Source organism: Lacerta agilis, chromosome 8 (assembly GCF_009819535.1).
Source record: "Lacerta agilis isolate rLacAgi1 chromosome 8, rLacAgi1.pri, whole genome shotgun sequence".
Classification (NCBI taxonomy): domain Eukaryota; kingdom Metazoa; phylum Chordata; class Lepidosauria; order Squamata; family Lacertidae; genus Lacerta; species Lacerta agilis.
Window position 1 is genome coordinate 80,473,465 of NC_046319.1, and position 124,623 is coordinate 80,598,087.

Genomic DNA, 124,623 nt, shown 5'->3' on the forward strand with positions numbered 1-124,623 from the left:
CATCCTTTTAAGCGCAAAGCAGCCAATTCCACCTGCTTCAGGTGTTTCCAGAAATGAGCTATAATTCTCTCCAGTAGCAGGAAGAAGATGCAAAATCAACCCTTTAAGCTCTCCATTGAACAGATTTTAAAGGGCAGGTTGGGGAGATAGGAGATGTGGGGTGCTCAGCCTCTCCTGGTCTAAATTCCACCACTGATTGAGTTTTCTCAGACTTGTTCAGCCACTACAAGTTCTTTGGACTGTGCCTCCCATCAGACCCAGAATCATAGGTAAAGGGATCTTCCTTCTATCTCTCCTGGGATCCCATTGTGAGATTGTTGTGGGTAAGAGGAGAGCATATATTGATTAATATTATCCTTCCTAACTCGCGTTAGCAAGTTCCTTCATAAAGCAGAGCGCATTCCCCTATTATACAGCAGGAAGCTGGTTGCAGACTCGTGTGAGTCTCTTAAGACAATAAGCAATTCAATTCGGCTTGCCCAGATTGGGATATGTTCCTGGTAAGACCCCCTTGAATCCCTCCTAAAAGAATAAAGGCACAACAGTCTTGTTCATAAGTAACAAAAAGAAGTTTACTCACAGTTCAAATCCCCGCGACAGGGTGAGCTCCCGTTGCTCGGTCCCTGCTCCTGCCCACCTAGCAGTTCAAAAGCACGTCAAAGTGCAAGTAGATAAATAGGTACCACTCTGGCGGGAAGGTAAACAGCATTTCTGTGCGCTGCTCTGTTTTGCCAGAAGTGGCTTTCTCATGCTGGCCACATGACCCGGAAGCTGTACGCCGGCAAACTTGGCCAGTAAAGTGAGATGAGCGCCGCAACCCCAGAGTCATCCGTGACTGGACCTAACGGTCAGGGGTCCCTTCACCTTTATCTATGTATTTGTAACTTTAAGCCTAAAACCTGCCTTCAGGAACCACACTGTGCTCTGTCTGATCGTGAGTAAACTTCTTTTTGTTACTTATGAACAAGACTGTTGTGCCTTTATTCTTTTAGGAGGGATTCAAGGGGGTCTTACCAGGAACATATCCCAATCTGGGCAAGCCGGATTGAATTGCTTATTGTCTTAAGAGACTCACACGAGTCTGCAACCAGCTTCCTGCTGTGTACGGGGGGAATGCGCTCTGCTGTATGAAGAAACTTGCTAGCGCGAGTTAGGAAGGATAATATCAATATATCCTCTCCTCTTACCCACAACATTCCCACAATGGGATTTCAGGACAGATAGAAGGAAGTCCTCCTTCAAGCAGCTCACTGTGGAACCCCCTCCCACAGGAGGTGGCTACCAATTTGGTTGGCTTTCAAGGAGGATTGGACAAAGTCATGGAGTAGGAGGAGGCTACTAGCCAGGGTGGGTTGCTCTGATTTCACAGCCAGAGGCCGCAATTCTTCTGGACAGCAGCAGATGCTGGAAACCACAGGCAGGGAGAGGATCTTTGTGTTCAAAACCTTCTTACAGGTTTCCCACAGGCTTCTGGTTGCCCGCCGTGAGAAGAGGATGCTGGACCAGGTCAGGGGGACATGAGATGAACGCGCCTTTGCAATAAACACCCCTTAAGTACCAATTTATTCTGAAACAAGCAGTTTATTTTAAACTCCTTTCGAAATAGGCAGCATCATAAAAACTACAGATATCAGTTGCTATCGTTAGCCTTGGTTTAAATACTGGGGAAGGTGTGTGCGCAGGCAGGGGCCAGGAACATCTTGCAAGAAAAAGGAGTGGTCACACCACCAGGCAGACCAGGGGTTAGGAGGAGATAGATCTGGACCACCTGGAAGATCTTTGGGTGATTTGCAGCAGATCAAAAAAGGGGGAGGAATGTTCTGACTCTCAGCTGTTCATGACCAGGGACTGGATTCGGCTGTCTTCTGACAGATGTACGGAAACCTTCTGTCACAGAATTCTTGTTTCAGGCCTTCTTGGCTCACTTGCACACAGTCCTTTTTATGTACATGTTTCAGAGGTCTGAAAGGAAATTAATCAACATAGCAAAAAGGTAACAGCTTGCCTTGCCGTTTGTAATGCTCACATTCTGAAGTATCTGTAGTGACTTTGGAAGCCAGATTTGACCATCGCCAAACAGCTCAAATGTGACCCAGGTCAGCTGCCCTGGGCTCATCCCCACTCCCTCTCGCCCCATATCTATAAGGCCTGGGTCTGAGCAGTTTCCCACTTGCCCTACGCTTTCTAGGCATGGGTCCGAGTGATTTTGCCCCTGCCCCACCACTTTCCGGGGGGGGGGGGGAAGCAGTTCATTAGTGAGAATTCAGAGCAAACGTCAGTCCAGAGAATGATATTTGCTCTGATTCAGCAGCAAAGATCAGGTTTCCCTGGGGGAAAGTGGCCTGGCAAGAGCAAGTTTGGATGAGCTATTCCAGGGCCAATACTGATTTTCATACCCTCCAACATTTCGCCGATGAAAATAGGGACATCCTATTCTGTTGTTGTTGTTGTTGTTACCCCGTCGATCTGACTGGGTTGACCCAGACACTTTTGGGTGGCTTCCAACATACAGCCGTACCTTGGTTCTCCAACGGAATGCGTTCCAGGAGTTCGTTCGACTCCCGGAACCGTTTGAAAACCAAGGCGCTGCTTCCAATTGGCTGCAGGAGCATCCTGCAGCCCATCGGAAGCCGCAGAAGCCATGCCGGATTTTCGGCTTCGGAAAATCGTTCGAAAACCAGAACACTCACTTCCGGGTTTCAGTCGTCCGGGAGCCGATTTGTTTGGGAGCCAAGGCGTTTTGAGATCCAAGGTACAACTGTATATAGAAACATAATAAAAAATAAAAAAGATTCCTTCCAGTAGCACCTTAGAGACCAACTAAGTTTGTTCTTGGTATGAGCTTTCGTGTGCATGCACACTTCTTCAGATAGAAACATAATAAAACATTATACATTTTTTTAAAAAAACCTTCCCTATACAGGGCTGACTTCAGGTGTTTTCTAAAGGTTTCATAGTTACTTATCTCCTTGACTCGGGGGTTGCATAACTCCATACCCTCCAACATTTCTTCAATGAAAATAGGGACACCCTAAGCAGAGGGGACGCGGGTGGCGCTGTGGGTTAAACCACAGCGCCTAGGGCTTGCTGATCAGAAGGACAGTGGTTTGAATCCCCACGACGGGGTGAGCTCCCGTTGCTCGGTCCCAGCTCCTGCCCACCTAGCAGTTCAAAAGCACCTCAAAGTGCAAGTAGATAAATAGGTAGTGCTCCGGCAGGAAGGTAAACGGCGTTTCCGTGCACTGCTCTGGTTCGCCAGAAGCGACTTAGTCATGCTGGCCACATGACCCGGAAGCTGTACGCCAGCTCCCTCGGCCAGTAACGCAAGATGAGCGCCGCAACCCCAGAGTTGGACACGACTGGACCTAATGGTCAGGGGTCCCTTTACCTTTAAGGAAAACTGGGGCATTCCAGGATCAAATCAGAAACCGGGATGGCTTCTGTGAACCTGGGACTATTCCTGGGGGGTGGGGTGGGGACACTGGGAGGGTATGTGCAGTGGCGAATTGAGCCTATTGGTCCATAAGGCACTGCAGCCTTACGAGTTGCCAGGCACAAGCAGGCACCTCACTACGCCACTGGGTATGTGATTTTGCACTGTGAATTGTTGCTCCTCGGAGGCTCCTTGGAAATGGGCAGTGGGCCTCTGCTTCGAGAGAATGGAGAAGGGCAACCTTTCAAACTAGATTATAGAAGGCCCAAGAGTCTGGCTGGGCATTAAAAGGAGGCAGAACCACGTCATCATTAAAGGGATGTGGGACAATCCATGTGTCACGTTCTGCTCCTTAGTGAGCGGCGAACAGCTCAGCGCTTCTCTACTTACCCTGAATAGCGTGAGTAATCCGCCCATGTCCATACTCCTTTCTGCCAAAACAGCCCAATCCAAAGTGGCGTTGAACGCAGAGAGCTCTAGAGTTAGGAGAAGAAGCAAAGCACACCAGCCTCACACCATGTCTACTGTGGGAAGGGGGGGGGGCTGCTAGTTTGATGGCTGGGTGGGAGCGCCTTCCTCCATGGGGCTCCCTCAATTTCCCTCTCAGCGGGACCAGATCAGGAAGACAGCTGAGGGAAACCGTCCCTCCCCGCACCCACCCCAAAGACAAGAGGGCCATCGTTGAGGTCCCACAGAACTCTATGCTGCTGTCCGTTCTGCTACTTTCCTGGATTTGGGACTGTAGGGAGAGGGAAGGCGTTTCCTGCTCTGGGTCAAGAGGAGCCACAGGACGGCAGAAGCCTCGGAAATGGCACATCCTTATCATATTTAGAGTCCACTGGACCCCAGCAAAACTATACCAGAAGAAAATAACAAGGGAAGACAACTGCTGGAGATGTGGGAGTAAAAAGGCGAACTTAGTACATATGTTCCAGTTACAGGTGGGTAGCCGTGTTGGTCTGCCATAGTCGAAACAAAATAGAAAATTCTTTCCAGTAGCACCTTAGAGACCAACTGAGTTTGTTCTTGGTATGAGCTTTCGTGTGCATGCACACTTCTTCAGAACGATAAGATCTTCTTCCGGTGATAAGATCATTTTGGTGCGAGGTGAGGATATTTATAGCAAGAGTAATAAAAAGGAATTGTTATTTAGGGGAACTGAATTTAATTCTAAATTATTTTCTGGAAACGTGGGAGATTTTAAGGGGTCAAAAAAAAATGGATGTGCCATGTTATATTAGAAGCAAAAAAACTTGTTTTGATTAATTGGAAGAGCCGTAAAAAGATTCCATTGAGCACATGGATTGATAATATGGACAGATTAGCTACATACGAACAAATTGCATGTCGACGCAAAATAAGAACGGATAAATATGAAGAAATCTGGAATGAATATTTAAGTGATAAGGCGGACAGTGGTGGGAGGTAGAGGGAGGCGAGAGAGGTGGGGAAACAGTGTTGTAAAAAGAAAAGGTGTAGTCATAGGTATATCAGTGTATTTAAATTTGAATTGTCAAACTGTGTTTTTATTGTTTGTGTTTTTTGTGGTTGATGCTTGTATCAAAAAATGATTAAAAATATTAAAAAAAACAAAACAAAACATCCTTATCACAGCCCTTGCCTCATTTCGCACCTCGCGCAGTTGGCAAGGAGGACGCGGGTGGCGCTGCGGGTTAAACCACAGAGCCTAGGGCTTGCCGATCAGAAGGTCAGCAGTTCGAATCCCCGCAATGGGGTGAGCTCCCGTTGCTCGGTCCCAGCTCCTGCCAACCTAGCAGTTTGAAAGCACGTCAAAGTGCAAGTAGATAAATAGGTACCGCTCCGGCGGGAAGGTGGAATGGCATTTCCGTGCGCTGCTCTGGTTTGCCAGAAGCGGCTTAGTCATGCTGGCCACGTGACCCGGAAGCTGTATGCCGGCTCCCTCGGCCAATAAAGCGAGATGAGCGCCGCAACCCCAGAGTCGGACACTACTGGACCTAACGGTCAGGGGTCCCTTTACCTTTACCACACTGACAACTGGGAAACACTGGCCTGCGAGCGGTCCAGTTGGAGCACAGCCTTTACCAAAGCTGTCATGGGCTTTGAAGACACTCGAACTCAGGACGCAAGGGAGAAACGTGCCAAGAGTAAGGCATGCTTGGCAAATCCACACTGTGATCAACTCCCGCCTGGGAACCAATGTCCCCACTGTGGAAGGACGTGTGGATCCAGAATAGGCCTCCACACTCACTTAAGGAATCATTGTTAAAACCGGGTTTATGGAAGACAATCTTACTTGGCTACAAGGGATCGCAGAAGAAGAAGAAGAAGAAGAAGAAGAAGAAGAAGAAGAAGAAGAAGAAGAAGAAGAAGAAGAAGAAGACGAAGAAGAAGAAGAAGAAGAAGAAGAAACTCTCGCGGGTGGCAAAGAGAGACAGAAAGAGAAATGGCAGGAAGGCATGGGCCCAATCCCTCCTTGCACCCTTTCCACTCTGATCTGCAGTCAGTCTGCATCCCTCAACAGATGGCCCTTGAGGAGAGGCGGTACCAGGGTTGCAACAGAGTCCCTTTCGCTTCTTAAGATTGGCTGTGAATGCAACATTTCCCTCGCCTTTCCCCTTTCTGTGCTATGAGCATGGAGTGGCCTTCAGGTTCCCCCTTCAGGATTGACGGTGGAGCCCCTCCCTCACCCCACCCATTAGGCCATGCTACCCGTTTTCACCAGACCGTTAAGACTTGGGAACGCTGCAGCTCCTCAGCACTCCAGGGATCTGTCAAAACAAGCAGCAGGGATTTCTTCATCCTACAGTCCCAGTAGCTTTCTTCCCAAGTCCTCTCTTCCGCTGAAACCCACAGGCATTTCCATCGGAAGAGCTTCCACTGAGGGGGGCAGCAGCCTGGGAAGGAGACACAAAACGGCAGGAGAGGGTCCTGGCTGCAGCTCTTCCCAGCTGGGCTCAGGGCACCTCAGAGACCCCCAGCCAATGTGGTGAGATCCTATTTATTCAGAGGCCACAAGCTCCAGAAGCTGATCTGTGCTAGGTCTGCAGGGTGGCAGGGATCACTTGGGAACAAATGAGGCCTCATCCGCACTAACCTTTTGCCCCTCACTTCCTAGGGAGAATTCTTCCAGTCCGTGTCCAAGACACTTTCCCCAGGAAAATCCACTCTTTAATGCTGAATTGGAACAAATGGCAATTCGGGTTTTCCAAAGATGGCCGTTTGCGCCGATTCAGCGCTAAAGAGCGGGTTTTTGCAGGGGAAAGGGAAAAAACATACACTCTTACGCACTCTTTGCTTGACTGTAAAGCCATGCATTTAGACAGATGGTGGCATCTGTGAGACATTTCATATACCCACAAAGGTTGGTCCTCTCTAGGTTTGTCCCAAATCCAGCTCAGATTTATTTACTGCCCTTATTGGCATGCTGCACAACAAAAGATCTTGCAATAAATAAAACAATTTGGATAAAAAATAGGATATAAAACTGTAAAATCATGGGATGTGTTAACCCTGATGGCATTCTCCCAAGACTGCCAGTCATTGTGGCCAACTGGTGTTTGTTTTGGCCTAATGCTGCTTGTTACTTTAACATACCCTCCAACATTTCTCTGATGAAAATAGGGATGTCCTATTCAATAATAATAATAATAATAATAATAATAATAATAATAATAATAATGTTATTATATACAGTATATCTTGCCCATCTGACTGGGTTGCTGCAGCCACTCTGGGTGGCTTCCAACATATATAAAAACATTATATATTTAAATTAAACATTTTTTAAAAAAAACTTCCCTATGCAGAGCTGCCTTCAGGTGTCTTCTAAAGGTGGTAGAGTTACTTATCTCCTTGGCTCAGGGGTTGCATAACTCAAGACGCTCCGACATTTATTTGATGAAAATAGGGATGTCCCAAGGAAATCAGAAAATAGGGATACTTGGGAGGGTCTGCTTTTTCCCTTCTGCTTCCATAATTTTTTACCCCTGGGTACCAGCGCGGGTGGCGCTGTGGGTTAAACCACAGAGCCTAGGGCTTGTCGATCAGAAGGTCAGCGGTTCGAATCCCTGTGATGGGGTGAGCTCCCGTTGCTCGGTCCCAGCTCCTGCCAACCTAGCAGTTCGAAAGCACTTCAAAGTGCAAGTAGATAAATAGGTACCGCTCCGGCGGAAAGATAAACGGCGTTTCTGTGCGCTGCTCTGGTTCGCCAGAAGCGGCTTAGTCATGCTGGCCACATGACCCGGAAGCTGTACGCCGGCTCCCTCGGCCAGTAAAGCGAGATGAGCGCCGCAACCCCAGAGTCGTCCGAGACTGGACCTAACGGTCAGGGGTCCCTTTACCCTTTACCAGCAATATGGAAAGATTCTTTAGTTTGGCAAGCACTAATAAAAGGAGGGGAATCTCCAATTGCGGTGGGGGCAGAATGGGGGGATCTCATTCTGGTGATTCATGAACCCCAGCCCAGCGCAGGATTCCCCCCGCCCCCAGCAGAAAGAATGTGGTTGGTCAAGGGAGCTGTGGGCTCAAAATGTTGAAAACCAGTGTTCCAGGGGGATTCTGGTAAGTAAAACAAAGGAATGGTGGCCATAAGGGAGAAATCAGCAGCTAAGAAGAAATGAAAAGCAACATGTGAGCAAATGGTAGTTTTGCAGCTCATCGCCCACATTTCCCAGAGCATCAGAGCATGAAGAGCGCTCAGCCGCCGTCGCACAGACAGCGCAGGAAGTGTGAGCACATGTCTTTTGCGTGCATGTTCTGCAGGGCAAGAATCACCCCTGTTACGGGAAAATTGATGCAAGTGTCATGAATATAGCCCCATAAGTGGAAACGTGTGCTGACTTTCCTGTCTCAAACTGGCTAGTAGAGGCAATGAGCACGTATCCGAGAGAGTTATGAAAAAGTTTCCAAGGGTAACAGCCCTTGGTTTCCAAAGAGAGGTTGGACAGTCATGGATTCTTTAGCTGCGATTCTTGCATCGCAGGGGGTTGGACTAGAGGACCACTGGGGGTACCTTAAAGGTAAAGGTAAAGGGACCCCTGACCATTAGGTCCAGTCCCGGACGACTCTGGGGTTGCGGCGCTCATCTTGCTTTATTGGCCGAGGAAGCCGGCGTACAGCTTCTGGGTCATGTGGCCAGCATGACAAAACCGCTTCTGGCAAATCAGAGCAGCGCATGGAAATGCCGTTTACCTTCCCGCTGGAGTGGTACCTATTTATCTACTTGCACTTTGACATGCTTTCAAACTGCTAGGTTGGCAGGAGCTGGGACCGAGCAACGGGAGCTCACCCCGTCGCGGGGATTCGAACCGCCGACCTTCTGATCGGCAAGCCCTAGGCCCTGTGGTTTAACCCACAGCGCCACTGGGGGTGCCTTACAACACTACAATTCCATGATTCCCGGCGACAGCGATCAGCAAGGGGAGCTCTCCCGGTCCGGCAGGAAAAGGGGGCGTACTGGACGTACCGATCTGCTGGCATGACCTGGCGTGGGTCAGATTGGTCTCCATCTCCTGGTTCTTCTCTTCCAGTCTGCCCTTGTCCTGCCGCAGGAGGGTCAGGTTGCTCTCTGCTTGCTTCAGCTCTTCCCTGGCGCGCTCGAGTCCCGCCTCGGCCTCTCGTAGCATCTCCCGGGCCTGAGCCAGGCTCTCCTCCTCGGTTCTGATCCTCTGGGCCAGGGTGCTGCTGTTTGCCGCGTGGGCTTGGGATGCCTCGCGGAGCTGCCGGGAGACCTGCCAGTCTGCGAAGCGCAGGCCAGGGGAGGGGAGGGAGATGACTGGGGGCCAAAAATGCTATTCCCGCTGGGGCTCTGGACTGGGCAGAGAGGCTGGATTACCGCAATGCGCTCTCTGTAGGGCTTCCCTTGTGTTTGGTCCGGAAGCTGCGGTCATTGCAAAATGCTGCAGCACAAATGCTAATAGGTGTGAGTCCTTGTCGGCTTAGAAAGTTTTGACCTGTTCAAGTATTTTAACTGTATGTTGTAAAGCATGGGTAGGCATGGCTGGACCTAATGGTCAGGGGTCCCTTTAACTTTACCTTTAGGAAAACTGATTGGCCACTGTGTTAACAGGATGCTGGACTAGATGGGCCCCCTTTGGCCTGATCCAGCCTCAGAGCTCTTCTTAAGTTTTCCACACCTAGTTTCTTCTTCTTTAATGAATAAAGCTGGTGGCTTTCCCACGGTTAGTGAATCTGCAGATCCCTAAAGCATGGGTAGGCAAACTAAGGCTTGGGGGCCGGATCCGGCCCAGTCGCCTTCTAAATCCGGCCCACGGATGGTCCGGGAATCAGCGAGTAGAATGTGTCCTTTCGTTTAAAATGCATCTCTGGGTTATTTGTGGCGCCTGCCTGCTGGTTTTACATGAGCAGAATGTGTGCTTTTATTTAAAATTCATCTCTGGGTTATTTGTGGGGCATAGGAATTGGTTCCCCCCCCAAAAAAAAAATATAGTCCGGCCCACCACAAGGTCTGAGGGACAGTGGACCGGCCCCCTGCTGAAAAAGTTTGCTGGCCCCTGGGCCTTAAATAAATACTCACAACGGACTGCGCATCCGACAGTGGTGGCAAAGAAGAAGAGGGAGGCGCCCAGAAGGGCCACGGCTGCGTAGTAGTTTTGACGCCTCGGCCCTAGAAAAGAAACCCGGGGAGCGGATAAACTGTGGAACTCCCTCCCACTGGAGGCAGGTGTGTCCACCAACACGGATGGCTTCAAAAGCGGATTGGGAAAATTCATGGAGGAGGAGAGGGCTACCGGAGGCTCCTAGCCACAGTGGCTCTGCTCAGTCTCCACAGTCGGAGGCAGTGAATGCTTCTGAATTCCAGTTGCTGGAAACTGCAGGAGGGGTCGGATCCTGCTTGTTGGTTTCCCTTTGGGGGCACCTGGTTATTAAAAGAGGTAGGACGGCTACCTCCCAGGGATTCTTGATTTGTGATTTCTGCAATAAAGGGGGTTGGACTAGAGGACCCTTGGGGGCCCCCTTCCATATCTACAATTCTATGATCCCTCCCCAATAATAATAATATAATGATAGTGATAATTAATTTATTATTTATACCCCAGCCATATGGCTGGGTTTCTCCAGCCACGCTGGGCGGCTCCCAACAGGATATTAAAAACACGATAAAACCTCAGACATTAAAAACTTCCCTAAATAAGGCTGCCTTCAGATGTCTTCTAAAACGCTGTGGGTAGGGGTGGGTGGGGGTGGGGAGGGAAGAGGAACCACGATCTGCATCTCCAGAACAGCTCACAGCAATATTCATGAAACACCACGCTGTTTCCAAATTAGAACTATGAAAGGAATGCATCTGTGAAGGGGCAGGGAGAGGATAATAATAATAATAATAATAATATTTATTATTATTATTATTATTATTATTATTATTATTATTATTATTAATTTGTACCCTGCCCATCTGGCTGGGTCTCCCCAGCCACTCTGGGCGGCTTCCATCTGTTACGGGAAATATCCAGGTACGAGGCTACCCAGCTACCTGGCCGTGAGGCAAAAAGCCTGCGGGTTCCTGAGGAGTCCAGCCCCCAACCGGAGCAAAAGCAAAGATCAAAGTTTATTGCGCAACAGGTTCAAGTCAGGACTGAACACCTGGGAATAGGTTGCAAGAACTTTTCAAAACTTTTTCTGGTTCCCACAATGCATATTGTTACATGTCATAATTATGTCACTACTACATGGGCGAAACGTCAGGAAAGGGGCGGAAAGGGGAGGGTTATACATGATTAACACACTGGTAAACAAGATCGACATGGAGGAAATGAAATGCAAACCAGTGGTGAGCCCTGATGTATTCATCTTGAGCGTTCCTGGGAATAGAACAATGGGATTGCCTGGCCAGGTCTATCACCCTTCAATGGGTCCAGAGGAAGGAGATATGGCCTGGGTTTAACTGTCAATCGCCCTCAGGAATGTCGGCTGTTTTCCTGTGTCCGTGCCTTCATGGCAGAGGCTGAGAAGTCTTGAAGCCCTTGACCAAAGTGGCAAGATGGCGGTGGAACCAAGACTCTGGGAGTTTGTGCACTGCCCATTGTCTAGAGGGGCTCCCTTGAGGGCATAGATTCGTTCCTTACTGCTCAGCTTGGGAGACTTCGTTTAGGTGACCCCTCCCCCCGAGTTCCATAACGCATCAAATATTAAAATACATTTAAAATATCACAGATTAAAAACTTCCCTAAACAGTTACAGGTGGGTAGCCTTGTTGGTCTGCCATAGTCGAAACAAAATAGGAAACAAAATAGGAAATTCTTTCCAGTAGCACCTTAGAGACCAACTGAGTTTGTTCTTGGTATGAGCTTTCGTGTGCATGCACACTTCTTCAGATACCACACGAAAGCTCATACCAAGAACAAACTTAGTTGGCCTCTAAGGTGCTACTGGAAGGAATTTTTTATTTTGTTCCCTAAACAGGGCTGCCTTCAGGTATTTTCTGAATGTCAGGTAGTCGTCTATTCCCTTGACCTCTGACGGGAGGGCGTTCCACAGGGCGGGCGCCACCACCGAGAAGGCCCTCTGCCTGGTTCCCTGTAACCTCGCTTCTCGCAGGGAGGGAACCGCCAGAAGGCCCTCGGAGCTGGACCTCAGTGTCTGGGCTGAACGATGGGGGTGGAGACGCTCCTTCAGGTATACAAGACCGAGGCCGTTTAGGGCTTTCAAGGTCAACACCAACACTTTGAATTGTGCTCGGGAACGTACTGGAGGACGCCGAACTCAGCAGCAAAACAGAAACTGTTGGGTTCTGAGTAAACAAGTTGCACCTGAGCCGGTCTGGTGTCAGAACTATCAGATTAAGAAAAGGGTGCTGGCACTCCTGCTTAATTGCAATGAAGTGTAGGCAATGCAGTGGGTATGTTAAGTCTCTGCCAAGAAGCCACTGGGGGGAGTGTGAATGGTTTGATAAGGTGCTGTTTGAAACTAGCTTAAGTCTCTGGAAGGAGGTTTACTGCTAGAATAGAATTCTGGCTTGTTTTGTCTTGTTTTCCTTCCGCTGAAGCCCAGCCAACTTTTTGTTTTTGTATCCTGATAAAGAAGGAATGCGGGAAATAAAGACCAAGTTTGAAAAGCCTTTTGACTCCTGGTGATCTGCTTCAGACAAGTCTCTTCAGCTTTGCATTTAAACTCTGCCGGAAGCATACTTCCATGGAAAACTGGGGTGTGAGTTTTTCTTTTGCACCTCCAGAACCCAGTTGTTCCTAAAAGAAACCTCCGATGTATGCAGAACATTTAGTTCCTAAGAGTTCAGCAGCAGCTGCTGTGCAGGCGCCTGTTGCCACAGGAGCAACCTGCCTGCGGATTGTCTCGCCAGAGTGGTGCATGCTCTAGTTATCTCTCGCTTGGATTACTGCAATGCGCTCTATGTGGGGCTACCTTTGAAGGTGACCCGGAAACTACAACTCATCCAGAATGCGGCAGCTAGACTGGGGACTGGGAGCGGCCGCCGAGACCCCATAACACCGGTCCTGAGAGACCTACACTGGCTCCCAGTACGTTTCCAAGCACAATTCAATGTGTTGGTGCTGACCTTTAAAGCCCTAAACGGCCTCAGTCCTGTATACCTGAAGGAGCATCTCCACCCCCATTGTCCAGCCCAGACACTGAGGTCCAGCGCCGAGGGCCTTCTGTCAGTTCCCTCACTGCGAGAGGTGAGGTTACAGGGAACCAGGCAGAGGGCCTTCTCGGTAGTGTCACCCGCCCTGTGGTACGCCCTCCCGTCTGATGTCAAGGAAATAAACAACTACCAGACTTTTAGGAGACATCTGAAAGCGGCCCTGTTTAGGGAAGCTTTTAATGTTTAATAGATTATTGTATTTTAACATTCTTTTGGGCGGGGTATAAATAATAAATTATTATTATTATATTATTATTATTATTATTATTATTATTATTATTATTATGCTTTAATTTGTAAGATAACCTGCCCCCTCCCTTTCTTAAAAGATAGTCCAAGGCAGCAAATGGCATCACTACTGGAATAATAACTAAAGCATTAAACACAAGAATTGCCTCCTGGATCAGGCCCATCTAGTCCTGCAGACACTTCTTTCATTACCCAGACCTCCCAGGGAGGAGAACAGCAATTAGAGTGCAATATTTAAAACAGTTGAAAACAAACTACAGTCACACAAAAATAAGGCGGGTCCTTAAAACACACACACCTCCAGGTTCAAAAACAAGGGGGAAGAGGTGTGTCTTCAGCATCCTCTGGAAGTTGTGCAATGAGGGTGCCACAGCTTAGGGGGCCGCCACAAAGGAGGCCCTCTCCTGCTGGACCACCCAAGAAGCCTCTGAAGGGAGAGGAACCACCAAGAGGGCCCCCTCTGCAATCTCAACACCTGAAGGGGTCTGCAGGTAGGAGGCGGTTTTTCAAGCATCTTCCACCCAGTCCTCACTGGCAGTAGGTCTCCCTGGCAGGGGCAATACTCAACACCTCACCAAGGCAATACTCGAACACTCACCTTTTGCAGGCTCTAGGCTGCTGGGGGACTTTTCTTCCTCAGGTCTGGGCCCCTGGACGTTCTCGTAGGCGAGCTCCTCCTCAGTTGTCTCTGGAAAAGGAGATGGGAGTGAGGCCCAGGAGACGAAGGGAAGCAGCAGTAAAACTTTGCAGTAGCATTTTAAAAGCTGCGAAGGAGTTGGAGGTCTGGACAGAAAGTCTCACAGTACCTTGCCACTGGATCTTCTCCAGAGGAACCTCCCCGAATCTCAGGTCAGCGTAGGTCACACCCTGAGACATCCTGGGGATGGGAGAACCCGGGTCACTGCTCTCGCGGCATCCGAGGGTGACTTATGGTACTTTGGAGCGAGTGGGGAGGAAGCCCTCGACCCACTGGGAAGTCACTTGGTCTCTGCTGAGAAGGGGTTTTGCTGCTGCTGGTTCCAGGAAACAGAAGCTTGTGGAGACCAGGCGGGGTCAGCCACGCATGAGTAAAAACCCTCCCTTGACTGTCCTGATGTCATTTGAGAAGTGAAAGTCTTCTCTCATTTCTAACTTTCTCTTCACTTCTGCTTGTTTCCCTGGGGGAGCGGGGGCAGCAGAAGGCTGCTGAGATTGTCAAGTGATTCTCCGATGCGTAGCTTTTGAGATGTGTGCTGTAGGAGTCTTAAGAATGAGCTTGCTGGGCCAGGCCAGTGGCCCATCTGCCCCGGCATCCTGTTCTCACAGTGGCTGGCCAGAAAATATCGGAAGCCAGCAAGCAGGACCCGAGCACACGAGCCCTTTCCCCTCCAACGGTAGAGGTCAGAGCACAGCCATCATGGCCAGTAGCCATCAATACCCTTCAAGAAGCAGGATTCAAACACAAGAGCGCTTTCTCCCCTCTTGTGGCTTCCGGCAACTGGGATTCGGAAGCATTACTTCTGCCTCCGACTATGGAGGCAGAGCAGAGCCATCCTGGTTAGTACCCATCAGAAGCCCTCTCCCCCTCCATGAAATTCCCTAGTCCTCTTTTAAAACCATCTAGGAGGTTGTGTCCTGTATGAGGTGTTGGAATTTGGAAGGGAACAAACCTGTAGATTAAAATTTACGATAAACCTCCTGACCCACCTTGTGTGCGAGACAAGCGACTGGAAAGCCTTTCAGCAGAGTAAAATATCAGTGTGTTTTTCAGCTTATTAAGAAGCTTAGGAGAGCGCAAAATATGGTCTGAAGCTCAACATCAAAAAAACTAAGATCATGGCCACTGGTCCCATCACCTCCTGGCAAATAGAAGGGGAAGAAATGGAGGCAGTGAGAGATTTCACTTTTTTGGGTTCCACGATCACTGCAGATGGTGACAGCAGTCACGAAATTAGAAGACGCCTGCTTCTTGGGAGAAAAGCAATGACAAACCTAGACAGCATCTTAAAAAGCAAAGACATCACCTTGCCGACAAAGGTCCGTATAGTTAAAGCTATGGTTTTCCCAGTAGTAATGTACGGAAGTGAGAGCTGGACCATAAAGAAGGCTGATCGCCAAAGAATTGATGCTTTTGAATTATGGTGCTGGAGGAGACTCTTGAGAGTCCCGTGGACTGCAAGAAGATCAAACCTATCCATTCTCAAAGAAATCAGCCCTGAGTACTCACTAGAAGGACAGATCCTGAAGTTGAGGCTCCAGTACTTTGGCCACCTCATGAGAAGAGAAGACTCCCTGGAAAAGACCCTGATGTTGGGAAAGATGGAGGGCACAAGGAGAAGGGGACGACAGAGGATGAGATGGTTGGACAGTGTTCTCAAAGCTACTAACATGAGTTTGGCCAAACTGCGAGAGGCAGTGAAGGATAGGCGTGCCTGGCGTGCTCTGGTCCATGGGGTCACGAAGAGTCGGACACGACTGAACGACTGAACAACAACAACAAGAAGCTTAGGAATATCATTTATTTATTTATTTAATTTGTAAACCTCCCTTCATCCAAAGATCACAGGGTAGTTCACAATAGGCTATTATTATCTGTTGATATTTCCCACAGGAGGGTGTTCCACAGTTTAATTGCATGAAGTCCTCTTTCTTTTATCTGTCCCGAATCTCCCAGCATTCATTTTCATTTTCCACGATTTCTACTACTGTAAGATAGGGACAAAAACCTTTCTCTACCTTCTTTCTGTGTGCTATGCATCTGTTTATTAACTTCTATCATGCCGCCACCTACTCGCCTTTCCCCTAAACTAAAAAGTCCCAAACACGGCAACCTTTCCTCATAGGGGAAGCCTCTCCATCCCCCTTGACCATTTTGGCTGCCCTTTTCTAAAACCTTTTCCACCTCTACAATGCCCTTTTTGAGGGGAGGCGACCAGAACTGTACGTGGTATTCCAAATGCAGTCATGCATAATGCATAATGGCAATTGGGAAAGTCATGTAAGAGTCCTTAAAATCAGGGATTAGATTACAACTGTGTACACGTTACTGGCAAAAAATGCAGGCTAGGTAATTTTCTCATTTCGGATTGAAGCTGGTTGGAGGTGAAATCAAAATGCAGTATTTCATAAGAAGCATGATAGATATGGATTGTGGCTAATGTGTGCACAGTGTTTCTCAAACAACTCATGACAGCACACAGCATGCAGAGTAAATAGACTTGGTCCCAGATGGAGTTTCAGAACTGAGGTAAGTGCTCCTAGACATTGGAATTCCCTTCCTAGAGAAACCAGGCTGGCTCCCTCCTTGCTGCCAAGATCTTATTCCAACAGGCTTTTGGGGAATGACTGCTTGTAATGAGGCCGCTGGTGCCATGTTCTTTTTATTATCTTTTCGTTTTCAGAAATCTTATCTACCGTATTTTTTGCTCCATAAGACGCACTTTTTTCCTCCTAAAAAGTAAGGGGAAATACCTGTGCGTCTTATGGAGCGAATGGTGGTCCCTGGAGCTGAATTGCCCAGGGGCCAAAAGCAGATTGTGCTTTTTATTTTACAAAGAGAAAAGGGAGTGTTGAAAGGACCCCGCTCAGCAGCTGATCAGCAAGAGATCGGGAGAGAGATAAGAGTCCCGGCTCCCTTTCAGCCCCGCCCTCCTTTGTTGAATGTGCTGCAGAGGGAGGTTGTTTGTTTCCCCAGTGACATGTGACTGGCTGATTAGATTATCTGTCTGAAAACAGTAGAAATGGCTCCCTTTCCTTAAGATTTTTCAGAAATGTGAGTTAAACCCCATAAAAATGGGGCTTTTCCTCTTTGCTTTTCCCCCTTTGCAAAAGGAGCTTTGCTTTCCCCCCTTTGCAAAAAAAGCTGCAAAACCTTTAGCTGATCCTCAAAACAAAAACAAAAACAAAAAAACCCCTAGGGCTTTTCCCTTTGCAAAAAAAAGCTGCAAAACTTTTAGCTGATTCTCCAAAAAGGCCTTTTGCCTTTGCAAAAACAGCAGCAAAACCTTTAGCTGATCCTCCAAAAAACAACAACCCCAAAACCCCAGGGCTTTTCCCTTTGCAAAAAAAGCTGCAAAACTTTTAGCTGATCCTCAAAAACAAAACAAAAAACAAAACAAAACAGGGCTTTTAGAGGAGGAAAACCAGAAAAATATTTTTTTCCTTGTTTCCTCCTCTAAAAATGAGGTGCGCCCTATGGTCCGGAGCGTCCTATGGAGCGAAAAATACGGTATGTCTCTATAACCGGTTTTAATTCTATTAACGTTTGTTTTCTTAATGACTGGTTCTCCCCTTTTATGCTTTTAGCTGTTCTTATATCTGTAAGGCACCTTGAGTATAAATAAATCTATACTAACAATAATAAATGCAGGGTGGAAGGAAAAAGCATTTGGGTTGCAGCATTTTTCTTTGTTGCCTGTCTAACCACAAGAGAAGTAAAAAAACCAGACCTTCAGTTAGTTCAAAAGGTTTTTTTGGAATAAAATAAGTGTCTTGGCAACTTGCTGCTCCTCCCTGAAGCAGGGGACTCCCTATAGAGGGAAAGAAGCAGGCAAGAGAGGGCCTCCTTCAGACCTATGAGTTACATTTATTTTTTATTTATTTATTATACTGCACTTCATCTGAAAATCAGAGGGCGGTTCACAAAATTAAAATACAAAATAAGAGCACGAAATACATAATAAAAGCAGCAGCTGACCAAGAAGCCCCCACCCACCCACAACACATTTAGAAGGTCATTGAATGTTAGTCGGCCCAAGGCCTGGCTTCGCATTTTGAGCATTTGTTAAGGTCTCTCTTCAATGTGCATTCTTTTACGTTTAAAAATATGGAAAGGAGAAGCAGAGCCCTTGTTGCAGTCCAAGCATTCTTATGTCCTCACCGCTTCATGGGTTCTCTGGTGTGCAATAAGCTGTGTGCTGAACTGGAAGCCCTGTTCACATTCCGAGCATTTAAAAGTCCTCTTGTCGGTGTGGGCAAGTTGATGTCTAACAAGGTATGATTGAGAACTATACCCTCTACCACAGTCTGAGCACTTGTGCAGCTTCTCTCCTGCGTGGCTTCTCTGGTGTGCAGTAAGCTGTGTGCTAAGCTGGAAGCTCTGTTCACAATCCGAGCATTTGTAAGGCCTCCCTTCAGTGTGGGTTTTTCGATGTTTAACAAGGCCCGACAGAGAGGTATACCTCCTATCACAGTCTGAGCACTTGTGTGGCCTTTCCCTTGTATGGCTTTTCCAATGCACTTTAAGGCTGTTTCTGTAATAGAAGCTCTGCCCACATTCTGAACATTTAAAGGGTTTCTCTTTAGTGTGGATTCTCCGATGCACACTAAGGTTGGAATGAGAAGTATACCTCTTGCCACAGTCTGAGCACTTGTACGGCCTCTCCCCTGTGTGGGTTCTCTGGTGTGCCTGGAGGCTGGTGCTGTAATTGAAGCTCTGCCCACATTCTGAGCATTTATACGGCCTTTCTCCGGTGTGGGTCCTTTCATGTTCGATAAGCTTTGCCTTGTAACAGAACCCTTTCCCGCACACTTGGCACACGTACGGTCTCTCCGCGGTGTGGGTCACCTGGTGTACGGTAAGGCTCGACTTGCGCATGAAGCTTTTTTCACACCGCTCGCATTTGTAAGGGGTCTCCCCTGTGTGAATCCTCCGGTGGTCCGTAAGGGCGGAATTGCGCTTGAAGCTTTTCCCACACAGCTCGCACTTATAGGGGGCCTCTCCCGTGTGCACTCTCTGGTGCTCCGTAAGGTTTGACTTGGATTTGAAGCTTTTCTCACACAGGCTGCAACGAAAGGGTCTCTCTCCCATCTTCTGGGTTCTGCGTACGGCGTTCCCATTCGCCTCTCTGCACCCGGGTCCCACTGGCAGCATCGCACAAGGTCCTCCTTCTCGCATATGATCACCTGCCAAACTTCTGGCCTCCCCGTCGCCGTTTTCCTTCTGCGGCTGCCTCTCTTCGACCGAACACAGAGCCTGACCTGCCTCTTCCTCCTCCTCCTCCTCCTCCTCCTCTTTCACTACCACCTGGAGGGAGCGCAGGACTTCTTCGAACTGCCCCGGTTCTCCTCGCCAGGCAGGATCCGAGGGGTCCGGGGAGCTGCTTCCCCCCAGGGAGAGAACATTCGCGTAGTTCTCCAGCGTGACCTCCTTGTACAGAGCCCTCTGCCACGGGCCCAGGAGGTCCCACTCGCCCGGGCTGAAGCGCACGGCCACCTCCTCGAAGGACACCCGGAGCGGGGAGCGGGACAAGGCAGGCGCTCCGGGAAGCGAAGGCTCCGGCTGGGCCTGCTCGGGCGCCATGGCTCTCGACGAGGAGCCCCGAAAGGCTTCTTTCCCGTCCGCTTCACCCTCAGGGACGCTTCCGGCGGAAGCCCAACGCGGACTGCCATAGAGGAAGGGGGCTAGAGTGGCTTCCGGCTCCGCCTTGGGTCTATGGCGGCGCCCAAGTTGAAACCGGAAGTGGGTATAAATTAGCTTTTTCCTGAGTCGGTTGCCTGTGAGGGAAATAAATGTTTGAGAGCATTTTTTATACGTATGTACAGTTAACATTCTGGAGGTGGATTCGCCACAGAGGCAGGAAAAGCCTTGCCTGGCTTCTCCTTAACCATAGAGTTGGGAGAGAAGGAAGAGGAGTGCCCATGGCTAGAGCGCCCGGAAGAAGGAACATCCGGGTTCCTCTCGGGAAACGACGCGCTGCCTGCCTTTCCGCTATTCGTATTAAATACACCGGCGGCTGAAGAAGACTCGGTGGTCGCTCTGCGCTTCGCTTGGCGTCGGTGTCTATCGTCCGGGAGCCAGAGAGGCCCACTGGCGGAGAACGAGCCAGCCGCCAGCCGCGGGAGCTGATGCGTCTGACCAGGTGAGCCCTCGCCGTCCAATCAGGAGGCAGAATTTATGATGGGCGGCGCGAAGGGGAAGGGGCGGGAGTTTCCCCGTTACCATGGTGATTCTGTCACGACCCAAGTTTGGAGGTCGTGACCCCCCCCCCCCATTTCCCAATAATAAGCAACACATAAATTATAATTGACAAAAGAGCAGAATGGAAGGTCCCTGCCTGCAAAGAGCTCACTGTTGTGGGCATTTGGAAGAAGGAGGCTGGTGGGGGGAGGCCCCCCTCCCAAATATTCTGATTTTAATGCTTTTAACTTTTTTTATCCTTTTCCTGTCGAGGGTTTCCCATAATGGGCATCTGGTCCGCCACTTTGAGAGCAAGAGGCTGGACTAAGATGGGTCAATTCATTGGCCTGATCCAGCAGCCAGGTTCTTCCTACGCTCTTATACCCTGGCCTCAGTCACTGTTATAGTTTAGTCCATCTCTATCCTAACTTTCTTCCAGCACGAACTTTACAGGTTTTTCCCAGGCAGCGTTCTCTCTCCCAACCACTCCAAATCACACCCAGACCTGTTTAGCTGGAGCAAAAGGGCAGGTGCCCTCATACCATGCCCTTAGGAGCCCATTGCTCCCATTTAATGGGTGTAACAACAATAGTGAACGTCCTGAATAAAGAAACAGTGCCCGCTCAAGCAGGTCGGGTGGCACGCACAGCCAAAAGCATTTCAGCAATTTTCACCCACTCAAGACAAAAAACACATTTGCCTGGAATGCAGAAAGCATTTAGTTTATATAAACTATTGTTGTTGTTGTTGTTCAGTCGTTTAGTCGTGTCCGACTCTTCGTGACCCCGTGGACCAGAGCACGCCAGGCATACCTATCCTTCACTGCCTCTCGCAGTTTGGCCAAACTCATGTTAGTAGCTTCGAGAACACTGTCCAACCATCTCATCCTCTGTCGTCCCCTTCTCCTTGTGCCCTCCATCTTTCCCAACATCAGGGTCTTTTCTAATATAAACTATTGGTTTATGTTAATTCCTAGCCTGCCCCCCATGGCTAGGTCTGCTTCTCACATAAAATGACCCCCAGTGATTCCTTCCTTGCAGAGGGTTGGGCTGGATGACCCTGTTGGTCCCTTCCAACTCTGTGATTCTGTGCTTGAGAAATGGGTGTGTGGCTGGCCGGTAAGGTATTCCTCCTGGATTCTGGCAGCTGGTGAACATAATGAAATAAGAGGAGAATCTTTCAGAGCTGTGCTGTGCCAGCTTTTAGGCTGCTGCTCTTGTAAAACACATGTGCTGGCATAGGCTACAAGCTGGTATCCCACAGCAGCAGGCGGAGACTGAGCGAGACTTTCAGTTGTACCATCTTGACTCTTGCCAGGAACTAGAGACATGGAGCCTCCAGCATCTGAGAAGGCATTGGAAGGGAGGAAGAAGTTCACTGTGAAGATGGACGATGAAGACGTCGCTCCGGTACGACTGGAGGTTTGGAGTGAGGTCGTGAAGATCTCTCTTGGAGGACTATTCATTCCCCCACCCCTCGAAATCTTACTGGACATTAGTTGGTTTCGTGACTGGGAAGGTCTGACCTCTGTAGTTCATGCTCTGTATTCCAGACTGGATCTCTGGGTGAGGGTTCCCTCAGACTCGGCCCAGAAGTTGCAGTTAGTGCAGAATGCTGCAGCATGGACCAGTTTACCTGCGAGGTCGCCTTAGAGAAGGTTAAGGGGTGATATAATAGCCATGTTCAAATATATAAAAGGATGTCATATAGAGGAGGGTGAAAGGTTGTTTTCTGCTGCTCCAGAGAAGCGGACACGGGGCAATGGATTCAAACTACAAGAAAGAAGATTCCACCTAAACATTAGGAAGAACTTCCTGACAGTGAGAGCTGTTCGGCAGTGGAATTTGCTACCAAGGAGTGTGGTGGAGTCTCCTTCTTTGGAGGTCTTTAAGCAGAGGCTTGACAGCCATCTGTCAGGAATGCTTTGATGGTGTTTCCTGCTTGGCAGGGGGTTGGACTGGATGGCCCTTGTGGTCTCTTCCAACTCTATGATTCTATGATTCTACCCTACAAGTGCCCACTTAACAGCTTCGATCAGTAGAACTGGTCCTGTTACATGTGCAACATAATACCCATTCCACATTTGTAAGAACAAAATATTTTAGTGTGGTGGCATCTACACTTAGGAACTCCCTGCCTATGGATATCAGGCAGGTGCCTTCACTGAACTCTTTCCGGCACCTGCTAAAAGCATTTTTGTTCAGACAAGCCTGCCCAGAGATGCAAAATGAGCATGCAGAATGCTGGTGCGTGTTTTAATCTGTTTTTGGTTTATTGCTGATTTTATAATGATATAAAGAGTTGCTTTTACTGATAATTTTATGGCATTGTTCCCATTGTAAAACACTTTGAGCTTTGTTTGTTTTAATGAAACGATCAGTAAATAATCTTCACCTGTATGCTCACACTGAAACCCAACACACACACGCACAGAGCTCCCTCCCTCACAGAAGCCACCGTCTCTCCTCTCCAACAGAGCCAAAATTAATTCCTCAGTGACCCATCATTGTCTCCCCACCCTCTCTATTTCCAGGTGAAACTTCTTTTCAAACCCTCTTCTGCAGCCACAGCCTCGCCAGCCTCCGAGGCCCCAGTTGTGCCAGGGGGCGGATCGTATGCAGACTATGTTGTTGGACAAGTCGCGGCCTCCTCAGCTCCTCAGGTGAAGCAAGGAGCACCTGTTGCCACAGCCGCCGCCTCTGCTCTCCCAAGGGTCCCCCCTCCACATTGCGAAAACAAGAGCCTCCCTGTCGTGCAAAGCGCAACGGAAGACAAAGCACCCCCCTTGAACCCAGCTCTAAAACCAGGAACCAAACACAACAGCATCATCGTCAGCCCCCGTCAGGTGAGAGAGGGGAGTGGGCAAGCAGGCAAGGGACTCCTCCTCCTCTCTCAGCCCCTACCCCTTTGGACAATTCTGCTGGCATTACGTGGCACCCACAGGCTGCTCTAGATTGGTAGGTCAAGCTGTGGTTGATTTCAAACAGAGCCCAGAGCAGTTCCAAAACCCCAAATAAATCATAGAATTGTAAGGGACGCCAAGGGGCATCTACTCCAACCCTGTGCAATGCTGGAATCACAGCTAATGTGTGGAACCAACTGCGCTTACAGTATAAATTCCAGACCTGCTGAACTCAAATCCAGAAACTCTGTCCATTGGACGGCCGGCCCTGCTTAGTTTCGCAGAGGGAAAAGCCCCAGACCCCACCTTGCTTGTAAACCATTCTTCCTCTATCTTGGCAGCCTTTGAGGGGGGCAAGGAGAAAGCACTTTGCACATGTTCAGAGACTGGCTTCTCTGTATGAGCAGGCCAGGCATTCACAACTGCTTCCAGGGCTGAGCCCCAGTTTAAATCTGAAAGTGTCACGTGCTCACAGCTGTCGAGAAATCCATGTCCAACAAAAAGGGCCTTGGCAGAATTTGGCAGGAGGCCTCTCCTTTCTGGCTCCTTCCTCCTGTGTCTGCCTTCCCACTTTCCTCTCTCACTTACCCCACATCCTAGTTGCTTCTACGAACTCGGGTTGCGTCTGAAACCCCGGCACCCACTGACTCCCAACTTTACCCCCTTCTTTCCTCAGAGGGGGAACCCTATCCTGAAGTTCGTCCGCAATGTGCCCTGGGAGTTTGGGGAGATTGTCCCGGATTATGTGCTGGGCCAAAGCACCTGCGCCCTTTTCCTGAGGTGAGAATTGGCAGACACGAACATCTGAGCACACCCCAAGCGCCTCAGGCAGCTGCCTCTATGGCCTCCCAAGTCCAAAGCTTGCAGATTTCCTGGTCTCCTATGGAGAGGACACACACCCTCCCACTGCTAGCTTGAGTGAGGCTTCTTTTCTCATCCAAACTGATCCACAAGATCACCTTACCCCCATATACTCAACCGCTTCAGTGAGTGGAAGTATCACTGTCACAGGTGCTGCATAATACCTCTTCCACCTTTGTGAGAACTTGATATTTTTGGTGTGACAGTACTCACACTGTGGAACTTCCTGCCTATTGACATGAGGCAAGATCCTTCACTGTACTCCGATAAAATTAATTGTTTCAACAAGCAGATGTTTAGAAAACTGGTGTGAGTTTTAATCTGGGGATTACAAAAGCTGTAGCAGGTGTATTCTTTATTTTACCGGAACAATGATCGGCTGGCATTGCAGAAAGCAAAGCGAATGGAGTAAATTTGTGGAATATATAAGGTTGAACCGAGGAAGTTTGAGAACACTAGTAGGATTGGAATAAACCTAGGGCACAGAACATAAGATTTAAATAAAAACTGCGTGATTAGATTGGACTAGAAAACCTGCTGACGAGAGGGAGGGAAGTCTTAGCTCGGTAGAGCGTGGATATAAGTGTGTGTGTTTATATATGTTTTATTTGATGTAACTGATCTAATTGGGAAAATAATAAAAATTATTTTTTTAAAAAAACCAGAAAGCAAAGTATGGTTTCGGTATCCAGTTCTGAAGCAGAATTTGTGAGCCTGCCAACAGCATGTTAACGAAATGCTTTGGTTATTGTTTTGTTGTTTTTAACTATTTACTTGTGTTTTTATTCTGTGAACTGCCCTGAGATCTTCTGAGGAAGGGCGGCACATAAATTGAATAAATAATGTGTTTTTAGACTATCACTTAAATCATTGTTGCTTTTTGCTATCAAGAATGTTACTGCTTTATCTTTTTGCAAACCGCGTCAAGGTTACAGATGCTTCAGGTTACAGACTCTGCTAACCCAGAAATAGTACCTCGGGTTAAGAACTTTGCTTCAGGATAAGAACAGAAATCATACTCTGGGGACGCAGCAGCAGCAGGAGGCCCCGTTAGCTAAAGTGGTGCTTCAAGTTAAGAACAGTTTCAGGTTAAAAACAGCAACAACGGCAGCTAGAATTTTGATAGCTAAAAACTGGAAGACAGAGGAACTACCAACGATTGAAGAATGGCAGATGAAAACGATGGACTATATGGAGCTTGGTGAGATGACCGGGAAGCTCCGTGACCAGAGGGATGACGCATTGGGAGAAGAATGGAAGAAATTTAAAATGTATTTGAAACATATATAGTAAGATTGAATTTTAGAAGAAATGTTAGACTGCAGATTTAGAACTATGTTAAGTGTTAAGGAAATGTGAAATAATGAATTAAGAAAATAATTTAAGAAACGGATAAGATTTTTTGGAAAATATGGTTTGTATAATGTTAAGAAATGACTAAAGATGAATGACAATGAACGCAGGAAGGGCAGACGTGAGGAAGTCAAGCAGCGATGTTAAGGAAAGAAGCAGTTTTTAACAAATAATTTTTTGTTTTTCATTTTTGTATTTTGTAGTTTGTTGGTATAGTTTTTATTTTTATATTTGTAATGTGTTTGTAATTGTTGTATCGGTTTGTTTTATGTATTTTGTTGATGTTTTGAAAAAAGTTAATACATTTTTTTAAAAAGAACAGTTTCAGGTTAAGAACAGACCTCCAGAACGAATTAAGTTCTTAACCCGAGGTGCCAGTGTAAATAAAATCACTTTCTTACTGGCAGACCACATTGTGGCCGGCTGCTTCCCCTCTGAGCAGCTGGAATAGTCGTGAACATTCCATGACGTCATTGCAGCACTCAGCTGTTTCAGCGGGTGGTGAGGTTTGCAACTAGGTGGGCGAGGACAGGTTTAATCCTTTCCAAAGGTTCGAGGGATACGGGGATCGGAAGAGAGGCAGGCGTTCCCGTGGCAGTGAGGTAGCACTAAAGCACCTTCAAATCGAAGTGTTGAACCACTGAGCATCTTTGCTGGGAAAGGGGTATCTCCAGCAATGTAACATTTCACCTGTGCCTCGAGATTTGGCAAAGACCATTTGAAGGGCCTGGCAGCCTCTCCCACACAGCCGGTGCACCCCTTTTGACAAAATAAAACTTGCTCTGAATGGTTTCTTCTCTCTCTCTCTCTCTCTCTTTGCCACCTGCAGTCTCCGGTACCACAACCTGAACCCCGGCTACATCCACGAACGCTTGCGCCAGCTCGGAAAGACGTACATGCTGCAGGTGCTGCTGCTTCAGGTTGATGTGGTGAGACACCTTGAACCACCTCGCCTCCTCCGACTCCAGCCCTCTCCTTCCCTCCAGCTCGGGCTGCCAGCTCCACAAAATCCGCCAACCCCTATTCTCAGTCCCTGGACCACAGCAGCCACTTCTTTCCGTCTTCTCTTTTAGTTTAGCGAAAAGGCAAGCAAGGTGTGTCAGGGTAGCTTATAAAATTACACATGGCACGGAGAAAGCAAGTAAGAGAGACATTTTCCTCTCCTAATGCTAGAACCTGTGGCCATGCAGCGAAACTGAATGTTGGAAAAATTGGGACCAAAGGAAGTAATTCTTCATGCAGCAGAGTTAAACTTTGGAACTCACACTTGCAGGAGGAAGTGAAGGCCATCAACCTAGATAGTTTTAAGAGGGTTGGGCAAACAAGATGAATTTTAACAGGGAGAAATGAAAAGTACTACACTTGGGCAAAATAAATGAAAGGCACAAATACAGGATGGGTGACACCTGGCTTGAGAGCAGTACATGTGAAAAGGATCTAGGAGTCTTGGTAGACCATCAACTTGACATGAGTCAACAGTGTGATGCAGCAGCTAAAAAGGCCAATGCAGTTCTGGGCTGCATCAATAGGAGTATAGCATCTAGATCAAGGGAAGTAATAGTACCACTGTATTCCGCTCTGGTCAGACCTCACCTGGAAGACTGTGTCCAGTTCTGGGCACCACAGTTCAAGAAGGATACTGACAAGCTGGAACGTGTCCAGAGGAGGGCAACCAAAATGGTCCAAGGCCTGGAAACGATGCCTTATGAGGAACGGCTTAGGGAGCTGGGTATGTTTAGCCTGGAGAAGAGAAGGTTAAGGGGTGATATGATAGCCATGTTCAAATATATCAAAGGATGTCATATAGAGGAGGGAGAAAGGTTGTTTTCTGCTGCTCCAGAGAAGCGGACACGGGGCAATGGATTCAAACTACAAGAAAGAAGATTCCACCTAAACATGAGGAAGAACTTCCTGACAGTGAGAGCTGTTCGGCAGTGGAATTTGCTGCCAAGGAGTGTGGTGGAGTCTCCTTCTTTGGAGGTCTTGAAGCGGAGGCTTGACAGCCACCTTTCAGGAATGCTTTGATGGTGTTTCCTGCTTGGCAGGGGGTTGGACTGGATGGCCCTTGTGGTCTCTTCCAACTCGATGATTCTATGATTCATGGAAGATTAGGTTATCAATCATGGCTCAGCTCTGGCTCCACAGCAATGCTTCAGACTACCAGTCGCTGGAAACCGCAATGAAGGGAGAGGGATCTTGTGCTCAGGTCCTACTTGTGGGTTTCCCTTTGGAGTATATGGTTGGCCACTGTGAGAACAGGATGCTGAACTAGATTAGCCATTGGCCTGATCCAGCAGCCAGGTTCTTATGTCCTTATGGATCCTCCAGGCCCAGAGAAGTCTTATATAGATTCCTAGGTTCGTTGGGGTATTTAGCCACTGGGAGATGATGCTGGACTAGATGGGCCCCCTTTGGCCTGATCCAGCAGGCACTTCTTGTGTTCTTTCCCTCTCCATGACGTCGGAGGAATCCCCAGACACCAATTGTAAAAAAAAATTTAAAAAAATCCTTCCAGTAGCTCCTTAGAGGCCAACTAAGTTAGTTCTTGGTATGAGCTTTCGTGTGCATGCACACTTCTCCAGATACACTGAAACAGAAGTCACCAGACCCTTATATATAGTGAGAGAGTGAGGAGGGGGTATTACTCAGAAGGGTGGTGGGAATGGGGGATTGGCAGATAGGTGTGGTAAACCTGTTGACGACTGTTAACGACTGCAATTGGTCTTACAGGAAAAAGCAATGGGTGAGATGGCTAAAAATAGCTTTATCATGTATAACGAGATAAGAATCCAATGTCTTTGTTCAGACCAGGTCTCTCCATGGTTTTAAGTTTGGTAATGAGTTGCAATTCAGCAACTTCTCTTTCCAGTCTATTTTTGAAATTCCTTTGTAGTAAGACAGCTACTTTGAAATCTTGTATGGAATGTCCTGGGAGACTGAAGTTCCCTTCACATTCTGCTTGAGAGGGGGGATGCTGGGCTGGGTGGGTCTTTGCTTTGATGCAGCAGCCAGATTCCCTTCCTTCCTTCCTTCCTTCCTTCCTTCCTTCCTTCCTTCCACACAGACACCCCTCATTCTCTGCCCCCCTCCAGACCTGTGTGGCTCATCTTCCCAACTTGCTTCCTTGTTCCCTTTAGAAAGACCCACACCAGGCACTGAAGGAGCTGGCCAAGATCTGCATCCTCGCTGACTGCACCCTCATCCTGGCCTGGAGGTGAGGACCAAAGACTCAGGGCGGGGGGGGGGGGGGGCGGCGGCCCCGGCTGCCGAGACTCGAAACAACAGCGTAGAGGAAGTTCCCGGTTTCTGAATCACTGGCCTGAATGCAGTCTAGCTCTGGCCAAGGTAGTTTGGAGGGGGCGGGGATTCAGCAGAAGATCCTGGGTGCAAATCCAGTTTAAAAAGCCAGATTTCTAGCAGCGGGACCTGGAATTGGCTCCGCCCCCAGAAAATGGCAGGTGTCTGAATTCTTCCAGGGGCTGGTCTGTGGGCTTAGCGAGGTCCCTCGCGATCCAGCCCTCAGCCTGCCTCTTCCCATCGGAAAGCCACGGCAGAGGGTGGAATCCTGTGCGTCAGGAGGCAGGCTGCCCCGCCCTACCCCTGGGGGTATTGCAGTTGCATTGCTCCAAAGATCTAGGGAATGAGACGCTCCCTTTTGAAAGCATTTATGTGAGATGACACCTGCCTCCGTGACAGACATTGCACTATGTGCAGAATCCCCAGCTTGTCAGCTACTCGATGAACCCAAGTTTCCAGTCCTCAATGCCAATATATAAGATCAGGCTTCCTCAACCTCGGCCCTCCAGTTGTTTGTTTTTTTGAGACTACAGTTCCCATCATCCCTGACCACTGGTCCTGCTAGCTAGGGGTCATGGGAGTTGTAGGCCAAAAACATCTGGAGGGCCGAGGTTGAGGAAGCCTGGATTAGAAGCGGGGGGAGCAACCATGAAACAGGCTGGCAAGCTTTGCTCATGAAACGAGGGGTGTTTGTGTTCTGAGGTGGGTCTGCTTAGCCCTTCGGCTTCTTTCCCCTCTCCAGTCCGGAGGAAGCAGGACGCTACTTGGAAACCTACAAAGCCTATGAGCAGAAGCCGGCCGACTTGCTGAAGGAGAAAGTGGACCAGGACTACCTGTCGAGAGTAAGAAACTCCTTCCCGCCAGCCTCAACCGTGTGTTAGCTAAGGAGCCAGAGGCCAAGATCAGGCTCGTCTTCCCCAGTGGCTAATTGCCCCCCCTTTTTTATTCCCACTCTCACACACAGAGAGCCCTTTCCGCCCCTTGGGTTACAGCAGGCGTCCTCAAACTCGGCCCTCCAGATGTTTTTGGCCTACAACTCCCATGATCCCTAGCTAGCAGAACCAGTGGTCCGGGATGGTGGGAGTTGTAGTCTCAAAACATCTGGAGGGCAGAGTTTGAGGAAGCCTGGGTTACAGGTTGTCAGCATCTATTTCCTCCCGTGGCTGTCAACCAATTAATCATCCCAGATGGAAATGGGATGAAGGCGGCACTGTTCTATAGGTTAATCATTTAAGGAGATAGGGCCATAACTCCTTGACCGCTACATGTATGACAGATCATCCTTTGCCCCGCTGTTCTTTGCCATCTCTAAAACCAAGCATCTCCCTCGCACGCTTTTCCTGAAAGCACCAGAAATGCTTACTTGCATTCATTCCTCTCTGAAGTTTGCAAAATGAGCTATGCAGGTCAGGTGCTGCAGAGCTTTCCATAGAATCGTAGAGTTGGCAGGGACCACGAGGGTCGTCTACCGCAAAACCCTTGCAACGCAGGAGTCTCTTGCCCAACATGGGGCTTGAACCCACGACCCTGAGATTAAGAGCCTCCTGCTCTACTGACTGAGCTATCCCAGGCTTGACCTTTCTTCCTTCTCTCACTGCAGGTGACAGACTGTCTGACCAGCGTGAAATCGGTGAACAAGACAGACACCCTGAGTCTTCTCTCCACCTTCGGCGTGAGTGCCTTACCTTGGCATGGGAAGTGCAAGTTTTCAAGAGTAGCGCCCATTTAAAGTCTGGCAGCTTATGCCCTTTGACCCAAAAAAAGCCAATGCAGTTCTGGGCTGCATCAATAGGAGTATAGCATCTAGATCAAGGGAAGTAATGGTACCACTGTATTCCGCTCTGGTCAGACCTCACCTGGAATACTGTGTCCAGTTCTGGGCACCACAGTTCAAGAAGGACACTAACAAGCTGGAACGTGTCCAGAGAAGGGCAACCAAAATGGTCCAAGGCCTGGAAACGATGCCTTATGAGGAACGGCTTAGGGAGCTGGGTATGTTTAGCCTGGAGAAGAGAAGGTTAAGGGGGGATATGATAGCCATGTTCAAATATATAAAAGGATGTCATCTAGAGGAGGGAGAAAGGTTGTTTTCTGCTGCTCCAGAGAAGCGGACACGGGGCAATGAATTCAAACTACAAGAAAGAAGATTCCACCTAAACATTAGGAAGAACTTCCTGACAGGAATTTGCTACCAAGGAGTGTGGTGGAGTCTCCTTATTTGGAGGTCTTGAAGTGGAGGCTTGACAGCCATCTGTCAGGAATGCTTTGATGGTGTTTCCTGCTTGACAGGGGGTTGGACTGGATGGCCCTTGTGGTCTCTTCCAACTCTAGGATTCTATGATTCTAAAAGCCCTTCCCATTAATCCCAGAAATGAGATATTCTGGGGGGACAGGACTGCTTCAGCGCTAAAAATACACTCAGGGTACCACCACCCCCATTCCCTTTTGGAAACACTTCCCGTGGCCTTCCTACAGAACAGGGCTGGGGACCCTCAGGCCTGGGCACTAAATGTGGCCCTCTAAGCCTCTTCTGCCTGGCCTTCAGATCTCTCCCCAGCCCCCACCGCCCATCAGCCTCCCTGGCCATTTCTGCCAGGTTGGAATGCTGCAATAATGCTTCTCTGGACAGGCAGAGAGGGGTGTGGCCGTCTGTGTAGCAGCTAGCTTACTGTACAAAGGTAAAAACAAAATTAAAAATTAAAAAATTCTCCCAGTAGCACCTTAGGGAGTATTTGCATCCACAGCTCCACCTGCCTTGGCCTGTGTTCCCTCCCGGGGAACATGGCCCCTAGACTTGAAAAGGGTTCCCCAGGCCTGCTGCAGAACACTTTGGGAACTCTTAAGCCCTGTTCTTCCCTCTTAGACCTGCTTTTTTAACTGGGTCCCTCTCTTGCCTTGTAGTCGCTGCACAGCATCATCCAAGCTTCCAAGGAGGATCTGTCCCTGTGCCCAGGGATCGGGCCCCAAAAGGTACAGCTGTCCAATGCACAAATAGTTTGATTGTTGTCAGCTTGTGGGAGGTCAAGGCCTGCCACATCGTCGTATTCAGGTACTCTGCAAGGTAAAAAGGTAATGGACCCCTGGACGGTTAAGTCCAGTCAAAGGCGACTATGGGGTTGCGGCGCTCATCTCGCTTTGAGGCCAAGGGAGCCGGCGTTTGTCCACAGACAGCTTTCCAGGCCATGTGGCCAGCAGGACTAAACCGCTTCAGGAGCAAAGGAACACTGTGATGGAAACCAGAGCGCACGGAAACGCGGCTGGCGCTGTGGTCTAAACCACCGAGCCTCTTGGGCTTGCCGACTGCAAGGTCGGCAGTTCAAATCTCCATAACGGTTGTGAGCTCCCGTTACTCTGTCCCAGCTTCTGCCAACCTAGCAGTTCGAAAGCACACCAGTGCAAGTAGATAAATAGGTACCGCTCCAGCGGGAAGGCGTTTCCGTGCACTCTGGTTTCCGTCACCGTGTTCCATTGCACCAAAAGCGGTTTAGTCATGCTGGCTCCCTCGGCCTGAAAGCGAGATGAGTGCCGCAACCCCATAGTCGCCTTTGACTGGACTTAACCGCCCAGGGGGTCCTTTACCTTTTTTTACCTTTACTTTGCAAGGTCTCCCAGGAACTACTTTTGAGGCCTCAATCTTCTCACCCTCAGGACTGAAGGGGGAGAAAGTGCGAAACGGCTGGATTTGCAGCCTAAGCGGCATTTCCCGTGGGCCCTATCAAAAGTGACTTTTAAGATGGGAAGGGAGTCGGGCATTTCATTGCGGGAAACTAAATGTGCAGTGACTGGGAGGCTGCTACTGCTGCTGAACAGGTAGCACTGCAGAAGCAGCAAAACAAAGCAGGTAATAAGAGTTACAGGTAGGTAGCCGTGTTGGTCTGCCATAGTAAAAAAAAAATTAAAAAAAAAATTCCTTCCAGTAGCACCTTAAGAGACCAACTAAGTTTGTTCTTGGTATGAGCTTTCGTGTGCATGCACACTTCTTCAGATGCACTGAAACAGAAGTCACCAGAAGTTACCCATCACCCATTTCCACCACCCTTCTGAGTAATACCCCTCCTCACTCTCTCACTATATATAAGGGTCTGGTGACTTCCGTTTCAGTGTATCTGGAGAAATGTGCATGCACACGAAAGCTCATACCAAGAACAAACTTAGTTGGTCTCTAAGGTGCTACTGGAAGGAATTTTTTTATTTTTTATTTTGTTCAGGTAATAAGAGGCATCTCAGGGCGCGAGCAGCTACGCTGTGGGCCTTATCCTGAAAAGTAAACACCTCAGTCTTCAACGATTCTGAACACAGAGCTGATTTAAGTAGGAGCAGAAGAAGCTGCCTGATACCACAATAGACTGTCTAACTGGCAGCAAGCTCTCCAGGGTTTCAGGCATCCGTACTGTTGGGGACTGTGCGCAGGACTCTCTGCCCCTGTGCTGCGATGGCCCCTCCCCAAATGCTTTGGGGATCTCACAGGGTTGGGAATGCTTTGGGGAAGAGGGTGACAGAGAGAGCCTCCTTTTCCATTCACAGGTCCCCGCAGAGCAGGACCCATGGAAATCCCCACAACCACCTCTCCCTCCTACGCACACTGAACATTTGTGTCCCCAATTTTCACCGGCACCCCTTTTCTTCCAGGCCAGGAGGCTCTTTGACGTCCTGCACCAGCCGTTCCTCAAAGCTCCCAAGTGAGCAGGGGCCTCCGTGACGTGAAGACCAGGAGCACGTTGTCTGCAAGTCTGTTGGCCGATGGCCCGCCCCCCCAAAAAACTTTCCAACTCAAAAACTCCGCTGCCTGCAGAGCCTTGAGGAAGCCCGGCACAGCAGCACAAACCTCCTGGAAGGGGAACAAAACCTTTTATTTTTCTAGCAGCCAAAAATATTTCTCTTCTTCCCCACCCACTTTGCAATAAAACACCGCTGTGTGGCAAACACTCCCCCCCCCCCAAGATTCTCCCTTATTCTTCTTGGGCAGAGGGAGCGGCTCTGCTGAAAAAGTTTGGTTCCTGCTTCACAGCTCCTAGGTTCTTATCTAATCCAGAGACAGAAAATGAGCAAGGATCTGAGCAGCTGCGCCCCCACCCCAACCAAACCAGGGACCCCTTCACATCTCCGTCGCCTGCAGCAACTGGACAAGCTGCGTAGAGTTCGTGGAGGGGAGGGGGACATTGTTCTCAGAAAAGGCAGGAGTTTTTGTCCGTCCCCGTCCCCCCCAAGGTATCCCAGACCTCAGCTGGGGTGCAGCTTTTCATTCTTGCTCGCTCATCGGCTCCTCCTTGACTGGCTCCTCCTCCCTCTTCTGCTTCTTCTTTTTCTTCTTGTGCTTCTTCTGGCTGAGCTCCTCCGCTCTGAGCTCAGAGGACTCCCCCTGCCACTGCCCCCCTCCTCCTCCTCCGGGTGGCTCGGAGGGGGCTTCCAGCTCACGCCAACCCCCCAGCTCCTGCTTCACAGAGCCGGGCTCCAGCGACACCGTCCCCCGTCCCTCCTCGGCTTTCTCCCTCTTCTTCTTTTTCTTCTTGGGGGGCCCCAACTCAGGCTCCTCTTTGACTTGTGCCAGGCAGGCCTGGGGGCTGCCCCCCAGGCTGCTCGGCTCCATCCCCGGCTCGGTCTTGAGGCAGGCAGGGCCCAACAAGGCAGCTGCCTCCTCTTCATGCTTCCGTTTCTTCTTATGCTTGTGTGGAGCCTTGCCCCCTGCCTCGGGGCTGCCGTTACCCCCCGTGTGGGAACCGGGCTCAGCCTCGGAGGTTGCCACCACCATCTCTTCCTCCTCTTCTTTCCTCTTCTCCTTCTTCCTCTTCTTCCTCCTGCGTCCCTCCTCCCCAGCTCCTTCCTCAGGGGCTACCTCCACCTGCGCCACCAGCCCTTCAGAAATTTCCTCCGGACCTCCACTCTCCCGGGACTCCTCTTGCTTCACCAGGGGGTGTTCCTGGGGGTCGCCCGCCCTCTCGAGGGTCCGCTTCTTTTTCCTCTTCTTCCGGGGGGGCTCCTCGGCGGCTTCCTGCATGGGAGGGGGCCGCTTCGGACAGCCCCCAAAAGGCAGGAAGCGCTGCTTGAGTCCTTTGGGGATCTGGGGGGCCGGTCTGGCTGCCACGGGGAAGAGGGGCTGGTTGGCACTGGGGTCCCCATACCTCTCACAAAAAGTCAGGGAGCTGCTGAAAGGGGGTGCACAGGTGAGGAGGTCCAGGCGTCCCGACGGGACGAGCAGGCGGGCGCTGCTGCCCCGTTCCCCTGGAGTCGCTTGGACGTGGTAGACCTTCTGGGTCCCGTCCGACTGCGGCGCCTTCAGAATCTGGAAGCCCACGAGGGGCACGGCGTGGCCTTCGAGGCTGGGGCGGGCAGGAACCAAGGAACATGTTGAGAGAGTTAGCAGTGGAAAAGAACACAGACGCATTTCCACACAGAAGCAGAGCTTTTAAAGCTTTTAAAAGGTATTATTTTACAGGATGTTGGTTGTACAAGCAAGATGCTGTATTTGCAGAACCTGGGAACAACCAGACCTGACCCTGCACACTCGTTCGCAGACTTTTCCCCACGGAAAAGAACGATTGGGGGGTACTGCTGGTTTTGACCTACAAAGGTGCACACAGCTCGGGACCCCAATGCCTCAAGGACCGCCTCTCCCCATGTGAACCAGCCTGGACCCCGCAATCATCATTCAAGGCCTTTCTTTGTGTTCCCCCTCGATGAAAGGTCCACAGGGTGGAGACACGAGAACAGGGCCTTTTCAGTGGTGGCCCCTCACAGGATGCTCCCCTGGCATCGTCACTCCATATCTTCTGTCACCAGGCAAAAACATTCCTTTTTAACCAGGCCTTTGACTTTTAAGTCTCTATGGTCTTTTTGCATGGATGGGACGTTTTAGTGTAAAAATAAATACAGTCAAACCTTGGTTCCTGAACAGCGTAGTTGCCGAACAAATTGGCTCCTGAACGCCTTAAGTGTTTCTGTTTGCAAACGTTTTTTGGAAGGTTTTCAAATGGTTTTGGGACTTCCAGAACAGATTAAGTTCGAGAACCAAGGTACCACTGTAAATAAATTACATTGTTTTCTTTTAGATTTTTTTTTTAAAAGGTTGGTTTTAAGGTACATTATGTGATTGCTTAAAACATTGCAAGTCGCTTTTGAGCGGCAAAAAAGGTGACTAATAAACGTAATTAACAACAATAATACCCCCGTCTTAAGGCAGCTTTCTCCAACCTGGTGCCCAGGACTACAACCCCCCTCAGCTCAAACCAGTGTGGCCCTGTGACGCCGAGGCTGATGGGAGTTGTAGTCCAACACGCCTGCACAGCACGAGGCTGTGGAAAGGTGACCTGAGGCTTCCCGAGCTCACTCACACGCACACAAACATGCCTACCTCTCAGGGCTGAAGTTAGCGGGGGCTCTGATCAGCACCAGCTGCTTTGAGGGGCTCCGGAGCGACTCAGGGCTGAGGGGCGGCCCAGGGGCAAACGGGCTGGCAGCGTACTCCTCCGGGCACTCAAAACGCAACGGTCCTGGGGGGGGGGGGGTGAGAGAGAGAGATTGGGATAAAATGAGGGGAACAATCCGAGAACAGCGGGACCAGAAATTCATCAAAGACCGGACTAAATTTACGAATTATTTAAAAGACAATGGTATTCAATCAAATACGTTGATAGGGCTGCAAGAAGCTTTGTAGATTATCGAAGAAATGTCATTGAAATTATGAAATTACAGTGAATAAGTTGGATTGTTGTTGTTGTTGTTCAGTCGTGTCCGACTCTTTGTGGCCCCCTGGACCTGAGCACGCCAGGCACGCCTATCCTTCACTGCCTCCCGCAGTTTGGCCAAACTCATGTTAGTAGCTTCGAGAACACTGTCCCACCATCTCATCCTCTGTCGTCCCCTTCTCCTTGTGCCCTCCATCTTCCCCAACATCAGGGTCTTTTCCTGGGAGTCTTCTCTTCTCATGAGGTGGCCAAAGTACTGGAGCCGTTGGATATGACGATTTAAAGCAATGATTGAGTTAATAAGTATGGTATAAAGTAATAGATATTAGAAAATCATGTGGAGGGTTTGAGGGAAGTCAGGGTCCTAAAAAGCCAAAATGTTAAATGAATGGAAAGGTAAATGTGAAAGTTTTTCTCAATGTATTTATATAAAAACAATAAAAATGATACTTAGAGAGATTGGAGAGGTCAGTAAATAGCCCCCAGTATCAGGGGGACCATGCAGGCCCTTTGGCATCAGGAGTACAGGCCCCCTCTGCTCCACGCCCTCCGCAGGTACACTGCCCTTGCACATGGAGGCTCCACTCCGCTTCCACCCTCCCTGCAGCTGCCTTTCCCCCTTCTCAAGCTCCCCATCTTAGCCTCCTTCTGGGAAACGGGGGTGAAGAACCTGCTTCCCCCCCCCGACCCCCCCAGCTCACCCTCCGGGGTTCCGCTCCGGCCGCCGCCGCCCCGCACCTCCATGGTGCGCCCACGTGGAGTTCCAGGCAGCCGCAGCAGCTTCCGGGCTCTCACCGGAGGGGCGCGCGCTTGGTACGCTCCACGCGCTCAGGCACTCTCGGCCGGGTGACGTCAGCGGCGTCCCCCGGATAGAGCACAATGGTACCTTCCCGGCCCTTAAAGGGGAAACGAGTCCGCCTTTTTCCCCTTTATTTTTTGTCCGCCGACATTAACGTTATTTTTCTATAGAGAGCTGCCGTTGTTTCAAATGGGGGTTTGGCAGCAGTGGGATTTACCCGGGGGACAGCACAAGGGATGGGGAGGGACGGTCAGAAGTTTGCTGGTTCGAGCCCACCCAGGGACACCAATGTGGTGGTCAGTATTCCTGCCTTGCAGCGGGTTGAGCTAGATGACCCCGGGGGATCCCTTCCAACTCTACAATTTCACTCTCCTGAGTCGATGTGCTTAGGATTGGGTCTTCTCCATGCGCCCCCCCACCCCGGCTTTTTCGGGGCTCTTAAGTTATATAAGCGAGTTGCAGTTGGGTAAACTCAGAGGTGCTATATTGCTGCTGGCTGTGGCATCCATATCAACAGAGTTAAGGTTGGGGCTTTCTAGTTTAGATGCTTTTGAATTCTGGTGCTGCAGGAGACTCTTGAGAGTCCCGTGGACTGCAAGAAGATCAAACCTATCCATCTTTAAAGAAACCAGCCCTGAGTGCTCACTGGAAGGACAGATCCTGTAGCTGAGGCTCCAATACTTTGGCCACCTCATGAGAAGAGAAGACTCCCTGGAAAAGACCCTGATGTTGGGAAAGATGGAGGGCACAAGGAGAAGGGGACGGCAGAGGATGAGATGGTTGGACAGTGTTCTCGAAGCGACTGGCATGAGTTTGGCCAAACTGCGGGAGGCAGGGGGAGACAGAAGTGCCTGGCGTGCTCTGGTCCACGGGGTCACGAAGAGTCGGAACGTGATAGAAGTTTGCAGCAGTATGCACGGCATGGAGAAAGAGGAGAGAGAAACACCTCTCTCCCTCTCTCAGAACACTAGAACCCATGGACATCCCGTGAAGCTGAATGTCAGAAGATAAAATGAAGTTGTTGTTTAGTAGTTTAGTTGTGTCCGACTCTTTGTGACCCCATGGACCAGAGCACGCCAGGTACTCCTCTCTTCCACTGCCTCCCGCAGTTTGGTCAGACTCATGTTGGTAGCCTCAAGAACACTGTCCCACCACCTCATCCTCTGCCGTCCCCTTCTCCTTGTGCCCTCCATCTTTCCCAACATCAGGGTCTTTCCCAGAGAGTCTTCTCTTCTCATGAGGTGGCCAAAGTACTGGAGCCTCAACTTCAGGATCTGTCCTTCCAGTGAGCACTCAGGGCTGATTTCTTTAAGGATGGATATGTTTGATCCATGATCACTGCAGATGGTGACAGCAGTCACGAAATTAGAAGACGCCTGCTTCTTGGGAGAAAAGCAATGATAAACCTAGACAGCATCTTAAAAAGCAAAGACATCACCTTGCCTACAAAGGTCCGTATAGTTAAAGCTATGGTTTTCCAGTAGTAATATACGGAAGTGAGAGCTGGACCATAAAGAAGGCTGATCGCCGAAGAATGGATGCTTTTGAATTATGGTGCTGGAGGAGACTCTTGAGAGTCCCATGGACTGCAAGAAGGAAGAGCGTATGGTTAAACTGTGGTACTCCCTCCCACAGGAGGCTGTGATGGCCACCAACTTGGATGGCTTTAAAAGACGATGGGGCAAATTCGTGGAGGAGGAGAGGGTTATTGATGGTTCGTAGCCATGATGGGCTCTGCTCTGTCTCCACATTCAGAGGCAGCGATGCTTCTGAATCCCAGTCGTTGGAAACCAGAGGAGGGGGGAGTGTTGCTCTTGTGCTCAGATCATTCTTGTGGCATCTGGTTGCCACTGTGAGAACGGGATGCTGGTCTACATGGGCCCTTGGCCTGATCCAGCAGGCTCTTCTCGTGTGCTTATGTTCTTAAATGGAATAAATGGAATAAGAAGGTCAAAATCAATTCAAGCGTCTCCGCCCCCATCATTCTGCCCAGACACTGAGGTCCAATGCCTTCTGGCGGTTCCCTCGCTGCGAGAAGCCAAGTTACAAGGAACCAGGCAGAGGGCCTTCTCGGTGGTGGCGCCCTCCCTGTGGAACACCCTCCCATCAGAGGTCAAAGAGATAAACAACTATCTGACATTTAGAAGACATCTGAAAGCAGCCCTGTTTAGGGAAGCTTTTGATGTTTAATAGATTATTGTATTTTAACATTCTTTTGGAAGCCACCCAGAGTGGCTGGGGAAACCTGGACAGATGGGCGGGGTATAAATAATTAAATTTTATTATTATTATCAAGTGGATTAGTTAGTTAAAGGTAAAGGGACCCCTGACCATTAGGTCCAGTCGTGTCTGACTCTGGAGTTGCGGCGCTCATCTCGCTTTACTGGCCGAGGGAGCCAGCATACAGATTCCGGGTCATGTGGCCAGCATGACTAAGCCGCTTCTGGTGAACCAGAGCAGCGCACGGAAACGCCGTTTACCTTCCTGCCGGAGCGTTACCTATTTATCTACTTGCACTTTGATGTGCTTTCGAACTGCTAGGTGGGCAGGAGCAGGGACCGAGCAACGGGAGCTCACCCCGTCGCAGGGATTTGAACCGCCAACCTTCTGATCAGCAAGCCCTAGGCTCTGTGGTTTAACCCACAGCGCCACCTACTTTGCTCATGCGGATTAGTTATTTACCATTTAAAGTTCGTGTTCAGTCAGGCTTCGTGGCCAAGGCAAAGCAGAGAGGCTGATACTTTTGCTGTGTGTGCTTGTGGGTGGTGCTTGAAGATCCCGATCAGCTCTAGTGAACAGGGTCGTGACTCTTGGTTAATCCAAAGGAAAAGGAGAGTGATCTTGCATATTACAGCATATAATTTGTGATCCATATGTACCATGCAATTCTGCTTTACGCCACTGGGTGTCACTGTTGCCTTGCCAGTTAGTGCTTCGGTATGTAAAAAGCAATGTGAATTTTAGTTTAGTATTTTAATTTGTATGTTTTAAAGCATTGTTCCCTTGATTTTATTGTTTTGTCTTTTTGTAAGCAGCTTTTAGGGTTGTTGTGGGGGGGGGGGCGGTTTACAGTCAAGCGGTGTATAATTTTTATGGAGTAAATATTTTTTTAACAAAATGAATTTTGCAGCAGAAAATAATAGATCCATGCACAGCTGGGTATGCAACAGTACGATTCTCCCCAGACAATTATTTAAACTAAATGAAGCAACATGACCAGGGGAGGCAGGAGAGCAGGAGCCAACCAGAACTAAATCTGTAACAGCCTTAGAGCAGGCATGTCCAAACTCTGTTTTGGGGGCATAATCCAGCCCCCTGATCGGTTTAATCCAGTCCCTGTGACAGTCTATTTTCTGGGGTAAAATCCTAAAAAAAAACCCCTCAACTACTCAAACCCTTAAAGCTCAATAACTTAAAATCCTTTGGTCGGCCCCCACAGCCCTTCACTTCATCAAATCTGGCCCTTGGACACCACTGCCTTAGAGGATCAGACCTGAGTGGCCCCACCTCCCTCAGTGCCCAGTACCCCCCCTCTCTCTCATTGCCCAGCCAGACACCCCAGGGGAGTCCCCATAAGGCAAAAGGCCTCTGCAGAGTTTGTTCATTTTTTACCCCCAGCAACTGTTGGGCAGACGGGTACAACCATGGATCTATCAAGCTCAGTAATGTCAACACCAGCTGGCAGCAATGGCTGTCCAGTGCTCTAGGGTAGGAATCTTTCTCAGCTCTTATTTATTTCACAAAATCTATATACCGTGTTTCTCCTAAAATAAGACACCGTCTTATATTTTTTTCCCCTCAACAAAACACAGTATGGCTTATTTTCAGGGGATGTCTTATTTTAACCGCATCGCATCAGTACTCTGCATAGCCACGCCTCTCCAGGCTGTTTTAATGGGAGGTGCTGCATCACTATGGCTTATTTTCGGGGTATGGCTTATTTTTGGGGAACGGCTTATATTTCGCAAATGCATAGAAATCCTGCCATGGCTTATTTTATGGCCATGTCTTATTTTAGGAGAAACACGGTACCACTTGATTGTTGTTGTTTTTTTAAAAAATCAGCAAGAACCTCCAAGTGGTTTACAAAAGGAAAAAAACAACAAAACCGTGCGAAATTTACAACAATGTTTTAAAACATGCAAAAACTTAAAATAGTAAAATGTAACGTTCACATCAACTTTCTAAGCATCTGAACAAGGATTTTTTTTGCAGTCACCAAAAAGAGCACAGGGAAGTGGTCTGCATGACGTCAATAGGCAGGGAGTTCCAAAGTGTGGGAATGTTCAGGATGGCAGGAGAGGATATATTGTTTATTAATATCCTTCCTAATTCGCATTAGCAAGTTCCTTTACTTAGCAGAGTTTACATTCCCCTTTTTACATGCACAGCAGATAGCTGGTTGCAGGCTCGTGTGAGCCTCTCACTAATATAAATTCAGTCTGTCTGTTGGGTCTCTGGACCGTAATAAAGATTTTATTATTATTAAATTCCGTCTGTCTCAGATTGAATTGTACGTTCCTGGTAAATTTCCTTGAATCCCTCTTAAAAGAATAAAGACGCCACAATCTTATTCAAAGTCAAGAAAAGAAGTTTACTTACATCAGTTCACGGCTGGATCCCTGAAGGCTGACTTAGTTACAAATATGTACATGTGGATCTACCCCATATGGGGGAATAATTCCAGTGCTTCTGCTAGCTGGGAGCTAGCAAAGCAGTCCTAGCCAAAAGCTGGTCAAACGAAGAAGGAAGTAAAAAAGAGAGAGGTGTGCTGTGTGACTCGTCCTTTTGTTACCTGGACAGGTGAGGTCACGCCCACATTCTGTCACATTCAAAAGGAAGGATGCTCCAGCCAGGAGAATCAGAAAGTTTTGACTGGCTGGACCAAACATTCCCTCATATGTCTTCTGTAGCATTATAAGGAATGTTGTACTTATGTGCTACCACTCTAAGTCATGCCCATTCCACCAATTGAATCGGTCGAGTGGGCACATAAGAGTCTGCAACCACCATGTTATAAGAGTCTGTTATAAGATTCTGCAACCACCATGATAGGGATGAACAGAGAGGGGACCCTGAACATCCACTTTGATATAAAACTCCTTGACATAAGGACAGCCATGTTTCACAAAGACACATAGGAAAAACCCCCTTAGGTCAAAACATCCGCATTGCAAATAAAGGATCGGTGTCAAGGCATCTTTCCCCCAGGTTGTTAAGGATTTTATACGCTAGCAGTAACACCTGAGATGCTTAATCTCAGGGTCGTGTGTTCGGGCCCCACATTGGGCAAAAAGATTCCTGCATTGCAGGGGGCTGGACTGGATGACCCTTGCGGTCCCTTTCCAACGCTACAATTCTATGTTCCGTGGCGCAGAGCAACTTTGGCTAGGCTAGTCATGAGGCTTAACCAGAGAGCCTCGTAATCTGGGGGACCGGGTTCGCGTCTCCTCTCCTCCACATGCAGCTGCTGGGTGACCTTGGGCTAGTCACACTTCTCTGAAGTCTCTCAGCCCCACTCACCTCACAGAGTGTTTGTTGTGGGGGAGGAAGGGAAAGGAGATTGTTAGCTGCTTTGAGACTCCTTCGGGTAGTGATAAAGCAGGATATCAAATCCAAACTCTTCTTAACCAGTCAGCCAGAACCGCTCACCTAGACCAGGCACATCCAACAGGTAGATCGTGATCTACCGGTAGATCACTGGTCGTCTGTGGTAGATCACTGGTAGATCACTGGCTCCCCCAAAGAAGCTCAACAACTTTGGCTCCCCTAAAAAAAGTTATTTTTTTGCCCTGCACCCCCCCCCCAAAACAGGGCTTTCCTTCTCCCTAAAAAAAGTGCAACAACAACTTTGACCTGAACCCCCCAAAAGGGGGTATATCACTGCCAGTTTTTAAACTCTGTAAGTAGATCACAGTCTCTTGGGTGTTGGCCACCCCTGACCTAGACGAAGGAACTGGTTTGGCAAGCTCGCTCTCCCAAGTTCCACCTCCACAGATTCAGGATTCGTGGAGAAGAGGAGGGCTACTGGCCAGGATGGCTCTTCTTCTCTGCCTCCACGACTGAAAGGCAGCAATGCCTCTGAAAAGCCACTTGCTGGGAACCGCAGGAGGGGAGAAGGTTCTTCTTGTGCTCTGCACTGGTCCTGTTTACTGGTTTCCCTTTAGGGCAGTGATGCTGGTTTGGGACTACAACTCCCATCATCCCTAGATAACAGGGATGATGGGAACTGTAGTCCCAAAACACAAAAACAATACACAAAATGTCTAGGCACAGGAATAGGTTTTTTCCCCCTTGTGCCATCAAACTTTGGAATTTGTAGTTGTGTGCGGAAGGGAGGTCCGTTGGTGGCATGGGGTTTCTTTGCTGTGCTGTTGTATCGTGCGGGGAATAGTGTTTGTATGAGGGTACACTTTTCTTTACATTGCAATGTAGTCGAAGCAAGTATGATTGATACTTGGCCAATAAAATAATTCCTATTCCTATTCCTAAAACAGCTGGAGGGCCAAGTTTGGCCACCACTGCTTTAGGGTATCACTGTGAGAATAGGATGCTGGACTAGATGGGCCATTGGCCTGATCCAGTAGTCTCTTCTGATGTTCTTGTTATCTTACAATCCCGAGAATGGGAAGGGACTCAGGGCATCATCCAGACTGACCCCTCCCACCAACCCGGAGGAACAAAGTTAAACAGACAAGAGCCAGTGTGGTGTAGTGGTTAAGAGCGGTGGACTCGTAATCTGGTGAACTGGGTTCGCTTCCCCGCTCCTCCACATGCAGCTGCTGGGTGACCTTGGGCTAGTCACACTTCTTTGAAGTCTCTCAGCCCCACTCACCCCACAGAGTGTTTGTTGTGGGGGAGGAAGGGAAAGGAGAATGTTAGCCGCTTTGCGACTCCTTCAGGTAGTGATAAAGCGGGATATCAAATCCAAACTTCTTCTTCTTCTTCTTCTTCTTCTTCTTCTTCTTCTTCTTCTTCTTCTTCCCCATCTGGTTTCTCCGTTTTCCCTGAAAAGCACACCAGTATTTGTCCTGGCTTGTGGGGAGCGCAGTCCTTCTTGCCCATCTCGTGAACCCTCTCCTCTCTGGGGCAGAGTCGCCATCAGTGCATGTGGTTAGACACTGAGCCACAAGCAGGGAGGATCCGGCCCATTTCTTTGGCTCTCTGCTCTCTCCTCCCTGGAACGGTGCCCTGACTCGGGAGTGGAGGGGGCTGAGTGTCTGCGAAGGGGGTGTCACCCGGCTAGATTTCTGCAGGGATGCCTGATCTGAGCGCCTGGAGCCTTTGCCCCCCCCCCTGCTGTCTGCTTATTTGATTAAATCCACTTATTGCACCACTCAGATCTGTCGCCCTTTGCTTTCCCTTCTCACCATGAAGAATCAGGCGCTGCGGTTTAGGAAGGATGTTGATGAACAGGACCAGATTGGGGGAGTGTGATCTAGATGGGGGGGGACTGGGTGCGGGGAGTTTATTTATTTATTTATTTATTGCATCTGTGACCCACTTTTTTCTCCATTGAGCTCCTGGTGACTTCTGTTATTTCCCCCCACTTCTCATTGAATCCCCACAACGATCCTGCGAGGTAGGTTAAGCTGAGAGAGACAGTGGCTTGTCCAAGTCCACACTCTGTGAGCTTCATGGCTGAGTGGGGGGCGGGATTTGAACCCTGGTCTCTCCCACGTCCGAGTCCGATGCTCTAAACTCTGCACCACACCAGCTCTCACTAAAGAGCCAGCCGGTTGCCAGGGCTTGCAAAGCACCGCATGCAAGTCTTGGCGATTCTCAGGGCTTGCAAAGCTCCTTGCACAGGCCTGCAACTTTTATTCCAGATTTGAATTGATCTCCCCTGTAACTTTTATTCCAGATTTGAATTGATCTCCCCTCCTGCTCTCCCCGGCAGCTGGTCCAGATTCTATCAGCAGTTCTGCCATGTGGGAGGAGGGCCCCCACCTCCGAAAGCGGAGGCATAGGGTAAGCCAGGCCTTCTGTCCCAGAGTCTCGCTTGCATGGACCATTTCAGAGCGAAGGCACACAGCCTCCTCTTCCCCCAGCCCGGGCAGAGGAGCTCCCCCGGGGCTGCGATTCCTGCATCGAAGGGGGGTTGGACTAGATGACCCTTGGGGGTCCCTCCCAACTCTATACAGTCCTGTGATTTCTGTCAGCATTTCCTGGCCTTCCTTCGCCCCTGAGAGCAACCGGTCATCTCCCTCCCACCACCCCCAGGGGGGAAAAACAACAACAACCGTTTTGTCTGCTGCCACAAACTTTGCTTGAGTGCATCAAGGAAGCAGGAACAGTCCCGCACTATTTCGAGACACATCCCCGGCTTAAGAGGTCTGGTCCACTGGAGGAAGCCCAATCATCCCTTTGGCTGCGAGGTGAGCCAAGGACATGGGTTTTGTTTTTTCTTCAAATTCCCCCCCCCCCCCCGTTCTGGATCCCAGTCGACAACCGAAAACCCGCTTCCTCTAGGCCAGACAGACGAAAGCCTGGGGAATAAGTTATTAGGGGCTACTGACCTTATCTGTTGCGGAGGGGAAAGGGGGGGCAGAGTGCGTAAAATGGGAGGGGCTTGGCAAAAAATGTGCCACTCGGTCGCTATATCGGGGAGGGGGGACACAAATGACGTAATGTCCGGACGAGGGAAGAGGTGGCCTTTCCTGGGCTTTTGACAGCTTAGAGTCATTTCCTTAATGGGCACAGAGAACATAAAGATGTTGGGTTGAAAACTGATCGATTGAGTCATATGGCCCTTTCCCACCACGAGCTGCTATTGGAATTAATTAATTAAATTTGTACACCGCCTTCATCTGCAGATCCCAGGGCAGTTCTCCACCAAAAAATTTACAATACAATAAGAAATTTACAATATAAAAAACCCACAAAATAATAATTGTGGCCCAACGACCCATAACATGGATTCAGAATAAAATACAGATTCATACAGACAAACCCCCCCAGGGGTTAAATAATAATAGTAAAAATATGAACAACCGCAAACCCTTTGGGAGGGGTGGCTAATACCCCAGAGGACAGGATCACACTTCAAAATGACCTTAACAGATTAGAGAACTGGGCCAAAGCAAACAAGATGAATTTTAACAAGGAGAAATGTAAAGTACTACACATGGGCAAAAAAAATGAAAGGCACAAATACAGGATGGGTGACACCTGGCTTGAGAGCAGTACATGTGAAAAGGATCTAGGAGTCTTGGTAGACCACAAACTTGACATGAGTCAACAGTGTGATGCAGCAGCTAAAAAAGCCAATGCAATTCTGGGCTGCATCAATAGGAGTATAGCATCTAGATCAAGGGAGGTAATAGTACCACTGTATTCCGCTCTGGTCAGACCTCACCTGGAATACTGTGTCCAGTTCTGGGCACCACAGTTCAAGAAGGATACTGACAAGCTGGAACGTGTCCAGAGGAGGGCAACCAAAATGGTCCAAGGCCTGGAAACGATGCCTTATGAGGAACGGCTTAGGGAGCTGGGTATGTTTAGCCTGGAGAAGAGAAGGTTAAGGGGTGATATGATAGCCATGTTCAAGAATATATCAAAGGGTGTCCTCTAGAGGAGGGAGAAAGGTTGTTTTCTGCTGCTCCAGAGAAGCGGACACGGGGCAATGGATTCAAACTACAAGAAAGAAGATTCCACCTAAACATTAGGAAGAACTTCCTGACAGTGAGAGCTGTTGGACAGTGGGATTTGCTGCCAAGGAGTGTGGTGGAGTCTCCTTCTTTGGAGGTCTTTAAGCGGAGGCTTGACAGCCATCTGTCAGGAATGCTTTGATGGTGTTTCCTGCTTGGCAGGGGGTTGGACTGGATGGCCCTTGGGGTCTCTTCCAACTTGATGATTCTATGATTCTTTGAGCGGTTGCCCAAAGCGGGTTATGACGGACATTCAAAAATTCAGAGCATTGGAAATTCAGCTATGCAAAACGGGGAGCGTTCCGTTGAGTTAAAAAATGACAAAAATCCAGAAGTTTGGCAAATGCAGAAGAAATTCAATATTACCAACAGAAAGAAAAGAAACAAAATGCAATCTAGGCTTTAGGACATAAAACCGAAGCAAAACAAGAGTTCACCAACAGCCGTGTTTTGCTGCACCCCTACGTGCCTGGCTTAAATGCAGTTTCCACACAGAGGGGGTGGGGTGAGGACATAGGAAGAGGCTGCAGGATCAGGCCAAAGGCCCATCGAGTCCAGCATCCTGCAATCACAGTGACCAGCCAGTTGCCTCAAAGGGAAATCCACAAGAAGGACATGAGCATGAAGGCAAACTCTCCCATTCCTGTGGTTTCCGGCAACGGGCATTCAGAAGCCAGAAGCATTGCAGACTGTCTGAGAGGATGGCTTGGGCTGCAAAGGGGTTCACTTCTGGGCAGCTCAAGGCTGCCTTGGTCTCTCGAGCCCATCTGCTCTCTTGCAGGGAGGATCCAGACCAGGAAACGTAGGCTTGCACAGTTAAAGTGAGTTAAGGGACGCGGGTGGCGCTGTGGGTTAAACCACAGAGCCTAGGGCTTGCCGATCAGAAGGTCAGCAGTTCGAATCCCCGCGACGGGGTGAGCTCCCGTTGCTCGGTCCCTGCTCCTGCCCACCTAGTAGTTCGAAACCACATCAAAGTGCAAGCCGATAAATACAGGTGAAACTCAAAAAATTAGAATATCGTGGAAAGGTTCATTTCTTTCAGTAATTCAACTTAATTCAACTAATATATGAGATAGACTCATGACATGCAAAGCGAGATATGTCAAGCCTTTATTTGTTATAATTGTGATGATTATGGCGTCCAGCTGGTGAGAACCCCAAATTAACAATTTCAACTTGGGGGTTTTCATCAGCTGATTCATGGCGTGGGGAGACAGGGAATCCCTTAGACAAAGAGGAGCCCTTGTTTGCAGCTCATCTGGTTGCTAGATCAGGGCACGAAGATGTGTAAGCAGGAGAGAACATTAAAGGTCTCTCTCTCTCTCTCTCTCTCTCTCTTTCTCTCTCTCTCTCACACACACACACTCCTGGCGTGTGGGCTTGCAATTCCCCCTGCTTCAGCCCCTGCCCCGCCCGGCTGCCCCGTCCTCTCCTGACGTGGGTGCTGCATCCGTACGAAGCGTTTCCTCCCGTCTGTCTGTCTGTCTGTCTGTCTGTCCATCCTTCCCTTTGCTGCGTTGTTATTTCTGTCCTCCAGGCCATGCCCTTCTCCGGCTTGCTCACCGCGATGGCGATGTGTCATCCCCACAAAAGAAGGGCTCCCGAGATGGGCAGCTTAAAATAGCCTCCCTGCTGTTCGGTGAAAGAAAATCATATGAAAAACGATGTGTCCACCTAGCAGTTCGAAAGCACCTCAAAGTGCAAGTAGATAAATAGGTACCACCCCAGCGGGAAGGTAAACGGCGTTTCCGTGCGCTGCTCTGGTTCGCCAGAAGCGGCTTAGTCATGCTCGACACATGACCCGGAAGCTGTACGCCGGCTCCCTCGGCCAGTAAAGCGAGATGAGCGCCGCAACCCCAGAGTCGGACATGACTGGACCTAATGGTCAGGGGTCCCTCTACCCTTTACCTTTAAAATTGCAAAAAAAATATAGAACCAGTTCAAATGTGTGCTGGAAATGTTAAAGGAAAGAGGGTGTGTTTTATCATATGTGGTGGTCGTGTGGGGTGGTAAAAGCTTTCTGGGAAGTGATATATAATGAGCTGGAAAATGTGTTTAAGATAACTTTTGTTAAAAAAAAAACAGAGGCTTTTTTGTTAGGCATTATAAGTGTGGAATTAAGATTGCCGGAAGAAATATCAACAACCTCAGATATGCTGATGACACAACCTTGATGGCAGAAAGTGAGGAGGAATTAAAGAAACTTTTAATGAGGGTGAAAGAGGAGAGCGCAAAATATGGTCTGAAGCTCAACATCAAAAAAACTAAGATCATGGCCACTGGTCCCATCACCTCCTGGCAAATAGAAGGGGAAGAAATGGAGGCAGTGAGAGATTTGACTTTCTTGGGCTCCATGATCACTGCAGATGGTGACAGCAGTCACGAAATTAGAAGACGCCTGCTTCTTGGGAGGAAAGCAATGACACACCTAGACAGCATCTTAAAAAGCAGAGACATCACCTTGCCGACAAAGGTCCGTATAGTTAAAGCTATGGTTTTCCCATTAGTGATGTACGGAAGTGAGAGCTGGACCATAAAGAAGGCTGATCGCCGAAGAATGGATGCTTTTGAATTCTGGTGCTGGAGGAGACTCTTGAGAGTCCCATGGACTGCAAGAAGATCAAACCTATCCATTCTTAAAGAAATCAGTCCTGAGTGCTCACTGGAAGGACAGATCCTGAAGCTGAGGCTCCAGTACTTTGGCCACCTCATGAGAAGAGAAGACTCCCTAGAAAAGACCCTGATGTTGGGAAAGATGGAGGGCACAAGGAGAAGGGGATGACAGAGGATGAGATGGTTGGACAGTGTTCTCGAAGCTACTAACATGAGTCTGACCAAACTGCGGGAGGCAGTGGAGGATAGGGGTGCCTGGCGTGCTCTGGTCCATGGGGTCACGAAGAGTCGGACACGACTGAACGACTGAACAACAATAAGTTGCTCATACCAAGAACAAACTCAGTTGGTCTCTAAGGTGCTACTGGAAAGAATTTTTTTTAAATTTTGTTTTAACAATAAGTTTGGAACTACCAAAATAAAATAAGAGGCTGTTTATGTATGCAGCGACAGCAGCAAGGATGCTTTTAGCGCAAAGATGGAAAGAGGAAATACCGACCAAAGACGAGGTTTCGTTGTGCATAAATCTTGTGAACTGAATAAATAAGAACAAATCTCTTTGGGCTTCCTTCGACCTGGTCCCAGGGCATAAAGCCATAGGGAAGGAGAGTATCTCTGAGCATGCGCAGGCTGCTTTTGCTGCTGCATCTGTTTTCAAAGAAAAAAAAAGGATAAAGGGGTTTGTTTGTTTGTTTGTTTGTTTGTCTTGCTTTTATTGAAGACAGCAATGCCTCTGAATCCCAGCTCCTGGAGACCGCAGGACGGGAGAGTTGATCTTGTGCTCGGATTCTGCTTGCAGGTTTCCCAGGATGGGCATCCGGTTGGCCACTGTGAGGACAGGAAGTTGGCCTGATCCAGCAGCAGGCTCTTTGTAAGTTCTCGTGGAACCTCCAGCTTCACGGGCAGTCTATCTACATTCCTAGGTTCTTAGGCATATTTGGCCACTGCCCCCTTTTGGCCTGATCCAGCAGGGCTCTCCATATGAAGGTCTACTGAAACAGCAGAACCTCCATGCCCAGGGCAGTCTACCTCTGGGAATGGCAGGAGCTGCTCAGGCACTCGGATCCTGCCTGCAGGTTTCCCAGGATGGGCATCTGGTTGGCCACTGTGAGAACAGGATCCTGGACCAGATGGGCCCCCCTCTTTTGGCCTGATTCAGCAGGCTGTTGTGTTCTTAGAGAACCTCCAGGTCCAGGGGCAGTCTATCTGGATTCCTAGGTTCCTTTTGGCCACAGTGAGAACAGGATGCTGGACCAGAGGGTACAGAAGCCAGGCTCTTCTGAGGTTCTCACGCACCCCCCTCCCCTTCTCTCTCCGTCCCTAGCTGGGCTGCTCCCTTCCCTGCACGAAAACGTATTTTATCCCTTTTTGGAGAGGCAGGGCTGTTTTGAAGGAAATGCACTTCTGAGCTGGAGCGTTTTCCTGCGTTTCCCAGATAATAAACATCCCTCTGACCCCCCTCACCCCCTCGCCTCTGGTGCTCTGTCCAGGGGGGATACGTGCAGGAGGGCAGTTGGAAAGGGGGGGGCAGCAGCAGAAGGTGGGGGCCTTCCTTCCCCCAGGCCGCTGCCCTGTGACCCACAGCGCCAAGCGTCTCCCCACCGAGGAGGGCTGCCAGGCGCCCCCCCCCCTCCGCCAGGCCTAACCGACCTCCAGGTCTGACGCTATCACTAGATTTATTCCTTCCCTTGCCACTTCATTCTAGCCGGGCCGGTTTCTCTGGCAGCCTCCTGACCGGGCTGGGGTGGGGGGAAGCTGGCCTGGCCCACACAGAGGCCATCTGTGGGGCAGCTATTTATAGAGGCCACTTTCTTCCTCACTGGGGCTGGACACTGTTTCAAAGCAGACCACCACTCTCCCCCCCCCCAGCCCCAAGTTGGAAATTATTTGTTTGTGGGGCTGGCTCTCTCTCCCCACCCGCACCCCCTCCATTCTGCCCATCCTTTAGACCTGGTCATCTACTCGATAGCTAAGAGACAAACAGCTCAGGACAGAACTGCTCATTCTATTCAAATGGGTACGGCCTGCGGAACTCCCTTCCACTGGATATTTGCTGATCTCAGGAGGGATTATCGTTGTTTCAATGGAAGTTGGCTGAGCACCCCCTTTCCTTTGCGTAGAAAGCTCCCCCGCTTCTCAAAATAATCAGACTTTTTGCAAATAAGAAAGAGACGAGGAGGTGCTACGGAAAGGGTGGGCGAGCGTTTGCAGCACCGCGAACCTGATTTTATCTTTTGAATGATTCAAAGGGTTGGTTGTTGTTTTTTACTGCCGAGGTAAACTGCTTCGGGGTGGGTTTGTTTGACGACCAAGCGCTGCATAGTTTTTCCGAAATAAATTAGTAAGCAGACCTCAGCCTGCTCCTGCCATAGTTTCTACAAGAATGTAAGGAGAGCCCATATAGTCCGGCATCCTGTTCTCACAGTCGCCAACCAGCCGCCCATTACGGGAAGCCCGACAGCAGGATCCGAGCAAAAGAGCAAGACTCTGCCCTCCTGCGATTTCCAGCAAATAGCGCCCAGAAGCATTGCTGCCTCCGACTATCGCTGGTAGCCATTGTTAGCCTCCTCCGTGAATTTGCCCAATCCTCTTTCAAACCCATCTCTGCCTTGTCATCACAGCCTCCTGTGGCAGGGAGTTCCACAGTTCAACCGTGTGTTTCACCTTTCTTTTATCCGTCCGGCATTCGGCCCACGAATTTTAGTGTCGAGGGAGAGGGAGGCAAGCTTTTTCTGGTCGCCCTGGGCTTTTGGAATTGTGGGTTTGAGAGCGCAGAATATATCCCAGCGCAGACATTTTTTCTCAGGGTGTTTGTTTGTGTTTTTTTTTCTGACGGAGGGGATGGCGGCCGGGGGGAGGAGGAGGACTGTTCTAGGAAATGTCACCGAGGACAAGTGTTAACTTTCCTAACACAAGCAGACCGCCAAGTGGTCCCTGGAGGCGTCCGCATTGGCAGGAGGGCCCTGGCCACCGCCGCAGCTATTCTTCTTCCATCAAGAGAGTTTACATCTCGCAGGATAAATGGTCCGGCCTTTTCCCGCCTGTGTTTACTTCTGCAGGGCCTCCTGGACAGGTCAGGACACGAGGGGGGATTGATAGGGGGATGTGGCGATGGTGGCGGAATATCCCCTGACGGGGCCGGCGGGGAGGAAGCTGGGGGAAAGGAGGGTTTGTCTTTCCGAGCTGGATCCGAAAAAAACGTCCCAGAGAAACTGAGACATAGCCAGTGCGCCGGGACAGGCCATGCCGCCCCAGTGGGCTGCTTCTGCCGACGGGTGTCACGTCCGGAATGCGACAGCCCCTGGATGCTGACTTATACTGAGTCAGGCCACTGATCCGTGCAGCTCAGTAATTTCTACACTTGGGCGTACCCAGGATCAAAACTAGGGGGGCCAAGCCTTTCAGGAGCCGATTACAGTGAGGGAGAGCACGCATACCATGCGCCCCCTCCCCAACCTGCCCCCGCCCCCATGGGTGGGCGGGCGCTTGCACGCCGCCGGCGCAGCCACTGCCACCCATGCCGCTCCCGGGTGGGCTGCAAGCCGGCCGCCCTTGCTTCCCATCCCGCGCTCGCCCCCCCTCCCGAGGGGCGGCCAGCGCAGGAGGGAGGTGGCCACAGAGGCGGAGAGGCGGCACGCCAGGGGCGCCGGAGGGATCGCTGCGCCACGGCGGCCGATCTGCCTAAGACGGCCCTGCTTACCTCCCCGCTCTCCCCTCCCCGGACTCTTCCCGGACTCTGCTTCTAGGGGGGGCAACTGCCCCCCCTGCCCCCTCCTGGGTACGCCCATGTTTACACTGGCTGGCAGCAGTGAATTTCCAGGGTTTCGGGCAGAGGAGTCTCTCCCCACCCTACCTAGAGATGCTGAGAGGGATTCATCTTTCTGGCGCTGAGCTACAGGCCCATGTCGGTTCAAAGCAGTCTGCCTCCAAGCCAGTTGCAGGACAAGCAACCTGCCAGGTGTTTAGGCGTGAAATCATTAACCGCCTGTTTCTTGCGGCAAAGGCAGGTTCCGAGGACTGGCACCAAAGTGGGGCCACCGAGAAGCAAAAGTGGTCAGGAATATGCTTGGGGAAATGCAAAATTATGACAGATTTAAAACAACCACCCCGACCCACCCTCACCCCAAAAATCACTCCAAATCCACCCCAATCCAATCCACTCCCATCGCTCAGCCCAGAGACTGAGGTCCAGCTCCGAGGGTCTTCTGCTGGTTCCCTCCCTGCAAGAAGCGAAGTTACAGGGAACCAAGTAGAGGGCCTTCTCGGTGGTGGCGCCCACCCTGTGGAACGTCCTTCCCATCAGATGTCAAGGAAATAAACAACTATCTGACTTTTAGAAGACATCTGAAGGCAGCCCTGTATTGGGACGTTTTTAAGACTCGTAGAGGTGGAAGTTATCCTGAGGATCATCTAGGATCCAGACACGGCTGGCTGGCTGGCTGGTCGCAGTCCTGAGCAGGTGGGGCATTCCTCTTAGGAGGCGGAGGTGTCATGCTGCAACATTTTGTTGCAGGCTCAGCTTTTGAACATGCGGGTGTTTGACAGTTCTCCTGTTTCCAGCGAGTCCCGGCAAGCAGTAAAAAAACAGGAGGCTTGTTGTTAAATCCCTGGCTGGTTGGCTGCACTAAGTTTGAAGAGGACGCAAGCCTGTCAGCCGAGATGTAAGGTGAGAGGCTCTGGGTGCATCTGGAAGTCACATTCTGCTGCAGGCACTCGGAGTGGAGCACCTCTGAGCCCGCACAGAGTGTCTCCTCCTGGTTATCTTCCTGCCTTACCCCGCCCTCTGAAAATGGGAGGTCAAAAGAGAAGGAATTAATTCCATTTGAGAAGGGAATCCATTACTGGGTTCATGCTTTATTCTTTTATAGAGAGTACCTCAGAGCATGTGCAGAGTGCACCCCTGCAAGTAATCTTTTGGGGTTCATCGTTTTAAAGACTCCCTCTCTCTCTCTCTCTCTCTCTCTCTCTCTCTCTCTCTCTCTCTCTCTCTGTGTGTGTGTGTGTGTGTGTTTATCTAAATAAATAAAAAATTCCTCTTCCACCGTCCTCTCCTGAATTTATTTGGTCCTAGCTCTGGCTAGGGAATGGGAAATCCCTTCTGCTTCTAGTTCTCTCAGTTCCTCCTTTTTCCAATCGAAAGCTCAGTTCTCCACATTTGCAGATCAGTTTGAAATGTGCTTTTTTTGGCCCTTGTGAAAATTCAGCAGCATTTCATCGGGGATTTGCTAACATCTGTGCACAGCGATTTGTGCATTTTTGATAGGATGCCTTCTTGCGCGCCGTTTCCCTTGCTACGGGCATCTCGCCTTGCGTCCTTTTGCCCTCGTATGTGCCGCTCTGTGAGCACTATTTCGGTGAAGGTGTGCAGTGCAAAATTCAGAGCGATGCAAACTTTGAAGAACGGCTGTGATTCAGTTCTTCGTGAGCCGGTTTCCAAAAGTGCAGGGGGGCAGAGGTCACCTTTAAACGTGACCTGAGCCAGATTCCTCCTTAGCCTCTGGCTGTAGCAAAGCCCGGCCCCCTTGCGCTCTTGTTTCCTCCACCTTGGGCCTGACCTTTTGTACCAAACACCTCCGTGCTCCGCCAGCCAAAATCTTCCCCGCACCTCCGTCCTTTGGACATTTCCAGGAACACACAAAGCCTACCTTTGGCTCACTGTGTCCCCTGACCCAGGGTGGAGGGAGAACATTTTGTCTGCAAGCCATGCAACATCAATAGTATTATTAAAAAGGTCCACCAGAGGCTGTATTTCCTGCATCAACTAAGGAAATTTAAATTGTCCCAGGAAGTGTTGTTCCAATTCTACAGAGGCATCATTGAAACTGTTCTCTGTAATTCTATAACAGCTTGGTACGGCGCAGCCTCCAAGAGAGACAAGAAAAGGCTCCAACGAGCTGTAAGAATTGCAGAAAGGGTAATTGGTGTTAGCTTGCCTTCAATAGAGACAATTTATGCTACCCGAGTTCGGAAGAGAGCAGAAAGAATTGTAGCAGATCCTTTACATCCCGGTCATCATCTGCTTGATTTACTTCCACCTGGACGTCGCTACAGGACTTCATATACAAAATCAGCCAGGGACAGGAATAGTTTTTTTCCCTTGTGCCATTCAATTGTTAAATTCATAGTTGTATAGCTGAAGGGGAGGTAAATTATGGGTGGGGTTTCTTTGCTTCTTTGTATTGCGAGAGGAACAGTGTCTGTATGTTTACATTGCAATGTAGCCGAAACAAATTCCAAGTATGTTGGAAAATGTACTTGGCCAATAATAAATTATTCCTCTTCCTATTCCTATGTCTCCAAATTGATTATGATCTGGGCCTGGCCTCGAACCTTCGTCACACAAAGCCCTGACCAACAGCTCAGGTCGCAAGCTAGCCCGGGCCCTGCTGTTGGACAGGAGGCAGAAGCGGGCTGCTTCAGACAGCTTCTGGGGCACAGTTAAAACTTGCTTTTCAGTTGTTAATGATTCACCAGCGGAGGAGGAAGGAATAGGATGTTTTCTGCCTGAGGCACCAAAATGTCTCAGTGGGGGGGGGGGGCGGGTTTGAGTCCCTGACTCCTGACTCCGTCTCGCTGCCCTGCTCCCTGCCCCAGCCCCCTCCATCACTGGGGGAAGCCGCTGGGATCCAGCAGATCCCAAAGGAAGGAGGCTGCGTGAGAGCAATTAAGCCGTGCGGCTGGGAAACTCATTAAGCCAGCCTCAGGTTAGCCCCCACCCTGTTGCGTCTGGGAGGCGGGGTGGCGGATGTGCGGGGAGGGGAGTCCCCGTCCTCAGCCGTTAAGAGGCGGGGGGGGAGCTGGGGTGGGCAAGGGTCTTCCTGGAAGCTTTTCTGAGTCTCACCGGAGAAGGGCTAATGGCAGGCGGGGAGGAAGGGGGCGCTCCCCGCACCCTCCTCTAAAAAGCAATCAAGACACATTAGCAAGAACATCATGCATGCGATTGTTCTTTCAAGCCCTGAGCTAATACCTGAAGGCTTGCTTTCAGGAGCGCTTGGCCTAGTCACCCACGGCGAGCGGATCTTGCCAGCAGGCGACTAGGTAGAAAGACCTTTGTGACTTGGAAGGCAGTTAGTCTTTTTCTCTTTGGGCTTTTCCCACCCTTCCTCTGGTCCCGCCGCTTTTCCCTGGGGGAAATCGCTTTTTAGCGCTCAGTCGGAGCAAACAGCAATACGGGTGTGTGTGTGTGTGTCCATTTGTTCCAATCTATCACTAAAGAATGTGTTTGCCCTTGAAAAGGAGGAGGGCAAAGGGGAAATCACTTGGCCACATGACAAGTGGGAAACCTCTTGGAACGGTGCTTCCTCAAATAATAATCTTTCGGAGGTCTCGATAATAATCTTGGAACGGTGCTTCCTCAAATAATAACTTTTTGGAGGTCCCGAGCCACAAGGATGCTAGGTTGGCCTCAACTAGGGCCAGGGCCTTCTCAGTATTGGCCCCGACTTGGTGGAACAGTCTATCACAAGAGACCAGGGCCCTGCGGGATTTGGCATCTTTCCGCAGGGCCTGCAAGACGGAGCTGTTTCACCTGGCCTTTGGGTTGGTTTCTGTTTGTTACTTATGCTTCATTCTTTTATTGGTGGGCTATTTGAAAATGAGGCTGCAGTTTTAATACTAAATTTTAAAATTTGTATTTTAATCTGTATTTTAAATTGATTGTTGTTATGCTTTTGCTGTGATTTTAATTAGTGTTAGCCGCCCTGAGCCCGGTTTTTGGCTGGGAAGGGCGGGGTATAAATAAAAATTTATTATGATTATGATTATTTCTAGCCACAGCACAAGTGGAACCTTTCTTGTAGGCAAGCTTTTTCTTCCTGCTGCTCCACAGGGAAGGACCCAAACCGCTGGATTCCAATGACGAGGAAGGAGATTCCAACGAAATTATTAAGAATAATTTCCCGAGAATAAGAGCTGCTTGCCAGTGGAACGGCCTCCCTCGGAAGCAGCGATTGTATGGCCGTCGGCCAGGGCTTCTTCAGCCGAGATTCCTGCATTGCAGGGGGTTGGAATAGATGACCCTTGGGGGTCCCTGCCAGCTCCATAGCTCTACGAGTCTGCGACTGACATGGGCCAGGAATTCCTTGGTGTACCACTTGGTGGTACCAGCCATCCCCCTCCTGACCCGGCCACATTCCCAAAGAGCGGAGAAAGGCCTCATTTGAAGATGCTGGAGGTGGTTTAGAGCCATACAAAAGAAAGGGTGGTATTATATTAATATGCATTTATTTATTTATACATACATACATACATCCAGAGCAGGTATACTTCCTTCCTTAAGGCCCCTCGCTTCCTCCAACCCTCGTTTTGTCCTGGGCCAACCACCTGCCCCCTGGTCCAAGGGAGAAACTGAGTCGCGGAAGCGGGGGGGGGGGGGAGGTGAGGTGTGGCCCCTACATTGAGCGGAGGGTCAGGGTAACCCCCATACATCTCTTGCCATAGAAGGAACTAAATTATGCAGTAGAGCCTCAACGTATGAACAGTTCACGTCGTAGGTGTGTGTCAGGATCTGAATGTGCCCGCCCCCCCGAGTCCTCTCCACGTGGCCCCCAGAACATTCTCCAGGCCACACCCCTCCCTGGGCCTGCTGAAAAAGTTCCCACCTGGCTGGAAATAGGAACTCTGGAACTCTGACGACGTTTCTTGTTTGCCTCTCGAGGGAGGGCAAGCAGGGAGCATACACAGAAACGAGCCCACTGTACATAGGTAAAAATTTACATCCATTGCCCTGCCCACTTTGACCTCTGGCACCGGCCACCTGCGGCCCTCGGGAGGTTAATTCAGAAGAAATGTGGCCCTCTGCCTGGAAAAGACTCCCAACACAACTTAATAAATGATATGCCAGTGGCTCGATTTTCCCTGTTCCAGGCAGAGCTGGATTCTTCTGTAACGGATGCATAAAAGTCCCCCTCCTGGTCCCCCACCTGCAACCTTAGTTTTAAAGTTTTAAACCTGCATCCCAGTTAACAGGAGAGGAGTCCTTTCCTTCAACCACCCAGGTACTTTGAAATGCGGCCGGGATGCCTGCGAAATCTCGGCTGCGGAATAAAATGCAATCGACAGATACAGCTGGCTCTTGCGGGGAGCGGGTTCCACGGCCCTCATTCGGAGTGTGAGCCCTGCAGCGGGCGGATATTTGGGGGGCGGAAAAGGCACACACCCACCCACTCACGTGGGAGGCTCCAGGCGCCCGCCCCATAACCTGGCGGCTGAGAGAGGCAGTCCACCGTTTGGCAGGGCGCCCGTCCTCACGCCTGCGACTCGGCCTCGCTCTCTTTGGCCCGCTGCCTGTGCCGCCGTCGGTGACGTTGTTGCCGCCGCCGTTGAGGCATCTGGCGAAGCCGGGAGAGTCCGGTCGCCCCCCAAAACGAGACGCAGTGCAGCTGGAAGCGGACGCAGAAGACCTTGCTGGTGGGGATCTCGTTGAAGAATGCCTTGTCCAGGCAGGGAACCTCCCCATCCTCGGTCAGTTCCAGGCTCTCTATGGCGGCAAGGATGTCCTGGCGGTGGGACTGGTTCTGCAGACCGCGGATGTCCAAGATGGCAGACACATGCTTCTTCCTGCAGCAGGAGGAAGAGAAGTTTTCAATGTCATAATAATGTTTATTATGTTTTTATATATTTGTCCGTATAGTTTTTTGTTTTTTATTAGAGATTTTCTAGGTTTACAAGTGTACAGTGTCTCTCGCATTTTTCCATGTAACATTTTTACAGATCAATTTTGGTTGTTGAGACATTAGGCAGAAAAAGGGGGGGGAGGTGGGTGGGATGAGGGGGGGAAGGTGGGGTGGGGGGGCGATGTTTCTTTCTTTTTCTTTTTTTTTTCTTCCTTAGTATATGTAGGATTTGGTGTCAGCATCGTTTGTGTTGGTTCTCTGTTGTTCGCTTAGTTAAATCTATGGTTTTCCCAGTAGTGATATATGGAAGTGAGAGCTGGACCATAAAGAAGGCTGATCTCCGAAGAATGGATGCTTTTGAATTCTGGTGCTGGAGGAGACTCTTGAGAGTCCCATGGACTGCAAGAAGATCAAACCTATCCATTCTGAAGGAAATCAGCCCTGAGTGTTCACTGGAAGGACAGATCCTGAAGCTGAGGCTCCAAGACTTTGGCCACCTCATGAGAAGTGAAGACTCCCTGGAAAAGACCCTGATGTTGGGAAAGATGGAGGGCACAAGGAGAAGGGGACGACAGAGGACGAGATGGTTGGACAGTGTTCTCGAAGCTACCGGCATGAGTCTGACCAAACTGCGGGAGGCAGTGGAAGACAGACAGGAGTGCCTGGCATGCTCTGGTCCATGGGGTCACAAAGAGTCGGACATGACTAAACAACAACGACAAATTTGTCGTTACAGGCAGGTGTTGGTCTGCCGTGGTGAAAACAAAATAAAAAATAAAAAAACTCCTTCCAGTAGCACCTTAGAGACCAACTAAGTTTGTTCTTGGTATGAGCTTTCATGTGCATGCACACTTCTTCAGATTCCGATATATTTGTCGGAAGCCACCCAGTCGGATATGCGAGGCACAAATAATGCTTTGCATTTCTTTTAGTGTGGTAGCCCCTACACTTTGGAACTCCCTGCCTCTTGATCTCATGCAGGTGCCTTCACTGTACTTCTGGCGCCTGCTAAAAACACCCTAGACACGCCTGCCCCAGATGCTTAGAGAGTCGGGGTGAATCTTAACCTGGTTAAGGTTTGTATACAATATACAAAGTGCAATATAATGTTAAAGATGGTTATGCAAAGGTCTATAAGACACATGGGTCCATCCTCCCAATGTTGGAGAAGGTTACACAAAGGGAAGATTTGAAGCTGGCCACCCGTCGGGAGGACATACCCACGTGTTTGAGTGACTTTGTGTAACCTTCTCCAACATTTGTATATTGCACTTTGAGGTTTTAAAGCATATATAGGCTTTGCCTCTGAGGAAATATCTATGAATGCTTTTTGTATGATGATATTGTTTCAGTTTAGTTCCATATTAATACATTTCTATCCAGTGATATACATGGTTTTGTATTTTATCTTGGTACAGATACCGTGGCTGTCTGTTGTTGTTTCTACTGTTTCATTTGTCAGAGGCAGCAATGCTTCTGAATACTAGTCCCTGGAAGCCACAGGAGGGGAAGAGTGTTTCTCTTGCGGTCAAATCCTGCTTGCAGGTTTCCCACCGGAGAATCTGCTTGGCCACTATGAGAACAGGATGCTGCACCAGATGGGGCCCTTTTGACCTTGCTCAGCAGCTCTTATTCTGCTCTTGTGGAGCCTCCATCTCCAGAGGCAGTCTACCCAGATCCCTAGTTTCTTAGGGGTATTTGGCCGCTGTGAAAATGATGAGCCCCCCTCTGGCCTGATCCTACAGCCAGGCTCTTTACAAATGGCCTCCCAGTTCCCCAGGGCTGCAACACATCCCAAAAGGCCAGCTCTGTGGTCCAGCCCTGCTTTGGTCCAGCCCTACCCCAGACCCAAACGGCGCCTGCTTGCAGCAGCTCTGTCCTCCCCCTCTCGCCCCTTCTCCCACCGCCTCCAGGTCCAAGCGAGGCAAGTGTCCGCAGGAGCTTCCCCCTGCCTCCACGAAATGTGTCTTTGCGAGACGGTTTATTTAAAGCCCTGCTGCTGCTTCGGATGTCTCGTTAACTTCAGGAAGCTGGCGCTGGGCCCGTGTAATCAGCCGAGCCCCGTTCTGCCGGCTGCCCAGAAGCGCGGCAGGCGGGGGCGAGGGGCCTGGCGCAAGGCTGGCCGCCGCATTAATGGGCCCTCTGAGATCCTCCTTCCCAGCACCGGAGAGCCCTGCCGTGTGGAGGGGAAGTGGCCACCGCTCCTTCAGAAAGGCCTCCGCTAATTAGGAATTCGCATCCGTCCCCTGCCGACCATCCCCGCCGCTGCCACCCGGGCGCAACGGCCTCGCTGCCACCCGCCATCCTAGCGGGGTCTTCTCAGAGGAAGTCTCGCCTGGCAAAGCACAGAGCTTCCTTCCCCTGCGCTTCTCCGGGAGGACGATCCGGGGAGGGTGGCGATTGCTGGGTGATGGAGGGGGGGCTGGGTGATGGAGGGGTGTGCCTGTGTGACCTACATGTGGCAAAAGAATCCGTCCCCTTCTCCCCTGCAAGCTGCAGCCGGGTTGAAGAGGTGCAAGAAGCTCAGAGGGAAGGATCAGGGCGGTTGCGCAGCAGGGCAACTTTGGGGGAACCTTTCGGGGTTCAAGGCTGTGCAACAGTTTAATAGCCAGAAAGTTTAAACTGCAGAACTCGCTCTGGGTGGCTTTAAAAGAGCGTTAGTTGAATACATAGAATTAATGAATCGTAGAGATGGAAGGGACCCCCGGGGGTCATCCAGTCCCACCCCCTGGAATGCAGGAATCTCAGCTAAAGCATCCATGGCAGATGGCCACCCAATCTCCGCTTAAAGACCTCCAAGGGGAGTCCATAACCTCCGGAGGGAGTCTGTTCCGTTGTTGAACAGCTCTTACCATCAGAAAGTTTCCCCTGATTTTTAGTAGGAATCTCCCTTCTTGTTACTTGAAGCCATTGGTTCGAGTCCTACCCTCCAAAGCGGGAGAGAACAAGCTTGTTCCCTCTTCTTTATGACAGCCCTTGAGCCCAAGGATACTGACAAGCTGGAACGTGTCCAGAGGAGGGCAACCAAAATGGTCCAAGGCCTGGAAACGATGCCTTATGAGGAATGGCTTAGGGAGCTGGGTATGTTTAGCCTGGAGAAGAGAAGGTTAAGGGGGGATATGATAGCCATGTTCAAATATATAAAAGGATGTCCTATAGAGGAGGGAGAAAGGTTGTTTTCTGCTGCTCCAGAGAAGCGGACATGGAGCAATGGATTCAAACTACAAGAAAGAAGATTTCACCTAAACATTAGGAAGAACTTCCTGGCAGTAAGAGCTGTTGGACAGTGGGATTTGCTGCCCAGGAGTGTGGTGGAGTCTCCTTCTTTGGAGGTCTTTAAGCAGAGGCTTGACAGCCATCTGTCAGGAATGCTTTGATGGTGTTTCCTGCTTGGCAGGGGGTTGGACTGGATGGCCCTTGGGGTCTCTTCCAACTCTAGGATTCTAGGATTCTATGATCTCTGTGTGTGTCTGTATATGAGAGAGATGGGCTCTATGGACCCAGAGCCTGCCTTAATCTGGATCCATTCGCATGTTGAGTGGCTGGGACAACCCAGTCAGATGGGCACAATAAAAATTATTATTATTATTATTATTATTATTATTATTATTATTATTATTATTATTATCACAAGGTTTGTGCTCTTCCTTCCTAAGGCCTGAAGTTAGAGACGTGGTGCTGGGCGGACTTTTGCTGCAGTTTTCAACATTCCCAAAACCTTTTCTTCCTCCAAGCCGTGGGGACAACACCTAACTAGCCTAGAAGGGTCGCGGAGACCTATGGCTCCCAGCACCGCCGGTCCGATTCTGGCCCTGCCACCCTCTCCAGGAAGTTGCTACAGAGCCCACTTCCCGTCTGAAGGCCAGCCGCTTGTTTTTCTCCTGCTGGATGTCCCTCTCTCTCTCTCGCTCTCTCTCTCTTTCCTCTTCCAAGAAACAAGAAGCCCGAAACGGGTCCAGATAAAACAGGAAACGTCCGTCAGCCACACTTAGCGGGCAATCTGTCGCCTCCGAAACAATTCCTAAGGATGCAATAAGCAGGAAGATGGAAAGGGAAACAAACACAGGAGGCACGATAAGGCAGTGCCTTCGCCCTCCCTGAGTGACGCAGCCGGCTGGTAGCTGGAGGGAGCTGCGCGGGCAGAGTGGAAGTTGGCGGCGGGTATTTTTAGCTTGCCAGCCTCCCCTCCGTCCTGGGAAAACCGGGAGTGACTCCTCTGGCCCTCCTTGGAGGAAGGAGGAGGACACCCTCCGGGCTCCCTAAGGGACTTGACCTACCTCGCTTAGATTCCGCTTCCGGGGTCAGGCAGGAGTTAGGAAGATATACTGGGAATGTGTGTTGTCAAAAGAGGGGTGGGGTGGGTGGGTGGGGGCGAAGGTAAGGACATGAGAAGAGCCAGCTGGGTCAGGCCAAAGGGGGCTCATCTAGCCCAGCATCCTGTTCTCTGAGTAGCCAAATACCCCTAAGAACCCAGGAATCTAGATAGACTGCCTCTGGACCTGGAGGCTCGATAAGAAGGATACTGACAAGCTGGAACGTGTCCAGAGGAGGGCAACCAAAATGGTCCAAGGCCTGGAAACGATGCCTGTTCTCAGAGTAGTCAAATACCACTAAGAACCCAGGAATCTAGATAGACTGCCTCTGGACCTGGAGGCTCTATAAGAAGGATACTGACAAGCTGGAACGTGTCCAGAGGAGGGCAACCAAAATGGTCCAAGGCCTGGAAATGATGCCTTATGAGGAACGGCTTAGGGAGCTGGGTCTGTTTAGCCTGGAGAAGAGAAGGTTAAGGGGGGATATGATAGCCATGTTCAAATATATAAAAGGATGTCATCTAGAGGAGGGAGAAAGGTTGTTTTCTGCTGCTCCAGAGAAGCGGACACGGGGCAATGGATTCAAACTACAAGAAAGAAGATTCCACCTAAACATGAGGAAGAACTTCCTGACAGTGAGAGCTGTTGGACAGTGGAATTTGCTGCCAAGGAGTGTGGTGGAGTCTCGTTCTTTGGAGGTCTTGAAGCGGAGACTTGACAGCCATCTGTCAGGAATGCTTTGATGGTCTTTCCTGCTTGGCAGGGGGTTGGAATGGATGGCCCTTGGGGTCTCTTCCAACTCTAGGATTCTATGATTCTAAGAACATAATAAGAGTCCAACATCCTGTTGCGAATGTCAAGACATCGAGCCCATCTGCTTGCAAAACACAGGCTCAACACAGAGGCCAAGCAGATGCCTCATTGGGAGACCAGCAAGCAGGATCCAACCACAGGAGCTCTCTCCCCTCCTGTGGTTTCCAGCAACTGGTGTTCAGAAGCGTTGCTCCCTCTGACCGTGGAGACAGAGCATAGCAGCTATCGATAGCCCTCTCCTCCTCCATGAATTTGTCTAATCCCCTTTTAAAGGCCCCCCCCCAAGTTGGTGCCCACCGCTGTCTCCTGTGGCAGGGGGTTCCACAGTTTAACTCCGTGCTGTGTCAAGGAAGACTTTATCTGTCCCGAACCTCCCAACGTTCAGCTCCGTTCAGGAAAGAGGCAGAGGATGCCAGAGGGAGAGAGAGAGAGAGAGAGAGAGAGAGAGAGAGAGAGAGAGAGAGGACCTCCGTGGAGATTAGAGCCAACAGACCACAGAGCCCAACCCTTTCCCGCAACGTTGAGAAACTTTATCTAGCTCCCTCTTAGAACTGGCACGGGGACAGGCATCCTCCCTGAGCAGCCGGTTCCCCCGGGGGAGCTCCTTTTTCTCCTCTTAGGAAGTCCCACCTAAGCACGCTTCCCTCGTCTCCTCGAAGGGTTGCACCTCTTTCCGCACCCTCAGAAGATGCGATCGGGCTGCCCGATCCACGCCAGAACCTCCAGCCGCGGCACGGGAAAAGGCGCCGAGCGGCAGCTGAGCCCGCTGTGGCCCTGAGCCGCTGGCTTTGCCTCTCCGCAGGGAAGAGGTCAAGGTCTGGAGCATCCCGTTTCGGGGCCTGAGAATCTTCCTCGCTGGCCGGGCTCCACGTCCTCAGGTTGCGCACATCCCCACCTGATGGGCATTTTCCTCTCCCAATGGGAGATAGCAACCTGAGCTCTCAGCTCGTGCTTCCCTGTTCTTTTGCACGGAGCAAGGCTGCCTGGTGCTGGCCAAGAGCCCATTCGCATGGGATCAGGAGGTCAGGCAAGGACTTGGGTGGGGCCTGGGTGGCCCCCGCAGAGAGCCTTGTGGCTCCGCAGAACCGCAAAGGTGCAGCCACTCAGAACGCAGCGAAGCAAACTGTCCTGAAGTGGCGTCACAAAGACAGAGGAATAAGCAAAGGCCCCGCGGGTAGTAGCCCTCGACAGCCCTCTCTTCCTTCATGAATTTCCCCAGCCCTCTTTTAAAGCCTCCTGTGGCAGGGAGTTCCGCGGTTTAACTCTGCGCTGCACGGGGAAGGACTTCCTTTTATCTGCCCCGACTCTTCCAGTGGTCCAAGCTCCGATGACTGTTCTACGAGTTCTAGAACGATGATAGGAGGAGAAAAACTTTTCTCTGTCCTCTCTTTTTCTGGGTCGTGTGACATTTTTTTTAATAAACTTCTGTCATGCCGCCTCTTCTCTAAGTCCCAGGGGCTTCAACCTTTCTTCATCCCCTCGGACATTTCGGTGGCCCTTTTCTGAACCCTTTCCAGCCCTACAGTATCCCTTTCGGAGGCGAGGCAACCAGAACGGCACGCACTGCAGCGTAGATTTGCATTAACGGCATTTATGATTTCGGGACTTAAATTTTCAATTCCTATCCTAATGATTCCTAGCATGCAATTCGCCATATTTTCCCACAGCCGCCATAGCCTGGGTCGATGTCTTCCTACGTACTCGGCAAACCCAGACAAGCTCTTGTTAAGTTCTGCTGCCCATGTTACATTCTCATGAGACGCTGCCTGGTTCCCCCCCCTGCCCAGCCTTCAGATGAGGTAAATCTTCTGCTGCAAATGTTTATGGGTACAAGAACCCCCCCCCCCGAAATTAAAGAAGGTTTGGCCCCCCCATCCCCAGAAAAAGTGAGTGTGGGAACTCACTGCACGTCGGGAAAATCTCTTGCGAGGAATCCCACTTCCAATTGGATGGCGGCGATGTCCTCCAGCTCAATGATCTCGGCCAGGTGTGGCACAACCTTGTCCAGCCAGGATGAGGTGGATTCCTGCGAGGAAGGGGGGGGGGTGGAGACAGGAGACGGTCAAGCAAGGGACAGAGTTAATTATAGATAACCCCGTCCTCGCCCGACTCAAGGAGACAGGAGAGTTTATGAACTGCCTCCGCAAAACAAACACCAGGAAATGACTTTTTTTTGGGGGGGGGAAGAGAAATCAAAATAAAATCAGAACTGACCTTTGGAACTCCCTGCTATGGGTCACACCCAGTGAGTGGAGGATTTGAACCCGGGTCCCTCCCAGGTCCTAGACTGACGCTTTAACCACACCGCCATCGCTGGCTCTCGGCATCTGGCGAACAACGCCCAGCACCCCCTATCGTGTTTTATGCTTCCTTAATTTTGTTTTGTTTTACTGTGCGCTTGTCACGGACCGCTATAATAAATATTTGGTCTTGATTTGTTTGACCCAACACCCCGCTGGGCGCCTCCTCTGTGTGGGCACCTGCAGTAACACGTCCTTCCTGACCTTTTGGGGGTATATTGAGTGACACCTGTAACTCAGCTTCAGGGAGAGAAGATGATAATCTTTGCACCCTCAGCCATCCATCTTTTTCATAGAATCATAGCTGGAAGGGAACCGGGGGTCATCCAGTCCAACCCAGATTTGCTCCATGTGGGAACCTTTCAGATATTTAAAGATGGCTACCACATCACCCTCCTGAGGGCAGGACTCGAACCCATGGCTTCAAGTTACAAGAAAGGAGATTCGGACTAAACACCAGGAAGAACCGTCTGAAGGTCGGAGCTGTTCGTAGAGCGCCACTGAAAACGTTTTTCTTCCGACCGGCTTTTAATGTCAATCATTTTACCGTTTTTAAGGGATTTCAGCAATTCGGCTGATTTCAAGTTGCCTTTGTGGCATGGCTGGCCGGGTGCAGAGGAGTGGGGGGAACCCCCAAGGGAAGAAAGCTCAGAGCCAGGGGTGGTGGGATGTGGTCAGAGGGAGAAGGAGGAGCAGACTAGGAGGAGGGGATGCTGGAAGCTGAAAGGGTAGCAGGGTTTGGTGGGCAGGAAGAGGCTGTGGCAGAGAGCAGTCCAGATTCAGAGGCAGGAGAGGAGGTAGACTGGGGAAGAAGCCAGCGTGCTTCTGGACACTGTGGGTTGCAAACGCGCCTCCCGCATGGATCGCGTTTGCAACCCGAGCATCCACTGTAATATTATTATTATTATTATTATTATGGACCTCCTGCATGTGGAATAGACTCTGCCAACTGAGCTACGGCCCTCTGAGGGCCTGCTATTTTTACTGCTCTTGTTTTTGATCGCACCTTTTAAAAAACAACAACAACAACCACCACTGCTTCTATTTTTGCAGCAAGCTGCCTTGAATGATTCTCAGAGAAGGGGATGTAATTACTACCACGGCTCCTCCTCCTAGAACAACAAGGGAAAAGAACTCTGGAAAACAATGCCTTGGCACTGGGGGTGACTGGAGGTAAAGGACACCGAAGGAATCTCAGCTTTCGGCACCCCTGTGCGGGTGCCTGATGAAATCCGACTACGTAGCAGGACTTTCGCTTTGGTAGAAGAATGCAAGGCGTTTTAGGAGTAGCTGAAAAAAGAACTCAGAAATTTGTTGTTGTTCTTGTTGTTCAGTCGTGTCCGACTCTTCGTGACCCCATGAACCAGAGCACGCCAGGCACCCCTATCCTCCACTGCCTCTCGCAGTTTGGCCAAACTCATGTCAGTTGCTTCGAGAACACTGTCCAACCATCTCATCCTCTGTCGTCCCCTTCTCCTTGTGCCCTCCATCTTTCCCAACATCAGGGTCTTTTCCAGGGAGTCTTCTCTTCTCATGAGGTGGCCAAAGTACTGGAGCCTCAACTTCAGGATCTGTCCATCTAGTGAGCACTCAGGGCTGATTTCTTTGAGAATGGATAGGTTTGATATTCTTGCAGTCCATGGGACTCTCAAGAGTCTCCTCCAACACCATAATTCAATACTATATTTATATAGTAATACTTAAATTATTAAGTATTAAATTATTAACCCGGCTGCCATATAGAGGAGGGAGAAAGGTTGTTTTCTGCTGCTCCAGAGAAGCGGACACGGGGCAATGGATTCAAACTACAAGAAAGAAGATTCCACCTAAACCTGAGGAAGAACTTCCTGACAGTGAGAGCTGTTGGACAGTGGAATTTGCTGCCCAGGAGTGTGGTGGAGTCTCCTTCTTTGGAGGTCTTGAAGCGGAGGCTTGACAGCCAGCTGTCAGGAATGCTGTGATGGTGTTTCCTGCTTGGCAGGGGGTTGGACTGGATGGCCCTGGTGGTCTCTTCCAACTCTAGGATTCTAGGATTCTAAATAACCAATGTATACGAGAGCAGAATAGCTAAAAAAAAAAAACACTTCAAAAAGTTATAAACTAATCCAAAGGAAAATAATAACTTAACAAATAACTCCGAATACCAAAAATAACTACCAAAACAACCTTGACGAATTGCCGGCTAAAAAGCTCGTTTCACTGTTATGATCTATCAGTTTCCTCAGAAGAGGGAAAAAGAAATTATATTTATTATAACTCAAGATAGCTCAGTTGCTGTTGAATATAGGGGGAGGATAAGAAGCTTGAAACGAAAAGAACACTCCCAGATAGTGAGTGGTAATATTCCAACTCGTGATTCTTATTAAGCTTCATTCCAAAGGTAGAAACCTAAATTTAAGTTCAAAAACAAGCTCCGTAGCTTGTAAAATACGTTGACTATGCAGGCTCCCACGATCTTATTGTTACAAAGCTGTTGCAAAGACTGTTCTTGTGTGAGAGCTGAGCTGGAAGCTGGCAGAAGCTGGGAGAGAGAGATGCTTGGTTTCTGGTTCAGTCCAAGACTGTGGCTATGGGAGAAGCAAGGCTCCTGGGGTGCTAATGCCGTGATTTGTGCATATAAACCATATATCCTAAAGACACCACAGTCTCTGCTGTGCCTCAATTCCAAAAAGAAGAAGAAGAAGAGTTTGGATTTGATATCCCGCTTTTCACTAGTCTCAAAGCGGCTAACATTCTCCTTTCCCTTCCTTCCCCACAACAAACACTCTGTGAGGTGAGTGGGGCTGAGAGACTTCAGAGAAGTGTGACCAGTTCAAGGTCACCCAGCAGCTGCATGTGGAGGAGTGGAGACGCGAACCCGGTTCCCCAGATTACGAGTCTACCGCTCTTAACCACTACACCACACAAACCCTGGGTAAGCTCCGGGAACCCCTGGAATTACCCCAGGGGTAACAATATACACAACAAATGCAGATGCGCACCCAGGATTCCGTCTCCTCGGTGCAATGAAATATTTGGCATTCCTAATGGTCTCTACTGACTGGATTTAAGTATCTTGCAGACATACTTCTCCTTTTTGTGATTCTGTTCTCTTTATTGCATTGATATGTTTGATCTACTTCTGAAAATAAAAAGCAATAAAGCAATGGCTAGAGCAGGGGTCAGCCAACTTTCTCAGCAGGGGGCTGGTCCACTGTCCCTCAGACCTTGTGGGGGGCCGGACTATATTTTGAAGGGGGGGGGAGGACGAATTCCTATGTCCCACAAATAACCCAGAGGTGCATTTTAAATAAAAGGACACATTCTACTCATGTAAAAACACCAGGCGGGCCCCACAAATAACCCAGAGATGCATTTTAAATAAAAGCACACATTCTACTCATGTAAAAACACCAGGTAGGCCCCACAAATAACCCAGAGATGCATTTTAAATAAAAGCACACATTCTACTCATGTAAAAACACCAGGCAGGCCCCACAAATAACCCAGAGATGCATTTTAAATAAAAGCACACATTCTACTCATGTAAAAACACGCTGATTCCCGGACTGTCTGCGGGCCAGATTGAGAAGGCGATTGGGCCGCATCTGGCCCCCAGGCCTTAGTTTGGGGACCCCTGGGGTAGAGGCAGGTACAGGGGCACCACTTTCCTCTGCACCTGTCCTCTCCCACCGCCAGCCCCACTTTGGAAACTGGTGGCAGGGGGCCCCCCACACCTCACCCCACTCCCCTGGTGCTCACCAGCTGGATGAAGAACTCCTCCAGCTGCTTGGCTTCGCGCCGCAGCTTGTTTGCCATCTTGGTCCTCATCTTGGAGGTGGTGCAGACGAACCGCACTCGCATCAGGGGCCGGACGTACTCGATGAGCACCCGCCGGTGCACATCCTTCAGAAGCATCTGGCAAAAGACAGGGAAGAAGCTGCCTAAATTGCACAGAAACTTATTCATGTACGCAGCTACAGTGGCAAGAATGGTACTCGCTCAAAAAAAAATACCGTATTTTTCGCTCCATAGGACGCACGGGACCATAGGGCGCACCTCATTTTTAGAGGAGGAAACAAGGAAAAAAAATATTTTTCTGGTTTTCCTCCTCTAAAAGCCCTGGGTTTTTTGAGGATCAGCTAAAAGTTTTGCAGCTTTTTTTGCAAAGGGAAAAGCCCTGGGTTTTTTTTTTGAGGATCAGCTAAAGGTTTTGCAGCTTTTTTTGCAAAGGGGGAAAAGCAAAGCTCCTTTTGCAAAGGGGGAAAAGCAAAGAGGAAAAGCCCCATTTTTATGGGGTTCAACTCACATTTCTGCAGCTTCTAAAGGAAAGGGAGCAGTTTCTACTGTTTCCAGACAGATAATCTAATCAGCCAGTCCCATGTCGCTGGGGAAACAAACAACCTCCCTCTGCAGCACATTCAACAAAGGAGGGCGGGGCTGAAAGGGAGCCAGGGCTCTTATCTCTCCCCCGATCTCTTGCTGATCAGCTGCTGAGCGGGGTCCTTTCAACACCCCCTTTTCTCTTTGTAAAATAAAAAGCATGATCCTCTTTTGGCCCCTGGGCAATTCAGCTCCAGGGACCACCATTTGCTCCATAAGACACACAGGTATTTCCCCTTACTTTTTAGGAGGGAAAAAGTGTGTCTTATGGAGCAAAAAATACGGTAAATAAATGGAAAGAAGAAGAATTCCAGGCAAAGGAGGAAGAATGGATGCAAAAACCTATGGAATATGCAGAAATGGCGAAAGTTACCGGAAGGATAAGAAATCAAGATAACAAACTTTTTTATATAAAAGAGTGGAAATGGTTTGCTGAACATTTACAGATGAATTGTAAACAGATAAAAGCACTGGCAGGATAATTGTAATAACCAGCCTAAGAGTATCTATTTAAAGAAGATAAATAAATGAGTAGGTTAAGTGAATCTGGATATGCAGAAGGTATTGAAAATCAATTTAAGGAGCCGCAGAAAGAGGGGGAAGGAAGTCCAGTTTTGAAATGTCAAAATGATTGTAAAGCCAGTGAAATGCGTATATCTGAAAAGTATAAAAATAGTAAAAATAAAATAAAAAATAAAAATAAAAAAATCCTTCCAGTAGCTCATACCAAGAACAAACTTAGTTGGTCTCTAAGGTGCTACTGGAAGGATTTTTTTTTATTTTTTTATTTTTTATTTTGTTTTAAATAAATGTAAAAAAGAGAGAGAGAGAGAGAGAAGCAGCGGAGCGAGATCAGAGACAGGATCGCGGCTGGGCGCAAGCGAGGCCACGCAGAGGTAAAAGGAGGCCATGCAGGTGGCATCGCAAGACCGCTGCCCACTCCTGTGGCTTCCACCAACTAGTCATCGGAACAAAATAAAAAAAATTCCTTCCAGTAGCACCTTAGAGACCAACTAAGTTTGTTCTTGGTATGAGAAAAACAGGCCAGGTGTAGCATCTCCATGCAGACCCAGGGCCTGACCTTTGCAGCAATGGCTTGGGTCCCCTGTGCGGCCGGGGGGGGGGGCAGTGCCCTTTGCCTTCCTGGCAGGGCCGCTCACCTGGTACGGCTCCAGCTTCATCTTCCTCAGCCTCTGGGCGTGTTCTTCCAGGGTGCCCATGATGGTGGAGAAGGCCTCCGAGTTGCTCAGCCACTTCCTTTTCATCAGCTTTTGGAAGTGGGGCTGTATGGGGCAGAGGAGGGAAGGAGGAGTGAGAACACGACTCTGACCCTCGACCCATCTAGCGCCGCATCTGCCCGCCTTGGCTTTCCCAAATCCGGCGTCCCTCCTCCGCCTGTTTCGGACAGCAGCTCCAAGCGGCTTCAGCTGTCACTGAGGACAGGGAGATCTGTCGGATCAGTCCAGTATCCTGGCCCATAGCTGTCAAGTCTCCCTTCTTTTGCGGGGATCTCCCTTATTCCAAGCCGTTTCCCGCTGCTATCCCTTATTGTTGATATCCCTTAAATTTCCCTTATTTCCGGGAAGGAGAGTTGGAGTCCGGAGATACTCCTTGGGTCCCTGCATTTCTCAGCCCTGCCTGCCTGCCTGCCTACCTCACAGGACTGTTGTGGGGATTAAATGAGGACTAGGACCAGGGAAGACTCCCTGATGTTGGGAAAGATGGAGGGCACAAGGAGAAGGGGACGACAGAGGATGAGATGGTTGGACAGTGTTCTCGAAGCGACTGGCATGAGTTTGGCCAAACTGCGGGAGGCAGTGGAAGATAGGGGTGCCTGCCGTGCTCTGGTCCGTGGGGTTACGAAGAGTCGGACACGACTGAATGACTGAACAACAACAGGACCAGGGAGCTCCTTGGAGAAAAAGGTGGAATATAAATACCTAACAACAAACAGACAGATATATAAAGAAGAAGATAAAACAGACGAATGTTTCTCAGCAACAGGTTCTCAGATTAAGCATTGCTGCCCCGAACTGGAGGCAGAGCAGAGCCAACCTGGCCAGAAGCCATCAGTGGTCCTCTCCTCCTGCATGAATTTGCCTAATCCTTTTCTAAAGCTGGTGCCCATCGCTGCTCCCTGTGGCAGGGAGTTCCAGAGGTGAACCGTATGCTGTGTGAATAAGTGCTTTCTTTTCTCTGCCCTGATTTCTCTTTCCTGGGAGCTCTTTCCTGGTGTAAATTAATTTGTAGCCTGGGGGGGGGGGGGTTACCGCAGCGTGGACTGTCCCTGAGAACCGTAGACTGTCCCTGGGACAGGTGAGGGTGCTGATCCCTTATTTTCAAATCCGAAACCTGACAGCTATGTGGACCTGGCCACTGGCCAACCAGCCTGGGGTTATACCTTGGGGTTCTTTGGCCCCCGCCCATGGGCACAGGCCCAGGGAGATGGGGGGAAATCACGAAGGAAGACGGAGAGAGCCAGCAGTTGCCAAGGGAGCAAGGGATGCCTCTGGCAACCAGGTGCTTCTCCCGAGAAGCCCCACAAGCAGAAGCTGAGAACAACAGCCATGGTCTCTCCCCACCTGCGACCCCCAGAAACTGGTATCCAGAGACTTGCTGCCTCCAACGGTGGAGGGAGAACATAAGTCACCGTGGCTGGTGGCTGATCTGTCTCAAGCTGATGGGAAGCACCATAGAATTGTAGAGTTGGAAGGGAACCCAGGGGTCATCCAGTCCAACCCCCTGCAATGCAGTATTTTCAAGTCCTCCTGGACAAACTGCAGCTGCTGTGCATTCTCTGCCCTGGCAGATAGCAGCTCTGCAGGGTTTCGGGCAGAGTCAAGAAGTCCTCATCACCTGCTACAACCTGATCTGTGTGTTGTTGTTGTTTTTTTAAACTGCAAATGTCAAGGGATTGAACCCATCTGCTTGCCAAATACAGGCTTGTGGGAATATGCTTTTCAAGTGTGCTTGCACCTTTGTTTATTTGTGTTTGATTGTGTTTGATTATGCTTAATTTTACTGTATCCTCCCACCTGGAAGGAAAAGTGATAGCAGGATCCGGCAGGCTATTTGCCGCTGGGATCCTTCCGCAGAGTTGATTGGCTCCAAACTTTTGAACTTGGTAATGGTCAGTTAATCTGCTTCCCGCCCAAATTAGGGCAGCAACAGTGTTGTGATTGGTTTGTGTATCGATTATGACGTTGGTTGTTCTCTCAATAAAAAGCTGCCGCTCCCTGTTTGTGGTGTGGAGAACGCGCGGAAAAGCCCAGTGAGAAGAACGTTGCGTGACAGGCCTAGGCAAAGTGAAAGCGAAACCATCCAGCCACGCAGGGCAGCTAAAGCCGTTCCCCTCCAGACTGCAGTCTTCGTAGTTTTATTTTTATTTTACTTTTAAAAACCTTTTATTTGGCCGTTCAGTTTTGGCCACCTTTAGCTTTATTTTCCTCTTCGGAGTTTCTTGGACCAGACAGACGCTTGCAACCATTTTCAACGAGGCAACCTTCCTCGAACTCACAGAACTCAAAACCTTCAGATTGCAGCCAGCGGTTCTTCTTTGTTTACGGCGCGGTGTGAGCAGGCTCCGGAATTACCGGCCGTCCCGTCCGCAGGCTGCCTTCCCTTGCAACTGGCACCCCGTGTGAGGTCAATCTCGTCCAGCACACGGGAGGCGCCAGCAAAAGAATCCCCACACAGGCTGAACACAGAGGCCAACTACATGCCTCACTGGGAAACCAGCGAGCACACAAGCTCTCTCCCCTCCTGTGACTTCAAGCAACTGCCTCTGACCATTGTGGCTAGTGGCCATCTTTAGCCCTCTCCTAATTTGTCTTTTAAAGCCGTCTTCGGTGGGTGGGGTGTGTGAAATCACTGCTTCCTGCAGCAATGAGTTCCACAGTTCAACCATGCTTTAGTTTCTCCCCAACATTCCTCACCCAACCCGAGATCATGTTGGACGAGGTCATCGATTTCTCCCTCCCCGCAGTCTGCTCCCACTAACATCCCTCCGGGGAGGTCTCCTCCGAAACCAATACCTTGAGGTTTTGAAAGAGGTGGTCGGCCAACACCCTGTTGCACAGTCGAGTCACTCTGTCGAGGGAGCTGTTGGCCTGGCACCTCACTGCCTCGCTCTCGGGGTGGCCGAACCTTGCCAAGCGCTCCACGTAATCCCTGCAGGAGAGATTCCGGTCAGCGGGGCAGCACACAGGGACTGCATTCTCGCCATGGGGAGGAGGCACGGGCGGAGAACCGTGTGGAAAATCCAGAGAGAGATTTTGCTTGACCGGGCTTCAGTTCAGCGGGTACGGTTCGATTGCCGCAAAAGGAGAAAAGCTCTCAGATCCGAGAAAACGAATGAGTACCCAATACAACCCAAACAGGGGGTGAAATGGGCAGCGGACTGAGTGCGCATGCGCAGAAATGCCGCACATGCGCAGTTCATTTGAGCGGGCACAGCTGCTCCCATGGCGACCGGGCAAGCCGCCGAGCGACTGGCGGCATGTGGGGCTGCCACGTCCATCTGTAAAGCAGTGCGGACGGGTACCGGGTGCCGGGGCTCGGTTTGGGGAGGGGCTGCCGAGTGTCACCCCTCTCCCCTGGAACCCGGGGCGCACCGCCCCCTACGCCCTGCCCTTCCTACGCCACTGGAAGTGGGGGTGAGCCTTTTGATGTCATGGAGGGGATCCGATTTCAGGCCGATAGACATCGGGTTAGGACATGGGTGTGGGGGGGACGGGACAGGAGAATTTGCAACGACTGTGGGGGTCGGAGGAGAAGGGGTTGAACTGCGGCTTCTCTGGTTTCCCCCTGGCACTCGAGGCTTAAACGGGGGACGAGAGTCGGTCTCTTACCTGAAAGGTGGGCAGTGGTTGATGAGCATGATGGTCCGGTCCATTAAGGCATCGGCAGTGAGGGTGGTCTCAATCTGCCCCTCGTGGAACCTTTCGACCTTTCTCTGAAAACTGGAGGGGGGGAAGGCAAAGAGGGAGAGGAAAGGCAGAGGGAAATTCAGGTGGTGCGAAGAAGTCCTGCTCAAAGGCACCTGTTCCCACCCGCCGTGCCTCGCGGCATCTTCCCACAACCATCCACAGCCGGTGGTGCTGTCGTGGCCCAGAGTGGTCGGACCTGGCAGACCAGGTTTCAAATCCCGCCTCGGCCAGGAAGCTCACTGGGCGATAAAACCAGTAGGTGGCTCTTCCAAGCCCCCATCATCCCACCCACCCCCCGCTGTTAACTGGGGTAGCAGCCCCACGGTGAACCTCTGGTCTTCGCGTCCCCAGAGGACATGAGCATCCCATTCAGACAAACAACAACACACACCCAGCTTTCTGAAACAGGCGCATCAGGAAGCAGACCTGCTAAGAATAGTTTTGGCTCCCCATCCCTGGCTGACTCCGAGGGTGGGGTGGGGGCTTTGTCCTCTGGCTCCACCTTGCTGGCATTTCCTTACGGAGTGGCTATTTATACCCCGGGATGACCCTGGTCCTCAGCGGCCAGTTTGAAATGGAAACGGCAAGCCATTCTGCTGCCACCGCCCGGTGTGTGTCCCTAAACTCCCTACCCCACCCCAGCCCCGGCTGCCTCCTGTGTGCCACCCCACGTGTTTGTCTCTCACGGGAAGCGGTTGCGACGAGAGCGGTTCAGGGCAGGCGGTGTCGGGCTCCGGATACCCCCCAAGCGGCCAGGGTGAAGGGGGTCCCCTCGCTGGAGGGAGTCACAACGAAGGGGGAAACCACATCCCTCTGCTGTTGCCTCTCACTCTGGTTCTGTGCTGATGTCAGTCATGGTTTCCGGCTTTGGTTTCCTTGGACGATTCCCCCCTCCCCAGGCCGGCGGGAAAACGGGGGGTGGGGGGAGGTTTGCAACCCTCCCCTGTGCAGCGCCTAGCCCTGCCCAGCGGAGCGTGAGGGGCGGCAGAAGGATCTTCGCACCAGGGCACCAGCTGGGCTTAAGATGGCCTTGCCCATAATTTACCTCCCCTTCAGCTATACAGCTACGAATTTAGCAATTTAATAGCACAAGGGAAAAAACTGTTCTTGTGCCTGGCCGATTTTGTATATGAAGTCCTCTACTTATTATTTCTGCTTCCCCCCCCCCCAATCCTTTCCATGGTTTGCTTATTTTCTTTTCCATCGCATATTCTCATTAATCCTTATATTTTCGTTGTCTCGTTTTCATATCTCATTAGCTGTTACTGCTGAATTTATTCTATCGCTGTCAACCTTTTAATATGCTTGCGATAATTTCTAAACATTGCCAATCTTCTTTAAAGGCTTTTTCATCTCTTATTCTACTTGTCAGTTACATTATTTGTGTATCTAAAGCAGCGTGTTCAGCCCAGGAAAGGGAGCGGAGTCGTTGTCAGATAGAAGCTCAGACCTCAACCAAATCACCCAGCAGTTGCAAACAGCGGAGCTGGGCAACAGCTGGTTCTCAACATCGTGATATATCACCAGCAAAACATTGCAATATACCAATATATCACTATGTCTGGAATAAGGATGGAGATGTGGAGAGGCAGAAAAAGCAGAGCCTGGCCGGCAACATCAGATTCCTGTGGAAATCCCCTTTGCCCACCCCAAAATGCCGTTAGCAGTCAACAAGGCTTGGATCTGTATGGAGGCAAGAGATCTGCTGCATTTCAAGCTGTCAAATTACCCAGGATTATTTCTGATTAGCTCGGATCTTCCAGATCGGGTGGAATATTTAAAAAGCAAGGCTTTTGACCACGCCCTGCCTCCCCACCGAACCCGCAGCGAAAAGAAGAGCCCGGTTCTCTTCTCCCGGGGTCCCCCTCGCCTGTCCATACCTCTGCAGGAAGTCTGCCAGGCAGCTCAGGCAGCAATGCGCCATCCTCCTCCCAAAATCTTCTGTGATCTGGGGGGCTTTGTCTACGTGAGTCTTTAGCACCTGTAGAGAGGGAGAAAGGGCCTGTGATAAAACCGAGAGATGGGTGCCTTTGGAGAGCCACCCTGCCCAGTCCAGTGCCAAAGGATTACCACCCAGCTACCCTCGAGTCGCAGGAGAGGGAACATCTCGGGCAAAGATGAAGCAGGGAAGGAACAGGCAACAGTGGGCAGGGGTGAAGTCTTTCTTAAGAGGAAGTACCGGAGTCATGTGCCCAGTTCACGGTTTGAGAAGGGTACGAACAAGCTGGAAGGTGTGCAGAGGAGGGCAACCAACATGATCAAGGGGTCTGGAAGCCGAGTCTCGGGAGTTGGGTATGTTCAGCATGGAGAAGAGTAGATGGACAGCTGCCTTCAAACATAGACTCATAGAATCATAGAGTTGGAAGAGACCCCAAGGGCCATCCAGTCCAACCCCCTGCCAAGCAGGAAACACCATCAAAGCATTCCTGACAGATGGCTGTCAAGCCTCCGCTTCAAGACCTCCAAAGAAGGAGACTCCACCACACTCCTTGGCAGCAAATCCCACTGTCCAACAGCTCTTACTGTCAGGAAGTTCTTCCTCATGTTTAGGTGGAATCTTCTTTCTTGTAGCTTGAATCCATTGCCCTGTGTCCGCTTCTCTGGAGCAGCAGAAAACAACCTTTCTCCCTCCTCTATATGACATCCTTTTATATATTTGAACATGGCTATCATATCCCCCCTTAACCTTCTCTTCTCCAGGCTAAACATACCCAGCTCCCTAAGCCGTTCCTCATAAGGCATCGTTTCCAGGCCTTGGACCATTTTGGCTGCCCTCTTCTGGACACCTTCCAGCTTGTCAGTATCCTCCTTGAACTGTGGTGCCCATAACTGGACACAGTATTCCAGGTGAGGTCTGACCAGAGCGGAATACTGTGGTACTATTACTTCCCTTGATCTAGACGCTATACTCCTATTGATGCAGCCCAGAATTGCATTTGAAGGGCTGTGCAAACTCGTATTCTGCTACTCCAGTGGGCAGGACCTGAACCAGTGGATTCAAACGGCAAGAAAGGAGATGCCAACTAAACGTGATGAAGAGCTTTCTGGGGGTAAAAGCCGTTTGACAGTGGAACGGATCACTTCGGAAGGTTGGGAGGTTGGGTTGTCACCAGCCAGGGACTCTTCAGCTGTGATTCCTGCATTGCGGTGGACTGCTCTAGGTGATCCTTGAGGCCCCTTACAACTCTTTGGTTCTGTGATCCTATGATTCTAGGTGGTCTATAGTGTTCCTGGACCAAACGAGTCTCCCCCAGTTCTCAGGTGCCTTCTCTCCTGCTGACACTTGAGAAAGCACGCTGGCCCAAAAGGACACCTGCATGTACGCAAAACCAGGATCTCAGTATCACAAGGAAACGGGTTTGTTTGCCTCCGATTCTCCCATGTCAGAAGTCACAGGAATGAGTGAGAAACCGGTCTGGTTTTTTTTTTTAAGGGAAATTCCATGGGAAGAGACATGGCTCAAGGGCCAGAACACCTGTTCAACCCCCGGCATTTCCGGGCAGGGCTGGGAAAGATTCAGAACACTGCCTATTGACCATTAGTGTAAATGGCTGAAGCTCCATGCAGATGTGAAGGAAGAGCGAAGGGGAGGGCGAAGCAAGCAGGCAGAAATCCAACAGGCTCGGGCGAAGCCGCTGGCTCCTTTGGGTGGCCAAGTGTCCCACCTACCAGTATGACTTTGCCAGACAGGCCGAACTGGAAGCCGTCGCCCGCGTCTTCTTGCGCCCACCTCTCCTCCTCCTTCTCAAGCTCTTGGCTCATGTCCTCGGTGATCTTTGCCTACAAACAAGCACGGAAAGGCGCGTAGGGGGCACGCGCCGGGGAGAGAACGGGCGAAATCGGCGGGTTGTCTACATTCCTGCCACCCTAAGAATGTAAGAAGGGCCCTGCAGGATGAGGCCCGTGGCCCTTCTGGCCCAGCATCGTGTTCCCACAGTGCCCAACCAGATGCCCGGTATGGGAAACCTGCAAGCAAGGATGCTCTCCCTTCCTGTGGCTCCCAGCCCCTGACATTCAGCAGCAATCTGGCTAGCAGCCACCCACAGCTCTCTCTGCCGTGAATTTGTCCAGTCCCTCTTTTAAACCCATTCAGCTTGGTGGCCGTCCCCGCCTCCTGCGGGAGGGACTTCCCCCATCACCCTTTTTGCGGTTCACCGTTTACCATCACAGCAGCGACGAGGTCCTCTTCCAGGCTCAGCTGGGTCTCGGGGGACAGCAGCGGGCCTAGCTCCTGGGTCTTGACCAGGGAGGAGATTTCTGCTCGGCCGAGAACCTCTCTGTGCGGCGGAGAAGAAGAAGAAGAGAAGAGTTTGGATTTGATATCCCGCTTTATCACTACCCGAAGGAGTCTCAAAGCGGCTCACATTCTCCTTTCCCTTCCTCCCCCACAACAAACACTCTGTGAGGTGAGTGGGGCTGAGAGACTTCAGAGAAGTGTGACTAGCCCAAGGTCACCCAGCAGCTGCATGTGGAGGAGCGGAGACACGAACCCGGTTCCCCAGATTACGAGTCCACCACTCTAAGCCACTACATCGCACTGGCTCTCAGAGAGAAAGAGAGCGAGAGTGAGAAGCAGGATCTCCTCCAGAGGGGTGAAAAAAACATCACAAACGTCGCCCCCCAAAAAATGTCCTCATGTGGACACTTGGTGGGGTGGCGGGAGAGGGCTTTGTTGTCTTTGTTGGCAGACAATTTTGGAACTCCCACCTTAGAGAAGCCAGACTGTGGACCCCTCCTTGCTGTCCTTCCACTGGCAGACGAAGATATATCGATATATCGTCCAGTTTGAAGTCCATATTGTGGTAACGGTTTCATAATTTTTGTTCTGGCGATATATCACAAATCATGGTGTGTGTGTGCGCACTATGCAACAATCGCAGTGTGGGGAAAACCATGAAGCCAGCCAACGCCTCTTAGAATCCTAGAATCCTAGAGTTGGAAGAGACCCCAAGGGCCATCCAGTCCAACCCCCTGCCAAGCAGGAAACACCATCAAAGCATTCCTGACAGATGGCTGTCAAAGACCTCCAAAGAAGGAGACTCCACCACACTCCTTGGCAGCAAATTCCACTGTCCAACAGCTCTCACTGTCAGGAAGTTCTTCCTAATGTTTAGACGGAATCCCCTCTCTTGTAGTTTGAATCCATTGCCCCGTGTCCGCTTCTCTGGAGCAGCAGAAAACAACCTTTCTCCCTCCTCTATATGACATCCTTTGATATATTTGAACATGGCTATCATATCACCCCTTAACCTTCTCTTCTCAAGGCTAAACATACCCAGCTCCCTAAGCTGTTCCTCCATCCTTATTTCAGACTTCGCGATATACCGGTATATATCACAATATTTAGCTGGTGATATATGACGATGCTGAAAGCCAGATATCGCACAGCCTTTGTTCTGACAAGCCTTAGGAATCCGATTGTTTTTTAAGGAAAGGACGTTTACATAGCGCTCAGCTGCTTTTACTACCTGTATTCAAATATATCTATTTTTAAATATTGTTTCAATTCTATTAGGGTTTAATGACTCCTTAATGGTGGTATTTTATACGATTTTAGCTTCTTATATTTTATCCGAGCTGTTTCGATTTGTGTAAGCTGCCTTGATCCCCGATCTGGAGGAAAGGTGGGATATTATTAATAATTTTCACTCACAACCTCCCTACTTTCTGTGCGCAAGTCTACCTTATCGGTCGCGTCGCACAGATTCGCATTTGTTAGAGCCAGATTTAATGTGTTCCCCTCAAATGTTCTGAGCAATAGATTTTCTAACGGTAAAACCTCTGTTTTATGTGCATGTGATAACAAATCAATAGAATCCCTTTACCATATCTTGTTAAATTGCCCTTTATACATTGTTCCCCGATCAAGGATTCTGAGTTCAATCATTCTGGAAATTGTTGCTAAACCACCTGAATTGCATCTAGCTTATCTACTTATAGAACATTACAGGTTGCCAGATTCCTGATTTCAGTTCTTTCATATAAAAGGCTTCATGGAATGCTGCATGACTATTAAAAATCTAGTAAACTCTATGCTCCATCTTTATCTTCAAGGCCATAATACGGTACATCTAGGGATTGTAATTAATGCGAAGGAGATTATGCGTTGAAATATTTTAGTTGATATTTTAGAATGTAAAATGCTGTTTTATTTATTGATTTGATTTCATTGATTTGTTTTACCTTGTGGGCTTATAGCCGAATAAAGTATTATCTATCTATCTATTTGTGCGCAAAGGCAAGACTGTGACAGCCTCGTGGCCAGGCGTCTGGGGCAAAGCTTGTAGTGGGCAGGAGTCACTCCGCACATGCTCAGGGGCATTCTGTTATGACGTCATACACCCCTGGGCTGAACTCTACCCTCCAAAATCAGCTGCGGGATTAACTATGGCTTTGGTGTTCGAAGCCCTTAATCGAGGGCGCTTCATCAAAGGGACAGGCTGTGTGTTAAGTATGAGTCACATATTTCAACTACCTTGTTTATTAAGAACAGAAGAAGAACAAAACCGGGTCAGAACAAGCGTCGGACTTCCCCAAGCCTGGGTGGATGGGGTCGTTTTGGCTCCGTGAGGATCAGCGCTTGGTAAAGCATGCCTATAAATGGAAGGGGGCGAGGGAAGCATAGAATCCTAGGGGTGGAGGGGACCCTAAGGATCATCTAGTCCAACCCCCCCAATGCAGGAACATGTACGTTTCCGAGCACAATTCAAAGTGCTGGCGCTGACCTTTAAAGCCCTAAACGGCCTCAAAGGCCCAGTATACCTGAAGGAGCGTCTCCACCCCCATCGTTCAGCCCGGACACTGAGGTCCAGCTCCAAGGGCCTTCTGGCGGTTCCCTCCCTGAGAGAAGTGAGGTTACAGGGAACCAGGCAGGGGGCCTTCTTGGTGGTGGCGCCCGCCCTGTGGAACGCCCTCCCATCAGATGTCAAGGAAAGAAACAACTATCTGACTTTTAGAAGACATCTGAAGGCAGCCCTGTACAGGGAAGTTTTTAATGTTTGATGTTTACTGTGTTTTTAGTATTCTGTTGGGAGCTGCCCAGAGTGGCTAGGGAAACCCAGCCTGATGGGCAGGGTATAAATATTATTATTATTATTATTATTATTATTATTATTATTAAGCTGCCCCTTACGGGGATTGAACCTGCAACCTTGGCATTATCACACCACGCTCTAACCCACTGAGCTATCCAGAGCTAGCCCACACTGATGCCCCACAGACACTGTTGGTCTCCCAGCTCCCTTTGTCCCTGAAGGTGGCAGACTCTTTGCCATTGGAGATTTTTCGAGCAGAGGTTGGGTGGCCCTCTGCCAGGTTTCCTTTAACTGAGGTTCCCTGCATTGCAGGGGGTTGGACTGGATGACCCTTGGGGGTCCCTTCCCGCTCCACAATTCTATGACCATCAACCCACGCTGGCTGGAGCCCATTGGAGAGCACCCTGCTGGCTACCCCAGTATATAGAGTGACTTTTGGAAACCAAGGACGTGCGGGAGATCCGCCCCCCCCCCCGGGGATGGGTCAGGTCAGCTGACACACTCCCTGGCCCTCTCTCCAAAGGACGATGCCCTCTCTGTGCGCTTGGTGCTCAGACCGGCTGCCAGAGAGCCAGCCCCTCCTGCCATGGGCTTCCCTAGGGCACCCCAAGGCTGGCTGGAGGGAAGCCCTGCTGACCAGCTCTCCTCTTCCTTTTACAGAGGTGGATTTAGGACAGTTCCCCCACACAGGGTGCAGGTGCCGGGGGGGGGGGGCGTCCCACCTCCCTCCCAAACCCTAGCAAGCTCTGGGCTTTGGGCAGGAGGCAGGAGGGCTCTGACAGGGTCCCTCTGGCTCCTTACCAAAGTCTAGTTAGCATTTGCAGAACACCTCCCTTACCAGGCTTTGGGCTGGGACCAGGGTGGATAAAAATGATTTTTTTTTTAAAATCAAAAAAATCGGATTTTTTAAAATTTAAATCGGATTTTTTTTTATTTAAATCAGATTTTTATTTAAATCAGATTTTTATTTTTTTTATTTAAATCAGATTTTTATTTAAATCAGATTTAAATCGGATTTTTTTTAAAATAAAATGCTTTTTGAGGAAAATATATTACCATCCAAAGGTTATTCAATCATGAAATAAAGATTAGTTTTTTTTAATTATGTAGAATAAGGCTGTATATGTTTAAATTTTTTGGTAAATATATTCCATTAATCCATTCACAATGTCATTTATGCTCTTCCAGAGGTTTTTGTAAAATTATTGGGGCAGTTTCTCTGCCTACAAGATATTATCACAGATGCTTGGTTTACTTTTGCATTTCTCAAAACTGAATTTGACTCAGCAGAGATCACATGCCTCTTCTTCGCAGCAAAAATGTTATAACATGAACAGAGTTGAGAAAAAGACCGTAATCCTATTGTTCTACAAACCTTATGAATACAGAATCAACCCCTTCAGTGCTAAATTTCAAGAAGTTCAGTGAACAGAATAGAAACAATGTTTTTCCGATTGTTTGGAGTGGAATGGATCTAATAAATCTATTTAAATTGCTATTATTAAGGTAATGATTATTTTTCTGCTTCCTAAGTACAACAGAAAAGTTGTCCAAATATGAATGATTAACCTATTGAACTGGGGATAAAAAAACTAATATGAAAAGTTGTTATTCTAAAAATCTTCATCTACTTGCATATTAAAGTTATACCAGCAAGAATTAGTCTTTATGTAGAAAACTGTGATTTAAATCAAGCCTTACTGACTAGTGATTTAAATCGTAATTTAAATCAGTTTGATTCAAATCAAATTCACCCTGGCTGGGACTCAAATTTTAGCCATATTACAGACCCTCCAAGTGTCCCTATTTTCCAGGGACAGTCCCTGATTTACAGAAGCCACCCCGGTTTCCGATTTGATCCCGAAATGTCCCTCTTTTCCCTAGGACGTCCCTATTTCCATCGGAGAAATGTTGGAGGGTCTGAAGTTATGTGATCCCCGAGTCAAGGAGATAAGTAACTATATAACCTTTAGAAGACATTTGAAGGCAGCCCTGTATAGGGATGGTTTTTTTATATAAAAAAGTTCAGTGTCTAATTATCCTTTTATATACAGGTGAAACTCGAAAAATTAGAATATCGTGGAAAGGTTCGTTTCGAGTAATTCAACTTAAAAGGTGAAACTAATATGTGCGATAGACTCACGACATGCAAAGCGAGATATGTCAAGCCTTCGTTTGTTATAATTGTGATGATTATGGCATACAGCTGATGAGAACCCCAAATTAACAATTTCAACTTTGGGGTTTTCATCAGCTGTGTGCCATAATCACCACAATTATAACAAGCAAAGGCTTGACCTATCTCGCTTTGCATGTCGTGAGTCTATCTCATATACTAAACTCCAGTAGCTAATGAAAACAATTGCTTACATAAATGGACTTTTCCACGATATTCTGATTTTTCGAGTTTCACCTGTACAGTCATGCCTCTGGTTACAGCCACTTCAGGTTGCGTTTTTTCAAGTTAAGAATGCGGATAACCCGGAAGGGTTTCGCCGTGCACGCATGCGCAGAAGAGGCACTCTAGTTGCGGACTTTTCAGGGTGCGAACGGCACCCCGAAACGGATTAAGTCCGCAACTAGAGGTACCACTGTATGTTGGAAGCCAGCCAGCTGCTGGGGCAACCCAGTCACATGGGCGGGGTATACATATTAAAATTATTATTAATATTATTATTATCGAACAGGACAGCTCATCGGAAGAATGTTGGCGGGCACGAAAGAGCGCCCAGATCCGTCCCTGACTTTTACCTCTGGTAGATGTTGCTGCTCCAGTCCAGGACGAAGTAGAGGTCGGAGATGCTGAGCTTCTTCTGGACCGCCTCAGCCAGGCACCTGGCCAGTCCTTGGTGGAAGCTGCACAGGTAGACCCCGAAGGCCTTGTACTCCTTGGGGTAGGCGTGCAAGAGGTGGAACTTGACGGTGCACAGGTCCTCCAGGGCACACTTGGCCAGCCGGTCCATCTGCGTGGCCACGGGGAGGACCCTGCCCTCGGTGCACTGGCGCAGCCGCTGCCCAACCAGCTGGCCCACCGCCTCGGCCCACTGCTGCTTCATGGCTCGCGGCCGGGGTCCGCAACTGCCTGCCCGGTCCCCTTGAGCCGCCAGCCACTTGCGGTCGGTGTCCTCCTCCTGCTCGATCACTCGCACCACGAGCTCCAGGGCCGGGCAGGAGCTCTTCCCGGCCAGAGACTCGGCCAGGACGTCCCAGAGCTCCTTCTGCAGGGCCTCGTACAGCAGCGCCACGTCCTTGGCCTTTCGGCTCCCGGATTTCCGGACCTCGCTGCCCTCCGTGCTCTGCTGCCCATCCTGCTCGCACTCGGCCTCCAGTTCGATGATGTGCTCGTCGGCCACCAGGAGATCCCTTTTGTGGATCAGGTTCAGGATTTCCAGAACTGGAGCACAAAGAGGGGGGGGGAAGAGATCCAAAGTGTTGGTGTTGACCTTTAAAGCCCTAAACGGCCTCGGCCCAGTTTACCTGAAGGAGCGTCTCCACCTCCATCGTTCTGCCCAGACATGGAGGTCCAGCTCCGAGGGCCTTCTGGCGGTTCCCTCCTTGCGAGAAGCAAAGCTACAGGGAACCAGGCAGAGGGCCTTCTTGGTAGTGGCGCCCGCCCTGTGGAACGCCCTCCCATCCGATGTCAAAGAGATAAACAACTACCTGACATTTAGAAGACACCTGAAGGCAGCCCTGTTTAAGGAACTTTTTAATGTGTGATACTTTAATGTATTTTTAATCTATGTTGGAAGCTGCCCAGAGTTGTACAAATAAATTATGATGATGATGATGATGATGATGATGATGTCTAGGGGGCATTTTAGCATACAATCGTACCTTGGAAGCCGAACGCCTTGCGAGTCAAACATTTTGGCTCCCGAACACCGCAAACCCGGAAGTGAGTGTTCCGGTTTGCGAACGTTCTTTGGAAACATTAGTAGGATTTGAAACCCACTTCTAACGTGACAAATACTATGGATAATATGGATTGATTTAAAATATAGAATATTATGCAGTTGTATATGTTGACAATAGGACCCACGGAGGGGATTGCGGGGCGGGGGGGAGTCTCGAGATTCAGAGTAATCTCTATACAGTGGGTCCTCGGTCGTCGAGCGTAATCCGTTCCGGAAGACCGTTCGACTTCCGAAACGTTTGACAACCGAGGCGCAAAGGTTCTGTCGGCAATTTCAATGGTGTAAATGGAAAAATACGCCGCGGGAGCCGTTCGACTTCCGAGGCGTGTTCGAAAACGGAAGCAATTACTTCCGTGTTTTTGGCGTTCAGGTTCCGAAATAAAATATAAAATAAAAAATTTAAAAAATTCCTTCCAGTAGCACCTTAGAGACCAACTAAGTTTTGTTCTTGGTATGAGCTTTTGTGTGCATGCACACTTCTTCAGATAAGGTTTGGTTTCGGACAGCTCCTCCCTGCACGATGCCCCCAACCTCAGACCAAAAAGGAGCTCCCTGGGAAGTGATGACCTCTGACCCCAGCGGTACTTGGTCCGGCTCTGCGTCTGACGGCTCTTCAGGACAACTCTTGGTGTGTGACCTTGCAAGGAGATACTGCTGGATTTTGGAGTTGCCGTCACTAATATAATGCTATTATCTCTGGCCATCCCATGTTGACTCTGCACACAGACAATGCACCCTTGTTCCATGTTCGAAGTCACAAGGTTTTCCATCGTTTTCCAGCTCCTGGCCCCTTCCTAACCCACATTCCTGCATTAGCCAGGGGCTAATATTTAAAAGGTGACCGGGCTTTCTTGGAATCTGCGCTTCCTGGCTTGTAAAACCCAATGCCTTACGTCTTGTGTTTAATCTCTGGTGCGAGAAACAATGTCACAAGACGCATGGGGGGCGACCCGAGACATCCTGCATCACGTTATACGTGGGGCCGCCTCTTGAGACAGTTTGGAAACTCCAGCTGGGGAAGAATTTGGCAGCTAGGTTGCTCACCGGGGCAAGACGGTCTGAGCATATTACACCGATCCTGGTACCGACTGCACTGGTTGCCAATTAGTTTCCGGGCCCAATTCAAAGTGCTGGTTTTGACCTATAAAGCTTTAAACGGTCTCAGGACCGCAATACTTCAAGGACTGCCCCTTTCCATATGAACCTACCTGGACCCTGAAATCATCTTCTGGGGCCCTCTTCCTCGAGAGGTCTGGAGGGTGGCTACACAAGAACGGGGCCTTTCTGTGGTGGCTCCCCATCTGTGGAATGCTCCCCCCAGGGCGGTTCGCCTGGCACCTTCATTATACACCTTTAGGCGCCAGGCAAAAACGTTCCACTTCAACCAGGCCTTTGACTGATTGGCATGCGATACCCTTTTAAATGTGTTGTGGGAGGGAGTGGGGAGGTTGCGTTCTTTTTTATGTATTTTGTGTTTTTTTATCTTTTATTTTAATGTTGTGAACCACCCTGAGATCTACAGATGAAGGGTGGTATAATAAACAAACAAACAAACAAACAAACAAACAAACAAATAAGACCCTGTACACCCCACCAGTGACCCATCCTTGGTGGATGATGGGAGACACCACAGCTCAGTGACAGAGCAGGTGATTTGCACGAATGCTCAATCCCTCTCAACTCCACTTAAAAGAATCATGAGACCCTGTAAGGAACTTGACTAGGTGGATGGAGAGCCAGCAGAGTTTACTAGCAGGGGTCAACAAACTTTTTCAGCAGGGGGCCGGTCCACTGTTCCTCAGACCTTGTGGGGGGCCGGACTATATTTTGGAAAAAAAAATGAACGAATTCCTGTGCCCCACAAATAACCCAGAGATGCATTTTAAATAAAAGCACACAATCTACTCATGTAAAAACAACCAGGCATGCCCCACAAATAACCCAGAGATGCATTTTAAATAAAAGGACACATTCTACTCATGTAAAAACACCAGGCAGGCCCCACAAATAACCCAGAGATGCATCTTAAATAAAAGGAAACATTCGACTCATGTAAAAACACCAGGCAGGCCCCACAAATAACCCAGAGATGCATTTTAAATAAAAGCACACATTCCACTCATGTAAAAACAACCAGGCATGCCCCACAAATAACCCAGAGATGCAACTTAAATAAAAGCACACATTCTACTCATGTAAAAACACCAGGCAGGCCCCACAAATAACCCAGAGATGCATTTTAAATAAAAGCATACATTCTACTCATGTAAAAACAACTAGGCAGGCCCCACAAATAACCCAGAGGTGCATTTTAAATAAAAGGACACATTCTACTCGTGTAAAAACACCAGGCAGGCCCCACAAATAACCCAGAGATGCATTTTAAATAAAAGCATACATTCTACTCATGTAAAAACAACCAGGCAGGCCCCACAAATAACCCAGAGATGCATTTTAAATAAAAGCACACATTCTACTCATGTAAAAACACCAGGCAGGCCCCACAAATAACCCAGAGATGCATTTTAAATAAAAGCACACATTCTATGCTGATTCCCGGACCGTCCGTGGGCCAGATTTAGAAGGCAATTGGGCCGGGTTAGCGTGTCATACTAGGACCTGCGAGACCAGGGTTCGAATCGCCACTCGGCCATGAGTGGCTCACTGGGCCAGCTGCCCCTTCTCAGCCCAACCTACCTCACAGGGTCATAGTGGGGATTAAAAGGGGAGAGGAACCATGCGCACCAACTTGAGTTCCTTGGGGGGCAAAGGTAGGATAGCAAGAGGCAAAGCGGTGACAGGATGCGCACCGGAGGTGCAAAGGACATTCAGGATTTGAAAAGCTCTGGATCAAGTTCATCCGTTTTGCAGAAATTAATTCAACTGAAGAGTTTTTAACGGGACTCTGAATAAATGTGCAATTAATTGCCACCTGTTTTGAATCTGAATGCGCTACGGTATTCCTTAGCAGGCCAGCCAAATTGCTCTTCCGAATAATGCTTTTTTATCAGGCGGGCAACCGGGGGGGGGGGAGGACAAGTTCATGGAACCAAGCGGGTGCGGGGGGGGGGAGTTTGGGAGCCACTGGGTCACAACCTCCATCGTCCTAAATAAGCTCACAGATCCACAGGCCGAGGGGTGGGGAGTTTCTGAGGACGGGGGGCACCCCATCAGCCTCGGCGTGCAGCCCGATGGCGGGGACAGGGGCGACAGAACTGGCTCCTGGCCGGAGTCCTCACCTCTCCCAGCCCCAGAAACATGTTGTTTAACTTATTGCTTCCGTTAGCTGCCTCCGCTGTGTATTTATATAGCCGCCCTCCCACCACCCTGTGCAGAATGGATGCCAGGACTCCAGATCTTTCCCCCATGGGATGGCAGACACACGGATACAGGCACACAAGCTTGACCCCTGCCAGTCGGGGTGGGATGGAAGCCCCCTGGCGCTGGACCCCAGGATGGGCAACCTGGGCAAAGCAGTTAATTGGGCTCTTTCTGTTCAGCCATAGGAACCCCCGTTTTGAAACAGCGGAGTTTTGTTGTCTTTGGCAGCCCCCCCCCCATGTCACCTCTGCAGCAGCCTCTGAGCGGAAAAGAGGGGCTGCTGCTGCCATGGGCATAGCCGGGGGGGGGGGGGCAGAGGGGCAACTGCCCCCCCATCAAGTGGACATAAATCTGATATCAGGAATCACAAGACAGAGAAACCAGTAGGAGAACACTTCAATCTCCCAGGGCATTCTATACAAGATCTCAAAGTAGCTGTCTTAATACAAATAAATTTCAGAAATAGACTGGAAAGAGAAGTGGCTGAATTGCAACTAATCACCAAACTTAAAACCATGGAGAAACCTGGTCTGAACAAAGACACTGGATTCTTATCTCATTATACATGACAAAGCTATCTTTAGCCATCTCACCCCTTGCCTTTCCCTGCAAGACTAATTGCAGCCGTTAAGAGTGGTCAACAGGTTTTCCACACCTATCAGCTGATCACCCATTCCCACCACCCTCTGAGTAATACCCCTCCCCACTCCCTCACTATATATAAGGGTCTGGTGACTTCTGTTTCAGTGTATCTGAAGAAGTGTACATGCACACGAAAGCTCATACCAAGAACAAACTCAGTTGGTCGCTAAGGTGCTACTGGAAAGAATTTCCTATTTTGTTTCGACTATGGCAGACCAACACGGCTACCCACCTGTAACTTAACTAAATGACCAATTGCATCTCAGGTAACTCGGTTCTGCCCCCCCGAACATAAAGCCTGCTCCCCCTAAAATAAATCCTGCGTGTGCCCATGGCTGCTGCCCCCAGCTCAGTCAGTAGATATGAGATCCTTAATCTCAGGGTTATGGGTTTGAGCCCCACATTGGGCACACAATTCCTGCCTTGCCGTGGGTTGGACTCTCGGGGTCCCGTCCAACTCTATGATTCCTCCTGCCCTTGTTCCCCATGTAGATCTTCGCTCACACAATTGCGGGGGCGCACAACATTTTGTGGTTCGCCTCCCTTGGACCAGTCCTGCTCCAGGGTGCTGAGCTTGCCAGAGTTGGCCCTCTTGGCGGTTCCTCTGTCCTCAGAGGCTTGTGGGGTGGACCAGTGGCAGACACTTTTCTCTAGGGCAGCCCCTAAGATGTGGAACTCCTTCCCCACAGAGGGGCCCCGGCACTTTCATTGCACACCTGGTATTGCACACCTGTTCACCCTGGCGTTTGATACCCGAGGTGTTATGTTTTAAGGATGGACCTTATTTTGTGACTGCAACTTGTTTTAAAACATATTTTTTTTCCTGTACCGTGGTCAAATTGCTGTAGCCCATCCTGGAAACTTAGGATGAATGGTGGGTGAATATATTTTTTGGAACTCGCAGAACTGACCGCGAAACTCCACGACCAGAGGGAGGAGAAGGTGGAAGAAGACTGGAAGAAGTTTAAAGACTATTTGAAACATCGTGAAAAATTGGTTTTTTGAAGCGAAATCAGAGAAAGATAAATAGGTGACAGCTATTCAATGTTAGAATAAAATAGTAAATGAGAAAGTAAGATAAGATTTTTTTTGTAGTTAAAGTAATTAACGTTTAGAGTATAAAATAAAGTTTATAGAGTTAAGATAAGTTGCTATATTGAATATGAATAGTTAAGGTGAATGATCAATAAATAGTTACAAAGTTACTAAAGTAAATTAGAATTGAACGCTGGAGAGAGGACGGGGGAAGTCCCCTTTAAAGAAGAATTAGAACAAGATTAAGATATAAAATAACCGTTGTTGTTCTTTGTTTTTTCTTTTTCATGCTTTTTTCCTATGTTTTTCTATTTAGTATTTTGTATTTTGTATTGGTTTGTTATAAGATGTGATTATTAATTTCTGTTTTTTGTTATCTTATAAAATCTAATAAATTCTTTAAAAAAAAAAAAGAATGGTGGGTGAAGAATTAACAAATAAATAATACGAATTGCCACGTTTGGTTCCACTTGAGAGTCAGTGTGGTGCAGGGATTTGTTAGTGTGTCAGGCTGGGACCCGGAAGACCTGGGTTCGAATTCCCCACTTCACCACGAGGCTTGTGGGGCAGGCAGTCTGGCGTACCTCACAAGGTTGTTGTGGGGATGGGGTGAATAAGGAGAGAACCATGCATGTCACCTTCAGCTGCTTGGAGGGAAAGGCGGGATAAAAAGACAAATTAATGACTGATTTTATAGGGGCTTTTTCCAGTTAAGAAGAATGCTTTGGCGGGGTTTCTGAGCACCGCAGATATTTCATCTTCGAAACGGGAGTTTTGCGAGTCACGTTGGGCAAAAGATTCCTGCATTGCAGGGGGTTGGACTATGTTGTAAGAATTTTAAGGTATTTTATTTATATATAATAATTGTTATTAATGTACCAAAACAAATAAGGCCACATGTCTGGAAAACAGCACAGGAAGACAGGCCTCACTCTCAACTGACCAAGTATTTCTTTGTCTCAGGAACAAAGGGGGGGGTTGCCCCTCCAGCTACTCAGCAGCCCTCTGCGTGAGTGATAATCTCTGGCATCCTGATACCTGAGTGCCAGACAAAAGGGTGTGATTAACTTGGCTGGGATATAGGGAAATGTAAATATCTTTTGTTTCACTTGATGGGTTTTTGGTGGAGGGCGAGAGGAGACATGGGGGCAGGGTCCAAGATGCTCAGATCACTGCTACCAGACCCTCCCAATTTTTGATGTAATTCTGATGTATGGAGGGATGGTCTTGAGCTGGAGGGGAGCAATTTCAAAAGTCTATATAGGAGCTTGCGCGCCTTTGTTCGGGGTCTTTTGCTTGCAAGACACCCTGCTGCAGCAGTTTCTAATAAAGGGCTACCGCCTTGCCTTGGGAGATTCTGTATCGTCTCTATTTATTCATAAGTACTCCTGAGAGGAGGGGAGCCCTACTAAGGCTCTCCCCCGGGTTCGTGGACTCCCTTCTGGGGTCGAACCTAATTTTTATAACAGTGGGTTTCTGAGCACCGCAGATATTTCATCTTTGAAATGGGAGTTTCACGTTGGGCAAAAGATTCCTGCGTTGCAGGGGGTTGGACTAGATGACCCTCGTGGTCCCTTCCAACTCAAGAACGCTATGTTTCTATGCCGGAGCAGCAGAAGGCAGCCAGGCAAGATTTCAGCACGAGTTGCAGTCTTGCAATCTAGGGTGATGGAGGCTATCTCTCTGGCAAACGGTTCCAGGCGGCTGAAATTTTGGGAGAGGAAGGAAGGCTCCCTCCAAGCTTGTGGAGCAAAGTTGAATTGGTTGTGCATATTCATTTCCCAGTTTGCCCTGCTCTTTTTCCTTCCCTCTGGGCACATTCCCCAGCAAGGTCAACTTGCCGCTTTTCTACTCCTGCAATCAGGAGGGTCAATCAAGCTGGAACAATGAGCCCGGGAGAACAAAAAGCAAAAAATAAGCAAAAGCAAAGACCCCCTCATTAGCTTCTCCCCAGCCATAACCTGAGTAAACAGGCTGGCCCTGGAGCGAAGAGGAAAAAAGAAATTAAAACGATCAGGTCTTGTTTCAGTCCCCTTGGGAAGGACTTTGCAGAAAGCCGAGGATCAGCTGCCGAGGCACAGCTTTCAACAGCTAAACATTAAAGCCTTTTCGATGAGAAACGACCGTGTCGATTCTGTGAGGTTTCTGGGCCAAGGTTCTGATCCCGCCAGGAAGCTGACTTAACACGGTGTCCCATCTTTGCACGGCGTCCAGCGCAGCTCTGTGCACACAGCCTGGCACCAACTCTCTCCAGGACAGGGTACATTGTGAAGGGGTCTGCCAGCCGTTTTCAAATAGGCGAAAGGCTGCCACACAGAAGAAGGAGCAAGCTCGTTTTCTGCTGCTCCAGAGGGGATGACCCGAACCAACAAGAAAGGAGACTCTGACCAGGGGCGTAGCAAGGGGGGGTGGGCCGCCCCAGTTTCCATAATGGAGGGGGTGACAAATTATCAAGGAACAATTTTTTGGGGGGGGGAATTGGGGGAAAGTTTTTATTTATTTATTTATTTATTTAAATGCCTGCTCCAAAGGTCTTATCTTACTATACTAGGGATTATATAGCTATATGTGAAATTTCATGCATATCGGTTAATATCTTGACCCTCCTCCACCAAAACAGCTGAGAGCCAGTGTGGTGTAGTGGTTAAGAGCGGTAGACTCGTAATCTGGGGAACCGGGTTCGCGTCCCCGCTCCTCCACATGCAGCTGCTGGGTGAGTGACCTTGGGCTAGTCACACTTCTCTGAAGTCTCTCAGCCCCACTCACCTCACAGAGTGTTTGTTGTGAGGGAGGAAGGGAAAGGAGAATGTTAGCCGCTTTGAGACTCCTTCGGGTGGTGATGAAGCGGGATATCAAATCCAAACTCTTCTTCACTTGGCTGTTTTCCTATGTCATGAAGGCTGAAATTTCCGTTCAGTGGAGCACTTACTGTTCCCAACCCTAACCCTGTGGAAAGCCGTCTAATGAGACTTTAATTTGATTCTGAGATCTTTTTAGGAGGTAATTTAATTATTGTTTGATTTTATACCAATGTTATGTATCTGATGTTAGCCACCCTGAGCCCGACTTCGGCCGGGGAGGGTGGGATATAAATAAAAGATTTTTATTATTATTACTTGTTATTATTCCTTTGTAAGAAAATATGAAATAATGTAAAACCATTTTTGTGGGGGGGGAGGACAATGGGGGGGGTTGACAAGAAATTTTCCGCACCGGGTACCACCTGACCTTCCCATGCCTCGGGGTGGGTGTGGCACTTTTTCTTTTGCCCCCGGGTACCAATTTACCTTGCTACGCCCCTGACTCTGACTAAACATTAGGAGGCTTCTAGGCAGACAGGTGGATGGCCACCTTTCAGGGATTCTTTTGGTGTGACTCCTGGGTTTCAGGGGGTTAGACTAGATGCCCGCTGGGAGACCCTTCCAAAGCTATAACCCGCGTGATTCTATTATTACCTTACCAAAAGGCACACATTTTAATAGTGAGGTTAAACTGTCCGGATGGCACCATACCATCCGTTATAGCGTTTCACAATCTTTTCAAAAGGGAGGAAATTTTGCAATACGGTGCCTCTGCTCACACATTATTGAAACAAAATAAAAAAAATTCTTCCTGTAGCACCTTAGAGACCAACTAAGTTAGTTCTTGGTATGAGCTTTCGTGTGCATGCACACTTCTTCAGATCCACAGAAACAGAAGTCACCAGACCCTTATATATAGTGAGAGGGTGGGGAGGGGTATTACTCAGAAGGGGGGTGGGAATGGGGGATCGGCTGATAGGTGTGGTAAACCTGTTGACGACTGTTAACGACTGCAATTGTTCTTACAGGAAAAAGCAAGGGGTGAGATGGCTAAAAATAGCTTTATCACGTATAATGAGATAAGAATCCAATGTCTCTATTCAGACCAGGTCTCTCCATGGTTTTAAGTTTGGTAATAAGTTGCAATTCAACAACTTCTCTTTCCGGTCTATTTCTGAAATTCTTTTTGAAATAAGACATTATTGAAAGGCTGCGTTTCTGGGTTCCCCAACCTGGTGACTTCCTGACCTGTAATTCCTGTTAGCTCCAGCATCGTATAGCGGTTGAGACTGATGAATATTAAGAACATTGGGTTGTTTTTCAACTAAGCTCGACTCCCGAGTGGAATCTACATCTACACCAAGCATAGGCAAACTCGGACCTCCAGTTGTTTTGGGACTACAACTCCCATCATCACTGACCACTGGTCCTGTTAGCTAGGGATGATGGGAGTTGTAGTCCCAAAACATAGAATCATAGAATCATAGAATTGGAAGAGACCACCAGGGCCATCCAGTCCAACCCCCTGCCAAGCAGGAAACACCATCAAAGCATTCCTGACGGACGGCTGTCAAGCCTCCGCTTCAAGACCTCCAAAGAAGGAGACTCCACCACACACCTTGGCAGCAAATCCCACTGTCCAACAGCTCTCACTGTCAGGAAGTTCTTCCTAATGTTTAGGTGGAATCTTCTTTCTTGTAGTTTGAATCCATTGCCCCATGCCCGCTTCTCTGGAGCAGCAGAAAACAACCTTTCACCCTCCTCCATATGACATCCTTTGATATATTTGAACATGGCTATCATATCCCCCCTTAACCTTCTCTTCTCCAGGCTAAACATACCCAGCTCCCTAAGCTGTTCCTCATAAGGCTTCGTTTCAAGGCCTTGGACCATTTTGGCTGCCCTCCTCTGGACACCTTCCAGCTTGTCAGTATCCTTCTTGAACTGTGGTGCCCAGAACTGGACACAGTATTCCAGGTGAGGTCTGACCAGAGCAGAATACAGTGGTACTATTACTTCCCTTGATCTAGACGCTATACTCCTATTGATGCAGCCCAGAATTGCATTGGCTTTTTTAGCTGCTGCATCACACTGTTGACTCATGTCAAGTTTGTGGTCTACCAAGACTCCTAGATCCTTTTCACATGTACCGCTCTCAAGCCAGGTGTCACCCATCCTGTATTTGTGCCTTTCATTTTTTCTGAAAGGCCCAAATACATCTGGAGGGCCGAGTTTGCCTATGCCTGATCTACACCTCCACTCTGAAGGGGACCCGGGGAGGGAACTGAACCCCTGAAAGACGACGACTGTTGCAACTCACTGCATTGGTGGGAAATAAGTATAGAGTGGAAACTCGGTTGCCGAACGGAATCCATTCCGGAAGACCGCCCGACTTCCGAACCGTTCGACAACTGAGGCCCAATGGGCGGTTTGGCAAAATCCATTGGAAAAAATGGAGAAACGTGCCTTGGAAGCCGAGGCGCGTTCGAAAACGGAAGGATTCGCTTCCGGGTTGTCGGCGTTCGAAAGCCGAAACGTTCGACAACCGAGGTTCCACTGTGTATAGAAGCAAGAACAGGCTTCCTCAAACGTGGCTCTCCAGATGTTTTGGGACTACAACTCCCATCATCCCTGACCACTGGTCCTGCTGAAGAGAGAGAATTTTTATTCTCTAGTTTATAAGTTTATAAGTCTTTCTGTGAACCAAGCTTTCTTAAGCTTTCTATATTGTGTGTGTCTCTCGGTCTGTTAACAGCATGCCTCATTATCCAGAAGCGGGCAGCTAAGGGGGGGCCCCATATTCTTACTCACCACTCTGTTATCTCGGCTAGCTCTGCCTGGCACGGGAGATTGCCAACTTTCTCTTTTGAGAGAAAGTTCCTTTTTTTTAGCGGCTCAGAGCTGTGCATTCAGCTTTCTCTGAAGGACAGTCTCTGAGCCTCTCTGAAGAGAGAGAGTTACAGGTGGGTAGCCGTGTTGGTCTGCCATAGTCGAAACAAAATAGAAAATTCTTTCCAGTAGCACCTTAGAGACCAACTGAGTTTGTTCTTGGTATGAGCTTTCGTGTGCATGCACACGAAAGCTCATACCAAGAACAAACTCAGTTGGTCTCTAAGGTGCTACTGGAAAGAATTTTCTATTTTGAAGAGAGAGAGAGAGAGCTTTTTAGGGATCATGGGAGTTGTAGGCCAAAAAAACATCTGGAGGGCCGAGTTTGAGGAAGCCTGAGCAAGGACAACACAACAGCAGCTCCAGCATGAAGGCTGTGGGAACTCTCCTGCTGAAGAAGGCAAAGATCACAGACTCACCAGAGAGCGGCTCCTTGACCTTGACCTCGGCCTCCTCGGTGACGGGCGCCGGTTCCGGCGCCTCGGCCTGGTTGAGCTTCTCCACCAGCGAAGCTCTGCGGACCTTCCCTCCCAGCCCGATCTTGAGGAAGGACATGCGCTTGTCCCCCGCACCGCCGTTCTCCTTCTCCGACAGGCCGCAGTCGAAACCGCAGAGGCTCTCCTTGCGGCGGCCGTTGAGGAGCTGGAGCAGGCTGAAGTCTTCGGAGCTGCGCCGCGTCTTCCTCTTCTCCGGTGTCCCCTGGTTCCCCTCCGTCAAGGGGATCATCATGCGGCCCAGGAAGGACCTCCTGTCCGACCCCTTCTCCCCGCCGCCGGGGGACTTCTTCTCGCCGCTCCTCTTCCCTTTGCCCATGCGGAAGGGGGACAGCCCCGCCAGCTTCTCCAGCGTCGCCCGCCGCCTGTAGCGCCCCTCGGGGCTGCCGTCGAAAAGGCCCCGCTCGAAGCCGCCGCCCCCGTCGTCCGGGGAAGGGTTCCTGCTCTCGGGGGATTCGCTCCCCAGGAAAGAGTCTCTCTCGTTCTCCTCCAGGTCTTCCTCGAAAGGGTTGGTTCCCCGGTGGCTTTCCTTCTCCAGGATCAGCGAGCCGCCGCCACCACCGCTGCCGCCGGTGTCCCCGTTGGCCATCTTGAGCTTGCAGGGGTTCTTAAGGACCGGCATGGCAGCCAACGCACTTCAGGACCTGGAAGGGGGGGTGCAAAAATGGTGAAGGGGTCAAGTGGTGGCAATGGGAGAGACTGAGGAGGTTTCGGGGGACATTCTGAACATTTTAATGTGTAACGTTTCCTTCTGTTTTTACGTATGTTGGAAGCTGCCCAGAGGAGCTGGGGCAACGCATTCAGATGGGTAGGGTACTTTTCAATAGTCTTGGAGATAGAAAGAGGAAGTTGTTGTGACAACAGGGTACCGGTTGATATTGCAGTGAAATGAAGATGTAATGAAGATATGTAGACTTGTCGACATACACTCATAAGTAAGAATGGGTTATACGTTTGGGGTGGACAGGAAGTCAAATGGGTTTGGATCATTTGTTGGCATTCGTTTTTGTCGTTTTTGTTTTGTTTTGTTTTGTTTTTCTTTTTTAATTTGGCTGGTGGGGGGGAATGTAAAGTGGGTGTTTCTCTCATTATTATTTTTTTGGTAGTTATTTATTTATACGTATTTTTTCTTTAGCCTAGTGGATGATGTTATGCTTAGGTTTGGCTTAAAGTCAACTGATGTATGGTAAATATTATTTGACCACTATCTTAAAATAATATAGATGCTTGCTTACTGATAAAACTGTAAAGAGATATGGAGCAGTAACTAAGCAAAATGATGACAATATGGGATAATGGTTTTCTTTTAAAGTTTTTATTTTTATTTGTATTTGGAATATTTACCGTACAATTCTGTAAAATACTGTGTAAATGATTAATAAAATATTTTTTAAAAAACAGATGGGTAGGGTATAACAACAACAACAACAACAACGCTTTGGGGGAGCTTTGCTTGTTTTTCACAGGTGCCAGGCCTCAGCATTTGCCACTGAAATTCTAACCAAAACCCCCATTCCCAAAATAGGGTTGCCAGGTGTCCACTATTTAAGTGGACAGTCCACTTTTTTCACATTGTGTTCACTCTCCCCCCCCCCACAAAATAGTGGACATTTTTTTATTCAAAAGCTTTATGATGAAATGGTATTTTAATACGTGTTAAAATGTTTGTAAGAAAATATATAATTTAATTTAATTTTAAAAAAACCCACCGCCGCCGCCGCTTGTCCGCTATTTTTGGGAAGCAGACCTGGCAACCCTATCCCCAAATCTTATTATTATTCTTCGTTTATCAATAAGCCATGGATAAGGAGCATAAAGAAATACTGTCACAGCAGGTTGAAAGCAAGCTCCAGCAAGACCATCGTCACCTTGTGGCAGACGGACGCCGTTTTTAATATATCATAACCATGTGTGTTTATTGCAACCGTGCTGAAATGCGAGCTTAAGAGAGGGACAGGGAGGGGAGCAAAGCACAGAGGGAGGTGTACATGAAAGTTTCAGAACAGGGGTCCCCAAACTAAGGCCCGGGGGCCAGATGCGGCCCAATCGCCTTCTAAATCCGGCCCGCGGACAATCCGGGAATCAGTGTGTTTTTACATGAGTAGCATGGGTCCTATTCCCCTTCATGGATCACTGCCTTGTCGTGGCGAAGGGGCTTGAAGGATAGGCGTGCCTGGCGTGCTCTGGTCCATGGGGTCACGAAGAGTCGGACACGACTGAACGACTGAACAAAAGCATGTGTCCTTTTATTTAAAATGCACCTCTGGGTTATTTGTGGGGCCTGCCCAGTGTTTTTACATGAGTAAAATGTGTGCTTTTATTTAAAATGCATCTCTGGGTTATTTGTGGGGCCTGCCTGGTGTTTTTACATGAGTAGAATGTGTGCTTTTATTTAAAATGCATCTCTGGGTTATTTGTGGGACATAGGAATTCGTTCATTTTTTCTCTCTTTCAAAATATAGTCTGAGGGACAGTGGACCGGCCCCCTGCTGAAAAAGTTTGCTGACCCCTGTTTTAGAAGCTTGCAAGGCCATATTTAAGAAAAGGTGAAAACAGAAATGTCTCCTCTCAGGTCTGCCTTTGCTGCTTAGCCGCCACTCAGCTCCTAGCAAAAAATGCTTTGCAGATAATAAATAATAATAATAATAATAATAATAATAATAATAATATTTATTATTTGTACCCTGCCCATCTGGCTGGATTTCCCCAGCCACTCTGGGCGGCTTCCAACAAAAATCAGATACAAAAATATCACACATTAAAAACTTCCCTGAAGATCTAACCTAGGTCCGACCTATTGCACTGTTATGGATTTGGGGGTGCCCTGACTCCCCTAGGTTTCTGAGTGCCCTGACTCCCCCTAGATTCCTGGCTGTTGGGGTTTAATCAGTGTTTAGAGAATTAAGTTGCGCTGAGAGGGGTTGTAAAAGTACAGACTATACTGGCTTTCCTGTTCAGGAGATCAGCTGATAGAGGTGCCATTAAGAAACAAAGAAAGCAGAGGACGGGACCATTAAGAGTGATTGACAAGGCAATTAATTGTCCTTCATCCGCCCTGAGTAATGGGGAGAGGCCAAAAAAGTTGGGAGGGAGAGGGCGGCAGGGTTATGGGGAGCCTGATGTCAGCACAGGGGGGAAAGTGTCGTTTTGCTGGAGGTTTTTGGAAACAGCTAAAAGGATGCGGGGCGGCAGAACTCCATGGAGGTTGGCTGGGAGAGACCGGGGAGCATGGCCGCCTTCCGATCAGGACCCAGGTTTGATGAAGCTCTAGGAGAAACAATCGGAGACGCTCTTGAGGTGTAACGTTCTGCACTCCCTGCATCAAGGCTCAGGTGCATATATGGGTAAATAAAACCATGCGCCTTAAGTCACACGGCCTCATTCCAAAGGAAGCACAAACCCTGGTTAAGAGGCATAAACCCTGGACCCTCCCAGCAGAGAGGTAAAGGTAAAGGGACGCCTGCTTCTTGGGAGGAAAGCAATGACAAACCTAGACAGCATCTTAAATAGCAGAGACATCACCCTGTCGACAAAGGTCTGTATAGTTAAAACTATGGTTTTCCCAGTAGTGATGTATGGAAGTGAGAGCTGGACCATAAAGAAGGCTGATCGCCGAAGAATTGATGCTTTTGAATTATGGTGCTGGAGGAGACTCTTGAGAGTCCCATGGACTGCAAGAAGATCAAACCTATCCATCTTTAAAGAAATCAGCTCTGAGTGCTCACTGGAAGGACAGATCCTGAAGTTGAGGCTCCAGTACTTTGGCCACCTCATGAGAAGAGAAGACTCCCTGGAAAAGACCCTGATGTTGGGAAAGATGGAGGGCACAAGGAGAAGGGGACGACAAAGGATGAGATGGTTGGACAGTATTCTCGAAGCTACTAACATGAGTTTGGCCAAACTGCGGGAGGCAGCGAAGGATAGGCGTGCCTGGCATGCTCTGGTCCATGGGGTCACGAAGAGTCGGACACGACTGAACGACTGAACAACAACAACAAAGGGACCATTAGGTCCAGTCGCGGACGACTCTGGGGTTGCGAAGTGAGCATGCACACGAAAGCTCATACCAAGAACAAACTTCGTTGGTCTCTAAGCTGCTACTGCGGAAGTGAGAGCTGGACCATCAAGAAGGCTGATCGCCGAAGAATTGATGCTTTTGAATTATGGTGCTGGAGGAGACTCTTGAGAGTCCCGTGGACTGCAAGAAGATCACACCTATCCATTCTTAAAGAAATCAGCCCTGAGTGCTCACTGGAAGGACAGATCCTGAAGTTGAGGCTCCAGTACTTTGGCCACCTCATGAGAAGAGAAGACTCCCTGGAAAAGACCCTGATGTTGGGAAAGATGGAGGGCACAAGGAGAAGGGGACGACAAAGGATGAGATGGTTGGACAGTATTCTCGAAGCTACTAACATGAGTTTGGCCAAACTGCGGGAGGCAGCGAAGGATAGGCGTGCCTGGCATGCTCTGGTCCATGGGGTCACGAAGAGTCGGACACGACTGAACGACTGAACAACAACAACAAAGGGACCATTAGGTCCAGTCGCGGACGACTCTGGGGTTGCGAAGTGAGCATGCACACGAAAGCTCATACCAAGAACAAACTTCGTTGGTCTCTAAGCTGCTACTGGAAGGATTTTTTTATTTTTTATTTTGTTTTGACTATGGCAGACCAACACGGCTACCTACCTGTAACTTTAAGATGTTAAAACAAAACAAAATAAAAAATTCCTTCCAGTAGCACCTTAGAGACCAACTAAGTTTGTTCTTGGTGTGAGCTTTCGTGTGCATGCACACTTCTTCAGATACCAATGTAAGAATATGCAGAACTTGCAGGCTTAACACGCAGAACTAGAGAGCAATAATAACATATATTTAAAGAAGAGTGGAGAATAATTATTGGATATCTGGAAAATAATTGTACACAGCTCAAAACGCTGGCAGCGTAAAGATAAATTCAACAGAGTAAACAATATGTGATGTAAAAGTGGAAAATTGATTTGAATGGTTATAGCAAAATGTGCAGGAATGTATGATATGTAATATGAACCGTGGAAGGAGAAGAAGGGAAGTCATTTAAAGTTTGTAAAATGTTTATTTTGAAATGTAAAAGACTGAAAACTCATTTAATTTATTTTTTTAAATAGAAACACATCTGGTGCACATGGGGCACCAGGAAAGGCAGCCCCCCACCCAGAGAGAGCGCAAGGGGTCCAAACCCGCTGCTTGACCCTTGCACCCCTCTGCAGAGACTTGGCCGGGACCAGGGTCACCCACATTGTGGGAGCAGGAAGTTTATGAAGAAGGGATCTTCCACACTGGGAATCCCCAGAGCTGAAAAGACCAAAAGTCAGCGTATAGGAAGCCCTACCTGAGTTTCCATGCTCCCGTTTGCAGAAGGAGCTTTTCCGCTCCTGCTTTTTCACGCCAGCCAGCTGATCGCTGAATCTCTCTCTGTGTGTACAGTGTCTCAAGTGACCAGCTGATGGCAGATTTACCTGCCGGTCTATGGACCCTCCCCTTGCTGCCATGTGACCTGCTTTCTCTTAAAACTGCCCTCATTCCGGGAAGGCAGAGGGGAGGGGACACTGCAAGAGAGATCCATGACCTTTCTTTCATTAAAAAATCCTCTTTCTGACTCTTCTTTGCCCGCATTGCAGCTGCAAGACATACAGGGGCTACAATACAGTTTCAGAAATCTCTCTCCTCCCTTTGGTTCCAGTTACAGGTGGGTAGCCGTGCTGGTCTGCCATAGTCGAAACAAAATAGAAAATTCTTTCCAGTAGCACCTTAGAGACCAGCTGAGTTTGTTCTTGGTATGAGCTTTCGTGTGCATGCACACGAAAGCTCATACCAAGAACAAACTCAGCTGGTCTCTAAGGTGCTACTGGAAAGAATTTTCTATTCTCCCTTTGGTTGTTTAGTAGTTTAGTCGTCTCCGACTCTTTGTGACCCCATGGACCAGAGCACACCAGGCACTCCTGTCTTCCACTGCCTCCTGAAGAAGTGTGCATGCACACGAAAGCTCATACCAAGAACAAACTCAGCTGGTCTCTAAGGTGCTACTGGAAAGAATTTTCTATTCTCCCTTTGGTTGTTTAGTAGTTTAGTCGTCTCCGACTCTTTGTGACCCCATGGACCAGAGCACACCAGGCACTCCTGTCTTCCACTGCCTCCTGAAGAAGTGTGCATGCACACGAAAGCTCATACCAAGAACAAACTTAGTTGGTCTCTAATGTGCTACTGGAAGGAATTTTTTTATTTTTTATTTTGATTTGTTCTCACAGTTTGGCCAAACTCATGTTAGTAGCTTCGAGAACACTGTCCAACCATCTTGTCCTCTGTCATCCCCTTCTCCTTGTGCCCTCCATCTTTCCCAACATCAGGGTCTTTTCCAGGGAGTCTTCTCTTCTCATGAGGTGCCCAAAGTCTTAGAGCCTCAGCTTCAGGATCTGTCCTTCCAGTGAGCACTCAGGGCTGATTTCTTCAGAATGGATAGGTTTGATCCCCACGTAAATGCTACCTTTTGCGGACACCTGCTTTGGATGCAGAAGGTCCTGACAGCATCTCCGGGTAGGGCTGGGCGTGTCCCCTGCCTGAAATCCTGGACAGCTGCTGCCAGTCAGTGTAGACATTACTGAACTAGGTGGGCCAGTTGCCTGAGGCTAAGGCAGTTTCCTGTGTTCCTACGCAGTCAGTACGTGCTTCTGGCATTATATGTGCCCCCGCAGAGGCACCCACTAGGATGCCAGGGGGTCTTAATGAGAATCCCTGCTGTTTCTTCCCGCTCAGGGTGTGCTCTGACGGGTGGTACGCATCTGACCTTGGGGTGGGGGGGTGGGGGCTGGAAGTCAGGCCGTTCTTCCAGAGCGGCCGGCCATTCGGGAGACCCTGAGTCATAATTTCACAGAAGTTCTGGGAGACGAGGAAATTACACAGCAGGATGGAGAGGCAGGAAACCGTTTTTTTCTCAAGAAGGAGAGCCTGCGTTTATGTACGCACAACACAGAGTCACACTCCTTGTAATGTATAAGCGTCACAAGGACGTGAAAAGAGCCTGCTGGATCAGGCCAAAGGGGGCCCACCCAGTCCAGCACCCCTGTTCTCACAGTGGCTGACCAGCTGCCTCTTGTGGGAAACCGGCAAGCAGGATCCGGGCACAAGAGCAACCCTCTGGGTTCCAGCAACTGGGATTCAGAAGCATTTACTGTACTGCCTCTGACCAAAGAGCATAGCCATTGTGGCCAGTAGCCATTGAGAGCCCTCTCCTCCTCCATGAATTGCTCCAATCCTCTTTAAAAGCTACCCAAGTGGGCGGCTGTCACCGCCTCCTGTGGCAGGGAGTTCCACAGTTTAACTATGCACTGCATAAAGGAGTGCTTCCTTTTATGTGTCCTGAATCTTCCAACATCCTGCGTCACTGGTTGCCCACAAGTTAAGAGAGAGGGAGAACAACATTTCTCCACGCACTTTCTCCTTGACGGGCATCGTTTTGTAAACTTCTAGCATGTCGCCACTTTTCTCTAAACGAAGAAGTCCCAAACACTGGGAGCTTTCTTTGTAGGGGAGCAGCTGTAGCTTCTAAAGGAGGCCTTGTCTTCTTAGAAGCCAGAGTTCCCCGACCCAGTGCCCTCCAGACATCAAGGTTTACATTTCCTATCAGCCCCAAACCAGCCCTGCCACACTGCCATCTGTCCCAGCATCATATGACTGGTCTTCACTATCAGCTCCAGCCAGCAAAGCCACACTATCAGCGTCGCGCGACTTGGGCTGGTAGCAGCTGTGGCGTGGCTTCCTTTTTTGGTTTTTTGATTTTGCACTGCAGCAAAAAATAACCCAAGGAACAACCAGGGCACCTCAGTGAAGAGCTGCTTTAAATCTGCCACAGCAAAACTGTTCGTCCCTAAAATGCCCAAATCCTCTCCTTGTTGTTTTTTCTCTTATTACACAATATTGCACCCCAAGGCTGAACATTGGGGAGCCCCAGCATAAATTCAGTCCCATTGGCAACCTATATGTGGGCATCAATCTTCCTCCTCCTCCTAGAATCCTAGAATGGAAGAGACCCCAAGGGCCAACCAGTCCAACCCCCTGCCAAGCAGGAAAAACCATCAAAGCATTCCTGACAGATGGGTGTCAAGCCTCTGCTTAAAGACCTCCAAAGAAGGAGACTCCACCACACTCCTGGGCAGCAAATTCCAGTGCCGAACAGCTCTTACTGTCAGGAAGTTCTTCCTAATGTTTAGGTGGAATCTTCTTTCTTGTAGTTTGAATCCATTGCCCCGTGTCCACTTCTCTGGAGCAGCAGAAAACAACCTTTCTCCCTCCTCTAGATGACATCCTTTTATATATTTGAACATGGCTATCGTATCACCCCTTAACCTTCTCTTCTCCAGGCTAAACATACCCAGCTCCCTAAGCCGTTCCTCATAAGGCATCGTTTCCAGGCCTTGGACCATTTGGGTTGCCCTCCTCTGGACACCTTCCAGCTTGTCAGTATCCTTCTTGAACTGTGGCGCCCAAAACTCGAGAGGAGGCACATTCATTGCCAGGAGCTGTACCTAAGAGGCAGGTAGGCTGCAGGCTTGTTGAATTTTACCAGGACCGCCCCCCCCCCAAGATCAACCAACCAGAGCCCAGTAGCCACTTCAATACGTTAGTTACATCCGTGGGGGTTAAATAATAGTCTTGACTTTACAGCATTTTTATATATAATCTATATTATGCTTACATACAGTCTGTAGTCAAATTAGTACACCGTCTCTTTAAATTACGGTACTTCAGCTTAATTGAGTGTCTGCTAATGTAGTACTGTCACTTTAACTGTGTAGTAGATCACACCTTAACTAACATTTATAAGGTGCAAACAGAGCCTGCTACCCAGACACACTCGGTACACTTTGACCATAAAACTAAGAAACGATAGGTAAGCTGCCTCTGTTTGCTACATGAATTGCTATATTATTTTCTATAATTTGTTATGTGTGTCCTTTCATATAGATATGATAAAACTTTCTACGGTTGTCGAAATGCTTGTTACACAATCGCCTTGATAGAAATGACTAAACAGATAATAATGTCGGAAGATATAAGTTTAATTTGAGATTCCTTATTATTCCAGCTGAAGAAGAATCAGCGAAACGGGGCCTTTGTCCTGGAGTTAACCATTGTAACTGGAATTTGTTTTATACTTTCAACAACAAAAATAGAGAAAACCATTGTTTATTGCCGTCCTGGCCTGAGTCCTTGCAACCTTTTTTATTTTATTTCCAGTAGCCACACAAGGCATACAATTAGAATTTAAGGGCAGGGTGCCTCTGAGCATATGCTCTGAGCCTCCAGAACCAGATATTCCACACAACTCCTGGCTCCAACTCAGGGGGGCATATTAGCAGTTTTGGTGTCCTTGTCGACCTACAGCAAACCACTCAGAGCAAATCACTCTGTCCACCTGCGATGGGCACAGAATTTCGGAATGGGCAATGTGCCTTCTATGGAGGGAGGTTTACCTGGGGCATTCGGCATGGCAAGCAGATGTAAAGTTCTGCCAATGATCTGCAGCCCTTCTCCCCACTTAAAGGTGAACATGTCTGCCCCCTTCCTCATTTAATACCCATAACAACCCTGTGAGGTAGGCTAGGCTGAGAAGGAATCAGATTTTGCCAGGGGTAGGGGAGGGATACTTTCAAGTAAATGGAAGCACACCCTGCAACTGGAGCAAATGGAGATAGGGCCATGCCTGTCATTCCAGAATAATTTTCATATGAGGGGTTACTACATTGGAGGCAGTGTGGTGTAGTGGTTAGAGCGTCAGGCTAAGAACTGGGAGACTAGGGTTCAAATCCCCCCCCACTGGGCCATGAAGCTCACTGGGTGACCTTGGGTGCCAGTCACTGCCTCTTTCAGCCTAACCTAACTCACAGGGTTGTTGCGGGGAGGAAGAGTTTGGATTTGATATCCCGCTTTATCACTCCCCGAAGGAGTCTCAAAGCGGCTCACATTCTCCTTTCCCTTCCTCCTCATCCACAACAAACACATTGTGAGGTGAGTGGGGCTGAGAGACTTCAGAGAAGTGTGACTAGCCCAAGGTCACCCAGCAGCTGCATGTGGAGGAGCGGAGACGCGAACCCGGTTCACCAGATTACAAATCTACCACTCTTAACCACTACACCACACTGGGGATTAAATGAGGGGGAAGAATCATGCGAGGCACCTTGAGCTGCCGGTAGAAAAATGAAATGCAATCGATCATTAACACCGGGAGACTCTGTGCTACAGCCTCCCCCGAAACATAACTTCTCCCAAAACTTTGCAAAATATACCTTGGCATTTTGGCAGCGTGTGTAGCGCGCGGGCGGCTAAGACTCTGCACGGCGCATTAGCGTTCATGCGCGTGGTGTGCGCATTTACGCACATGCGCTCGGGAGACTTGATATACACCCACCTTACCCACCCAGAGAATATCCTGGGGAGGGATCATTCCGACCCTAAAGAACGGCGACTCTAGCAACGAAGAGCGTTTTTCACGAAGCATCCCCAAACCGGCAAAAAGCAGGCGTGAAATAAGGACTGGTGTGGGAAAATATGGGGGGAACAGGGGGGGCTGCTGTGCCCTGGCTGGTGGGAACAGCTGGAGATCAAAAGAGCATGGAAGAAGAACATTTAGCAGCAGCGAAACCTGCACCTCCAGGAAACTGCTGAGGTGCTGCAGGGGACGAGGGGCAGGGGGGAAACGAGCAGGACCCTACCTGATTCGTGTGTCCTTTGGGGCAATCCCTGGGGCTCAGTCCATGCTCTGCCGTGCGCACTCGGCTCCTCGTCTTCCAGCTCTGTGACTGGATTCCTCTGCTGCTCTGAAGGAGGAAAGTGGAGGTGGGGACCTCTGAGGCGAAGGAAGCTTGGGGCTCGATTCTTTGTTTTTGTTTTTTTGAGAGGATGTCCCTCCCAGTAGCCTTGGTAGTTAAAACTGTTGCTTTATATAATCAGGGAAATCGACCCTTCTGGTGCTCTTAGCGCTTGCTGGGTCAAGGAGCGGCGACCACAGCGGGGGACATATTTTCATTTTCCTTTCCTTTTTTGGGGGGGGAGGGAGAGAGCTTTGGATCAGGGCAAGGGAGAATCTCCGTGATGTGTTTCCTCCCAGCGACAAGGCTAATAACTGAAGTGCGCAAAGTCACAATAAAGGGTGCTCCTGACCATGTGCAGAGTGCCCTTTCCTTCCGCCTTGCAAACGAGTGGACACAGCCCGCCAGCTCCCCACCACACATACAAGATTTGGGGGGGGGGGGACGGCGGCAGTTATTAATGCCACTTTTAATTCAAAGGATTCCCAAAGCAGCTTGCAAACGATAAATGATAAGAACATGGCAGAACATAACAGAATAATACCACAAACACAGCGCAAGTCATAGAATAATCGACAAAACATCAGTGAAACAACTGCAACCTATAAAACACAGCTAAAAAAAAATAAGCTACGCATCACAATTAAAACAAAAGTCCCATTATATGATTAACAAATCGAAATACAGCATTTATACCTGTAATCTATAAATCTCGGAGTTTCCCGGTCAGTTCAGCAAGCTCCATATAGTCCGTCATTTTCATCTGCCATTCTTCAATCGTTGGTAAATCCTCTGTCTTCCAGTTTTTAGCTAGTAAAATTCTTGCTGCTGTAGTAGCCGCCTGAGTATTTGAAGTGCCTAGCAATGCCTTTGCCTACCATGAGGCTAGGACAGGTAGCTGAAGGTAGCAAGCGGCCATTGGCCTGTAATTCTTAGAGAGAAGGCAGGCAAGTGGAGATATTACAGAAGTTCATAAAATGATGCCTGGCATGGAGAAAGTGGAGAGAGGTAAGTCCCCCCCCCCCAAACACTGGACATCCATTGAAGCTGAACACTGGAAGATTCACTGACACGTAAAAGGAAGTACTTCTTTATGCAGTACATGGTTAAACTATGGAACTCCCTGCCACTGGAAGCAGCGATGGCCACCAACTTGGATGGCTTTAGAAGAGGATGGGGCAAATTCACAGAGGAGGAGAGGGTTCTTGATGGGTGCTTCTGCCTCCCTGGGTGGAGGCAGCGACACTTCTGAATCCTGTGGGATGTAAACACAGAGCAGCCAAACCCAACACTGCTACAGTGGCCATGAAGGTAACTCAGTCCTCCAGGCTTAAATTCCTGTTTACCTGGACTGAGTTACAGGAACCAGAAGTAGGTGTGGTCTTACCTGGGAACAAGATCCCAAAGATCACTCTCCATTTTGCCTCGTCTTTTGAACAAGCAGGATGCTCTCTCTCAGCTTGCAGCTGAGAGGAGCAGAGGTGAAGGCTGTTCCCCTATGTAAATATATTTATCTAAGCTTATCTGCCTCTTTGAGCCTGTACTGTATCTCATGGATGACTGTAAGTAAACTCTTTTTATATCTTATAATCAGTACTGTATTGTGTCTTTACTTTTAAGAGGGAAGAAGGGGAATATACCAGGAATATATATTCCTTATAGAGGCTTTAGCAAGCCTATGCAACCGTTTTCTGCTGTGTTTTAAAAGGGAATGGAACTCTGCTAAGTTTGGAGCTTGCTCACACAAGCTGGGATTGAGATATATAAATAATATATACTCATCCACACTCCTAAACATTTCCACAAATCCCAGTTGCTGGAATCCACAGGAGGGGAGAAGGCTCTCGTGCTCGGATCCTGCGTGCGAGGTCCCCATAGCCGTGCTCGGATCCTGCTATAGCTCAGGGCCCCACTCTCTTGGGGGCCCCCAAAAAAATTAAAGGGGAAAAAACCTGGATGTACATTTCCAAAATATAAGATAAAAAACAAATAAAATTAAACCTACATACAGCAACGTTGTTTTGTGTTGTGTAGGCTCCTATGATGGGCCCTGCCTGCTAGCCTGCTACCCAAAATATCACTGCTTTGCTCCTATCTATATATAGGGTGCCGACATTCTGCATGGCCTGGTTGCACGGCAACATGCGCAAATGGCTTGAGATACCTATTAGGTCCATAAATTACCAGATAGCATATATTCAACACAAAAAACAGTGGCAAAGGACAGCTGGACATATAAAGGGCCCCATTACCTCCAGTAGTTTAGGGCCTCATCAAACCTAAATCCAACCCTGCCCATAGCTGTGGTTGTCCACAGTCAGAGAACAGGATTCTAAGGCCCGGGGGCCGAATGCAGCCCAATTGCCTTCCAAGTCTGGCCCGCGGACAGTCCGGGAATCAGCATGTTTTTACATGAGTAGAATGTGTCCTTTTATTTAAAATGCATCTCTGGGTTATTTGTGGGGCGTAGGAATTCGTTCTTTTTTCTTTTTTCAAAATATAGTCCGGCCCCCCACAAGGTGTGAAGGACAGTGGACCGGCCCCCTGCTGAAAAAGTTTGCTGACCCCTGCTCTAGATGAGCCATCGGCCAGATTCTGCGGGCTCTTCTGGTGTTATTGGACTGAATCAGATCTTTGGTGGGATTGGACCTGCCACCTTTTCGCAGGCACTGCCGGGCTCCATCCACTGTTGCCCCCCCCCCCCCCCTTAAGGCTCTTTCGCGCCCGCCTGATGGGAACCAGCGGGCTAGAATTGGTTTACCCTTTGGAATTTTCCATCCCAGCCTTGTTTTGGGGCAGACAAACCTGCCCTTGGAACCTCGTGCTTCCATTCCTACTTGAGTGTGTCTGGGCAGACTCCCTGCCACAGACACGCAAGCTCATCTAAGCCAAGTCTAGCCCTCTCCTGCCACCTCGTGGACACTCCTTTTGAAAAACAAGAGAAAACAAATACTTTTATTAAGTGGCAGCAGCAGCAGAACAAATAAACCAGTAAGGGCACAACCGGCCCATACATTTGAAGAGAGACAGTGTTGTGCAGTGGTTAGAGCAGAGCTTTCCAAACTGTGTGTTGCGACAAGTTGGTGTGCCGGCTTCCAGTGTGCAGGTAAAGGTAAAGGTAAGGGGATCCCTGACCATTAGGTCCAGTCGCGGTCGACTCTGGGGTTGCGGCGCTCATCTCGCTTTATTGGCCGAGGGAGCCGGCGTACAGCTTCCGGGTCATGTGGCCAGCATGACTATTATGTACTGAGCTGAATCCTAGAACAATAGGTTCCAGAATGCAGCAGTCTGATTGGTCCTACAACAATAGGACCCAGAATGCAGCAGTCTGATTGGTCCGCAGGAGCCACCCAATCCAGCTCCAGGTGGAAGTGAATCAGTGACCTGATTGGCCTACAAGAGAATTAGCCAATCACGTGGGGCCCATTGTGTAAATAATGTATATATAGCAGACGTTTTGGGGAAAGATTAATTCCTTGCTACTATGAGCTGAATGCGGGACCCAGGTGGCGCTGTGGGTTAAACCACAGAGCCTAGGGCTTGCTGATCAGAAGGTCGGCGGTTTGAATCCCTGCGATGGGGTGAGCTCCCATTGTTCGGTCCCAGCTCCTGCCCACCTAGCAGTTTGAAAGCACGTCAAAGTGCAAGTAGATAAATAGGGACCGCTCCGGCGGGAAGGTAAACGGTGTTTCCGTGCGCTGCTCTGGTTTGCCAGAAGTGGCTTTGTCATGCTGGCCACATGACCCGGAAGCTGTCTGCGGACAAACGCCAGCTCCCTCGGCCTGTAGACTGGACCTGATGGTCAGGGGTCCCTTTACCTTTACCTTTATGAGCTGAATAAAAAGCATGAAGTTCACACTTGACTCCAGAGTATATTTCAAGGACTAAGCCACTTCTGGCGAACCAGAGCAGTGCATGGAAACGCCGTTTACCTTCCCGCTGGAGCGGTACCTATTTATCTACTTGCACTTTGATGTTCTTTCGAACTGCTAGGTGGGCAGGAGCAGGGACCGGGCAACGGGAGCTCACCCAGTCGCGGGGATTCGAACCGCCGACCTTCTGATCAGCAAGCCCTAGGCTCTGTGGTTTAACCCTCAGCGCCACCCGCGTCCCTAGTTGGGCAAATGCTCCCTGCGCTCCTCCCAGGGCTGGAAAGGGGTTAGTTTAAGCTCCGGTTTGCTAGTAAAACTGAACTACTGTGTCGTGAAATGAGGCATGTCTAAAAGGGGCGTCGCCAACAGGAAAAGTTTGGAAAGCTCTGGGTTAGAGTGATGGGAAGGAGCAGGGTTCGGATTCTCCCACTCATTGGCCATGAAGCTCCCTGGGCGACCTTGGGGGCCAGTCACTGCATCTCTCGGAGTGACCTACCTTGCAGGATCGTTGTGGGGATTAAATGAGTAAGAGGAGGACCATGTAGGCCGCTGTGAGCTCCTTGGAGGGAAAAAAAAACGGGGTGCAAATTAAATAAACAAATAATGCAGCCTTGGAACTTTGGCACCAGGTTGGCACCCAGCCAGGATGGCCGTGCTCCGCCAGCCATGCTTCTGAATCCCAGTTGCTGGAAACCGCAGGAAGGGAGAGCCCTGCTGTTCTCATCTTGGACCAATGCCCCTGAGAACCCGGGAATCCAGATAGACTGCTTCTGGGCCTGGAGGTTCCATGGGAACAAAATGTTTGAATCTTGCTTCTGGTTTTCCATTGGGGCATCTGGTTGGCTTGTTGTCTTTGTCCATGGAGAGACAACATGGAGGAGACTCTTGAGAGTCCCATGGACTGCAAGAAAATCAAACCTATCCATTCTCAAGGAAATCGGCCCTGAGTGCTCACTACTAGGACAGATCCTGAAGTTGAGGCTCCAGTACTTTGGCCACCTCATGAGAAGAGAAGACTCCCTGGAAAAGACCCTGATGTTGGGAATGATGGAGGGCACAAGGAGAAGAGGACGACAGAGGATGAGATGGTTGGACAGTGTTCTCGAAGCTACTAACATGAGTTTGGCCAAACTGCGGGAGGCAGCGAAGGATAGGCGTGCCAGGCGTGCTCTGGTCCATGGGGTCACGAAGAGTCGGACACGACTGAACGACTGAACAACAACAACATCTGGTTGGCCACAGTGAGAGCAGGAGGAAGCTGGACTTGATGGGCCACTGGTCTGAACCAGCAGCCAGGCTTTTTCTTTCGTTCCCATGGAACCTCCAGGCCCAGAAGCAGTCTATCTGGATTCCTGGGTTCTCAAGGGCATTGGTCCAAGATGAGAACAGGAGGCTGTATTAGATGGGCGTCCTCTGCCTCTTCTTAGGTAAGAGCTCAGTAAGAGCCCTGAGATTCAGCTGCGCAGGCTGCTGCTGCTGCGACTCAGAAAGGCTTCTCCAGCGGCCTTTGTTTTGTTGCCGATGAAAACCAGCCAGAAAGAGACAATTGGCCTGTGTTGCCTCCCCAGCCTCCCGTCCCAGGAACCCTCGGTCCTTCCCCAGCTCCATTATTGTCTCCAGGAGTCCAATTTCAAGACGGGAACCATCCGTGGGGACTTCATATGTTGCTGGTCACGTGCAGAGAGAGGAGTCTGGCTGGCCGCTGGCCAAGCCAAGACAAAGGCCTAGTGAGGGAGGCCCACGTGGTCAGCCCTGAGGGACGCCTTGCCGCGGAGCTGCCTTCCACAACTGGGTGCCCTCCAGATGTTTTATTGTTATTCATTCATTGCATTTGTGGCCCACCTTTTCCTCCAAAGAGCTCGATGGGGCGTACAAGGTTCCCCAGGTCCACACTCTAACCACTACGCCACACTGCCTCCAGTCCAGAGTCATATTCAAAAAATCCATCCATAATGTTCTTCCTGCAAGCTTCAGCTCTGGTTTGTGTGTGTTTGTTTGTGTGGTTATGGTCAAGTTTAGTGGTCAAGCACAGAAGATTTCATCTTAAATCCCTCAAGATTGAGCAAGACCGTGCTCTCCCTGAGAACCCGCAAAACTGCTGGAGGTCACTGCAGGCCTGCCTTTTCCCGAACTCATAGAATCATAGAATCATAGAGTTGGAAGAGACCACAAGGGGCATCCAGTCCAACCCCTTGCCAAGCAGGAAACACCATCAAAGCATTCCTGACAGATGGCTGTCAAGCCTCCGCTTAAAGACCTCCAAAGAAGGAGACTCCACCACACTCCTTGGCAGCCAATTCCACTGTCCAACAGCTCTTACTGTCAGGAAGTTCTTCCTAATGTTTAGGTGGAATCTTCTTTCTTGTAGTTTGAATCCATTGCTCTGTGTCCGCTTCTCTGGAGCAGCAGAAAACAACCTTTCTCCCTCCTCTATATGACATCCTTTGATATATTTGAACATGGCTATCATATCCCCCCTTAACCTTCTCTTCTCCAGGCTAAACATACCCAGCTCCCTAAGCCGTTCCTCATAAGGCATCGTTTCCAGGCCTTGGACCATTTTGGTTGCCCTCTTCTGGATACTTTCCAGCTTGTCAGTATCCTTCTTGAACTGTGGTGCCCAGAACTGGACACAGTATTCCAGGTGAGGTCTGACCAGAGCAGAATACAGTGGTACTATTACTTCCCTTGATCTAGACGCTATACTCCTATTGATGCAGCCCAGAATTGCATTGGCTTTTTTAGCTGCTGCGTCACACTGTTGACTCATGTCAAGTTTGTGGTCTGCCAAGACTCCTAGATCCTTTTCACATGTACTGCTCTCAAGCCAGGTGTCACTCATCCTGTATATGTGCCTTTCATTTTTTTTGCCCAAGTGTAGTACTCTGCATTTCTCCCTGTTAAAATTCATCTTGTTTGCTCTGGCCCACTTCTCTAATCTGTTAAGGTCATTTTGAAGTGTGATCCTGTCCTCTGGGGTATTAGCCACCCCTCCTAATCAATCCATAATGTTCTTCCTGCAAGCTTCAGCTCTGGTTCGTGTTTGTGTGTGGTTATGGTCAAGTTTAGTGGTCAAGCGCAGAAGATTTCATCTTAAATCCCTCAAGACTGAGCAAGACCGTGCTCTGCCTGAGAACCCGCAAAACTGCTGGAGGCCACTGCAGGCCTGCCTTTTCCCGAACTGGATGTCCTCCAGATGTTTTGGATTACAATCCCACATCAGCCCCAGCACCGTGCAGCTGTTCTCGCAGGTGTGATGTGAATTGTAGTCTAAAACTTTAGGTGTACACACAGCTCTTAGCTAGATAGTCTTAGCTGACATAATGGCAACTCTTGATGTTCTGCCTGTGCGTACAGTCACAGAGTTGTAGAACTGTAGAGTTGGAGGGACCCCCAAGGGTCATCCAGTCCAACCCCCTGCGATGCAGGAATCCCAGCTGAGGAATCCCTGACGGGTGGCCATCCAATCTCTCCTTAAAAACCTCCAATGTGGGCGAGCCCACCATCTTCTGAGGTAGTCACCTCCGCTGTCGAACAGCTTTTACCATCAGAATGTTACTCCTAAGGTTTATTTGGAATTTCCGTTCTTGCAATTTAAACCCATTGGTTAGAGTCCTCCCCTCTGGAGCATCAGAAAACATCTCCCACTTGGCAACATTTGAAGGTGGCTATTTGATCTCCTCTCCGTCTCCTCCAGTGGCCTTTTGTTTTGTTTTGTCTCCAGCCAGGTGGGCGGGGTACAAATAATAAATTATTATTATTATTATCCAGCTCCTTCAACCGCTCCTCATAAGGCCCTCAATCATCTTGGCCGCCCTCCTCAGCACACCTTCCTGCTTGCCAATGTCCTTCTTGAACTCTGGTGCCCAGAAGTGCCATCTTCCCACTTGAACTCGCTCTCCTGAGAGGCAGGGATAACCACCAACGTGGAAGGCTTTAAGAAGAAGAAGAAGAAGAAGAGAAGAGTTTGGATTTGATATCCCGCTTTATCACTACCCGAAGGCGTCTCAAAGCGGCTAACATTCTCCTTTCCCTTCCTCCACCACAACAAACACTCTGTGGGGTGAGTGGGGCTGAGAGACTTCAGAGAAGTGTGACTAGCCCAAGGTCACCCAGCAGCTGCATGTGGAGGAGCGGAGATGCGAACCCGGTTCACCAGATTACGAGTCTACCGCTCTTAACCACTACACCACACTGGCTCTCCAGGATTGGACAGATTCATGGAGGAGGAGAGGGTATCGGTGGCTACTAGCCCTCTGCACAGAACACCAGTTGCTGGAAGCCACAGGAGCAGAGACGGCTCTTGTGGTCGGATCCTGCTTGCTGGTTTCCAATTAGGGTCCCTGATTGGCCCCTGCAAGAACTAGATGGGCACTTGGCCTCATCCTGCAGGCTCTTCTGATATTCTGATGTTTGTTGTTGTTGTTCAGTCGTTCAGTCGTGTCCGACTCTTCGTGACCCCATGGACCAGAGCACGCCAGGCACGCCTATCTTTCACTGCCTCCCGCAGTTTGGCCAAACTCATGTTAGTAGCTTCGAGAATACTGTCCAACCATCTCATCCTCTGTCGTCCCCTTCTCCTTGTGCCCTCAATCTTTCCCAACATCAGGGTCTTTTCCAGGGAGTCTTCTCTTCTCATGAGGTGGCCAAAGTACTGGAGCCTCAACTTCAGGATCTGTCCTTCTAGTGAGCACTCAGGGCCGATTTCCTTGAGAATGGATAGGTTTGATCTTCTTGCAGTCCATTCTGATGTTATGTTCTGATAAAGTTCATTCAGTGGAGATGCCAAATCCTAATGTTGTTGACACATTTCTGACAAAGGTCCGTATAATTAAAACTATGGTTTTCCCAGTAGTGATGTATGGAAGTGAGAGCTGGACCATAAAGAAGACTGATCGCCGGAGAATCGATGCTTTTGAATTCTGGTGCTGGAGGAGACTCTTGAGAGTCTCATGGACTGTAAGAAGATCAAACCTATCCATCCTTAAAGAAATCAGCCCTGAGTGCTCACTGGAAGGACAGATCCTGAAGTTGAGGCTCCCGTACTTTGGCCACCTCATGAGAAGAGAAGACTCCCTGGAAAAGACCCTGATGTTGGGAATGATGGAGGGCACAAGGAGAAGGGGATTACAGAGGAAGAGATGGTGGGACAGTGTTCTCAAAGCTACCAACATGAGTCTGACCAAACTGCAGGAGGCGGTGGAAGACAGGAGTGCCTGGCATGCTCTGGTCCATGGGGTCACAAAGAGTCAGACACGACTAAACAACAACAACAATGTTGTTGGGTTTTTTCTGGCTGAACACCAGATGGCACCTGAATCCTGCCTGTTCCTTCCTTCCCTTGGCTCCCAAGAAGACTTTTTCCTTCGGGGTCATCTCCGTGGAGCAAAAGGGCTGCTGGTGGCACTTCTACAGTTCACCACCCACCCAGTCCACTTCCTCCTCCTCCTCCTCTCCATAACTTTATCGGTGCCCCAGATATTACCAGTGGAATCGGCCAGGGGAGCCAGTGAGAGAACCCTCACCCTATGGGTTGGTGCTAGTAGAGGAGAACCATTTGCAAGCTGCAGCTTTGTCTGCCAGAACCGCTTTATCCCACGCCGCCCCCCCCACCCCACTTCCCCGCCGAGCTTGCCAACCTGTGCGCTCTATCCATGCGCAAAGGTGGCGCGCAAGGGTTAATGCCTATCCATGCGCAAAGGTGCGCGCAAGGGTTAATGCCCAGCTGGTTGGGGGGGGACGGGGATTGGCTGCGGCCGGAAGCCAATGGGGAGTGAGCATGGAGGCTGAAAGTCACCCTCGGCAAGGATTTGGGTGGGGAGGGAGACGGGAGGGTGACAGGCAGGCCGGCCTTGTCTCCATGCCACCTCGCAGCCAATCGCAGCCCGGCGGGGCTGGCTCCCCACCACTGCGGCGGCTGAGCATTGGCTGCCGTGCTTGGCAGGGTGGGCACACCGTCAGAACCTGTGCAACCACCCCGAGGGCCAGGCTGGGTCATGGTGCCCCTTTGGTGCACTCTAGCCTGCAAGAAAGAGGAGGCGGGGCGCGGGGGTGTGTGGGGTTGGTGCATCATTATCAGAGACACAAGGCTTAGATCACCCCCTTGCCAGGTCCCCTGCTTGCATTGCTCCAAAATGTCAACGCCGGTCCGGCTGCAAACCCTTTGTTGCAATGGGTGGCACACAATACACGCGTGTGCAAGAGGCTTCACTTCAGACGGCGCACCTTTCCTTTAGATTGAAACCTTTCAGGCTGGGAGGGAAACGCGTGCAGGGAGCGAGGCCTGTTCCAAAGATGAACGCAGGGCAGGCACCTGGCAAATGCCAGGCCTCCTGGGCCTGAGAGCGGTGGTATGGCAGCCATTGTGGGCCATGAGATGCCATCTCCGATCTCTCCTCGGGCTCAAATTTAGAGAAGAACCTCAGCCTCTGCCAGGTCCAAACACAGGGGGTGTGTGTGTGTTATGGGCCACTTGGCCCGGGCCTCCGATTCCAAAGGGGGCCTCGGTCAGCATATTCACAATCGCTCACCTTTAATTTAAATGTAAATACTTTAAAAAAAACACACAATTCTTTATTGATTAAAATCATACATATACATACATATACATCACATACATTTTACATCTTTTAGTAAGCATATACGTCTAACTACTATTCAAATACACTCACACATACTTAAACTTCCAATTATCCTCATTGCATTTTGTATTAATACATTTGTATATTGTACAGTTATATATATATGTCAGTTATTTCTTAAATTTTTCTTCTTCTTGTTTCTTTTCATTCATTTATTTACAGGTTCAGGCCATATCTGCCTTTAGGATTCCGTTTATACCATTACTCTCTTAAGTATTCTTTAAATAACTTCCATTCTTTCCATATTAAATGTAAATACTTAGGGGAAAGGACTATTTTAAGTATTAAATGTAAATACTTAAAATAGTCCTTTTCCCTATGTATTTATTTTTATTAAATTTATTGATTAAAACACAATGCAAACAGTACATTCTCGCATTAACATACAATATCATATCTGTCATACATTTCCCATTTTTCCACCCCGTCACCAAGCACCCCTCTGACTTCCCTCCGTACCTCTTTCGACTTCCGTTGTAAGCTGTTTTGTTCACTATCTGCACATTCTTAGTTTCTGTAAACTGTGAATGAATCTTCCAGCAGTTAGTTTCATTGAAGAATCCCAGGTCCTGGTTATGAGAAGAAAAGGAGGGGAACTTCTCTCTATCCACTTCCTTTCTCCACACTGTACAATCGTCTTTAGTTCTTTATGTAAGTTAATATTTAAAATTCCTCCGTATCTCTTACTCCGAGCATATTAGCGCCTCTTTCTTTGAGCAATGTTTCTCCGTATACTCCTCATAACATTCCCTATGCATTTTTTTAAAAAAGCACTATTGTATATCTATATTTTCCATTTTGCCTTTATATGCAGATACGGTTCAAGCCTTGACATTCCCAGGGTAAAAAAAAGGGGGGGACACATTATCTACCTGGCCCCGGGCCTCTGCAAGGGCCTGGCCTTTGCACACTTGCCCCTGCGTGCAACAGGATAGCAGCGGGATGCTGAACATTTGAAACGTGCTATATTAGCATCACCAGAAGCAAGGATTCGCAGAGGTTTTCTAGGAGAGGGAAAAGTCACCAGAACAGTTGCCTTTGATGGTTTCTCGAGGCACCTGATAAGTTATGCCTGGCTGCAGCGGTTCTGGATGCTTTCAGAAGAAAGCAGGTTCGTTTTAATGGCATTAATATGTGTTAATAAGGATAGAACTCGTGGGCATGCAATGAAGCTGAATGTCCGAAGGCCCCGGACAGAACGTTTTAATTCACGCAGCGCGAGGTTAAAACTGTGAATGAATCTTCCAGCAGTTAGTTTCACTGAAGAATCCCAGGTCCTGGTTATGAGAAGAAAGGGAGAAGAAGAGTTTGGATTTGATATCCCGCTTTTCACTACCCGAAGGAGTCTCAAAGCGGCTAACATTCTCCTTTCCCTTCTCTCTATCCACTGTCTTTCTCCACACTGTACATAACTGTATATGCCCCTGTAATGCTCCCTTGAGTGCTCACTAGAAGGACAGATCCTGAAGTTGAGGCTCCAGTACTTTGGCCACCTCATGAGAAGAGAAGACTCCCTGGAAAAGACCCTGATGTTGGGAAAGATGGAGGGCACAAGGAGAAGGGGACGACAGAGGATGAGATGGTGGGACAGTATTCTCGAAGCGACTGGCATGAGTTTGGCCAAACTGCGAGAGGCAGTGAAGGATAGGCGTGCCTGGCGTGCTCTGGTCCATGGGGTCACGAAGAGTCGGACACGACTGAACGACTGAACAACAACAACAATGCTCCCTTATCCCTTTACTACCTTTCTTTCTAAGCTAATCCTAGAACTGCAGAGTTGGAAGGCACCCCAAAGGCCATCCAGTCCAACCCCCTGCAATGCGGAAAGCCCAGGTGTTGCCTTCCTTCAGGGGGCCTCGCTCAAACCCCGTTTCTTTGCCATCGTGGAACCAGAGGCAGCCTCTAAGGGAGTTCCCAGGAATTTCCCTCCAACTAGAGAGCCAGTGTGGTGTAGTGGTTAAGAGCGGTAGACTCGTAATCTGGGGAACTGGGTTCGTGTCTCCACTCCTCCACATGCAGCTGCTGGGTGACCTTGGGCTAGTCACACTTCTTTGAAGTCTCTCAGCCCCACTCACCTCACAGAGTGTTTGTTGTGGGGGAGGAAGGGAAAGGAGAATGTTAGCCGCTTTGAGACTCCCTAGGGTAGTGAAAAGCGGGATATCAAATCCAAACTCTTCTTCTAGCCCCCCCCCCCGTCCTGCTTAACTTCAGCAAGGCCCTCAGACCCCATTCCCTGGGACCCCCTGACAGCACCCTTGGATTTCAAAGGAAGTCCCAACTCTCAAACCCCTAAATTAGGAGAGAGGTTTTTTTTATATATAAAAAGAAAACAGGCACCCAAACTCTCCTTTGGGAATTTTCTGTTTTGAAACCGGTCCAGGGTTTGCCACTGCACACAGACAGACGTTTGTGTCAGCAGAAACGCCCTCGGCTGGGCCATTTCTGCCGTGCCCCTTTCAAAGAGGGACGAGAGAGCCCAGCTGGCAACGGGTTTTGCCAGGCCAGCACAGCTTTACGCGTCTAATTATTAGGGAAACCGGGGGGGGGGGGGACGAGCCTGCCCAGGAAAATGGATTGCCCATCTGCGTCCTCTAAATGTCAGCGACAAGGGCCCACTTCACCCAAGCCGGCGCATTGACGCAAACTGGAGTTCAGGTCGAGTGCCGAGATAAAGCCAGATTTAAGGGGAAGTTCTTGTGCAAGTTCTCCTGATCTGATTTTGCAGCAAAGAACCCTGCTTTCCCTAAGGTGGCTTTGTAAACATTTCAGGTGATCTGTGACCATTGGCTGTGTTGCCCAGGTGAGCTGATGGGAGTTGTAGTCCACAGCAGCTTTAGGGCACCAGGTTGGGAGAGACTGTTTAATTCATCTTTTATTCCACAGCTGAAGGCAGTAAACATCACAACTACTACTACTATTATTCATATACTGTATTTTTCGCTCCATAAGACACACTTTTTTCCTCCTAAAAATTAAGGGGAAATATCTGTGCGTCTTATGGAGCGGATGGTGGTCCCTGGAGCCGAATTGCCCAGGGGCCAAAAGAGGATCGTGCTTTTTATTTTACAAAGACAAAAAGGGGTGTTGAAAGGACCCCGCTCAGCAGCTGATCAGCAAGGGATCGGGAGAGAGATAAGAGTCCCCGGCTCCCTTTCAGCCCCGCCCTCCATTGTTGAATGTGCTGCAGAGGGAGGTTGTTTGTTTCCCCAGCGACATGTGACTGGCTGATTAGATTATCTGTCTGGAAACTGTAGAAATGGCTCCCTTTCCTTCAGAAGCTGCAAAAATGTGAGTTGAACCCCATTAAAAATGGGGCTTTTCCTCTTTGCTTTCCCCCCTTTGCAAAAGGAGCTTTGCTTTTCTCCCTTTGCAAAAAAGCTGCAAAACTTTTAGCTGATCCTCAAAAAAAACCCAGGGCTTTTAGAGGAGGAAAACCAGAAATTTTTTTTTGTTTGTCTCCTCCTCTAAAAACAAGGTGTGCCCTATGGAGCAAAAAATACGGTATTTCATTTATATCTCACCTATATGGTTCTTCCCCATCCTCATTTAATCCTCACGACACCCCTGTGAGGTAGGTTAGGCAACAACTGGCCCCCAAGTTCACACCCATTGAGCTTCACAGCCAAGTGCTGATTTGAACCCAGGTCTCCTGGGTCCTAGTCTGACACTCTAACCACTGCACCACACTGCCTCTCACACTTGCTCCTCTCCCTTCCTTTGTATCCTCTCAACAAACTTGTGAGGCCGGGGGGGGGGGCGGGGCGGGGCGAGAGAATGAGTGGCTCAACGTCACCCAGTTTGTTTCATGGCGAGGTGGGAATTTTAAACAAGGATTTAACTTATCCGTTGTTACCAGCCGAACACTAACCAACAAATTTAGCTTCCTAGTGCCCCAAAGAGTTTCTCAGAATTAAAATTCTGGAAACTCTGCATTCGGATACAATCAAATTTAAACGTCGGTGTGATTTCACCGCAGTTCTTCTATCTGCCAGTCCAGTCCTGTTCGATCGTTCCGACCCGCTTTTCAGCAGCTTTGCCGCAAGCAGAAAGGATCTCTTGATCTTCTGAGCTCTCAGCCAGCTGGCAAGATCACTTCTGGGGCAGTTGGGCGAGGCTGCTTTTTTTTTGGATAAAAAAATATTTATATACTGCTGTATCATGGAAACATATCACAGCGGTTTACAACAATATTAAAAAAAAAGTAGAACAAGTTTGGTCTCAGAATGTCAGGTCCATCCGTCTCTGGTCGGCTTCCCACATGCAGGGACAATGGGGGGAAGCCCAAGTCTTATTATGGGAATCTATTTTAAGAGCGTTAAGAATAGCCCAAGGCTGGATCAGGCCAAAAGGCTCATCCAGCCCAGAATACTGTACTCTTCTCTCAATGGCCAACCAGACTTGTGCGCAACAGCACACTAAGGATTCCCAGAGTTCGGTTTTAGGATTCAGCTGTGGCATGTCACAGAACAAAAGGCGCAGCTCTTGAGCACATGCAGAGCGCTACTGACTGAGCAACCCCAGCCCGCTACCTCAGGAACCCGGGTTCAAGGGGTGAGATTTCCAGCTCAAAAAAAAAAAAAAACAACAATTGTGCGTTGCAAGGCAGGTTTAATTTCAGTGGGGCTTCTGCAGGAATTGGGGAGAGCAAGCCGGCACACGACTCCCAGGAACCACCTTTGTACACACTTCTTCAAGTGCTGAAACAAATATTCCTGCGCTAACAAGTTCCTTCCTGGGCTGTTTGCCTGCTATGCCACCCCTTTCAGAGAGAAGGCAGCTAGGCTGCAGAGTTCTGCATGCTTCCCTGGGCGCAAGCGCCACTGAACTGAGCGGCCTGTTCTGCTGGGAACCTGCGCAGGAACAGATGTGCGTCTTCCTGTTCATTGCTGCTGGAGAGGCAGTGAGCAGAGTCACCCTAGCCAGGAATTTCTGCCCTGAAGGACTAAAGCTTTGACCCCCCCCCCCCCAAATACAGATGGTGATAATAATAATATTTTTATTTATTTATATGCTCCCATCTAACTGGGTAGCTTCCCGTCCACTCTGGGTAGCTTCCAACAAACTCTAACACTCTCTCTCTCTCTCTCAAGACTGATTGCCGAAGAATTGATGCTTTTGAATTCTGGTGCTGGAGGAGACTCTTGAGAGTCCCATGGACTGCAAGAAGATCAAACCTATCCATTCTGAAGGAAATCAGCCCTGAGTGCTCACTGGAAGGACAGATCCTGAAGTTGAGGCTCCAAGACTTTGGCCACCTCATGAGAAGAGAAGACTCCCTGGAAAAGACCCTGATGTTGGGAAAGATGGAGGGCACAAGGAGAAGGGGACGACAGAGGATGAGATGGTTGGACAGTGTTCTCGAAGCGACTGGCATGAGTTTGACCAAACTGCGGGAGGCAGTGAAAGACAGGAGGGCCTGGCGTGCTCTGGTCCATGGGGTCACGAAGAGTTGGACATGACTGAACAACAACAATGCTATAGTCAGGCAT

At 49.3% G+C, this 124,623-nt stretch overlaps 5 protein-coding genes across 5 annotated transcripts; 1 reads left to right on the plus strand and 4 right to left on the minus strand.

Annotated features, from left to right (window-relative positions):
* Positions 1-5,983: 5,983 nt before the first annotated feature.
* LOC117052086 (B-cell differentiation antigen CD72-like) lies at positions 5,984-12,741 on the minus strand. The gene is made up of 4 exons (XM_033158811.1): positions 12,630-12,741; positions 9,951-10,040; positions 8,880-9,188; positions 5,984-6,309 (listed from the first exon to the last, which is right to left on the minus strand). The coding sequence occupies exons 1-4, from the start codon at positions 12,739-12,741 to the stop codon at positions 6,131-6,133; spliced, it is 690 nt and encodes a 229-aa protein (XP_033014702.1). The 3' UTR covers positions 5,984-6,130.
* Positions 12,742-17,985: 5,244 nt separating this feature from the next.
* On the minus strand, positions 17,986-19,626 carry LOC117051859 (zinc finger protein 501-like). The gene has a single exon (XM_033158557.1). The coding sequence runs from the start codon at positions 19,561-19,563 to the stop codon at positions 18,130-18,132; it is 1,434 nt and encodes a 477-aa protein (XP_033014448.1). The 5' UTR covers positions 19,564-19,626; the 3' UTR covers positions 17,986-18,129.
* Positions 19,627-21,456: 1,830 nt separating this feature from the next.
* Positions 21,457-33,303, plus strand: ERCC1 (ERCC excision repair 1, endonuclease non-catalytic subunit). The gene is made up of 9 exons (XM_033158559.1): positions 21,457-21,569; positions 22,694-23,005; positions 23,739-23,842; positions 26,106-26,205; positions 28,414-28,490; positions 29,316-29,415; positions 30,174-30,245; positions 31,475-31,543; positions 33,203-33,303. Exons 1-9 carry the CDS (start codon positions 21,489-21,491, stop codon positions 33,254-33,256), a joined length of 969 nt encoding a protein of 322 aa, XP_033014450.1. The 5' UTR covers positions 21,457-21,488; the 3' UTR covers positions 33,257-33,303.
* A 101-nt stretch (positions 33,304-33,404) lies between these two features.
* On the minus strand, positions 33,405-36,999 carry CD3EAP (CD3e molecule associated protein). Its single transcript, XM_033158812.1, has 3 exons — positions 36,957-36,999; positions 35,922-36,060; positions 33,405-34,890 (listed from the first exon to the last, which is right to left on the minus strand). The coding sequence occupies exons 1-3, from the start codon at positions 36,997-36,999 to the stop codon at positions 33,813-33,815; spliced, it is 1,260 nt and encodes a 419-aa protein (XP_033014703.1). The 3' UTR covers positions 33,405-33,812.
* A 20,548-nt stretch (positions 37,000-57,547) lies between these two features.
* EXOC3L2 (exocyst complex component 3 like 2) lies at positions 57,548-108,768 on the minus strand. Its single transcript, XM_033158560.1, has 12 exons — positions 108,526-108,768; positions 97,703-98,421; positions 85,433-86,075; positions 79,810-79,924; positions 79,317-79,427; positions 77,528-77,628; positions 75,570-75,680; positions 74,754-74,889; positions 71,880-72,002; positions 70,099-70,254; positions 65,962-66,083; positions 57,548-58,875 (listed from the first exon to the last, which is right to left on the minus strand). The coding sequence occupies exons 2-12, from the start codon at positions 98,397-98,399 to the stop codon at positions 58,563-58,565; spliced, it is 2,628 nt and encodes an 875-aa protein (XP_033014451.1). The 5' UTR covers positions 98,400-98,421; positions 108,526-108,768; the 3' UTR covers positions 57,548-58,562.
* Positions 108,769-124,623: the final 15,855 nt, after the last annotated feature.

Coding starts and splice junctions, on each gene's coding strand:
- LOC117052086 (XM_033158811.1), bottom strand. CDS start 12,741: ATGCACCACTCTGGCGAGACAATCCGCAGGCAGGTTGCTCCTGTGGCA. Junction 10,041..12,629: donor ATGTTCTGCATACATCGGAG/GTTTCTTTTAGG, acceptor TTTCTTTTCTAG/GGCCGAGGCGTCAAAACTAC. Junction 6,310..8,879: donor CAGGTCATGCCAGCAGATCG/GTACGTCCAGTA, acceptor TCTCCTTCCCAG/GCTGCTGCCCCCCTCAGTGG.
- LOC117051859 (XM_033158557.1), bottom strand. CDS start 19,563: ATGGCGCCCGAGCAGGCCCAGCCGGAGCCTTCGCTTCCCGGAGCGCCT.
- ERCC1 (XM_033158559.1), top strand. CDS start 21,489: ATGGAGCCTCCAGCATCTGAGAAGGCATTGGAAGGGAGGAAGAAGTTC. Junction 23,843..26,105: donor ACCTGCGCCCTTTTCCTGAG/GTGAGAATTGGC, acceptor TGCCACCTGCAG/TCTCCGGTACCACAACCTGA. Junction 29,416..30,173: donor ACCAGGACTACCTGTCGAGA/GTAAGAAACTCC, acceptor CTCTCACTGCAG/GTGACAGACTGTCTGACCAG.
- CD3EAP (XM_033158812.1), bottom strand. CDS start 36,999: ATGGAGGTGCGGGGCGGCGGCGGCCGGAGCGGAACCCCGGAGG. Junction 36,061..36,956: donor CCGGAGCGGAACCCCGGAGG/GTGAGCTGGGGG, acceptor CCCCCCCCCCAG/GACCGTTGCGTTTTGAGTGC. Junction 34,891..35,921: donor GCTAACTTCAGCCCTGAGAG/GTAGGCATGTTT, acceptor TGCCCGCCCCAG/CCTCGAAGGCCACGCCGTGC.
- EXOC3L2 (XM_033158560.1), bottom strand. CDS start 98,399: ATGCCGGTCCTTAAGAACCCCTGCAAGCTCAAGATGGCCAACGGGGAC. Junction 79,925..85,432: donor AGCAGCAACATCTACCAGAG/GTAAAAGTCAGG, acceptor TCCGCCGCACAG/AGAGGTTCTCGGCCGAGCAG. Junction 58,876..65,961: donor AGAGATTTTCCCGACGTGCA/GTGAGTTCCCAC, acceptor CTCCTGCTGCAG/GAAGAAGCATGTGTCTGCCA.